General features: G+C 42.9%; 8 protein-coding genes across 25 annotated transcripts; 5 read left to right on the top strand and 3 right to left on the bottom strand.

Moving 5' to 3' along the window:
* The first annotated feature begins 9635 nt into the window (after nt 1-9635).
* Nucleotides 9636-12430, top strand: LOC115102245 (pre-mRNA-splicing factor SPF27). The gene is made up of 7 exons (XM_029621960.2): nt 9636-10039; nt 10567-10659; nt 10825-10895; nt 11047-11208; nt 11461-11511; nt 11681-11761; nt 11856-12430. Exons 1-7 carry the CDS (start codon nt 9947-9949, stop codon nt 11980-11982), a joined length of 678 nt encoding a protein of 225 aa, XP_029477820.1. The 5' UTR covers nt 9636-9946; the 3' UTR covers nt 11983-12430.
* Nucleotides 12431-13533: 1103 nt separating this feature from the next.
* Nucleotides 13534-32784, top strand: LOC115102244 (E3 ubiquitin-protein ligase TRIM33-like). 7 transcript variants are annotated; one of them, XM_065005387.1, is made up of 21 exons: nt 13534-14327; nt 18031-18149; nt 18285-18432; nt 18846-18978; nt 19201-19317; nt 19616-19730; nt 20107-20253; nt 20440-20557; nt 21154-21581; nt 21962-22147; nt 22598-22654; nt 23118-23327; nt 24363-24504; nt 24706-24769; nt 25017-25179; nt 26718-27130; nt 27316-27439; nt 28345-28419; nt 28789-28941; nt 31716-31766; nt 31951-32784. In XM_065005387.1, the coding sequence occupies exons 1-21, from the start codon at nt 13553-13555 to the stop codon at nt 32200-32202; spliced, it is 3990 nt and encodes a 1329-aa protein (XP_064861459.1). In that variant the 5' UTR covers nt 13534-13552; the 3' UTR covers nt 32203-32784. The 7 variants fall into 7 exon arrangements, with proteins under 7 accessions (XP_064861459.1, XP_064861460.1, XP_064861458.1 ...); XM_065005388.1 differs by having other exon boundaries at nt 21151-21581; nt 25035-25179; XM_065005386.1 differs by having other exon boundaries at nt 21151-21581.
* Nucleotides 32785-37257: 4473 nt separating this feature from the next.
* LOC115102243 (lysosomal amino acid transporter 1 homolog) lies at nt 37258-41445 on the top strand. Of its 3 annotated transcripts, none has more exons than XM_029621953.2 (8): nt 37258-37397; nt 37713-37919; nt 38011-38140; nt 38354-38441; nt 39306-39451; nt 39565-39657; nt 39768-39953; nt 40276-41445. In XM_029621953.2, the coding sequence occupies exons 2-8, from the start codon at nt 37714-37716 to the stop codon at nt 40363-40365; spliced, it is 939 nt and encodes a 312-aa protein (XP_029477813.1). In that variant the 5' UTR covers nt 37258-37397; nt 37713; the 3' UTR covers nt 40366-41445. The 3 variants fall into 3 exon arrangements, with proteins under 3 accessions (XP_029477813.1, XP_029477814.1, XP_029477815.1); XM_029621954.2 differs by lacking the exon at nt 37258-37397 and adding an exon at nt 37407-37496; XM_029621955.2 differs by lacking the exon at nt 37258-37397 and adding an exon at nt 37511-37609.
* Nucleotides 41446-55388: 13943 nt separating this feature from the next.
* On the top strand, nt 55389-65993 carry LOC115102242 (bile acid receptor-like). Of its 4 annotated transcripts, XM_029621949.2 has the most exons (12): nt 55464-55488; nt 58649-58718; nt 58865-59006; nt 60679-61047; nt 61243-61383; nt 61688-61818; nt 62731-62829; nt 62945-63044; nt 63490-63606; nt 64671-64763; nt 65153-65266; nt 65479-65993. In XM_029621949.2, the coding sequence occupies exons 3-12, from the start codon at nt 58910-58912 to the stop codon at nt 65694-65696; spliced, it is 1479 nt and encodes a 492-aa protein (XP_029477809.1). In that variant the 5' UTR covers nt 55464-55488; nt 58649-58718; nt 58865-58909; the 3' UTR covers nt 65697-65993. The 4 variants fall into 4 exon arrangements, with proteins under 4 accessions (XP_029477810.1, XP_029477809.1, XP_029477811.1 ...); XM_029621950.2 differs by lacking the exon at nt 58649-58718 and having other exon boundaries at nt 55389-55488; XM_029621948.2 differs by lacking the exon at nt 55464-55488 and having other exon boundaries at nt 57967-58718.
* A 342-nt stretch (nt 65994-66335) lies between these two features.
* Nucleotides 66336-101680, bottom strand: LOC115102241 (plasma membrane calcium-transporting ATPase 3-like). Of its 6 annotated transcripts, none has more exons than XM_065005380.1 (23): nt 101244-101680; nt 98484-99144; nt 96637-96834; nt 96085-96342; nt 95665-95790; nt 91661-91792; nt 88401-88451; nt 88022-88060; nt 87458-87619; nt 87058-87272; nt 86568-86810; nt 86000-86241; nt 85325-85559; nt 84581-84760; nt 84342-84429; nt 84132-84238; nt 83624-83815; nt 82244-82457; nt 79027-79238; nt 78752-78859; nt 77802-77984; nt 75444-75530; nt 66336-68077 (listed from the first exon to the last, which is right to left on the bottom strand). In XM_065005380.1, the coding sequence occupies exons 2-23, from the start codon at nt 98698-98700 to the stop codon at nt 67646-67648; spliced, it is 3921 nt and encodes a 1306-aa protein (XP_064861452.1). In that variant the 5' UTR covers nt 98701-99144; nt 101244-101680; the 3' UTR covers nt 66336-67645. The 6 variants fall into 6 exon arrangements, with proteins under 6 accessions (XP_064861452.1, XP_064861454.1, XP_064861453.1 ...); XM_065005384.1 differs by having other exon boundaries at nt 67963-68077; nt 75377-75530; XM_065005382.1 differs by lacking the exon at nt 75444-75530.
* Nucleotides 101681-102112: 432 nt separating this feature from the next.
* LOC115102240 (deleted in malignant brain tumors 1 protein-like) lies at nt 102113-121356 on the bottom strand. The gene is made up of 12 exons (XM_065006048.1): nt 121308-121356; nt 118682-119017; nt 114054-114371; nt 113881-113904; nt 111777-112094; nt 110941-111282; nt 110806-110829; nt 110141-110164; nt 109695-110012; nt 109522-109539; nt 104133-104450; nt 102113-103832 (listed from the first exon to the last, which is right to left on the bottom strand). The coding sequence occupies exons 1-12, from the start codon at nt 121354-121356 to the stop codon at nt 103810-103812; spliced, it is 2112 nt and encodes a 703-aa protein (XP_064862120.1). The 3' UTR covers nt 102113-103809.
* A 3081-nt stretch (nt 121357-124437) lies between these two features.
* Nucleotides 124438-130828, top strand: ugt5e1 (UDP glucuronosyltransferase 5 family, polypeptide E1). Its single transcript, XM_065005379.1, has 2 exons — nt 124438-124640; nt 128505-130828. Exon 2 carries the CDS (start codon nt 128512-128514, stop codon nt 130138-130140), a length of 1629 nt encoding a protein of 542 aa, XP_064861451.1. The 5' UTR covers nt 124438-124640; nt 128505-128511; the 3' UTR covers nt 130141-130828.
* A 3993-nt stretch (nt 130829-134821) lies between these two features.
* LOC115102239 (death effector domain-containing protein-like) lies at nt 134822-140240 on the bottom strand. Of its 2 annotated transcripts, none has more exons than XM_029621942.2 (5): nt 140037-140240; nt 137677-138318; nt 137278-137382; nt 135876-136013; nt 134822-135583 (listed from the first exon to the last, which is right to left on the bottom strand). In XM_029621942.2, the coding sequence occupies exons 2-5, from the start codon at nt 138251-138253 to the stop codon at nt 135153-135155; spliced, it is 1251 nt and encodes a 416-aa protein (XP_029477802.1). In that variant the 5' UTR covers nt 138254-138318; nt 140037-140240; the 3' UTR covers nt 134822-135152. The 2 variants fall into 2 exon arrangements, with proteins under 2 accessions (XP_029477802.1, XP_029477801.1); XM_029621941.2 differs by having other exon boundaries at nt 140107-140240.
* Between the last annotated feature and the right edge of the window lie 1890 nt (nt 140241-142130).

The following is a 142130-nucleotide window of genomic DNA, read 5'->3' as shown; positions in this document are numbered from 1 at the left end:
TTTTCCTACCTCATGATGCCATCTATTTTGTGAAGTGCAACAGTCCCTCCTGCAGCAAAGCACCCCCACAACATGATGCTGCCACCCCCATGTTTCGTGTTTGGGATGGTATTTTTGGCTTGCAGGCCTCCCCCTTTTTCCTCCAAACATAACGATGGTCATTATGGCCAAACAGTTCTATTTTTGTATCATCAGACCAGAGGACATTTATCCAAAAAGTACCATCTTTGTCCCCATGTGCAGTTGCAAACCGTATCCTGGCTTTTTTTATTGCGGTTTTGGAGCAGTGGCTTCTTCCTTGCTGAGCGACCTTTCAGGTTATGTGGATATAGGACTCGTTTTACTGTGGATATAGATACTTTTGTACCTGTTTCCTCCAGCATCTTCACAAGGTCCTTTGCTGTTGTTCTGGGATTGAGTTGCACTTTTCGCACCAAAGTACGTTCATCTCTAGGAGACAGAACACATCGCCTTCCTGAGCGGTTTGACGCCTGCGTGGTCCCAGAGTGTTTCTACTTGCGTACTATTTTTTGTACAGATGAACATGGTACCTTCAGGCATTTGGAAATTGCTCCCAAGGATGAACCAGACTTGTGGAGGTCTACATTTTTTTCTGAGGTCTTGGCTGATTTCTTTTGATTTTCCCATGATGTCAAGCAATGAGGCACTGAGTGTAAAGGTATGCCTTGAAATACATCCACAGGTACACCTCCAATAGGCTAATTGACATAATTTGAGTCGATCAGAAGCATCTAAAGCCATGTCATTTTCTGGAATTTTCCAGAAAGCTGTTTAAAGGCACAGTCAACTTAGTGTATGTACACTTCTGACGCACTGGAATAGTGATTCAGTGAAATAATCTAAACAATTGTTGGAAAAATGACTTGTCATGCACAAAGTAGATGTCCTAACTGACTTGCCAAAACTATAGTTTGTTAACAAGAAATTTGTGGAGTGGTTGAAAAGCAAATTTTAATGACTCGAACCTAAGTGTATGTAAACTTCCGACTTCAGCTATATATATATATATATATACACACACACACATATCTCAGTACAACTCAAAAGTTTAGATACACCTACTCATTCAAGGGTTTTTCTTTAGTTTTGCTATTTTCTACATTGTAGAATAATCATGTAGTAATCAAAAGTGTTCAACAAATCTAAATATATTTGAGATTCTTCAAAGTAGCCACCCCTTTGCCTGACAGCTTTGCACACTTTTGGCTTTCTCTCAACCAGTTTCATGAGGAATGGTTTTCCAACAGTCTTGAAAGAGTTCCCACATATGCTGAGCACTTGTTGGCTGTTTTTCCTTCACTCCGTGGTCCAACTCATCCCAAACCATCTCAATTGAGTTGAGGTCGGGTGATTGTGGAGGCCAGGTCATCTGATGCAGCACTCCATTACTCTCTTTGGTCAAATAGCTCTTACACAGCCTGGAGATGTGTTTTAGGTCATTGTCCTGTTTAAAAATAAATGATAGTCCCAGTAAGCGCAAACCAGATGGGATGGCGTATCGCTGCTGAATACTGTGGTAGCCATGCGGGTTAAGTGTGCCTTGAATTCTAAACAAATCACTGACAGTGTCACCAGAAAAGCAGCACCACACCATCACACCTCCTCCTACATGCTCCATGGTGGGAACATCACATGCAGAGATCATCAGTTCACCTACTCTGCGTCTCACAAAGACACTGAGGTTGGAACCAAAAATCTCACATTTGGACTCATCAAACCAAAGGACAGATTTCCACCGGTCTAATGTCCATTTTTCGTGTTTCTTGGTCTACGCAAGTCTCTTCTTCTCATTGGTGTCCTTTAGTAGTGGTTTCTTTGCAACAATTCAATCATGAAGGCCTGATTCACGCAGTCTCCTCTGAAGAGTTGCTGTTGAGCCGTGTCTGTTACTTGAACTCTGAAGCATTATTTGTTCGGCTGCAATATATGAGGCTGGTAACTCTAATGAACTTATCCTCTGCAGCAGAGGTAACTATGGGTCTTTCTTTCCTGTGACGGTCCTCATGAGAGCCAGTTTCATCATAGCACTTTAAAAAAAAAAAAAATTTACCTTTATTTTAGGCAAGTCAGTTAAGAACAAATTCTTATTTTCAATGACGGCCTAGGAACAGTGGGTTAACTGCCTGTTCAGGGGCAGAACGACAGATTTTGTACCTTGTCAGCTTGGGGATTTGAACTCGCAACCTTTCAGTTACTAGTCCAATGCTCTAACCACTAGGCTACCCTGCTTCCCCACTTGATGTTTTTTGTGACTGCACTTGAAGAAACTTTAAAAGTTCTTGAAATGTTCTGCATTGGCTGACCTTCATGTCTTAAAGTAATGATGGACTGTTGTTTCTCTCTGCTTATTTTAGCTGTTATTGCCATAATATGGACTTGGTCTTTTACCAAATAGGGCCATCTTCTAACACTACTGATTGGCTCAAATGCATAAAGAAGGAAATAAATTCCACAAATGAACTTTTAACAAGGCACACCTGTTAATTGAAATGCATTTCAGGTGACTACCTCGAAGCTGGTTGAGAGAATGTCAAGCGTGTGCAAAGCTGTCATCAAGGCAAACTGTGGCTACTTTGAAGAATCACAAATATAAAATATATTTGGATTTTTTTCACACTTTTGGTTACTACATGATTCCATGCGTTATTTCATAGTGTTGATGTCTTCACTATTATTCTACAATGTAGAAAATAGTAAAAAAATTAATTTAAAAAATGAATGAGTCGGTGTGTCCAAACTTTTGACTGGTACTATGTATATATATTGTAGCGACCCGCACAGACAGCTGTGTGTTATGTGTTAGGCTAGGAGGTGGTTGTGTTGTACTGACCAGTACCCGGTGTTCGCGGGGTCCGACATGTCAATCAACCTGCTATCTGCCAATCACGGGAATGCCTGGAATGTTCTGATGCCTGGCATCCTGGTGGTTGGCGGAGTGGCGTGGGGGGTTGGGCAGGGGGGTGGAGCATTGGAAGTTAAGACCAGGTTCAGCTTTTGTTCTCTCTCTTACGTCTGGGCTTCACAAGAGAAGGTCACGATTGGCTTGTGGGTTATCTGTCATCTTTTTGGCATGTGCTACGGCCCAAACAGTAGCCTGTGTAAAGTTGGTTTAATAAACCGTCAATTCGCAAACTCAAGCCTCTGTCTGGACAATTGTTCATTTATGATCTAGTCAGGTCATTACATTGGTGTCAGAAGTAAAAACGTTGATACAAGTTAGCCAGCTAGCTAGCTGACTTATGTGGCTAGCTACCGTAGGTGAGAACGGGGATTGAAAATGCTTCGAGGGAATCCGAAAGTGAAGGTGGAGGTAGGGGACGATTATGGCCAAGGAGGTGCGTGTGAATGGACGTCGGGGGTTCTGTCTGAGGAGATCGCCAGGGCGTCGGAGCGCAGAGGCCGCTTGAGGGAGGACGTTAGAGCGATGGCGGATGAAGCGGGCATGAGTGCTTCGTCGACTGTATTTCGCGCGGATTCTGGTGGGCGGACCGAAGTGGTGACGTCGACGCGGCGTGACGAGGAATCTGGGGCCCAGGATGTAAACAAACATGGCGGCGCCCAGTTCCCGGCTGCGTCCGTATCTGTTAAGACCCCGAAGTATTCCGGTAAGGCGGATTGGGAAGCTTTTCATGCTCAGTTTGAACTGTTAGCTCATTTTAGGGGGGTGGTCGGATGAAGAAAGGGCACTGCAGTTGGCTTTATGCCTCACGGATGAAGCTCTGGCCTGTTTGATATTGATTAGCCCCGAGGACAGGCATGATTATGGTGCTTTAGTGGGAGCACTGAGGAGGCGCTATGGACAGTGTGTACAGCCCGGGCTACTGCGCTCCGAACTGAGTAATAGACGCAGGCGGCCTGGAGAGCCTCTACGGGTGCTAGCTAATGACATTGAGAGCCTCTCTCGGCGGGCATATGCTCACATGCCCCCCTCCGTGCAGAGCGAGCTAGCACGGGACCAGTTCATACAGGCGCTCTCTCCTACGGAGCTGCGCATACAGACCCAGCTGGCTCATCCTGAGTCATTGCAGACAGCCTTGGAGATGGCTTTGGAGAGGGAGCTGGTGTGGGCTGGGGCTTCAGCTGGGGCTTTGGTGGGGGTGCAGGGAGACACACCCTCTGTGCGAGCTGGGGGGGCAGAGCAGCCCGGAGCCGGAAAAGCCTGCTTGGGTGGCCGAAATGACAAAACTCATTCGTGCTGTGTCGCTACAGGCGGAACGAAACACACGCCCTGGTCCCAGGGTCTGCTGGGGTTGTGGCCAGCCAGGCCATCTGCGCCGAGATTGCCCCATGTCCCCCAGAGCTCAGGGAAACGGCTCGGGGTCCGCATAGACCTGGTAGTGCGGACCCCTGGCTTTCTATCCCAACCACCATCATCTTCAGGAGGAGCCCACCGGCACAGACGGGAAGCAAGGCTCCACTTCCCCAGAAGCAGACGAGGGCAAGCGGATGGAGCCTGTTGTTGTGGTGGGCCGGACCTGTGTTGGGGACTTTTGTCATGTCCCTGTCACTGTGGAGGGGTGCCCTGCTCCGCCCTGGTGGACACTGGGTCCACAGTAACCCTGGTGAGGCCAGATATTGTGCCAGGTTGGACTCAGTGTGAGCCTACAACTGTGCAGCTCCGCACAGTCACAGGTGAGCTGGCACCCATGAAAGGGAAGGGAATAATGACTCTGACAGTAGGGGGCAGGACTGTGCGTCATCCTGTGTGGGTGGCGGCTGTGCAGGACCCTTGTATCCTGGGGTTGGACTTTCTTAGGAGCACAGGCTGCCAGTTAGACCTAAATAGGGGCACACTGAGCTTCCAGGGAGGGACGGAAGTCACCATGGCCCCCCCTAATGTCACATTCACTCAACCCAACAAACCCTTTACTCCAACAGTTAAAGCAGAAGAGACTCATGGCTGCGCCCCCTCCCCCACAGCTGTGTGTGACTTTTCCCCAGTCCCCCTGTCACCTACGGCGGTGTGTTACATTCCCCCAGCTACCTCCATGACACAGCCCTCTGTGAGCCCGGGCCGCACCCCCCCAGCCCAGCTACCCCAGATGGGAGAGGAGAGGACACTGTCTGCAGTGAGGGAGATATGGGGGAGGAACTGTGTTGGTCTTGACCCCGAGCAGCAGGAACGGTTGTGGCAGTTGCTGTTTGAATTCAGAGACAGCTTTGCGTTGAGTGAGGGGTGGGTCAGACTCATCTGGTGCAGCATGAGATCGACACAGGTGATGCTCGACCCATCAAGATGCGTCCCTGCCGTATCCCGCTGGCACGCCAGGAGGCGGCAGACAAGGCTGTGTTGGAGATGCAGCGGGCAGACTTCATTGAGCCCTCAGACAGCCCCTGGGCGGCGCCAGTCGTCATGGTTCCAAAGAAGGGGGGCAAGCTGAGGTTCTGTGCGGACTACAGGCGGCTGAATGAGGTAACCAGGAAGGACTCATACCCCATACCACGTATTGATGAGTCGCTGGACCTGGTTAGGGGGTCCTCCTGGTTCTCCTCACTAGACCTCCGCAGTGGCTACTGGCAGGTGCCCCTCTCCCCAGAGGCCAGAGCCAAAACTGCGTTCTCCACTAACAGAGGACACTGGCAGTTCAAGGTCCTGTGCTTTGGCCTGTGCAACGCTCCAGCTACTTTTGAGCGTTTGATGGACAGGGTGCTGGATGGCATCCCCCCGACAGCAGTGTCTGGTATACCTCGATGACATCCTGGCCCATGGCAGCTCCTTCCAGTCAGCCCTGGGGGCGCTACGGCGTGTGCTGGAGAGGGTGGCTGCCGCAGGTCTGAAGCTCCACCCCGAGAAGTGCCACTTCATGAGGAGAGAGGTGTCCTTCTTGGGCCACCGAGTGGGGAAGGAGGGGATCAGCACCATGGAGGACAAGGTAGGGGCTGTCAGAGACTGGCCCACCCCCACCGACCAGCGTCAGCTGAAGAGCTTCCTGGGCCTGGCCTCGTACTACAGGAGGTTTGTACGGGGCTTCTCAAGCGTTGCTGCTCCACTGAACCGCCTGCTGCCGAAGGACAAGGCTTTCACTTGGACAGTGGAGTGTGAGGAGGCGTTCAACACCCTCAAACGTGCACTGATCGAGGCCCCGTGCTCGCCCCCCTGACCTCACCTTGCCCTTTATCCTGGACACAGACGCGAGCAATGTGGGCATGGGTGGGGTGCTGGCCCAGGTGGGGCCAGAGGGGGAGAGAGTGGTGGCGTACTTCAGCAAAACATTTGACAAACATGAGCGCCGCTACTGTGTCACCCGGCGGGAGCTCTTGGCTGTTGTGGCTTCCGTCAAACACTTCAAGTACTACCTGGGTGGTCTGCCCTTTACTGTAAGGACTGACCACTCTGCTCTCCAGTGGCTCATGTCTTTCAGAGAGCCAGAGGGGCAGGTGGCACGCTGGTTGGAGGAGCTTCAGCCGTATGACTTCACGGTGGTGCACAGGGCAGGGGCACGCCACTCCAACGCCGACGCCATGTCCCGTCGGCCCTGTACTGCAGACGGCTGCCGCCACTGTGAACGGAGAGAGGGACGGGAGAGAGAGCTGCGGGCAGAGGAGGGTGTCTGTGCCACAGTGTGTCGGGCGAGCGGGCCTGTCTGCTGTGAGCTGCAGACTGTCGACGTGGCTGAATGGCGGCAGCAGCAGGGACGGGACACAGACCTACAGCCAGTGCTACAGTGGGTAGAGGCGCAGGTGAGGCCACCATGGGAAGAGGTGACAGCGCTCTCACTCGCGACCAAAGGGTTGTGGTCGAAGTTTGAGAGACTGCGGCTGGCTGATGGCGTGCTACAGCAGGCATGGAAGGAGTCAGCTACGGGAGAGGAGAGGTGGCAGGTGGTGGTCCCAAAAGCATTGCGGGAGGCTGTGCTCCAGAGTACTCATGGGGGTGGGGACTGGACACTTTGGGGTCACAAAAACACTGCGCCGTCTCCGTCAGGGCTTCTACTGGGGGCAGCACAAGAGGGATGTGGAGGACTTTTGTCGCCGCTGTGACAACTGCACAGCGAGAAAGGGCCCCCCAGGCCGCTCTCATGCTCAGCTCCAACAGTTCCCAGTGGGAGCTCCCATGGAGAGGGTGGGAGTGGATGTAGTTGGGCCGTTCCCCACCACAGACAGTGGAAACCGCTGGGTGCTCACGGCCATGGACTATTTCACAAAATGGCCCGAGGCCTATGCTCTGCCTGACCAGGAGGCAGAGACCATCGTCGACGCCCTGACAGCGGGGATGTTCAGCAGGTTTGGAGCTGCAGAGTCCATCCACAGCGACCAAGGCAGAAACTTTGAGTCCCGTGTGTTCGCCACCATGTGTGAGAGGCTGGGTATGCACAAGACCCGCACTACTCCTCTCCATCCTCAAAGTGATGGCCTTGTGGAGCGCTTCAACAAAACGCTTGGACAGCAGCTGGCCATCGTCTCTTCCAAACACCAGCGTGACTGGAACAAGCACCTGCCTATGGTCCTCATGGCATGCCGCTCCGCCGTCCAAGACTCCACCTCCTGCACGTCTGCCCTCCTCATGCTGGGGAGAGAGATCCGCACCCCTGCGGAGATGGCGTTTGGTCGGCCCCTGGATAGCCCTCATGTTCCTCCGGGGCCGGAGTATGCCCGGAGACTCCAGGACCGCCTGGAGACAGCCCACACCTTCGCCAGAGAGCAGCTGGTGAATGCAGGTGTGAGGCAGAAAAGGAACTATGACGTGCACACCCGGGAAGGCACTTTGTGGCTGGGGAGCTGGTCTGGGTCTACAGCCCCTAAGGAAAAAGGCAGATGCCCCAAGTTGGACAGTCACTGGGTGGGACCCTGCAGTGTCCTGGAGAGGGTAGGGAGGTTGTGTACCGGGTGCAGCTTCCTCCCAGGGGGAGAAAGGTGGCACTGCACCGGGACAGGTTAGCCCCATACAGAGGGGCCTCTTCTCCCAAACCCCAGGAACCCCCACAATTCCCCTCTCTGGCAATGACATTCTCCAGGCACCCACCCTCAGGTGCCGCAGAAAAGGCTCCAGACAGCCCACTCCCCTGTCTCCCCCTGTGTCACCGCGTGGTTCCCCAGAGCCACGGACTGTATTACCCGTTCCCGCTTCCTTGTCCCCCATATCCCTGCCTTCATCCCCTGGTTCCCAGAGGGGCACTCTGCGACCATCACGGCCACGCAGGCAAAGGAGACCTCCGGGTCGCTTCAGAGACTTTGTTTGTTCCCTCTGGGACGAGGGACTTTGTGGTGGGGGGGGCTGTGTAGCGACCCGCACAGACAGCTGTGTGTTATGTGTTAGGCTAGGAGGTGGTTGTGTTGTACTGACCAGTACCCGGTGTTCGCGGGGTCCGACATGTCAATCAACCTGCTATCTGCCAATCACGGGAATGCCTGGAATGTTCTGATGCCGGGCATCCTGGTGGTTGGCGGAGTGGCGTGGAGGGGGGTTGGGCAGGGGGGTGGAGCATTGGAAGTTAAGACCAGGTTCAGCTTTTGTTCTCTCTCTTACGTCTGGGCTTCACAAGAGAAGGTCACGATTGGCTTGTGGGTTATCTGTCATCTTTTTGGCGTGTGCTACGGCCCAAACAGTAGCCTGTGTAAAGTTGGTTTAATAAACCGTCAATTCGCAAACTCAAGCCTCTGTCTGGACAATTGTTCATTTATGATCTAGTCAGGTCATTACAATATTTTAAAAATTGCAAGTGAAATGTCCACCATACATTTTTTTTTAAATAAATGTGCTCGTACTAAATGTGAGTGTGATATTCATTCATGTCTCCACTACTGTCTCCAACAACATATTTTATATTTTATTTCCTAATGGCATGCTATTTTTGTGTTAATTAGTCCTAATGACCTGAACCAGGGTTTCATTAACTCTGCACATTTTGGTTTTTGGCATAGCAGTACACAGTTGATTTCAAGTAAACATAAATCTTTTATCATTTGAATCAGCATTGTACTGTTAGGGCAAAAACCAAAACGTGCACCTCTTGGGGTCCTGAGGACCGAATTTGGGAAACACTGACCTAAATAAACTATTACATAATAAACACTTACTTCAGGATGCAAATTAGATATTAGATGTTGCATATGAAAAACTAATTTAGATAAAGAACTACTCCAGGGCGTAGGGAGCGCTGTAAAACCAAAGGCCACCATCAAACGCCAATGGAAAATATGTTCAGCCTCCCGGAAGACAGCAGGAGCGAGTGGCCACAGATAGAACAATGAGACAGATCTTTCACCGGATGTATAAATGTGATGCATACTTTTGGCGTTTCCACTCATTACCAAATATAGAACGTGATTGATTTTGGCCGACATTGTGCAAAATTTCTCATCGATGAAACATTTGATCTCGATACAGTTTTCTGTTCCCAAAACTAGAATATGTTATGAACAGAGTGGACTAGGTGTACTAGACTTTACCTTTGCAAAAGTTTTTAAAAAATCGTTATTTAAAAGGAGTGCAAAGGAGAATTTAGTTATTGCACACGCGCACTTCAGAGGTGGCGTTCCCTAACGGAAATATGCAGATGTAGGCTAGAACGCGCCAATAGGATCTTGCAAGCTCGTGTTAAACTCGGCCCACATTCTTGCCTGTTCTCCCCTCTATGACACATTTGTTCCCATTGAAAACGGCTGGCTGTGGTCTATCTTGATTTAGTTATAAAAATCTTCGAGCCGGCCACGTTGTTAGGATTCCACAAATTAGCACAGCCACAAAGTTAAAATTGGCTGTATCGTAAAAGAAAATCTGGAAAACGATCAGGATAATGATCATAATTTAAGGTTGGGGTTGATGTTGGCAGAGGGGTTAGGTTTGAAATAATAAGACAAATTATATAAATGGCGGGGTTTATGACGTTGTGGCTGTGGTAACTAGTGACGACCGCGTTGTTTTGCTGCTAAAACAACTAGCTAGTTAGCGGTGCTAGCTAGTAAACAAACAACTGAACTGAATATGTCTGGAACTTCATCAGTAGCTGGTGAAGTATTTGTAGACGCCCTGCCGTATTTTGACCAGGGTTATGATGCAGCTGGCGTCAGAGAGGCGGTAAGTATCTGCTCTATAGGCATAGTTATCAGTTGCTGACTAACGTTCGATAGTCTAGCTATAGTTAGCTAGCAGGCAAGTAACTGACATAGTTAGTGCAATCAGGGATCCTTAGAACGTCCCTTACCTAACCTTAATCATTTCACATGTCAACTTTATTGGGATGGCAACAATGAATGTACTGCTGGTGTACCATAACACTATCGGTGTGATCAAAGCGTAAGAGCATCTACTAAGTGACTAAAATGTCAACGTAAAATAGGGTGACGTCCCAAGGACCTATGATAGACATGAGTAAGCCATGGAAGCAAAGTAACGTTACCAGGCTACTGTCAATAAAAAAAAAGTATTATCTTGCTAATCTGGTCGTGTTAGAATCATGCCTCAAGCAACCGCCATCATCGGCTAACGTACAATAAATAACATACAGTAGCTAGCTAGCCAGGTCACCCCTCAAAGAGGTACGAGTCTAGCTAGTTACTGTAGTACTATGCTGTCTGTTCATATGTATTCATTTCCATACACAGGCTGCAGCCTTGGTAGAAGAGGAGACTCGCAGATACAGACCTACAAAGAACTATCTGAGTTATATACCCACACCTGATTTCACTACCTTTGAAGTAAGTATCACTTACACATTCCACATTCTATTAAAACAAAAATCCATAAATAAATATGCACATAATGTCATGCTGTAATATGCTTATGGATTTTGACTGTCAACTGTGATGGTCTACAATTACATTATGTGAAGCAAATACTAATGCTTATATATCACCCATCAGACTGAAATCATGAGGAACGAGTTTGAGAGGCTAGCAGCCAGGCAGCCTCTGGAACTTCTCAGCATGAAGAGGTCAACCCAGTCTACTCTTTTGCACATAGCAAAAAAAGTCCTGTTAAAAAATATTGCTAACATTCAATCACACATTCAGTTCGAAAGTGATGCATTTAAACCCTCGTTGTCCTGAGTGTATACCCAACTGTTTTATTTTTCACCTGTGCAGATATGAGCTTCCTGCTCCATCGTCAGGGCAGAAGAATGACATCACTGCATGGCAGGATTGTGTGAACAACTCCATGGCTCAGCTGGAGCATCAGGCAGTGCGCATTGAGAACCTGGAACTCATGGCACACTATGGCACCAACGCATGGAAGGTCTACAATGAGTGAGTCAGTGGCTGCTGCCTGTGCACAGTAGAGCTCTTAATTTATCTTAAAGTCCAGGAAAGAGTCACAGAGGAAAACCAAACTGATTTGACTTAACAAATGGGGCTCGATTAGTGATTTAAATCAGACGGGAAAGAATATCCTTGTTTTTTAAAGTTTTTTTTAACACATGCTTGTCCTGAGGAGTAAAGTATAGGTTCACAGGAACTTTTTGACATTGCCTTAATATTGGTCATTATTTCACTCTACAGTAACCTGGCCTTTATGATTGAATTGGCTCAAAAGGAACTACAGAAATGTAGGTAAGTAAATGGTGTGAAAACATTCTGTTACGATTTACAAGTCATGTATCACATTCATGGTTAGCTTGTTTAGTTGTAGTTTTGGAAAGAGTCTGACACAAACTTTCAACAAGCTTCTGCATAATGTTTTTTTTAACAGCCTTTTCTGTTTGTGTGTTATTTTTTGCAGAAAGCAGATTCAGGACTTGAACTGGCAACGAAAGAATGATCAGCTTGCAGGCGGGGCCAAGCTGAGAGAGCTGGAGTCAAAGTCAGTTCTGTAAATGTTGTATTTTTCATTACTGTTCTCTAAATGTGGTATGATTGTCAATGATTTTTTAAATCCTTGCTATCTCTCGTAACAGTTGGGTGTCCCTCGTAAGTAAGAACTATGAGATTGAACGTGCCATCGTCCAGTTGGAGAATGAAGTTGGAAAGCTCAAACAGCAACAGGGTGACGAGAACAAGGAAAATATTCGACAGGACTTCTAGAACTCAAGCCTTGTGCGAGACCCCTTCTACAAAAAATTAAATGTTAAGCTTGCAGCTAAGAACAAACATGAAAAGAAAAGGACTCTCCAAACTTTCAGAAGAACATATTTGCCTTGGCTCCACAGTTTCTTTACATTAGTGTCAGACCGTGACCATTGAAAAACCATGGGCCGTGTAAAGAACTTTTTCATTGTACCTCGAGATCACTTAAGAAGTGAACTCTGGTCAATTTTTAAATGTTTGTCAATTTTAAGTAGTTCTAAATTGAGGGAGAGTTAAGCATAACTAATGATGCTGTCTACCAAATTCACATGATTTCTTCCCATATAGACAAGCACAAAAACATGCTAGCATGTTTAGAACATTTGTGATACAATAAGTTTTTGTACATGTAATGTTTTTATTTTATTTTTTAAATAGACTTATAATAAAATGATGTTGAAACATGCGTGTTTGTTCATGGATTGGTTATGTCTACTGTCAAAAGTACTACCAACAGATGGGCCCTGATTCTTGCCTGTAAAAAGCCTGTCAGTGAATATTAACCAAGTTGAAAATGAGAAGCTATAGAGCCCCACAGTGGAGGTGTCATAATACCAATAAAACCTGGCGGTCAAACGGAATTGGTTCCAATTGTAATTTCACCATTATTTTTTCCCAATAGGGATTTTAGAAACACTTAAAATAAGGGCTGTGTTTCGTGTAGGATTACCCTGGTGTGATTATTTAATAGCCATGTAAATCTCAAACAAAGTGATTTATCAGTATATTCGGCTCTATTTACTCTCGATTCGAAAATGCTAATTAGCATAGAAGTAGACATCATGCAAAACTACAAATCCCAGCAAGCTCCTGCATGTCTTTGCTAACAGGTAATGTGTCAATTTAAAACTTGCACAAGACAGTTCATTAGAATTGTCAATTTAAAGAAATGTAGCCAATTTATTCATTACTCAATTTAGTTAATCCAGAGATTCTTACTTTTGCCTCGATTCAGCAGTTTTGTCCAGATTATCATGGCATTTGTAGTTTTTATGATAGCCACATTAGCAGCTAATTAATAAATTGATAAAAGTCTCCTTGTCCTAGAGAGACCTACACGGTTATCAAAACGTCACGCCAGAGTAAGCCTATATGAAACAGCCCTTTTTTAGTGTTTCTAAAATCCCCTATGGGAAAATGAATGGAACCATATCCCTGATTGACCGCTAGGTATTATGACTCATACTGTGGTACTCTATTGCAGAATTCCCTGCTGTCATATGACAATGAGTCAGGCCTAATATTTTTTTTGCGTGACTAAACTAAGCAAATGCTAAAAAATGTGTGCTTGAGATTAGATTTTTATTTTAATATTTCAAACGTTTTGGAAATGTAAAGCATTACTTTGATATTATCCAAACATTAAAATGTCCTGTCATATTTGGGTCCTACGAATTATTTTGGAATGTTTATACTGTTATTGACACAGTCAAAGATTAAGACCGTGAATTACGTAATGACGTAGACAACACGTTTTTTACTCGGTACGTAGGACGTCCTGCCGGTTGCGGTTCAAAGAGGAAGGAAGATGGCGGACAACAAAGGCGAAGAGGATATGGAGAGCTCTTCCAAATTAGATTCAGAACCTCAGGGAGAGGATAGCGGAGACCCAGAATTGAAAGATGTGAATCCGCTGATTGCCATAGAGACAAATTTGAAAGAAGGAGAGGATTCACAATCCCAGGAGAATGTTTCCCAGATGCCTAAACCCGCTAACGACGTCGTTAGCGGAGGAGGGGACGCTAGCAGCAACAGCGCGGGCACAGGGGAAGAAGGCAGCATTAGCAGTAATGTTAGCCCAGTTGGGAACACCAATGGTGGGACAACCGAATTGAAAAATGAGAATGCGGTGATTGTCATAGAGTCGATCTCGAAAGAAGGAGAGGATTCACAATCCCAGGAGAATATTTCCCAGGTGCCTACACCCGCTAACGTTAGCGGAGGAGGGGACGCTAGCAGCAACAGCGCGGGCGCAGAGGGAGAAGGCAGCACTAGCAACAGCCCAGTTGGGAACACCAATGGGGGGACAACCGAGTCCTCGGCTGCTGGGGATACTGCTGGAACCTCACCAGCACTCACAACCGATATGTCCCCACCTCCAACAGTTCCACCAGCCAACCCCGTCATCCCAATAAACCTTATGGATACTTGCGCTGTGTGTAAACAAAGTCTCCAGACCCGTGACTGTGAACCTAAACTCTTACCGTGTCTTCACTCATTTTGCTTGAAATGTATCCCACTGCCAGAGCGACAAGTTACCGTACAGGTGCCTGGGCCGAACGGACAGCCAGACACCCACATAGGTGAGTGTAGTCTACTTTGAAGTGGGCAGGGGATGCACAGTTGCTAGCTACTGTAGTGTAGGTACCAAGTATCAACAATTATGTATAAACGTTGAGTACCATGCAGCTGCCAAATGGTCAGCAAGCATAATAATATTGTTTTTCACTGATTTACTAGCTGTGATTTGGAGATTGTGTATATATATATATATATATATTACTCATATTGTGACTCTTACAATAACATGTTTCACAATGGCCCTAATCTAGTTATGGTAATACAACAGCATACTGAATAGGCAACAGCCCCTGGGCCCGATAGGCCGGCTATGGGCTATTCCAAGGTAACACCCAGACTCAGATTTTTTGCTTTAAAATGTGTCAAACAAAAACCAATGATTGTAAAGTTAAACAATCATACAAGGACTATGTAACAATTTCCACTGAAAATGTTACAGAAACACATTTACTCGAAGAACAGTCCATATGCAACATTTGATAACAGAATATGGTTTGTGCCGTCATTCTGTTAACGTTACCTAACTTTGTGTCTGCACTGCTTTTCAAGTAAATGTACATAGAGTTGCATGGTTTGTTTATGCCAGAAGAAGATTCATATTGAATGTCACATGTGCCCCACAGCCAGATACAGAATATAATTATTCTCAGTTTATAATTATTCTCAGTTTCTCTTATCAGTAAAGCGCCTTGGCCTAGGACCCAAAATTCAGTTTCTCGAGGTGGGAGGTTTGTCCATCTGCACAACATGATCATTGCATGACATGACAACTACACCAGAATAGGTGTAGGTAGCCTTGAAGTTAAGGTGTTGGGCCAGTAACTGAAAGGTAGCTAGTTCGAATACTGGAACCGACAAGGTGAAAAATCTTGGCATTTAACACAAATCATGTGGAGTTGGGATTTGCAAAAAATATATTTTACATTCATACATGTGTATAATATACACATGTAATAGGACAATATAGGCATCCACCTAATTATTTTATATGTATTATACATAGACTTATAATGCCATTGACAAATCAAATGAGAGATGAAACATGGTGCTCTTAATTTCTGCTGAGAATAAATGATTGGCTTTCCAGGTGTAATTATTTGGCATTTTGCAGATTCAATTCACCTACACAGTAATGTCCAAAGTCAACTAACCAACTTTTTGCAGTTTTATGTAATGTTTAGTCCATGCCTATTTTTCCATAGGCACAATTGTGGATTACTATTTACTTTGACTCTATCAATACTAAATTCTAGTAAACCAGATCTTGTTACATTAACCTTAGGCTAACTACTGACATTCAATGCTTAGGTCTAGATAATGGGCAACCAAGAACACAATTCCAGCATTTATTTCTGGCATTAAATCAAGGTAAAATGTTTTCCATTATAGTTGGGACCTTCTAGGGGTGGTCATGTGGACAGACCATGTAGTTAGGCCATGGGCTGAACATGTCTGATCCCCAACCATTACGATACATTTGATAATGCCCAGAAACACTGCCCTTTCTGCTTGCCAGCACTCATTGCCTTCTCAAATGCCATTATGACACATCGGCCTACACCTAGTCTGGTCCTCCAAGATCTGTTTGCGTATTGCAGCCACCCCCTTATGGTCGTTGATGTGCCAAACTTTTGGCATTGACAATGACCATAGGGGGTTGGCTGCAATATGCACAAACAGATCTAGGAGGACCAGACCAGGTGTAGGCCGATGTGTAATAATGGCATTTGAGAAGGCAATGAGTGCTGGCAAGCAGAAAGGGCAGTGTTTCTGGGCATTATCAAATGTATCGTAATGGTTGGGGATCAGACATGTTCAGCCCATGGCCTAACTACAGAAGGCAACGAGTGCCGACGAGCAGAAAAAGATCTGGGACCAGCCTATTTCTATTCGATGCCTATGGTATTTTGGCCACTGTGGTCAGAACTACCCAAGGGTTCTTTTTTTCTATTATGACCCACTTTGTCTTATCAACATGGCTAAGATTCGATGAATTTGATGTAAAACTTAAATAAACTCCTAAATAAGAACAATAGACCTAACTCGTTACAATGCCAGCTCATATTGCCTTATTTGCACTAAGTCTAGGGGGGGGTTGCCACTTGGTTTGGTATAAACTACCTACAGCCGATGGTATAGACTCCATACAGCTGATGGTTTGGTATAGACTCCCTTCAGCTGATGAATTTGTTTTGGGGAAATGTAAACACTCACATTTAAAGATTGAACTATGGATGCAGTCCATGAGATCGATATCATGGTGTTAATCATATTTTGAAGATACACACTGTTTATTTACAAAGATTCAAATGATAATCATAGGCCTAAATGAAGTATTAGGCCAATCATACAATGTTATATTTTGGTTTATTTTCCTTGCCCTCAAGGCAATTGTCTGAATGTGGAATCTGTTTTTAGATTCCATGTAGATATGTAGCAGTACAGCCTAACCATTAAATAAACAAACATGTGAACTAATGGTACAAGATTGTCAGCATCATAAACATGTAGGCTATTCAAAAGGTCAGGCATGACAGGTGCAACAGAATTAGGCTATGTCTATTTAATAAGTTGGCCATTTTCACATTTCCCCTAGTCTGCTTTTCTATGTTATATTCAAACATTCATGCATGACATTCTGCCTCACCTATTAGGTCATATAAATGGTATAATGTAACAATAAGACCATGATTTTGAAAAATGTGAAATTCTATTTCGATAGTTTTTATGCAGTGCACTGCATGTATGTGTTTTGTATGCGCCCTGGCTTGCCTCAGTTCAAAGTCTCACAGCTGCAGTGGCAGATCAGTCTTGGTGGTGTGGTCTCCTAAACCCTTTCAGCTGCACTCACAGCCAATCACTCACAGCCCCTTGCAGCTGGGGCTTACACCAAACCGGCTGTGTGCAGCATGAGCCGGTATAGACTGGCTCAAACTGGATTGAGCTGGTTTGTGCTGCATCCAGTAATGTACTCGGAAATGTAATTAATGGGTTTAAGGGAGTTGAGAGGAGTTAAGTTTGGGGGTGGAGCAGTTAAGGATTATGTATTCAACATTTAGCTGAAGGATATGTATTTTCATCACATCATTGCCCACTTTTGATACAGCTCACTGATTTGTGTGTCTCATATGAATATATCAATCTATCATTATTCAGAAATCTTGAAAATAATATGAAATATTGGGGTGAATATGATAATTGAATGGATTTATAATCCCAACCCTCAAAGGAGAACTGCCTCATCCTCCACCAATGTGTAGCACCCACCTACTTAGGCCCTATAATGTATTTCATAGTCCGCTATTATGGTACTTAACAATTCAGTTGTAGCATCTTTATTATTAATACATTTAAGCACCAACCAATTGTAAAAGGTGAACTGATATGGCAGACGTTTTTTAACAAAGCTACCCCCACAGTTCAGATTGTAGATGCAATAAAACTCATTTTCATCCCCACAATTTTTTTTGTGGTTTGGACAAGTTGCCAAAAGTTTAAAAGTAGTTGATCCAACTTGATGATTGCATCCATCTCTTTTCTAAACAGGCCTTTTGAATTGCCTCTGACCTCTGTAGTATCTGTATGCAAACTATTAGTGAGAAAATAGTTTTTTGTTGTTGATGATGATTTCTTTGTCAATTTCACCACTTAGTCTATAGGCCTAACCAGTGCTTCTATCTTGTCTCTTTCCTCGGTCTACTCTAGTGAATGTCATGCGGTGTGTAGTTTGTTGTCAAGACTGCAAACAAAGTGACATCATTGACAACTACTTTGTCAAGGACACCACCGAGGCCTCCAAGACTTCAGATGAAAAATCTGCACAGGTATACCACAATTGAACTCTAATTTAATTCAGTTAAGTTCAAGTGGATGGTTGATTTAATACAACTACCTCGTTATCAGCTGCATCTAGCCAAAGTTAGGTATCTAAGTGGCGTTGTGTGTTTTGTCTCATTCAGATGTGCACCAGTTGTGAGGACAATGCCGATACCATTGGGTTCTGTGCAGAATGTGGAGAGTGGTTGTGCAAAACCTGCATCGAGGCTCACCAGAGGGTCAAAATCACCAAGGACCACAAAATCCGCAAGAAAGAGGATGTCTCTGAGGGTAAATTGTCCAACAAACCTAAACACAATATGTGATGGATATTCTAGAATATCAAGTGACAATTTGACATAGCCTAGTTGGACTTGTAGATCGGAGGTTTCTATTTGCAAGTAGAAGGCTCTGGTGCAGGCATTTGGTGACTCTTAGGATGGCTGTAGTTTATCCAGGCCTTATAACTTCACAGCTGACTGGCTGTTGTCATGGTAACATGCTGCAGAATCAGTCAGTGCTCCAGTAGTAGTAGATTGGCCCTGCTGGTTCTCAGTATAGCTGACATGCAGTACCATACTCTGTATTAATTAATGTATTTCTTTATCTCACATGTTCTTTCACTCTTAAAAACAAATTAAAAAATGGTATTGTTATTGCTCTCTCTATTTCATACTTTCTTTTGTTTCTCTCGGTCTCTGTAGAGTCTGTAGGTGTGTCGGAACAGAGGCCTGTGTTCTGTCCCATCCACAAACAGGAGCCCCTGAAACTCTTCTGTGAAACCTGTGACACACTCACCTGCCGGGACTGCCAACTGCTGGAGCATAAGGAGCACAGGTAGGACATGCAGTACTGCATAGACAACATATGATCTTTAGAATAGGAAATCAAAATCTGTAGTGAATTCTGGTCGGTAGTGGTGGTGGATGGTAATAAGTTTGGTTTTGTGTTACATTCACACATATCCAGTGAGGATCGGGCACAATGAGAAAAACGGCAATCTAGTCCAGTGATCTAAGCCTTGGTGTTCCTTGCTGAACAGAGTTTCTCTTCTCTCAGGTACCAGTTTCTGGAGGAGGCCTTCCAGAACCAGAAAGGCATCATTGAGACGCACATGGTCAAACTGCAGGAGAAAAAGACCTACGTTCACTACTCTCACTCTCAGGTGACAAGCAGGTACAGCAGCATTCCCATCTCTCCTGTGAACGGGGCTTGTTTGGCGACTTCATAGCTGCAGGGTGAACTTTCCCCTAGGTACAGATCTAGAATCATCTTCCCGTTCTCCAATCCTAATCTTAACCATAGGTGGGGAAAAGGCTAAACTGACCCAAGATCAGCATCTAGGGGCCACTTCCCCACCCTACAGAGATTTCATAAGGGCTTGTTTATGGGTTGAGAAGTAAAGTGCTCTTTTATTGTTTACTAGTGTGTCTCTAGTTTGAGTGTCCTTGTTTCCATCCCCGTTTCCATCCAGGATAAAGGAAGTTACTGATACCCATAAGAAGGTGGAACATGACATCAAGATAGCCGTATTCACTCTTATCAACGAAATCAACAAGAAGGGCAAGTATTTACTGCAGCAGCTTGAGGTAAGGCCATCATGGTACCTATGCAAGGAATGCATTTGAACTCAACTCATTATGCTTTCAGGCCTAGAGACAGATTATGCCTAGTCCTGGACTAAAACACCCTTTCAACGGAGATTTTTAATCCAAGACTAGGGTTCGGTAAACTGTCCCTCAGTGTTTTGTCTAGGCCTATGTATTGAGAAGAATGAATACCAAAGAATCACTATGAACTTAATTTGGCTCCTACATTTCCATATGATGTGAAGTTTATTCTGTGACATTACTTGGATACTGTTTTAATTTAATAAAAAAGGGTTCAGCCTTTACCCTGATTACATAGGCGGATGGATGCCTGCTGGTAATGTTTTTCCCTACCGTTTGTCCCTTGGTCCTCCAGAGTGTGACTAAGGAGAGGAGCATGAAGCTGTTGACCCAGCAGACCGACATCGCCAACCTGGCCAGGCAGATCCTCCATGTGCTCAACTTCACCCACTCTGCCATTAACAGCGGCAGCAGCACCGCCCTGCTTTACAGCAAGAGGCTGGTACGGAGAACAGATACACATACACAAAAACAGTCTCAGGGAAAAGCTCGCACATAACCTATTCTCCACAAAGGCCAAAGAGTGCACTATAATATGCAGAAGTTGCCCTATCCTATATTGATCCTCTATAAACTATAGTCTATCTGCAAACCAATAACATCCCAATATCTTCATATGTGTCTGCAGATCATCTACCAGCTGCGCAAGGTCCTGAAGGCTGGACTGGAACCAGTGCCTCAGGCTAACGGAGCTGTTCGCTTTTTCTGTGACCCCACATTCTGGGCCAAGAACGTGGTCAACCTAGGTGAGAGGATTTACTACTCTACATGCAGGGAAGTATGCAGGGAAATCTGTTTCTGGCCACCGATGGTAAAGTATAAAGCATTGCATAGAACGGGAGATATGCCTCTACCTGCACACTGATGATAGTGCTTCCCAATGGTGACCACAAGATTGGCAGATTGTTTGGCATAGTTTTACAGTTTGGACTCAGTGCATTAAATGTCTGTGCCTTTTTCTTTTTACGCTTGTATCCTTTGCATCGTGGTAGGATGGCAGATAATTTGACACGGTAGTGTCTTTACCAGTCCCCTAGACTACCTACAGCTGATGGTTTGGTATAGACTACCTATAGCTGATGGATTGGTTTGGCATTGACTACCTATAGCTGATGGTTTGGTATAGACTACCTATAGCTGATGGATTGGTTTGGCATTGACTACCTATAGCTGATGAATTGGTTTGGCATAGACTACCTATAGCTGATGAATTGGTTTGGCATAGACTACCTATAGCTGATGAATTGGTTTGGCATAGACTACCTATAGCTGATGGATTGGTTTGGAATAGAGTCACTCAGTCACTTACTTTTGCCTCTCCTCTCTCACCCCCCAACTGTAGGGAACCTGGTGATCGAGAAGATGCCCCAGGCTCAGCACCCTCCCAACATTATGGTGGGGCCCATCTCCCCGGGCCACGGCCACCCAGGCCACGGCAAAAGCCCTGGGCAGATCAATCTGGCCCAGCTCCGGCAGCAGCACATGCAACAGCAAGCCTTCGCCCAGCAGAAACAGCAGCAGCAGCACCAACAACAGCAGCAGCACCAACAACAACAACAACAACAGCAGCAGCAGCAGCAACAACAGCAGCAGCAGCAGCAGCAACAACAACAGCAGCACCAACAACAACAACAGCAGCAGCAGCACCAACAGCAGCAGCACCAACAACAGCAGCAACACCAACAGAGGATCCAGGAACAGATGCGTATTGCCTCCCAAATGTCCCAGCAGCACCCCAGGCAGGCTGTACCTCAGATGGTACAGCAGCAGGTAGACTGAGGAGTACTGAATGTCTTTATGTTTTTAGGGTACCATTGTTCTCATCGATAGCAGTGGTGTAGTGGAGGGTAAATGCATTTTAACACCGCTTACTCACTTAGTTTATTTTGCACAAGCATTTATCCACTTATTGTGGAAAAAGGCATTGAAAATATAGAAAGTGTTAATTTACTCACTGTGAACAGTGATCAGCATTTACCCACCCACCCACTACATCACTGTTCGGAAGTGCTTTAGTCAACCCAGGTTAAATGTTTTTTTGACCTATAATAGTACTGAATATTATAATCTGTTGCTATAATGATTTTGTTCATGAGTTATACTTTTACCCGAAAATACAACTGCCTGTCCTCTGCTGTGTCTCTAACTAGCCCCCGCGCCTCATCAGTATGCAGGCCCAGCAGAGGGGCCCCATGAACGGCGGGCCCAACATGTACCCCCCCCACCACCTGCGCTTGCCCCCGGGACAGGGCCGCATGCCCAGCTCCAGCGCCCAGCCACGCATGCCCAACGGCCAGCAGTACTCCCCCATGATGCAGCCCCAGCTGCAGAGACAGGTCAGACTACACCACTTGCATTATGTCCCTGAGGGGATAAAAAGATTTAATGAATTGAGTTGAGGTATAGATACATTATTACTCCACAAAAGGGAAATTGATCAGTCAACACATCCAAAGATGATATCCATAAAATAATAAACAAGAACATTCACATATACAGTAAACAATGGGGCGACAGGTAGCCTAGCGGTTAAGAGCGTTGGGCCAGTAAACGAAAGGTCCCATGTTCGAATCACTGAACCAACTAGGTGAAAAATCGGTTGATGTGCCTTTGAGCAAGGCACTTAACCCTAATTGCTCCTGTAAGCCGTTCTAGATAAGAGCGCCTGCTAAATGACTAAAATGTTATATGTTTTATGCAGAAACCGGTACTACTGATTGGCACAACTGTTGCCATTTGGTAGTAGGATTTTCACTGTGTATGTATGGGTACCTTTTTGTGTTTAGATGACTGTAGATTCTGAGATGAGCGACCACAGGTTTCGTTTGTTACATCTCACTGGGGTTTGGCACTTTTTCTACTTATACGTGAATGGTAGTCGTTACGGCCGGGACTATACCAGTATCGCGATACTCGTTGGTATCGTGGCAAGGAAACAAAACGCAAAGCCGATTTAACGTCTTAAGGAAAACATCCCTAATGTTGGAAGCAAACATGATGTTTTCTCGAGTCACATTTATTTATTGTCCTAGCTATAGCACACTATATTTTACTACATACAGCAGGTTTTTAAAGGACCAAATAGTTCGGTCTGCTTTGTGTTTTTGCCATGGAAAGAATATTGCGATATTGGTATCGTCACAGTCCTATTAGTCATGTTTCTTGTTGCATGGGCATGATTCGTGATTATGCTTCCAAAAATGACCTTTCAGCACGTTGTAGACCTGGTAGAATTAAACAATTAATAAATATTCAATCCTGCCGAAAATCTCTAGTTTTTGACTTCCTCCTTCTCTGTCCCTGTAGCATTCAAACCCAGGTCATGCTGGACCCTTCCCAGTGGCATCTCTCCACAACGTGAGCGCTGCCAACCCCACCAGTCCCACCAGTGCCAGCATGGCCAGCGCCCATGCCCACCGTGGCCCCGCCAGCCCCATAGTGGGCGCCATCGACCTCATCCCCTCCGTCACCAACCCAGAGAACCTGCCATGCCTACCAAACATCCCCCCCATTCAGGTGCACACAGCCCTCTGGGACCAGGCACATGTCACGCACTTCCAAATCTCACCATGCCTGCTTCCATTCTCATCCTTTCTCCTGGCCCCCACCCCTTTGCTTTTTGTAGATCTGAGGGGAATGGATAAGTATGAGTAATATGATGAATATTCAATGTATACTGCACAAAATATAAATGCAACAATTTCAAAGATTTTACTGAGTTACAGTTCATATAAGGAAATCAGTCAATTGAAATAAATGCATTCGGCCCTAATCTGTGGATTTCACATGACTGGGCAGGGGTGCAGCCATGACTGGGCCCACCCACTTGGGAGCAGGGCCCAGCCAATCAATGAGTTTTTCCCCACAAAAGGGCTTTATTACAGATAGAAATGTGGAGGTCCTGGGCTGGCGTGGTTACAACGTGGTCTGTGGTTGTGAGGCCGGATGGACGTGCTGCCAAATTTTCTTAAACGATGTTGGAGGCGGCTTATGGTAGAGAAATTAACAGTAATTTCTCTGCCAACAGCTCTGGTGGACATTCCTGCAGTCAACATGCCAATTGCACACTCACTCAAAACTTGAGACATCTGTGGCATTGTGTTTTGTGACAGAACTGCACATTTTAGTGACCTTTTATTGTCCCCAGCACAAGATGCACTTGTGTAAAGATCATGCTGTTTAATCAGCTTCTTGATATGCCACACCTGCCAGGTGGATGGATTATCTTGGCAAAGGAGAAATGCTCACTAACCGGGATGTTAACACATTTGTGAGCAAAATAAGATTTAAAAAAATTCAGCTCATGAAACACTTCACGTGTTATGTTTTTATATTTTTGTTCAGTATAGTTTCTGCCATACTGCTTTATACCTATCTGTGCTCATTGAAGGGGGTAGGAAGCGGAACGGAACCTGGCTCAACTTAGATAAAATCAAATGTGGTGCTCATACATATACATGGCGATACTTCATCAGAAATGTTCACAAGGTGAACTAAAAATGACCACTAATTCAGTGTTATCCTGTGGCTGGATGTTTGTGGCGCCATCAGCTGGAAGACGCGGGCTCCAGCAGCCTGGATGCCCTACTGAGTCGCTACATCTTAGCCAGCACATACCCTCAGCTGGGCCTGGGGCCCCCCGGGAACATGAACCTCTCCCACGGACCCTCCACACACTCCCCTGGCTCCTCAGGTACTGGAGGACGACTCTACTACAACGAGCACAAACACTTTCTTCACACACAGCTTCAATCCAATCTTATGATTTTTAAATAATTTGCTCAAATCACTGTCATGGCTATCACGTTTAACGAAGAAATTGTTTTTCTTACATGACTTCTATATTACTGCCTCATCCTTGCATCCTTGCTCACTGTCTATCTCCCACCCGTAGGCTTATCAAACTCCCACACGCCTGTGCGGCCATCCAGTACGTCCAGCACAGGAAGCAGGGGCAGGTAATGACACACAGGCCAAGCACTAGACCTCTGCTCAAACACAAGGGCTCTCGCATTACTGTGAGACGATGAGAAAATGACACTATTACATAAAACTGTGAAACATCCATAGGATGGGTAGAAGGTAGCATTGCACATACTGAACCATTTGAGTAAGCTAGTCACTCCTGAACAATTAATCTCACTGGCATACATAGTTATACATATATTTATGTAAGGGAGGTATTTTGTGTGTGTGTCTCATAAGCTGTGGATCTGCGGGTAGGCCAGGGCCAGCAAGCGGCCCAATGGAACAGCAGGTCAAAGTCAAGCAGGAGCCCGGAGCTGAGAAGGAGTGTGGTTTCTCGGGAACCACCACCTCCAACGTCAAAACGGAACAAGGGAAGGATGGAGGGAGGAGCGCGTGCATGGTAACACACCTAACTGCCCAGCTCTTTCAGCTCCTTTTAGCTTGCTAGACCAAGATCTAAACTCAGCAAAAAAATAAACATCCTCTCACTGTCAACTGTGTTTATTTTCAGTTAACTTAACGTGTGTAAATATTTGTATGAACATAAGATTCAACAACTGAGACATAAACAGAACAAGTTCCACAGACGTGTGACGAACAGAATTTGAATGTGTCCCTGAACAAAGGGGGGGGGTCAACAATCAAAAGTAACAGTCAGTATCTGGTGTGGCCACCAGCTGAATTAAGTACTGCAGTGCATCTCCTCATGGACTGCACCAGATTTGCCAGTTCTTGCTGTAAGATATTTACCCCACTCTTCCACCAATGCACCTGCAAGTACGGACATTTCTGGAGGGAATGGCCCTAGCCCTCACCCTCCGATCCAACAGGTCCCAGATGTGCTCAATGGGATTGAGATCCAGGCTCTTCGCTGGCTATGGCAGAACACTGACATTCCTGTTTTGTAGGAAATCACGCACAGAATGAGCAGTATGGCTGGTGGCATTGTCATCTCGGGAAGAGGAAGGGTACCACATGAGGGAGGAGGATGTCTTCCCTGTAACGCACAGCGTTGAGATTGCCTGCCCCAGACCATGACAGACCCTCCACCTCCAAATCGATCCCGCTCCAGAGTACAGGCCTCGGTTTAACGCTCATTCCTTTGACGATAAACGCAAATCCGACCATCACCTCTGCTAAGACAACCGTGACTAGTCAGTGAAGAGCACTTTTTGACAGTCCTGTCTGGTCCAGCGACGTTGTTGCCGGTGATGTCTGGTGAGGACCTGCCTTAGAACAGGCCTACAAGCCCTCAGTCCAGCCTCTCTCAGCCTATTGCGGACAGTCTGAGCACTGATGGAGCAATTGTGCGTTCCTGGTGTAACTCGGGCAGTTGTTGCCATCTTGTACCTGTCCCGCAGGTGTCATGTTCGGTTGTACCGATCCTGTGTAGGTGTTACACGTGGTCTGCCACTGCGAGGACGATCAGCTGTCCGTCCTCTCTCCCTGTAGCGCTGTCTTAGGCGTCTCACAGTACGGACGTGGCAATTTATTGTCCTGGCCACATCTGCAGTCCTCATGTCTCCTTGCAGCATGCCTAAGGCACGTTTATGCAGATGACCCTGGGGATCTTTCTTTTGGTGTTTTTCAGAGTCAGTAGAAAGGCCTCTTTAGTGTCCCTAAGATATGTGAAGTTATTTGGATTTTTACGAATGATCTTTGAAAGACAGGGTCCTGTAATAGGGACGTTTCTTTTTTTGCTAAGTTTATATCTAGCAGGTATCTCACTGGCATACATAGTTATACATATATTTATGTAAGGGAGGTATTTTGTGTGTGTGTCTCATAAGCTGTGGATCTGCGGGTAAGGGAGGCTATCTATATAAGATGCTTGTTTGTTGAACAACAGAGGTTTTCAGCCTCACTTCTTGACGCTAAACCAGAATTCTAAATGTACTTAACCCAGTCTTTCGTTCTTGTGTGTGTTTTGTCCCACAGATGAGTAGTTCAGAGAGCAGATGTACTCCCCCTCTCCCCTTGTTGGGCTCTGTGACTTCTGGCTCCTCTGTCCAGGACATCCTCAAGAAGGTGGGGGAGCATGTCAAAACTGAGCCCCAGGACCAGGAGGCCTGCAGTGGGGCCAACAGGCCTGGCAACGCCCCTATCAGCAGCACATCCACTGTGGCCTCTGCCGCACTGCTGACCAATGGTAAGGGAGCCGCATCCGCTGCCCTGCGCTCTCCACGCACTGCACAGGGGACCAACCAGAGCGGGGCAGGAGGGAAGGAGGACGACCCCAACGAGGACTGGTGTGCTGTGTGCAACAACGGGGGAGAGCTGCTTTGCTGCGACCGCTGCCCCAAAGTCTTCCACATCACCTGTCACATCCCCACCTTGAAGTGCTCCCCGAGGTGAGCCCCGGATGCGCGGCCGGCGTTGACTACAGTAGATGTCAGAATGAGAATGAATATAGCACCTTTAACTCAAAGCCTTTTACATTGGATGCTGATATCTTGCTATACATCAGCTATCATTTTCCCATGTCTATATATCTGGATTATTGCTTCACATTTTCTTTCTGTTTCTCCCCTGTCAGTGGTGAGTGGATGTGCACGTTCTGCCGGAGCCTGGCAAGCCCGGAGATGGAGTACCAGCCTGACGACGAGCCTCGTGACGAGAAGGACAACAGTGAGCAGGGCCTGAGTCCTGAGGACCAGAGGGTCAGTGGAGCCATCCACCTGTAATACCTATAACATGTCAAACTCTTTCCACAGCGGGCTGAGTTTGCAGGTTTTCACTCCTCCCTTGTACTTGATTGATGAATGAAGGTCACTGATTAGTAAGGAACTCCCCTCACCTGATTGTCTAGGTCTTAATTGAAAGGAAAAACCACCTTCCATGGAATAAGTCTGACACCCCACACCTAGGTCTTTCCCTGCTTATAGTTGGAAGGACTTTCCGTAGGATTAGTAGTTTCTACTGCCACTGCCAATTCAATACATTTCCTCACTACGTACATCAGTGAATTTTCATTGACCCTGTTCCTGGAGAAATATCGCCCTGAACGTTTTCGCTCCAACGTTAATTTAGCGCACCTGATGGTAATAATAAGTAGCTGTTTAATAAGCTGAATCAGGTTAGTTACAACTGGGGTTGGAGCGAAAACCTACAGGAAGGTAGCTCTCTGGGAACAGAGTTGTAGATGCCCTCATATTTGAGGAGTGAATCCGTGTGAATGAAGGCAGTACAGCTCTCTACGGTAGCATAGGGGTAAAGAGCGTTTGGCCAGTAAACGAAAGGTTGCTGGTTCGAATCCCCTAGCCGACTAAGTAAAAAGAATCGGCCGACGTACCCTTGAGCAAAGCACTTAACCCTAATTGCTCCTGTACGTCATTCTGGATAAGAGCGTCTGTTAAATGACTAAAATGGAGTATGTGAGTTCCTGGCAACTTGTATTGAGTATGTTTGTAGTCATGAAGCCAGACGTGCTACTCCTTCCATTTTTTATTTGCTGCGTTCAGACATTGGGACACATGCCTCAGTCTCTCTCTCTAGCTGAGGAATGATAAGGACTTGTGTAATGTTCTCCTGCATAACCACCACCCCTATCTCTCACTCCCTGCAGAGGTGTGAGCGCCTCTTGCTGTATGTTTTCTGCCATGATCTCAGTGAGGGGTTCCAGGAGCCTGTTCCTCCCTCTGTAAGTATCTCAAGCATGTAAAAGGCAATGCCACTGTTATTCTATATGACCTTGATGGCCAAATATACTCTTCCCCTTTACTGAGTACAGCCTCCTCTGGTTTTCTTCCTTCTTGGGACTTTTTCCTGGCCACTGTGTTCTTTATTTTACCATTGGTTTCTTTGGGGTCTTGGCCCGGGTTTCTGTAAAAGCACTGTGTCAACTGCTTATATAAAAAGGGCTTTATAAATACATTTGATTGGTTTATTGACCCTGCCCTATACCCCCAGCACCACATTACTTAATCATTGTGGCTATAACCATAATGTTCTGTATGTTAAATGAATGAACCAATATGGCTCTCAAACCACAGTGTTCCCCTCTCACCAGATCCCTAATTACTACAAGATCATCAAGAAGCCCATGGACTTGACCCTGGTGAAACAGAAGCTACAGTTGAAGCATGTCCAACACTACCAGAGCCCGAAGGAGTTTGTCTCGGATGTGCGCCTGGTCTTCAGCAACTGTGCCAAGTACAATGAGGTGAGTGGGCATGACTTCCAGGCATGAGGAGATAAAAATAAAAAATATGGTTTTATTTTTTATTTTTAACCTTTATTTAACTAGGGGAGGGGGCTGATTGATAGTTGAATGGATGCAGGAGGCCACATGCACACTAATACTGTATGCTGACAGTGGGAATACATTATTCAGAAGGTTGATCTTTATCACACCGTTTGGCATGGACTTGTGCACCCACAGGGATTAACACTGGATGACTGAATGCAGTTACTGTGTACTCACACTATACTGTTTGTTGTGAATGTGGTGTTGCCAAACTAATTTTCTGTTTTTCTAACCTGAATATTTTCATGGCCACTAATGTAATGTCTTTCTGGTCAGTTATTTGGTACGTAGTGGGATAGTCTGCTGTCATAAGACTTCTTGATTTGTTTACTGAGGAGTTAACAAAACAAGCAAACCTATAAAGCATTGACTATAATTGCCATTATTGCCACAATATATTAGTTCAGAGATTTGTCATTCTAAATAACTTTCTTGCAGAGATTACCCTTTAAACAGCTAATGGGTTGCTTTTTGTCTGTATTCATTATAGTTAACTGTTTCGATCAACAAAAAAACACAACATGCAACAATTTTTAAAGATTTGACTGAGTTACAGTTCACAAAAGGAAATGTCAATTTAAATAAATTCATTAAGCCCTAATCTATGGATTTCACATGACTGGCACCCATGGCTGCACACCTACCCAATCAGATCTAGTTTTTCCCCACAAAAGGGCTTTAATCACAAACAGAAATACTCCTCAGTGCCCCTTGTCAGACGATATTGTCCCCAGCACAAGGTGCCCCTGTGTAATGATCATGATAATCCATTCACCTGACAGGGGTGGTATATCTTGGCAAAGGATAAGTGCTCACTGACAGGGATATAAACAAACTTGTGCATGAAATTTAATAGAAATGTTTTTTTGTGTATATGGAAAATTTCTGGAATTATTTATTTTGGCTCTTGAAACATGGGACTAACACTTGACATGTTGCGTTTATATTTTTGTTCAGTGTAGTTGTCATTGACTGTGCCACACAAGTCCTGGATCTTAAAGCAGCATTTAGCTTTTTTACAACCAAATGTTATAGAATGGTCCAGACCCTTTAAAAAATAATACATTTTGCGATTTCACTTGTTTTTGAGAAATGTACTGCAACTAGTGATTTAAAAATATATATGTTTCCTCATCCTCGTTGTGTGGTATGGGGGCTCTGAAAAAACAAATGCTCTAAAAACACCCACATGCGTAATTTTAGTAACAGAAACGCTCTCAGTATAGTGATGTAGGTCTTCGGGATGTTGAACACATGAAATTGTCGTTCCGAACTTTATCTGCAACATTATATTCCATTTTGTGCGACCCGAGCTGTTTCCCCTATTCAGCTGTTCCATTCTCAGTGTAGCCTGCTGCTATAGGTAACTGCCAAAATAAAGGAAACACCTACATTGTCTTAATAGGGTGTTGAGCCAACAGAACAACTTCAATGCGCCTTGGCATAAATTCTATAAGTGTCTGGAACTTCCTGTGTGGAAGCACCTTCTTTCAATGTACTTTATACCCCTCATTTACTCAAGTGTTTCCTTTTACTTTGGCAGTTACCTGTAGAATGGACATAGCAGTCAACTTGCAACAAAATGAAATATAACGTTGTGGATTAAGTTCAGAATGCCACAATTTCATGTGTACAACATGTAAAGACCTGCAACAATATACTAATAGCTTTTCTGTTTCTAAAATGACTAATTTGGGTGATTTTGGAGCCTTTGTTCATATTTGTCAGAGCCCACATACTGCACAAAGAGGATAAGGAAATGAAGCGCTGGTTAGTGGTAAGTGAAATTGCACATAAAGGGTCTGGATGCTGTTTACATCAAAATTAGATTTGGTTGTAGAAAAAAATAAGCTACATTCTCCTTTTTAGTGTAATAATGAATAGTTTAAATCTGAAACTAATCCAAATACTTACATTTTTGAATGCAAAAGACTTGTCCCATGTGTGTGGGATTTTCATCTTTGGCTTTGTAAGTCAACATGTATATCTGAATTGGACCTTTTGATATAGTGTTGAACATGTTTTCAAGTGATGTGTTTAGGGGGAAAGGTAATTTACAAGGTGGTTGGTATTCAACATTGATTTAAAATGGAACAGAGGGAAACAATATGATACCTTGAGAAAATCAATGAGGAACTGAGTTGTGATAGTGACGTTAAAAGATTTCCTATTGGCTGCAGTTGACATAGTCAGCAGTTCAGCTCAATGTGCCATATATGCTACTTATGCATAAGTTACCATGGACACTTACTAGGTATCAGTGAAGGAACTGTCAGTGTCAAGGATATTATATCAAGCTAAACAATTTAGCAGGGAGAGAAAGTGAAAGCTGTCACTCCCAGGAATATGCCAGGACCCAGAGCAAGGCTATGGATGCTGTTCAGAATTCTCTCAGCAGGCAGAAGCAGCCAGGTAAAGACAGACCATAGACTAGCTTGGAAATGTAATGACAAGATTACCCAATGACTGTAAGCTGCAACCTCAGTAAGTGAAACAAGTTTATGGAGGGATGACAGACACAAACCATATTTGGACACAAGTTCACTAAGGAGTGTATTTTCCTTAGGCCCAAAGACCTAGGGTAGTGACGGTACACATGGTTGTTACCTATAACCTGTCTGTACTGTGAAATCCCCCCCCCCCCTTCTGCTTTTTTGTATTTTATTGTACTGTTATCGCCCCTTTTTTAGATGTCTCGAATAATCCAGGTATATGATGAGGAGAAACAGAGTAATGTGCAGGTAAGCTGTTTCTAATACACATGGAGGGTAAAGGTTCGGCTGCCCACTGCCACTAGGAATGTTAACCCACTAATGTACTCCTTCCATTCCTTACCCATTCATCCCTCCTGTTCAATGGTACCCGCACACCCCACCTCGCCCTTCCTCATACTCTCCCCCTCTTTCCTTCCCTCCCTCCCGGCAGGCGGACTCCGAGGTGGCGGAGGCAGGGAAAGCTGTGAGTTTGTACTTTGAGGAGAGGCTGCTGGAGCTCTATCCAGATGAGAGTTTCCCTGAGGTACCAGAGGAGCCCGAGGTACCAGAGGTTCCCGAGGAGCCGCAGGTCCCAGCTGGAGAGGGAGAGGAGGCGGATCTCACAGAAGACTCCGAGGATGAGTTTGTGCAGCCTAAACGCAAGCGGTTAAAAACGGATGAAAAGCCGATGCACATCAAGTGAGAATCATTGTGTTAAAAGAGGAAAAGAGAAGGTCAAGAGAAGTGAAAGGATTTTGTCTTCCTCATCTCATGTTTTTTGCTTTTTTTCCCTTTAAGACCACATACGTAAAATGCAGGACCTATTGTACAAATGTACAGGTTTATTTCATCCTTTTCCTCTTTTTAAAGAGTTATTGTAAAATAGAAATTAAATCAATCTGTGTTTCCGGCAAACTGGACTTTTTAAAGACCTCCATTTCCTCTTCTGTGGCAATTTATGGATGTTTAAGAAAGTGCTTGTACAGATTTTAAAGTATGATTTGTTTTAAAGTATAATTTTGTTTGCAGTAGTTAAATGAATAATACGTCTTTTTTTCTATTATCATTTCTAATGTTTGTAAATCTGTGAAACTTGCTTTATAAAGTATCTGAAACTCCTATTTCCCCTAATCTTGATGTACTATAAAGTTTAACATGAATTACCTACCAAGTATTTGTTGTATGTTTGTTGAAATATTTGACCTGCTGTAAATAAGAGAGAACAAATGAGGAAAAACCAGTGATTTGTTTGGTATTTCATCAATAAATAAAATATGTTCAAATATTTCCTGTAAATAGTATTGATATCAATGTTGCAAGACCAGACTTAATTTCAGGCTGAGAAAAAAATTGTTTAAAGGTCAACTGCCCCTAAGAACCAACTTCTCTGGTTTCAAATGGCCTATGTGGCATCTATATGAGTACATTTGTTAATGAAGTCGATCTTGTCCCAAACTGTGTTTTGTGAGTATGTCACGATTTACTGCAGGACTGGGTATGGATTACTTGCATGCCCACTTTAGCCAATTATGGCCAATAGCCCAAATACAGCAGGTTGTGGCCCCAACTGCCATGTGGACATTTGTTATCAAGTCTACATATGGGTGCACAGGCTGAACTGCATTATCTACACTGGAGCCTTCAGTGACATGCAACCTGTGGAATAGCTGGAAAATGGCACGTGTTTCATGCAGAAATGTGGCTGCAGTGAACTTCAGCTGTATAAGATACTACAGTGGCATATTGCTGCCACTCAGCAATATTTTTTATATGACTATTACGAAATTAGATCACATTAGGTAATAATTAAATAACTCGTTATGAGAAAAGTCATGTTATAACGAGAAAGATGTATTTATTGCAAAATAACTCCGTTGTATTTTATGAGAAATGGCCTTTATTGTGCTGAAACGTTAGCATAGGCTACTTGGCACGCTTGTCTTCCTCTCTTGCACAGGTTGACATTATGTCCAGTTTGCTTGTGTTGATTATTCATTGATCAACTGGGCGGATTTGGAAAGCTTCATGGATACAAACTAATGCATCTTAAATGGTTCCAAACAGGTGGTGACCCAAAATAGTCAGACGTTTACTTCATATTCTAGATCCCCATGGACTGTACATTTGGACCTAAATCTCTGGAAAGGGGATTAGTAGCTACCTGATATTTCACATTTGGAAGGTGCATTGAAGGTAGCATGATTAGCATAACCACCTAGTAAATTATATCTGAATTATGCACTGAAATTCGCCACTCGAGAGAATCACTATGGTAGCTATGGCTATTCTCAAGAACAAGCAAGTCCCTATCAGAGAACAATTTCCGACTGATCAAGCGTACTCAATGAGCTCTAATTTAATCAAAAGTGCACTACAGTGGTTTGGAAATATGACATTTCAAAGGGAGTCAAATGATTATTAGGAAAACCTTTAGTCATTTGGATGTCGTCAGAATGACTTTAGATGTATAACCTTAGCTAGCTAAAATTGAGGGGAGACCAACTCAGATTTGAGCTAGCTACCGTTAGCATTGCTGGCTATTGTTGACGAACTTTGTTAGCTAACGACATTGCCATTCATTTGACATGATAATGATGGCAAAGTTGTTTTCTAATAAACATTTGCCTACTTTAGCAATGTCATATTTCCAGGACACTATAATGTTAATTACACGAAACAGTTATTAGCCTCCATCTATCAGAACTTTTGGGCACAGCTATTGTAACGGATGTAAAATGGCTAGCTAGTTAGCGGTGTTCGCCCTAAATAGCGTTTCAATCGGTGACGTCACTTGCTCTGAGATCTTGAAGTAGAGGTTCCCCTTGTTCTGCAAGGGCCACGGCTTTTGTGGAGCGATGGGTAACGATGCTTCGAGGGTGACTGTTGACGTGTGCAGAGCGTCCCTGATTCGTGCCCAGGTCAGGGCGAGGGGACGGACGTAAAGTCTATACTGTTACATTTTCACCATATTTGCTTGAACAATAAAGTTGTTGCCTGAGTCAATACTTTTAAAGATACATCTTACTTCACAAGGGTAAAAGTCCTACATTCAATGCAGATCAAATGTTTCCTATCAAAAGGTTGTGAGGTCAAATGTAAATAAAAACGTTGATATAGTTCATTGATTTGACATGCCCGATCTGAACATTTAAACCATCACAAGTTATGTTAACGATATATACCCTTACTATAACAATACCCTTGAGGACCTGTGATGGAGACATTGTCCTTAAGGTTACGCAGTCATTCTTGTCCTAAAAGAGCACTGGTGTTTATGAAACAGGTTACAATTTTATAAGTAGTCTGCAACTAGGTTTCCGTGAATATGGTTTCCAACATAAGATGCACAGAACTTCTCTAAAGAGCAAGTACAAGTCTATATTGTAATTATATTTACAGAATACAGTATTGGCCATATGACTACGTAACACCTGCCTCCGATAGGGTTACCAAAAATGGCACCACTACCAGACTACGGCAGTTCCTTTTTACTGAGGGGGAACACCTCAACCATAGGAAGACTGGATCGTGACAGGCCACCTATTGAGTTGGATCATGACTTCTGAGCATTACAATGGACCAAACAACACTATATCAAAAATATATAATTTTATTACAAGTTTCTCTTTCAATTACAAGATTAAAGCCACTGACACGTTCTGTTTGTTAGCCAGTTCCAACAGTCATCAATCAATAATACATAAAATAGTAGTCTCTCTAGACTAGAGTCTCGACAGATGGTTTGTCTCCCACAATCCCCGGTTTAGGCTACACGTCTGTACATAAAAAAAAGTATGTTTCGCGTAGAGGAAAGGGAGGAGTTGAGACATCCGGGATTCTTATCACTTGTTGCCCTAGCACAGTGCTTATTTTTGAGAATAGCCATAGCTAGCTACTATTGTGATCCCCTTGAGAGTACCTAATTTCAGTGCATCATTCAGATATAGCATGCTAGCTAATGGGTTGGTTGTGCTAGAAAATATATAATCATGCTAGCTAATTGTTTCAAAGCACCTTCCAAATGTGAAAGTACAAGACAAAAATGACAATTACGTAAACTATTCCTTTATGTCCTCTTGGTTGTGAAGGTAAAGTAGCTAGTTAATCTCTTTTACCAGAGATTTCCGCCCAAATGCGCAGTCCATGGGGGTCTAGAATGTGAAGTAAACGCCTGGCTGTGTTTTGGGTCACCACCTAACCTGTTTGGATGTATTTAAGATGCATTAGTTTGTATCCATTAAGTGTCCCATGTCTGCCCAGTTAATAATTAAGGAAAAGCTAGCTACTGTGTTTTTTCCGTGTGCTGTAGAGCCGTCGATAACTCAACACAATGTAGGTAAACTAATGACAACACCATCTATATTGCTCAATAACACTAATATCTCCCAATACCTAAAATTGAAGAGAAAAATAAAAGTTGATCAACTCAAGCAAACCGGACATAATGGGCTCTCCATTAAGGGCTCCCGAGTGGCACAGCGGTCTAAGCCACTGCATTTCAGTACAACGGTCTATGTGCATGCCATGTAGCCTATGCTATCGTTTCAGCATAACAAAGGCTATTTCTCGTAATAATGTGCAACCTGATTATTTTTTGTAATAAAGGCTGTTTCTCGTTATAACGTGATCTTTCTCACAATAACGAGATAATGGATTATTTCATTATAATGAGTTATTGAATTATTTCATAACATGATTTTACAGTATATCGTAATAATTTTATACAAAACAAATCTGAGTGGCAGCAATACACAACCTTAAGACACCATTATGGTCTTAATTTTCAGTGTTTTGAAAAAATACAAAGCGTGTAGAACTTCGAAGTGAAATAGTTTGTGATGGTTATTTTGTGATATAGCTTGGAAACTTAAAATTTAGTTGATTTGTTATTTAATTAACCGAGGTCCCTTATTACATACATAATTGGGGGGGATTCGTCATGCCTCTGTGAAAAGGGATTGTATTAGTTTTGGATCCGGTTTACTTTCCGTGCATGAGCCAGCAAGGTGTCTATCTCTGGCCAACTGTCGGCTCAAAACAGAAGAGAAGTACTGTAGGTTAAAGAGTACCCCATTCATAGACCTTGACTGCTTTAGCGCATATTAATGATAGTTTCTTCTGACTGAGGGTGTTTTGTTAAGAACCCCGATGCTTGCTCGCACATTAATTAACACAAGGTCGGAATTGTAGTTCAATGGAGGCAACACTGGGCGAATGTAACTGCTGAGAGCTAGTTAAAGGGATACTTAGGGATTTTGGTAATAAGGTCATTTAATTTACTTACCCAGAGTCAGATGAACTCATGGATACCATTTTTATGTCTGCGTGCGGAAGTTGCTAACTAGCTTTAAGGTAGACTTCTCGTGAAACTATAAATTCCTTCATACTGGACGCACAGACATAAAATGGTATCCACGAGTTCATCTGACTGCGGAAATAGATAAATTGCCTCATTGCCAAGTATTCATTTAAGCACTTGGGGTAATGAGTAGGATTCTGTGTTTTCAGATGCAACAGAGATTGCTTTTGATAAAAAACGCTTTATCTGTCTCCCCAATGAAAACTAGTTTGAAAATATATGTTTCTAAATTATGCACTATACTACCTCGTTAACAAGTTCGAGCAGCGCATATTACGGTTCGATTTGAGAAAAGCGCTCCTCCCTGACCGCTTTTGCTCGTTCACGGTGCACTGCGGCTCAGGTTAATAGAACTCCCTCAATCTGCCGTCTAGCTCCGCCTTTTCCCTGACGTTAGAGATCATCTTCCAATCATAACTAGCTAGGTCACTCCGAACACAATTGTTTTTACGTCTATGCCTGTTTTCTTTATCTTTGCAAGCCAGTCGGCAAACAGACGTTGATTCCTGGACACACTACAATAACTGTCCGAGAATCAGGTAAGATCAGTATTTTGAATGTTCGACCGGCGTTACCTTATTTAGGCGTTTGAATCAGCCACAACCTTGAGAAGGCAGCCGGCTAACAAGCAAGGAAACGTAAGCTAGCAACTTGTTTTATTGCCCAGCTGGAAACAGTCAGTCCATTCTTGGTTCAAACCGAGGTCACTCGACTCTGAATTCCATAGCAGATAGTAACATTTGAGACTGAGGTATAAACAAGTTTTACCTACAGAAATAATAAGCACCTGTAATGTATTGCTTATTTAGCTATTTTGTGTAACTTGTGCGTTTAACCCTTTCCTCTGTGCATAGAATGAGTCTGAATTTGGGGTCGGCTGATGGTGTCCTCACGCTGGTGTCCATTGGATGGAACACTGATGGAAACTTCAGCGCTGTGTGCCCAAATGGGTCAATATGGGTTTGGGATGGGCTGCGGGAATGTGCCCAGGACGCCAGGGACATGGCCAGTGTAATCCTGGGTCTGCTGTCAATAATGTGCTTCATGGTCTCTTCTCTGCCGTAAGTCTTGATTGGGTTTACATTATTTCAGCCCATTTCTGACTTAAGGACAGCACTGTTACTCTTCCTATTGTTATGTTCATGAATGCAGGCAGTACTACAACTCTTGTAAGAGTGGGAATATGGACAGTGCCTTGTCCATTTGGTTTCTGCTGCTGTGGCTGGGGGGTGACTCCTGCAATCTTGTAGGCTCATTCTTAGCTGACCAACTGCCGCTACAGGTAAGTGATGGCTGTCTGGGTCAGTCAATATTGCTGAAATGGTTTAAAAATGAACTGTTTTGGTGTCAGTCTAAAATGAGAATAAGGATTAACTGAAATTGTCAGCTCATCAAGATACTGATGTAAAGATAATGACGTTTTAATGTTCGGCATATAAGTATTCCCCTTGTCCACCCCACTGACATGTCTCTCTCTCCCCCTTCTCTCATACAGACGTACACAGCAGTGTATTATGTCATGGCTGACTTATTGATGCTGGGAATGTACTTTTACTATGTGGCTAAGAACAGGATGAATAACAGTGAGTTTGTTTTTGTCAAATTATCTGCTGTGACATTTGTCAGTACTAAATCAAGGCCACTGGTCATTGTACATCCCACCCATTGACTATTAATCGAGGGGCCTTTGTGTGTGTATAAGTCTTTCCAAAATCCAGTCCTTGAGTACTCCAAACAGTACATATTGTTGTAGCCCCGTACAAACTCACCTGATTCAACTCATTGAGGACTTGATGATTAGTTGACAAGTGGAATCAGGTGTGCTTGTCCTGGGCTACAACAAATGTGTACTGTTGGGGGGTACTTGAGGACTGGAGTTGGGAAACACTGCAGTTTAACACACACACACAAATGACAGGGTATGGCTTGTCCATGTTCTGCCGAATCAGCAAATGTTCTTTCCAAGACACCTTTGTAAAAATGTCTCATTATGCCAAAAAACATTGCAAGGTTGTTTTAAATTGAATATAGGCTTAGTTATTTAACGGTTCAGTGAACCTAACAGGTGTGTATTTTAGCATGGGAATAGCTTCAGATTGGACTATTCTCGTCTACATAGAGGCTCCCTAGGATTAGGCTGGTGTTGAGATACACTGCTCGATACTAGACCTTGTGATTGTAAAAATCCCCAACTTTGCTTTTTTTTTTGTACACTTAACAGATCCACATTTTTCTGCATTAGTGTTGCATTTTTTCCACTCATTGTCCAATGTAAAAAATGACCCAATACTGATGTCAGCAATACCGTGCATCACCACAACATTCTGTTTTTGTTTCCTTATTTTTGTGGCAGCTGATGACGCAGCGACTCATTGTTGCAGGAGTTTGCTGAGGCAGCGTCTTCCAAAAATGAAGACTAAACCCCTTCTTTTTTTTTCTCAACCCAGGCAGGTTGGTCTTAAATGTGGTGGGTGTGGTCTATGTCCTGGGCTTCTCTGCCGGCCTCGTGGCCTTACCTGCGTCCCAACAGGATGTGGTCCTCTCTGGGTTTAAAGGGCGGGCCTTGCTGTCAACCACTGTGGACGGTATTAAGGTGAAAAGTGGTCTTTAAGCAATCAGTGGATGCTAATGTAATTTGTGTTGATATGACACTGGCCCCTGGCTAAAAGTTATGCGTGACATGCAAACTTTTTTTTTTGTGTCCAGGCTTTCCGCACCAAGGAGATCATTGGGTATATCATTGGCTCCATATCCTCAGTGCTCTACCTCTGCTCCAGACTTCCACAGATGCACATTAATGTGAGTCGGAAGAAGGGGAGTTTGGGAAGGGTTGTTGAGTGAATGAGTACTGGGTAGGCTTCCTACCTGTAAAAGTGCTGCATGGATATTTTCTTTCTATCTCTCTGTAGTATACAAGAAAGTCGACGGAGGGTGTGTCCTACTTTCTGTTTGCCCTGGTCATCCTGGGTAACACCATGTACGGCCTGAGTGTGCTGCTGAAGAACCCTGAGCAGGGCCAGGGAGAGGGAAGCTACATCATCCACCACCTGCCCTGGCTCGTCGGCAGCCTGGGCACCCTCTCTCTAGACCTGCTGGTATCCTTCTCATTACAATGCCTGCTGGGCCTCTGGTCTCTTCAATCACATGTGTACTTGTAACTTTTAGTCTGCTTTTGACTTAACACTTAGCTTGTGCTTTTGGCTCGGTCCTTTTATTACAATGACCGTAATGAACTTACCTAAAGGCAATTGGTTCAGGTTAGTTTGTGACTGGTATGCTGTAAGTATTTACCTGTACATTATCCTATATCTAAGCCTGTAGTCTGGGATGCATTTCCTTTCCAGTGCCTTTTTAAGAATATAATAATTTTTATTTAATTTCATGAACTTCTTGAATTCCCTTGACTCGCGGCATCAGATCTCCATACAGTTCTTGATATACCGCAATAATGCCCCTCTAGAGTTGGAATCGCAGCACGGTGAGAGAGCTGCTCTGCTGGACAAATGAAACTACTCCCTGGGTGCTGGATCTAGCAGTACAGACACTTATCCCCACCAAATGGACTCTCAATTCACAGTCCTTAACATTTTTGGCAAACACAGGATATCCCTTTCTTTTAGATTTTATAGTTGTATTTGTTATTTATACAATCTGTGTTTTTTGTTATTTTTAATGTTTTGAGAGACTCCACATTGTTCATTGGGGTGCAGCTGTAGTTTACTGTTCTTAATGGCTCTTAATCTTTTAGTGACAGACCATTCCACCGTTACTCAATAAACACTTGTAGTTTGCTTCAAACCTGTTCTGACAATCATGATGCTACTTGTCACTGCATGGAACCCTCTTCTGGTTGTATTGGAAAAGTCTTGTTGTATTTCAGAAGTGATGATTTAACTAGAAATATTTTTTTGCAGATCACTTCACCTGTCTTCTGAGTACACAAAGACATGGAAATCTTAGTGTCTTAATATGTTCATGTGGATTTATTGTAACTAAAGTGTTAATGTCTGAAGTACTGTACTTTTTAATTATATTTGATCATTTACATCAATTGCCTTAGGTGTATTCCAGTGATTATTATTTTTTTTAAAGTGATTGCATAAGTATTTGTACATGGGATAAGTAATGCGTTACTTAGACTACCTATTGAGATGTGCCTTTTGGTAAGATTACCATGTGCTAAATGAGGTGAAAAGGAGACTGGATTACATTTTCCATGTGCCCTTTAAAAAATATATATTATAACTTTTTTGGTATGGTTTCAGATCTGGAGACTTGACCTGTTTGTTCAGTGTAAGCATATCATGATGCTCACTAAAGATTTTTGGTGATGGAATGGTCCTGTTTTTCTTTTTCCTTTTCTTGACCTGTTCCCTAAACACATGGTGATGCATCACCATCGACTGATATGCATAGCAAGGATTTGGGTGATTTTATCACATTGATAGTGTCTAATTCCCAATCTACTGCTACATTTTAGAAGAAATGATTTGCTGGGATGTGTTTTATTTCATTTTCATAAATGTTTCTTTATTTCTCACCCACACGCTCAATGGGTTGCATAATAAATCAAGTTTTTAAATGAAACTGTGAAAATGGTTATGGAACTCGGATCGATAGTTTGCTAGATATGCTAAGAAAGTGATGTCATTTGCTGCCTTCCATATCCTATACTGTTTTTGACTGGATTTAAAGATTATATAATCCAATTCATAAAACATGAGAATTTCATATACAGTGCATTTGGAAAATATTCAGACCCCTTCACTTTTCCACATTTTGTTACTTATTCTAAAAAATTTTTTTTTTTGACTCAAGCTACACACAGTACCCCCATAAAGACAAAGCAAAAACAAGTTTTTTTTTTATATTTTAAGAAAATGTATTACAAATAACACCTTATTTATTAAGTATTCAAACCCTTTGCTATGAGACTTGAAATTGATCTCAGGTGCAGCCGGTTTCCATTGATCATCCTTGAGATGTTTCTACAATTTGATTGGAGTCCACCTGTGGTAAATTCTATTGATTGGACACGATTTGGAAAGACGCACACCTGTCTCACATTTCTGCAATATTGAAGGTCCCTAAGAACAGTGTGGCCTCCATTCTTAAATGGAAGATGTTTGGAACCACCAAGACTCTTCCTGGAGCTGGCCAAACTGAACAATCAGGGCAGATTGGCCTTGGTCAGGGAGGTGACCAAGAACCCGATGGTCATTTTGACAGGGCTCCAGAGTTCCTCTGTGGAGAACTTTCCAGAATGACAACCATCTCTGCAACACTCCAACAATCAGGTCTTTATGGTAGTGGCCAGATGGAAGCCACTCCTCAGTAAAAGGCACATGACAGTCCACTTGGAGTTTGCCAAAAGGCACCTAAAGAACTCTTAGACCATGAGAAACAAGATTCTCTGTTCTGATGAAACCAAGATTGGACTATTTGGTCTGAATACCAAGAGTCACATCTGGAGGAATTCCAGGCACCGCTCATCACCTGGCCAATACCATCTCTATGTTGAAGCATGGTGGTGGCAGCATCATGCTGTGAGGATGTTTTTCAGCGGCAGAGACTTGGAGTCTAGTCAGGATCGAGAGGAAAGATTAACAAAGCTAAGTACAGAGAGATCCTTGATGCAAACCTGCTCAGGACCTCAGACTGGGGCAAAGGTTCACCTTCCAACAGGACAACGACCCTAAGCACACAGCCGAGACAAAGCAGGAGTGGCTGAACCTGATCAAACATCTCTGGAGAGACCTGAAAATAGCTGTGCAGCAATGCTCCCCATCCAATCTGACATAGCTTGAGAGAATCTGTAGAGAAGAATAGGGGAAACTCCTGAAATATAGGTGCGCCAAGCTTGTAGCGTCATACCCAATATGACTCGAGGCTGTAGTCGCTGTCAAAGGTGCTTCAACAAAGTACTGAGTAAGAGGTCTGAATACTTATGTAAATGTAATTTTTCAGTATTTTAGTTGCATTTGCAAAAATGTCTAAAAACATGTTTTTGCTTTGTCAATATGGGGTATTGTGTGTTGAGGGAAAAATTTTAGAATAAGGCTGTAACAAAATGTGGCAAAAGTCAAGCGGTCTTATTACTTTCCGAATGCACTGTATAACTTGACTAATAACTCACTAACTACCAAAGGATATGAACAAAATGTACACACTTGACATGCAGCTCTTGTTTTGATCTCAAAACCAGCGCATCTACTCAAGACCGCTTATGCTGTAAACACAGTCCAGTTCAAAGTAAATGGCACAGATCCATATATGCATCTCTTATTGGCTGAGTCATGCGTGTCAATACAATAGAATCCTACTCCGATGCATTCTGCCTATAACAAAATCTTGTTTCTGTAAGTTGCATTGAAAGTGGCTAATATTGCGTTGAATCAATCACAATTGCACTGTAAAGGGAAACATTGATAGTGTTAACAGGGAAAACTCTAGAACAGGGGTCACCAAACTTTTCTGAGTCAAGATCACTTTGAGTAAAAATGTAAACAGAAATGTAAGCATATGCAACATTAACTAATTAAAATGGTACTGTAGCAATGAGGTTTATGTAGTAAGCTATAGGCTCAATACATTATCACCGCATATTGGCTTTGCTTGAATTGCCCTGCCAATGCACTGTTGTTGGGGCCATTTCACAAAATATATTTCAAAATTTGAGGTAGGCAATATGATCACACTGGTAATCGATCCCTTGTTGTATTACTTGTGATGCACAGCTGAGGAAGCATACATTTAAATGTATTTTACTGGGCTGATGGTGCCTGCATCTGATGGTCAGTCTCGGCAGAGGGAGAGCAGCAGACTGAGGGTCCATGTTGCAACATCCCTCCGCTCTCCCTTTCCTCCACTGACACTGACCAAAAAGGGACACCAATTGGATGATGAGTCACACCCCATAATTTGTGCCTCATGCACAAATTCACTTTGTTACTCCTATGAACAGAGAAAGTGAAATATTCCTTTATATTAAAAAAGACTCAAGCTGCTAATAATAACTACAACGCAAACCTATATATTCACTTTCCTATTCATTATTTACTAACGCAGTGCTTTTTGTAGCGCTGAGTGGAAATAGGAAGTGGTTTATAAAAGTGTTGAATAATGCTGAGTAAGAACTAAAACACGAAATCACTGAAAAAAACAGACGCTATTTGCTGTATTCATTGACGGCCTCTCTCTTGTCATCGTTTTAAACGTTTTGAAATCTCACAGTATCAATTTTGCTGTAGCTTTCTTTTATGCCTGCTAGGTTACTGCAGACACCGTAATCTGGGCCATCCGATTGGCTAGCGGTGGGTAACCATATAGTGCACTTGATTTGCTCTCAAGGCTCGCCTTGCAGAGGTTGTAACTTCAGACACGTGCAATGGTTAAAATGGCAACAGTTCCCCTACCTAGCGCACAATACAGCTGAATTGGGTGCACCTACCGTCAACAGCCCAAGACGAATAAAAAAAAATAGGAACACATTTTTACATTAATGTTTGGCGATTGAATAGGAATGACTTGGAGATCGACCGGTTGGTGACCACTGCTCTGGAAAGTTGAGTGAAATTCAATATCGTGCTTCTCTTTATGGCTGATATTCAGTTTATTCTGAGCAGTAGTCCCGGATGAGCTGCGTGGCCGTATCTGGCAACTGCGCATCCGAGCGCAGTTTAGAGGGAACACCGTTATCTTTCCTGCCTCGCCTCCAGACCGTATTCGGGACGGCTCAGGGGAGCGTTTACTTGCTAGCTCCAGAGCCTGATCAATTTACGGATGTTCTGGGGTAATTCCCACATTTGTGGATCTTATCCGCTGCTAATGAAGAGTTTGTCTAGAATTCCACAGAAGAAGTTCACTTTTAAAACTTGTACATAATTTGAGGTAGTCCGAATGACAAAATAAAATAGTGGGCTAACGGAGAAAAAGAGCCTGGCTCACAGTTCGGCTACATCCCCGTCACACACACAATTGCATCAACAGTTACCTTACTACGTTACCCATAATGCACCTCGGCGTTTTAAAGCAATACCGTTACTTTACCAACATCACATACTTTCTATGTATAGTGTATCATGCTCTTCTTTTAAATACATTAGGTTGCGCTTATTGCCTCCAAGCTATAGTGATCTGCCTCTAGAAAATGATTATATTACTGCATTACAGACATTATTTATTCAAGAGTTGAGTGCATTAAATAATTTGTATTATGGGAGTGCAAGAGATGACTGACAACATTACAGGGATGGCACATGTTAAATGAATGTGTCCAACGAAATGAGGATTGGAATGGTCTTCCACCTGAACTGTCCAGATTGTCATCATCAGGAGTTCCAGGGGTTGCTGGCTATCAATGATCCAGGGCGAAAAAGTCCCCCAGCTCATCTGTCTCTGGTCTTAGTGGGTGTCCGCCTCCAGTCTTGAAACACTCCCTACGAGTAACAACATTTTGTCGTCTTTAAGTTGATTTTGTCGTCTTTAAGGTCCTTAAAGCCAAGACAATATAGAAAATTATATTAGTAATTATGTATGATAGTTTGTTTTACATTTCTGTCACAAATAAATGTAGGCCCACTGTGTTATTACACAAGAAAACTAACATTTCAAAGTGAGTCAGATTCGTAAAAGTGGGCAAACAATAAATACAGTATCTTACCTGAAGTTGTGGTATCGTCCTTTTGTTTACTTTTTCTTTTAGATCCGTCCATTGTTTGGTTTAGCATTCCACACAAACTTCTTCCATTTAAGAATGATGGAGGACACACTGTGTTCTTGGCGACCTTCAATGATGCAGAAATGTTTTGGTACCCTTCCCCAGATCTGTGCCTCGACACAATCCTGTCTCGGAGCTCTACCAACAATTCCTTCGACCTCATGGCTTGGTTTTTGCTCTGACATCCACTGTCAACTGTGGGATGTTATATCGACAGTTGTGTGCCTTTCAAAATCATGTCCAATCTATTGAATTTATCACAGGTGGACTCCAATCAAGTTGTAGAAACATCTCAAGGATGATCAATGAAAACAGGATGCACCTGAGATCAATTTCGAGTCTCAAAGCAAAGGGTCTGAATACTTATGTAAATAAGATATTTCTGTTTTAAATCTTTTATACATTTGCAAGCATTTCTAAAAACCTGTTTTTGGTTAGTCATTATGGGGTATTGTGTGGAGATTGGTGAACAATTGTTTTATTTAATCAATTTGAAAATAAGGCTGTAACGTAGCAAAATATGAAAAAAGTCAAGGGGTCAGTGCCAGTCAAAAGTTTGGACACACCTACTCATTCAATGGTTTTTCTTTATTTTTACTGTTTTCTATATTGTATAGTAATAGTGAAGACATCAAAACGATGAAATAACACATATGGAATCATGTAGCAACCAAAAAAGTGTTAAACAAATCAAAATAGATTTTAGATTCTTCAAAGTAGCCACCCTTTGCCTTGATGACAGCTTTGCACACTCTTGGCGTTCTCTCAACCAGCTAAATCTGGAATGCTTTTCCAACAGTCTTGAAGGAGTTCCAACATATGCTGAGCACTTGTTGGCTGTGTTTTCTGTAGTCCAACTCATCCAAAACCATCTAAATTGGGTTGAGGTCAGGTGATTGTCGAGGCCAGGTTATCTGATGCAGCACTCCATCACTCTCCTTCTTGGTCAAATAGCCCTTACACAGCCTGGAGGTGTGTTAGGTCACTGTCCTGTTGAAAAACAAATTATAGTCACACTAAGCCAGCAGCATACTACCCTGCATCCCACTGCTGGATTGCTTCTAAAGCCAAGCAGGTTTGGTCCTGGTCAGTTCCTGGATGGGAGACCAGGTGCTGTTGGAAGTGATATTGGAGAGCCAGTAGGAGGCACCCTTTCCTCTGGTCTGAAAAAAATCTTCTGATTCCCCAGGGCAGTGATTGGGGACATTGCCCTGTGTAGGGTGCCTTCTTTCGGATGGGATGTTAAACAGGTGTCCTGACTCTCTTTGGTCACTATAGATCCCATGGCATTTATTGTAGGAGCCTAGGTGTCCTGGCTAAATTCCCAATCTGGTCTTCATACTGTACCTTCATGGCCACCTAATTATCCCCAGCTCTCCCCTGTATCTATTCCCCAGGTTGTTGCTGTAAATGAGAATGTGTTCTCAGTCAACATACCTGGTTAAATATGTGCAAACCAGATGGGATGGTGTATTGCTGTGGTAGCCATGATGGTTAAGTGTGCCTTGAAATCTAAATAAATCACAGACAGTGGGACCATCACATTTCCTGCTTCACGGTGGGAACCACACACGTGGACATCACCTAATCTGCATCTCAGAAAGACATGGTGGTTGGAACCAAAAATCTCACATTTGGACTCATCAAACAAAAGGACAGATTTCCACTGGTCTAATGTCCATTGCTTGTGTTTCTTGGCCCAAGCAAGTCTCTTCTTATTATTGGTGTCCTTTAGTAGTGGTTTCTTTGCAGCAATTTGACCCTGAAGGCCAAATTCACACAGTCTCCTCTGAACAGTTAATGGTGAGCTGTGTCTGTTACTTGAACCATGTGAAACATTTATTTGGGCTGCAATTTCTGAGGCTGGTAACTCTAATGAACATATCCTCTGCAGCAGAGGTAACTCTGGGTCTTCCTTTCCTGTGGCGGTCCTCATGAGAGCCAGTTTCATCATAGTGCTTGATGGTTTTTGTGACTGCACTTGAAAAAACTTTCCGGATTGACTGACCTTCATGTCTTAAGGTAATGATGGACTGTCGCTTCTCTTTGCTTATTTGAGCAGTTCTTGCCATAATATGGACTTGGTCTTTTAACAAATAGGGCTATCTTCTGTATACCACCCCTAGCTTGTCACAACACAACTGATTGGCTCAAACGCATTAAGGAGGAAAGAAGGCACACTTGTTAATTGAAATGCATTCCAGGTGACTACCTCATGAAGTTGGTTGAGAGAATTCCAAGCGTGTGCAAAGCTGTCATCAAGACAAGGGTGTGTTGGGTGGTCCTTTGCATGGGGTGATGTAAGTTTCCTTTAGTAATCAGTCTTCCAGATAGATGACACAGACACAAGAACCTTGGTATAAAACTTTTCAGTAATAAAATGCAATTGCAGACAGAGATTCACATACAGAGTACCTCAGTAGTCTATAGTAAATATCTATGTGGCAAAACAGGAGACAGCACTCTTTATACAACCTACCGTCAATCATATCTTAACATTGTTGCATTGGATTAGATACAAAGTATCTAAGATGAGAAAAACATGTCTAGACTGGTTTCTCACTCTACTATCTGGTACCATTGTCTGCAAATAAAACCTCAGGAACACCAAATCTAGGTATTTTCTCCCTTACTAGTAGCTTTGCCACTTTCTTAGCATCACAGTGTGTGGTGAGAAATGCCTCCACCCACCTAGTGAATCCTGTCAATAAGGACTAAACAGTACTTTTTCCTTTCTTTTCTTTCTGCAAGATCTATGAAATCCATGGCAAGATGGACAAATGGTCCTCTTGGCGTAGGGAAATTACCTGGTTTTAGAGATGCTCCTTTGGCAGTGTTAAATTGCATGCATGTAGCACATCGAAACAAGCTGTTTCACATGCTGAGTCAAATTTGGACAAAACCAATCCAAAGAAATTGCCTCTATCATATCCCCCTTGACAAATGGGCCATACCGTGGGCCACTTGGCAAATAAAGGCGATAAGACAAGCTGGCAGACACAGTCTGCCGGACAGTCTGTCTCCAAATTCTAGAAATGGGGTCAAGTTTACAACCTCGCTGTTGCCATACCAAATGAGAACCAACATCCAAAGCCTGTTTAGATGCCAAATCGTCAGTGTCTTTCCCAACAGTAACAGAGAAGAACATGGAGTGGCTATGATACTTTGAGGCAGCCAATTTAGCAGCCTCATCTGCCATGGCGTTATCCATACTCACAAAATCTTTCACCCCAGTGTGAGCAGCAACCTTCACAATAACCAAAGCAGAGGGCAGCATCATAGCCTCCAAGAGATCTAAAACCACATTTCTATTACGAATAGGACTTCCACAAGCATTGTGAAAACCCCTACTTCTCCAGACACCACACCAGGAGAGACAAACCCCTACTGCATAAGCAGAATCAGAGAAAATTGTAATCCTTTTTCCTTCTACCAGTTTACAGGCAGTGGTTAGTGCCAAAAGTTCAGCCTGTTGAGCTGAGAAAGTATCTGGTAATGGTTGTTGTGTATGTGAGTGATTCTATCATTTGTCACAATACAAAACCCTGCATATTGCTCAAGCAGTCCCATAGGTGTTGTCTGCACTGGCTTAACTCCAGCTCAGCGGGTTGATTCATTAACCCACAACGGATCATTACATCAGTGAACTGTCCATGGGTGAACGCCCAGGATAAAATTGCCTTCATATCTCCAAGGCATAGGGTCTGGTGGCCTTGCCTTGTTTCAAATTCTCTTATCCAGACTTCGGCTCCTTTCGACATTATTGGTAGGGATTTAGCAGCAATTGAAATATCGCCAAAACTCCAGGGCTTCTATTCAGCATGCATTTGCCCTTCTACATGTTTCCTCTTCCAGTTTCATTCTTTCCATTTCTCTTCTATATCACCTTCCATTCTTTCCTCTTCTGTGAGTTGTTCTCTTAGTTTGTCATATTGTCTCCTGTTTTCCTCAGAATTGTCATCCTGTAAATCCCTCAGTTGTTTTCGGTGTTCGCAGACTTCATGCCTTAAGTCTTTCCATTGTTCTTTGAAAACACTATTCTTTTACTCGTTCCAAACTTTGATCTTCCATCATATGTCTGGCAATTCTCACTGGTTTGTATGAGATCTTTTTCTTACTGCCTGTTTCCCAGTCCTTCTCCGGATCCCAGGGTCCACTACTGCCCTTATATGAACTGTTGACCATATGCGGAATCTTCCTGTCTTTGTCTTTGCCTGGGTTTCTTAGAGGGGTTGACGAGGACCCAGTGGACCCTAATTCCGCAATTCGCCAATTACTGAAACTTTTTTCTGCATCTATTCTATTCTTTTTTTTTCCATTTGTAGACTCTCATCCTCCTTTCATTAGTTTCCCCTTAATAAATTACCTTTGTACCAGTAGCTATTATAGGGTATAAACCTTCTCTCACTTCCATACCTTCTTTATCTTCATAAGGTGGGGGAGCTGTAGGATGAAGGGGCCCACATCCTGGGTCTCTCTTTTCCCTTGTTCCGCCACCCATTTACCCTTCAACTGTTTCAACTGACTTTGAGCATAAAACGTCTGTCCTTCAATCCGAATTAGTCCCAATATAGTGGCTGACAGTATGGTAACCTTCTTATTACTCTTCTTATTACTGGCTTGCCTTCCCTTGACTATGTGACTTATCACATCACACTTAGTCTTATCATATGTTCTAGGACTAATATGTTTAATTGGTGTGGGACCCACTGTCTCTACACTGCCTTTGGTTGAATCTGTCATGGTATAAGTGCACAAGGCAAGACCCGGGGGAGGCAGATGGTTTGAGTCTTTGATATTTATTACCAGAGGTGGGACCAAGTCATTGTTTTGCAAGTCACAAGTAAGTCTCAAGTCTTAGCACTCAAGTCCCAAGTCAAGTCCCAAGTCAAGACAGGCAAGTCCGAGTCAAGTCTCAAGTCAAGACCAACAAGTCTCAAGTCCTAAACTTTGAGTTTGTCACGTTTGTCGTATACATAATGATCGGACCAAGGCGCAGTGTGAGTAGAGTTCCACATATTTATTAAAGTGAACCTTCAAAAAACAACAAAGAATAAACAAACGTGAAGTTCGTAGCGCACAAAGCACTAAACCAAAACGAAACAATACAAACGCAGGTGGGAAAAGGACCACACTAAGTATGATCCCCAATTAGAGGCAACGATCATCAGCTGCCTCCAATTGGGAACCATACTCACATCAACATAGAAATTCTAGACTCGAACACCCCCTTGTCACACTCGGACCTATTGCACCATAAAGAACCCCAATGGCTCTCTATGGTCAGGGTGTGACAGAGTTTTGAGTCCTAAACAAGTCACAACATGCTCTTCACCAAATGTAATACCATTTAATATTTTTAACAAGAGTAATAGTTAGTATATTACCTTTATGCAAATCATGAATGCTTTGAAAAATATATTTCTTTCTTTCCAAATAAACTTTATATTTCCATGGATATTCATGGTTACAGTAGGCTAACATACAGTGCCTTGCGAAAGTATTCGGCCCCCTTGAACTTTGCGACCTTTTGCCACATTTCAGGCTTCAAACATAAAGATATAAAACTGTATTTTTTTGTGAAGAATCAACAACAAGTGGGACACAATCATGAAGTGGAGCGACATTTATTGGATATTTCAAACTTTTTTAACAAATCAAAAACTGAAAAATTGGGCGTGCAAAATTATTCAGCCCCTTTACTTTCAGTGCAGCAAACTCTCTCCAGAAGTTCAGTGAGGATCTCTGAATGATCCAATGTTGACCTAAATGACTAATGATGATAAATACAATCCACCTGTGTGTAATCAAGTCTCCGTATAAATGCACCTGCACTGTGATAGTCTCAGAGGTCCGTTAAAAGCGCAGAGAGCATCATGAAGAACAAGGAACACACCAGGCAGGTCCGAGATACTGTTGTGAAGAAGTTTAAAGCCGGATTTGGATACAAAAAGATTTCCCAAGCTTTAAACATCCCAAGGAGCACTGTGCAAGCGATAATATTGAAATGGAAGGAGTATCAGACCACTGCAAATCTACCAAAACCTGGCCGTCCCTCTAAACTTTCAGCTCATACAAGGAGAAGACTGATCAGAGATGCAGCCAAGAGGCCCATGATCACTCTGGATGACCTGCAGAGATCTACAGCTGAGGTGGGAGACTCTGTCCATAGGACAACAATCAGTTGTATATTGCACAAATCTGGCCTTTATGGAAGAGTGGCAAGAAGAAAGCAATTTCTTAAAGATATCCATAAAAAGTGTCTTTTAATGTTTGCCACAAGCCACCTGGGAGACACACCAAACATTTTTTTTTTTTTTTTTACCTTTATTTAACCAGGCAAGTCAGTTAAGAACAAATTCTTATTTTCAATGACGGCCTGGGAACAGCAGGTTAACTGCCTGTTCAGGGGCAGAACGACAGATTTGTACCTTGTCAGCTCAGGGGTTTGAACTTGCAACCTTCCAGTTACTAGTCCAACGCTCTAACCACTAGGCTACCCTTCCACATATGGAAGAAGGTGCTCTGGTCAGATGAAACCAAAATTGAACTTTTTGGCAACAATGCAAAACGTTATGTTTGGTGTAAAAGCAACACAGCTCATCACCCTGAACACACCATCTCCACTGTTAAACATGGTGGTGGCAGCATCATGGTTTGGGCCTGCTTTTCTTCAGCAGGGACAGGGAAGATGGTTAAAATTGATAGGAAGATGGATGGAGCCAAATACAGGACCATTCTGGAAGAAAACCTGATGGAGTCTGCAAAAGACCTGAGACTGGGACGGAGATTTGTCTTCCAACAAGACAACGATCCAAAACATAAAGCAAAATCTACAATGGAATGGTTCAAAAATAAACATATCCAGGTGTTAGAATGGCCAAGTCAAAGTCCAGACCTGAATCCAATCGAGAATCTGTGGAAAGAACTGAAAATTGCTGTTCACAAATGCTCTCCATCCAACCTCACTGAGCTCGAGCTGTTTTGCAAGGAGGAATGGGAAAAAATTTCAGTCTCTCGATGTGCAAAACTGATAGAGACATACCCCAAGCGACTTACAGCTGTAATCGCAGCAAAAGGTGGAGCTACAAAGTATTAACTTAAGGGGGCTGAATAATTTTGCACGCCCAATTTTTCAGTTTTTGATTTGTTAAAAAAGTTTGAAATATCCAATAAATGTCGTTCCACTTCATGATTGTGTCCCACTTGTTGTTGATTCTTCACAAAAAAATACAGTTTTATTTCTTTATGTTTGAAGCCTGAAATGTGGCAAAAGGTCGCAAAGTTCAAGGGGGCCGAATACTTTCGCAAGGCACTGTATATACAGTGGGGCAAAAAAGTATTTAGTCATCCACCAATTGTGCAAGTTCTCCCACTTAAAAAGATGAGAGAGGCCTGTAATTTTCATCATAGGTACACTTCATCTATGACAGACGAAATGAGAAGAAAAAAATCCAGAAAATCACATTGTAGGATTTTTAATGAATTTATTTGCAAATTATGGTGGAAAATAAGTATTTGGTCACCTACAAACAAGCAAGATGTCTGGCTCTCACAGACCTGTAACTTCTTCTTTAAGATGCTCCTCTGTCCTCCACTCATTACCTGTATTAATGGCACCTGTTTGAACTTGTTATCAGTATAAAAGACACCTGTCCACAACCTCAAACAGTCACACTCCAAACTCCATTATGGCCAAGACCAAAGAGCTGTCAAAGGACACCAGAAACAAAATTGTAGACCTGCACCAGGCTGGGAAGACTGAATCTGCAATAGGTAAGCAGCTTGGTTTGAAGAAATCAACTGTGGGAGCAATTATTAGGAAATGGAAGAAATACAAGACCACTGATAATCTAAATAAATTCATTAAAAATCCTACAATGTGATTTTCTGGATTTTTTTTCTCATTTTGTCTGTCATAGTTGAAGTGTACCTATGATGAAAATTACAGGCCTCTCTCATCTTTTTAAGTGGGAGAACTTGCACAATTGGTGGCTGACTAAATACTTTTTTGCCCCACTGTGTGTGTATATATATATATATATATATATATATATATATATATATATATATGTGTGTATGTATGTATGTATGTATGTATGTATGTATGTATGTATGTTTGTGTGTATGGATATGTGTGTGTGTGTGTGTGTATGTTTATGTGTGTGTGTGTGTGTGTGTATTTTACTTGTCCTTTTATGACAACCCAAAAAATGTATGTTGTAGATTTTACTATTGATTGTAAAAACTAAAATAAAGTATATATTTAAGACATTCATAATCAAACATCTAGAAATAGATGCAATGCAGCACCCTTTAAATACTATATTGTATTTCAATAGTAACATGTATTTCACCATTTTACCCAACTGTAACCTTGACTTTACCCCGTGTACACTCAACCTTAATTTATCATGTCATGTGGAGGTCAAGCTGACCTCTGACCTTTCCACTCCACACTCTGGTAGACCCTGGGGGACCCTGGTAGACCTGTCACTGACTCTAATGTTCCTGGAAGACACAGCCATGTTGTTTCTCTTTATTAGTGCAGTTATTGTTATTACTGTCCTGTTATTGAAAAAAACTAGTTATGGAATTCTGACCCTGAGAAACCCTCCTCTCACACACGCACACATACACGTTCTCCCTCACACACGTACACACATATAAGTGACATTGAGGGCCCACCCAGCGAGGGAGGAAAGGTCAGAACAAAACTATCACGATGGGTTCTAAAAGGAGATGAACTGTGTGGGGGGCTGATCTCATGCAGCGACAGTGAGGGAGTAGGAGTGTGTGCGTGCATGTAGTTGTAGTCGGTTGTGAAACAGTGGCAAAGAGGTTGTGTTCCTAGGCAGTCCCAGGGCTTCTTACAGAGGGCAGCAGGAAGAGCCAGTGATAGTGGGCCATCATCCATCACTGGGACGAACAAGAGGCTGTTTATAAACACACAATACTGGGAATGTCTTAATGAGCCTGCTCTCTCTCACTGCAGGGCCAGAGCCCACACCATCACACACACATTCCCCTCCGCTCCGCATACTTCCTATATATCCCTCTATGCTCTCTAGTTTAACATAATGCAATTCATTGAGGGGTGTATCAACTACTGTTTAAGATTTCACCTTATGTAGTAGGCCAAAGCAAGGTGTGCATTTTCTCAGGAAAGTGATGCTTTCACTTGAGCTAAATTGTAAGGTTTGCCTACTGTGACCTTTGTAGAAGTGCATAGTGGTAGTTGCGTATATATTTTTTCAGGCATTACTCCTTTCTATAAATAATTGCATACATTACACAGTTTAATAATAACCTTTTGCCATTTAGCAGACTCTTTTATCCAAAGCAAAATTTTACATGTGAATGGTCCCGTGAATCAAACCCACTACCCTGCCGTTACGTTACAAGTGCCATGCTCTACCAACTGAGCTACAAAGGACCATTATAATAACATATTACCTGTGCAAAATCTACTTTGAGTGCCCCTTGTCTTCTTGAAAGACATCCATGGTATCTAGTATCCTTATCCACCTCATACAATGTTTCTGATGTTGGGTCCTAAGCAAGGTAATGTGGATGAGTGAGTGACTGTCTCTTGATTGAGAGAGAACGTTTGTGTGTGTGTGTGTGTGTGTGTGTGTGTGCGTGTGTGTGTGTGTGCGTGCGTGCGTGCTTGCGTGTGTGTGTGTGTGTGCGTGTGCGTGCGTGCGTGTGTGTGTGTGTGTGCGTGTGCGTGCGTGCGTGTGTGTGTGTGTGCGTGTGCGTGCGCGGGTGTGTGATTGTGATTGTGTACGAGTGCGTGTTTGGCAAGTGTAGAATGCCAGAGGCTGAACTGCAGTCAACATTACAAATGTAAGGGGAGGAAAAATCAGGAGGCTATCAGAAGTCAGCACACGAGGAGAAGACCACCACTGGTGAGCTCATATCACTCTTTTTCATACATTTTACTCGATGAAGAGTATATTTATAATTTTATTTCAATTTGATCCGTTATTCAAACTCTACTATGGACTGTGTATTTGAAAAACGTAGTTTTACTATCATGTTCCTTGTTGATTGTTGCTGTGAAGTTGTCTTGATGATGTGAAGAGGCTTAGCTGTCATACTTCTCCTGAGTAACCTGCTACCTGATAGATGAAGTGCCAAGGTGCCATAGTGCATCTTATCTTACAGACTTACAGAGAGATTTAAGAAGTTTTAACAGTGTGCTTTGGAAGGGTAATTTACTCCAACTAAGTCTTAATAATAATAAAAAGACACATTATTGATGCACGCATTAAGGAACTGACACTGGTTAGGTTCGAGAGGTTTGGTGGTTACACTTGGACTTTTACAAATATTTTTGCCACAATGTCGAGCCAGTATTTTGACTTGATTCTGTGTCCGTTTAGTCATGACAACAGTATCCTAACTAGTTTGTAAACGTTTTTAAGACCTGCTGTTACAAACAAGTAATGGATAAGGAAAATTAAGTTGGTAGGCTTGCATCTACAGTACAGTAGGGGGGGGAACAAAAATCTTGATTCTATGGAATCCATATGAGAGAGAAACATTTTCTGAAAACTGCATTTGTACTATAGTGAAAATGGCTCAAGCGTTCTAAAGCAACAACAGATACGCTGAAATCAAAGACTTTCATTGTGTATATTATGTTTGTATGTTCAGTATGTTCAGAGTTCCGGCGCCGACAGAGATGGCCGCCTCGCTTCGCGTTCCTAGAATGTATTTCTAAAACAGATTATAAACTGTTTGGATCTAGTTAGGGCGATAACTTCAAGAGGTGAAAATGTGATGTACTAAGCAAGCATTTATGTTCCTTTTCACATTTCACAACAACGGTCTAGTCAATTCGCATTAACTGTAGTAACATTTAGAGTATTTACAAGTATTTACAAATCATGTGATCTATTTTAGCAGTGGACTTTAACCACAAATCCATCCCCTGGCCCTCCCTGCAAGGCCACTCTAATCTAAGCGTCAGTTTCCTGTTTAAATCAGTAAACACTGTGCTATCTGAGTCAGGCTACCAGCAAACAGTGTGCAGTGATAAAGAGCCAAGCTGGGAAGACGTACTAGAGGTTTAGAGAAAGAGAGATATTTATTGTGTGCTTACAGCCTTCAGTCCAAACGTTGAGTGAATCAAGGGTCGTGTGTTTATCCCACCCTTACCCTCCTCCTCCAGTACGCTTCCCTTGGGGATGTACATGCTCAGGCCCTTGTCCGACAGTGACAACTGGGCCACACTAGAAGATCCATGGCCACATGTATACACTCCAATAAATTGTCCCCGTCACTCATTATGATGAGGGAAATGAGGGAAATGAAGGAATGCGCAGCCACATCCACTGTAGTGTGTGTGTTCCCTCCGTTATCATGCTCTCACACTCTCTTGGAGGTAGAGTACAGTATAAGGGGTAGCAAGCTTTGTGAAGACATGTCTAATGCAACAGTATACGTGACAGGGGAATATGACAACAGAAGCCTCTCCAGGGATTTGTTAAGGTAATTGTACAATGACAAAGAAATTCAAACAAATGTAATAATGACATTAGTCTATTTGGGATTTCTTTCAATCGGGGACCTTAGCTAGTCAGTTGTGCCTAGGTACCAGATGGAGTGAGATTAGTTGGATCCAAAGACGACACAATGTTAATTTGAGGTTGCTTTGTTTGCTTCAAAGGTAGCAGAGCACCACTCTGGAAATGTGAAGTGTTTGAAGACTATGTTGTTCCAAACAATGTCCCAAAAATTGGCTAAATCGAAAAGGGTGCTTTGAGATATTCATATTAATATTTTTTTATGATGAATAAATCAATGTGATTTAGACATACTCCATATTTTAGAGCACACTATAAAGAGGATAATGACACCAAGATGGTGTCTGTATCATCTGCGGTTCAGGGATCATACTGTCTTACAAGAGGCATGCATTGGTCTTAAAAGGGTTTTAAATACTTTTGGGCCTTCCTGGCTTGGAATCGCCCATTAGAGATGAACAGAGGACTGCATGCCCGATCATGAATTAGTGAAACATAACTAAATTGTCACCATAACTATTATCACTGTTAATACTCAATGTTATGCATGTGTGCATACTGTAAATGCATCCTACCTACGGTGTACCTTCTCCTTTGCACTGCTTGCTCAGCACAGACGCTCAGCACGTGGGGTAGATAATTGAATGAAATGCTGCTCGTTGGTCGGCTTGGTTCACAGACAGGCCAGTGTAATTTGACAGTTGAGGAATGGGGTCAGGGTGGGAAGGACACCATTCGTTTGCTAGAATCATGCTACATGTCAAACCCCATCAGGGAGAGGTTAGGGCAAATCTAGGGTCTTCTCTCTTTCGTCAGGGCTCGACATGACCCAGTCAACTTTGGAGGGGGGCGAGTTTCCCAAACTCAAAACCTGACTAGTGTCAAATATTAACTGCAACACAAACAGAGCAAACAGAATCCGAGTAAACACTCCCTGGGGGCCGCAAAGATGAGCTTTCACATACACTCTTACAACACACACTCTTACAACACACACCCATACACATGTACACACATATCCACGTACATTTACTCTCAGACACATACACAACACACTCAGTCATTCGCATGAACACATACACACTATTGTGTTCACATGCACACTCGTACAACAAGCATGCAAACGGCCGTGCATGCACACCCACACACACACTACTTACCCAGGAAGAGTAACTACAGCATACTAATAGTATATAGTGTAGATGGGGAAGAGTATTAAAGGTATCAAGATGTTTATGGAAAAAATAATAAATATTGTAAAGATTGACTACTGGTCATGTCCAGTTATGTTGGTACAGAGTACCAGCTCCAGCTAACTCATTGATCCCACTCTGTGAACTCCTCGTCCGTGGTGGGGTGGGATCCATCCACCCATGCCAAACCTAAGCTCCCCACCAGGGACAGGCCCCCATATGACAGGACCTCTCTCTTTTCTCTGAACTCCAAGCCAGGACAGCTGTTTGGACTTGAGTTCAATCTCTCTCTTCTTCTCACACTCTCCTCTCTGTCCCTCGTCTCCCCCTGATGCCTCCCAAAGGAGCAGAGATCCATCGCACTGCCACAGACTTCAGCTGCACGCCTTCACTGTGGACAACAGTAACCTTTAGGTTTGCATCTCAGAGCGCAGCTTAAAATAGGCAATGATATCACAGCTAGGAGACTGAGGAGACCTGTCGTCAAGCATTGATATAAAGAAATGTTTGGAGAGTTGCAGATTCCTCAGGTGTGTGGTTCCCCGTATGTGTGTTGATAGATTAAGCGGGTGTTCCCAGAGACTGACTGTGGATCAGCTGTCCAGATGAGAGAGTGGAGTGAGTCGGAGATGACCATGTCTGCCGGTGGTTACCTCTCTGCCTCTGATGGATATGGCATCACCGAGCCTCTGCAGTACTACGGTGAGGGACTCTTTTTATCTGGACTCTGCAATTATACTAAAGCAATCTAGTCCGATTTGATGGTGTGCTTATCCAAACACAATGTATCCTGATACATACTCTGTAATTGTGTGGTGATGACCTAATCAAATCAAAATGTCATGATTATACATTTATATTTAATTTATATTATATGTTTATGGTTCCTTTGTTCTGCTTTAGTTTGTGTGTTGCTTTTCTGTTATCATTTGTAATGCCATAGGCCTGTAGATTAGAGGGGGAGACTTGCAAGAATACATAAAGTCTGGGCGTAACCTTATACATTTAGAAACAACTGTTTTTAATAAATAAATCTGAATGGAAAAATACTTATAGGATAGCCTGCCACATTTCCAGTACACAGGATGTTAGCTAACAAAGAATTTGCATTGGAACTAGGGCCTATTTATAATGGTTGCAGTGGAGTGTTGTGACCTAACCCTAATTATGTGGCTTCTTCACATTGTGGTCCTCTCCTCTCCTGGCTGAGGGGTGGATATGATATGGCTACATAACGGGGGGTAGCGTTAGTGTGCGTGGGACAGAGGGAGGGAGGCCTGGGTGTTTACATAGTGCTGAAACGGTTTACAAACAGAGCTCACCACAGTGTTGTCACGCAAGCACAAACTCAGTACTGGCCTCCATCCTCGCCAGGACAGGAAACATCTGTGAGACGTAGAGGAAAGACGGGATGCGTGAGGAAAGTGGTGATGGAGAGAAAGAGAGAGAGAAGGATATAGAGGGGAGGAAAAATAGAGTCATGGTTCTAAAAGAGAAGGGGTGAGGCGGGTTGTGGCTGAGGATAGGGTGAGTGTTGTTGTTCAGAAAGGAGGGGTCATAGGTTGGATTCTAGAGGTCACTGTGGTGTTCAGTACATGTCAGTACATGTCAGGACATAGCTCATAGCTATGGATGAATATCCAGGCTGATATGGTATGAAGACACTTGATGTGCACCTGAGTACAATGTAACTTATACATCCAGTAGTATTGATGCATTTTGAGAAAGGATGGACATTAATCATTCAATTTTTTTTGTGCTTAAAAGAAATAAACTCTCATTATTTCAGTTCTTATCTGAACTAATAAAACGCTAAGAGACTCAACTTATGGAAGTGGATCCTTCTGATCAGAGTGACTGATTTAGGGCTGATCTGTGACCAGTGGTGACACATGTTCCCTCTGTGGAGACAGGAATTGAATTTGCTAAATGCTTCACAGCTCCACCGCCCCTCCCCCCGCTACGCTCATAAGACATCATCAGACACCAATCTACGCGGCAATAAAATACTGAATAAAACTCTATAAAAATATGTAAATGGTAAAATGCCTCTGTAACCTCTCAGCTGCATCCTGTTTCCACAGTCCAAACTGGTTCACAAGGTCTCGCTCTGACGTTGTTTTATTAAGTCCCATAGGACCAATTAAATACATTAAGTCATGCATGAATCCCGTAAGATGGTGGACAACGATCACATTCTTGTGATGCACTTTGACTTGAAACCAGTGTGACTGGGATAATGGCTCTGGTGGACTTTCTTTGCTAGCCACTAGACATTCCTAGGTCCACCCCTGTGGGGCACTTAAACTTAACCGGTGGGTTCAGGATCAAAGCACCAAATCCATTTATTTTGTGTCATTTCCTCATCACACAGATGTGCTGGGGGACCCTTTGGGCTACCCTTTCCAGGAGCCAGACCTACAGGGCCTAGCCTTCAGCCAGCAGCAGTACAGCCCCATCAATGTGCAGTTCTCTGTCTACGGACCGCCGAACTCCCAGCACTTCCACCCACCTTCCACCCACCCCTACAGCCCCCACTGCCTGGACACTCCCTGCGAGCCCAGCCCGGAGCCCCAGTGTGGAAGCCTGGGGAAGGGGCGAGGTGGGGGAGATTTGTCCCTGGTCAAGAGGACCAGGCTGGGTCCAGGAGGAAGGGTGAGGGGCCAGGATGAGCTGTGTGTGGTGTGTGGGGACAAAGCCTCTGGCTACCACTACAACGCCCTCACCTGTGAAGGCTGCAAAGGTAGGCGAGGCAGTGTTTTCGTCAATGTTTACAACAACATTTGGGTGGTCAACCTGAAAGTTTATCACAGAGCCCGTCACTTCCGGTATCTGTCTGAATTTGGGGTTTGAATTTAAATTTAAAAAACGTCTTTATCTGGATTGACTTGAATTGAAATGGACCCCAACTAGAGGTGGTGATACTCCTGTGTTTCAGGTTTCTTCCGAAGGAGTGTGACGAAGAAAGCAGTGTACCGGTGTAAAAGTGGCGGAGGCTGTGAGATGGACATGTACATGCGGAGAAAGTGCCAGGACTGCCGCCTGCAGAAATGTCGTGCTGTGGGCATGCTGGCTGAATGTGAGGGGAACATACCATATCAAAAAGGCTGTAGGGATATTTTAAAACTGTATTTAGCTGAAAGCAATGTCAATCATTTGAAGAGAGGCAGAGTAAGCTAACAATAAGATCTTGAATCTTGAATCTTCATATCTCCAATTTATAGCCAGGAGGACATAATTTAATTGCGAAGGCAACCAAAATACCTTGTACAGGGCTGTAGGGATATATGTATGTATGATCTCAATACCCTTGTGTAAATAAACAATAAGTAAATAAAATATATTTGCCTATGTGAGTCTGACAGAGGCAATTGTGTTGCCAGGTCTGCTGACGGAGGTGCAGTGCCAGTCCAAGAGGCTGAGGAAGGGGACCAAACACAGAGGAGGAGGGCCTGAGGAGGAGGAGAACATGGGGAGCAGGAGAGTCAGCTCCACCAGCAGGCTATCAGGACAGGTACATCACTTTCTCTTTTCCTCCTACATTCAAACCTTCTCATCTAGTTTTCTGACCTTTCGCCATTGTGTTACATTTCTTGGATATTCTGAACGGCAAGGACATTGTAGCTTGACACTTTTTGAAAGATACCCCAAGATCAAATATCGAAGGGTCTAGATAGTTACAGACCCTGGGATGATCATCTTGTCAGATGGATTGTTTCAATGGAGAACCACAGATTTGTTCCTTACTTTTGTTCATAGGTGGCCCTCTCCCAGATCACTTTCTTGGGTTTCCTGTTTAAGTTCTGGGACCGTCAGGGGGATGTCGCAGATCAATTTATTTTAACATTGCATAGGTCTTTGGAATGGCCTCTTAATAGTAGGATGGACCAGAAACCTGTAACACTGTTGACTGATTTCTAATTGGGGTGCCCTGTAATACGACCCTGCTTATACTCCAAGTCTGTGTCAGAATGGTCCCACTGGACACACAATGGTTGAATCAACGTTGTTTTCACTTAATTTCAACCAAAACATTCAATGTGATGACGATAAATCAGCGTGGAAACCTGGGGTATAATTATTACGAAAACAGTTTACTGTTTAAGAACCCAACGGAAGCCAATAGAGCAAAACAAGAGTTTATATTAGACAATTCAGTAGGTCCCTCCCCGTTTAGTTCCTTTTGCTTCTGTTTAAGAAACGTTTTGCAACAGACTCGGTATAATGTATACGCCCCAGATTGGATTTGCCAAAGTTCCTCAGCGTAAGGGAATTTCCTAAATCCAATGACATGGTGACATGTTTTTTTTTACAACTCATCCAAATGTAAATCAAAACTAGACGTTGAACTGACGTCTGTGCCCTGTGGGGTAATTTCACTCAGCCATCAAATGATCTGTTTGTAATAAATGTTTTCCTGTAACAGGTAGTGTCTGAAAATTTGTCAGTAGAACAGAAGCATGTGCTGGACAGGATGGTGGAGGCTCATCGGCAGTACAGTGCGCAGGACACTACACACTGTAGGGTGAGTCGCTGATAAGAATAGTAATTCTGTTGTCTGTGGATTGAGATTTTAAAGATATGTTGTAATTTTTCTACTAATCTCATTGAGAGCTTATTCAGGCAGTTTTTTTCTGCAGGTGTTTGAGTGGACTTGTACGGAGGTTGGTGGAGACAGACTAACAGACATGGCATGCCCTCCCTCTCAGAGGCTACTGCAGTTCGCCAAGAGTGTACCTGGTGAGTTGGGCCACACCTCATACATAAGCTTTCTCTCCTTTCTTGTTTCTGCAGTGATATGGAAAGCATATACCTGCTAAGCTTACACCATGTTGCTTTCACCTACCATATATTTTCATATCAAAACCAAAATCAAAAGGGCTCCCGAGTGGCGTGGCGGTCTAAGGCACTGCAACTCAGTGCTAGAGTCGTCACTACAGACCCTGGTTCAATTCCAGGCTGTGTCACAACTGGCAGTGATTGGGAGTCCCATAGGGCGGTGCACAATTTGCCCAGCGTTGTCCGGGTTAGGGTTTGGCCGTCATTGTAAATAAGAATTTGTTCATAACTGACTGGCCTAGTTAAATAAAAAAAAATAAAAAACCAGCCCTGTTTCTCTCTGAGGCCACTCTGTGTCTGATACCTCCTGTAGTGTAAACTAATCTAGTGTCTGGTGTCCATGTAGGCTTTGAGCTCCTGGACTGCTTGGACCAGACCACCCTCCTCTCTAGTTCATCTGTGGAAGTCATGTTTCTGCTATCAGCTCAGCAGTTCACCCAGAACCCAGCAGCCTCTAGCCCAGGTATTGACACCACCACACCAACATGAGGCTTGTGGGTGACTGACTCATTTGTCCTTGCCACATTTCAGCATGCTACACAGTACAATTACAAGAGTTCATTTAACTCCCATGGGGTCACATTCAACACCATCTGGGCGTTAATGGTTCCAACCACATTTTTTGTTAAAACCAACCTGGTCATGGGGTAGATTACAATTTGTTTTGTACATATCCACTAAATAGAGTACATATCCAATCACATTAAACTCTCAGAGTTGATTAAATGTAACCACATGCCATTTCACACTTTTATGTGTTTTAAATTAACAATCAACTCCATCAGAGTACATTACTCTAGCAGTTCATTACCTTTTACTGTAGGGTGTAAAGCCTTATTTGCATATTTCCCAGAGTGCCTTTTGAGTAAATGATTACATTATGCTGGCTTGCTAAGTGATGTCTAGTGATCTCTAGTGAGGCTATCCAACAATTTTATCTTTTCATCACCCGCAACCTGCATTCCGAATGATTATCAGAGTAAAGACTGAGTATATTGAGAACACCTAGATCACCTAAACTGGAATAACCATCTCAGTAACCTCTTACGGATTAGATTTGTTTAGAAGAATGTAAGTTATATATCTTTGTGTAGCATAAGATCAATAACAATCAAAGTACATGCGAAAACACAGATATTGAAACAAATAATTCTAAAAATCAACCCGCAACAGAGGAACGCTGGGAAATATAATGAAGCCCCCCCTGTGAGAGTTAAAACTTTAACACACTGAATAAATCACTTATTGCACTGTACTCCAAAGCAATGTAAGGGGGCTGTGGATCCTCCATAGATATCAATCCCTTTCTCTGGTTACTCTTAAGGAGTTAAAAGTACACATCCAAATGAACACCAGTTATCACTCCAGGGAGCCAAATCACTCTGTTGAGGGTTAAGATAACTCCAGTGAACACTATGATTCCAAATCTCCTTGATTTACTGTGTACTGAAAAGGTAGGAGCTAGGGATGGAAATGGAACCGGGCCGATTATGCCAGAGAGCTCATTGTTTTATTTTATTTTACAAGCACTACAACCTTTCAACATCTCAACTCATCATTGGCTGAAAACCTTAGAGTCCAAGGAAAACATTCATAGTGGGACCGGCCCTGTAAACTCAGGTAAGGCACACTGTCCTATCTAAATAGTGTACTCACCGCCATAGTATCCCATCTTATGAGCTTTATTTACAGTACTATTTGAAGAGAGGTTCAAGTTAAAGGGATAGTTTATTTGACATTTTATCTTATTTTCCACTAGTATTGTTACAGGCTTTAAAAATCCTAGTCCGAGAATCTGGACTTTGATAAATAACAGGCAAAAAAACTAAAAACTGTTTGGATGAAACCACAACACCCCAGGTGTGTCGAAAATATGCTAAAACTTCAAAATAGTGAACTATCCCTTTAAAGATATTAAAATGAAGCAAGCGTACAGTGAAAAATAAGGGAAATTGGGTTTTGTACTGTTCCCTTCCATGTTGAGTCTTAGGTAGTCTGTCTGTGTGCAGGAGTCAATGAGGACTTGCTAGGACCGGTGCTCAACTTCTTCCACAGCATGGCTTCATTGGGGGTGACGGAGGCTGAATATGCCCTGCTCACTGCTACAGCACTACTATGCTCAGGTGACTGGCTCTCTATGCCTGACACACTACTGTATGAAAGGCTAAATGTATTTGTTAATTTATTTTAAATACTATAACACAAAATGTTTAGTTGATAAAGACACACTCTTTATTGACTTATCATTTTCCTCCAAGCGTGTCTGAATATCTCCTCTAGCTTGGCCAGATAGTGACGACCAACTCTATATCGTTCTGTCATCTGGCTCTGTTAGCAGACGAAGCGTCGCTGCGGGCGGTGGTGTGTGTGGAGAGCTTACAGGAGCTGACCATGGAGCTGCTGTCCAGGGTGTGCGGAGCCCGGTATGGAGCCCAGGGCCCTCAGGGAGCCCAGCGCTTCGCTCGCCTGCTGGGGAGACTCACAGAGCTGCGCACGCTACGACACAACCACCTCACCCTGCTCCGACAGCAGCTCTGGGACAGTCAGCCTTGAGACAGACACTGAGTACGAAGATCAGAGATAGAACAGAGAGACAGAGACACAAACAAATGGTTTAAATAATCTACATTTTGCTTAATGTTCAATGTTTTATCAAGTTTGTACCAAACAATTTAAGGTAACACTATTGGCCATTTTTAATTATTATGTTTATAATGAAAAATACCAATACCATTCTTCTACGTGATTGGTTTCTACTGTAAAGTTTGAATCACCGACCGGTGTTAAACCAAAGTGAGTTTTGTTATATGGAGAGCACAGATTAAGGTATTAAAAAAGTATTTTATCATACCTTGGCAGTCATCCTATTTGTGTTTTCATGGTGAAGCGGGATCAACCACCTGGTCATTATACTGCCACACAGTGCTCTGGTAGGTCTGTTACACAGTGTTCTCTTGGAGTTTAAAGAGGAAGTTTGTTCAAATATAAATGTTCATGATTTTACACTTACCTGGGATGTTTTGGGTTGACAGTAGTAGCTTGTCAGACTAGTGCAAATTGTGGCTCACATCAGAAACAATGTTAATACACCTTACAGATACCTCAGTTGTCCAACTTCTATTGTAACCACATCACTCCCTACAAACATACACTGTGATATAAGGAATTATTTCTCATGGTTGCTGAAATATAAACTTTCAGACGGCTTTAATAAGTGCTCCACAAAGCTGGGAGACATCCTATTTGCAACATTCAAAAAACTCAAATGTTCTTAAAACGATGTAGTGTAGAAGCGTAAGTGAAGCGTAAAAGTACAGATGTATTCAATGGATATTGTTCTGATATCTATCTGTGCCCTTGTGAAAAAGCTGTCACTATTGATCACAGTTGACAGCAGTAAAGCATAGTCGAGTAGAAATACATAAAACATACACACTGATATTGTTTGATGGATTCTAAAGTACATAAAGTAATCATTTCCTTTTCATTTTGTGTTATGAAAAACAAAAATAAAGAGAATGAACAGGGATGAATAAAATAATCACTTAAATAAATTCCTTTAATCTTTATGCGCAACTTAATATTTTGAATACTCAGTTAAGTTGTCCCCTCTGTTCATGGTAGTGTCCAAATGAATAACTTAATTCAAGACATATCTACATGAAGAGAAGAACCAAAACCATGAGTACTACTTTTCATTTGTGACTTTGTTTTAATAGCAGATGTACTATATTGTTACCGTTTTGTGTTTTGAAGTTGTTGTATGTGTTTATAAATGTATTTCTATAGTTATATTTCTTTTTTTCTTTTTCAAGACATACACAACACATGTAAACACAGAAAAGGAAAAGAAGGACATGACCAGAAGGAGTATATAAAAACAGAAATACAAGGAGACGAATACAGCAGTTAAGCAAACAAACAATACTTACAAACATACATCATACATACATACATGGATAGATAAAGCTAATCAATGAAGCGTCATTAACTGGAATATAATAATTGTAGTAGTAATTGCAGTAGTAATAACAACAGTAATAATTTGGACAATAATATTTTTAAAAAGCCGAATGAATTAACCCCATTCCACTTTCCATTGAGTCTTTCATCATTTCAATCAAAAGGAAAATAATCAATTCCAGTTCATTTTTGTCTCTACTACACCAATCACTCCTCTATTGCGTGCCTAGATATACATTTCAAAAGTGTCTTTATCAGAGTCTGGTGGGGTTAGCATCGTTGGACTGTGGAGCTTTTTGAGAGGATTTGAGAGTGCTTTGAAGCAGAGAGTGCAGGCTAAAAGCAGTGGCTGTGGGGGGAAAGGTCGGGCAATGAAACAATCCATAAAACCATTGGTCTATACAATGTCATTTCCAGGTAATACTTTCTCTTTCCGTGTCCAGTTCATCTTCATTCCCTCTTTGTTGGGTTACATCCATGTCCATCAAAGTCATTGGTGTTTCCTCTCCCTTCTTATCAACCATGTGCCCAGATCGTAGTTATAAACAGGTCTCCACGTTGTGCAATGGGCTGGCGGGGCGGCAGAGAGAAGCAGCTGGTAGTCTTGCATCTTTTGGGGTCAGATGATCTCCATTCTCAGCAGCAGCAGTGGCGTTGTTGTTGCAGTTGAGTGTAACGGGGAGGCTCTGCTGGCGGTAGGGGGCAGGGCGGGAGGCAGAGCGGTGGCGAGAGGGTGGCTGAGGGGGCTTGGCAAGGGGAGGAGCTTGACGAAGAGCCAGGCGAACGTTGTTGCAGTCTGAGCGCTCTGATTCTTCGGTTTCAATGTCTGTCTCGTCAATCAAGGGGATGTTGTGGACCGAGTCATTGATGAGAAATTCCGGGTGTGCCATGAAGTCGTGGATGGAGTTCTTGGATTCCGGCTTCTCAATGCCATCATAAAGTGGACTACGGAATGCTTTCACCACTTGGATCTATGTTGAGTTTGGTACAATAATGGTCATACAAGGGGGAAAATGCGGAACGGAAAAGGGAATAGATGGGACAAACAAGTGGAGAGAGATTTAGTATTTAAAAAGCGTCACAGTGGCAGATTTATCTGACTAAACTTACCTGAAAAAGTTGTTATGAAAAGATACAACTTTTGATTCTTCTGAAAATTCCACTTAATGTTAGTTAAATTCTTAGTCAAAAGTTTTATTGTTGTAGGTTTGCCTGGGTGTGGGCAGGTGTGCTTCTTTCTGTCCATTGAGGTAATTCCTAGATATTATTTTAGGAGGGTCCTCCCCCCAGGACCCTCCCCCCAGGACCGAGTTTGGGAAACCCTGATTTATGGAACCCCTTTTGTTCAGGAGCATGCCCAGAGGCAACATTTCTGTACAGTCTCTTTAAAGACAATCAATTACCTATGAATTGAAATGCCTCACTGACCGGATTAAGCCTACTGTATTTGCACAATATGTACATGTCCGTCTGGGAATACTCTGTAACTTTAAAGCAATTTAGGGGAAGTAAAACAAATGAAAAGGTAACTTAAATAATGAAAGATCAAAGTTGCTGTTGTCAGTTCAATATAAGACATTTTAAATGTATCAAATACTCATTGATGGATGTACAACATTGTCTGACACACTCACACACACACGCGCACACACATATAGAAACCTTTTTGTACAGAGCTATAAAACGTACATACGGGACAGGTGAAACAACTAGAACACAGAGCATGGGATTGAGACCAGTTTGCAAACCAAACAATCACTGACATGCTGACAGGCGGATCATGTGAGAGCCTCATTTACTGCCATGCTGTAAAAAAACACATTCAATGTGGTCGTGCATGAGATTGTCTTGGTGCAGAAGAAAATGCTTATGGGCGCAGTTGGATGAGCTACTGTATCTACTGACTGTTGCAATGTCCAATGAGCCATAATGATACTTGCTACCAGTAAATCAAAGGGGAAATCATCCACAATACAGACCAGCCACAGTAATAACAGTGTATGTGAATTAATCAGTTCAACTTTTTAAAATAATTATTGTAAGTGAATTGTACCTTTCTATTGAATATCTTGAACATGTACTTTGTAAGTTGTTTTGGGTATATCTCAAGTCGGGTGTTTTAGATTTAAGGACATTAATACAGTCAACCAGATCAGTACAAACATATCAATATAGTAGACAATGGTTGTATTTCATAAGGCACAATAGTCACCACACTGGAATTGCAAGTGTTGTACAACAAACCATTACCTCCAATGTCAGAACAAATGTATCAAAACTTTTCCTCATAGTCACATAATAAGCATGTGAAACATGTATGATATACCACCAGTTTTTCTGTGTCCAGCCACAACTTACACTCTTAGGAAAAAAGGAGAACCCTTTGAATAACCCATTTTGGTTCCAGGTAGAACCCTTTTAGTTCCAAGTAGAACCCTTTCCACGGAGGGCTCTATAAGGAACCCAAAAGAGTTTTGACAAAAGGATTCTATCTAGAACCTGAAAGGGTTCAAATGAACGGGTTATTCATCCTATAAGGAACTCAAAAAGTCAGGACCCATTGACTCTTTTGGAACAGAACTCCCTGTAAAAAAATAATAACAAATGACGGGTTATTCATCCACTCAAAGTCAGGACCCATTGACACAGAACTCAACATAGGTCTTAAAGGCATTATGGTGAAGTTGACTTTAATATTGTTAATGAGGAAAACATAAATAAGGTGTTCCTGCAATTGCTATGACTGGTCCTAAATTGTAAAGAGATGTGCATATTGTGAAGTATAATCAAATCATAATAATACATTCATTCCCACGGAGAATTTGATGTAGAGCAAATAAGTATGTGAACATGAATGCAATCATATTATGTTGCGATGGACACTTCGGGCTGAATCCTAACTTGATACACTACATGACCAAAAGTATGTGGACACCTGCTCGTCGAACATCTCATTCCAAAATCATGGGCATTAATATGGAGTTGACGCCCCTTTGCTACTATAACAGCCTCCACTCTTCTGGGAAAGCTTTCCATTAGATGTTGGAACATTGCTGCAGTGACTTGCTTCCATTCAGCCAGAAGAGCATCAGTGAGGTCGGGCACTGATGTTGGGCGATTAAGTCTGGCTTGCAGTCCAATTCATTCCAAAGGTGTTTGATGGGGTTGAGGTTAAGGCTCTGTGCAGGCCAGTCAAGTTCTTCCACACCGATCTCAACAAACTATTTCGGTATGGACCTTGCTTTGGGCATGGGGGCATTGTCATGCTGAAACAGGAAAGAGCCTTCCCCAAACTGTTGCCACAAAGTTGAAACCACAGAATCATCTAGAATGTCACTGTATGCTGTAGTGTAAAGATTTCCCTTCACTAGAACTAAGGGGCCTGAACCATGAAAAACAGCCCAGACCATTGTTCCTCCTCCAACAAACTTTACAGCTGGTACTATGCATTGGGGCAGGTAGCATTCTCCTGGCATACGCCAAACACAAATTAGTCCATCGGACTGACAGATGGCGAAGGCGTGATTCATCACTCCAGAGAATGTGTTTCTAGTGCTCCAGAGTCCAATGGCGGCAAGCTTTATACCACTCCAGCCGACGCTTGGCATTGTGCATGATGATCTTAGGCTTGCATGCGGCTGCTCGGCCATGGAAACCCATTTTATGAAGCTCCCGATGAACAGTTCTTGTGCTGAATTTGCTTCCAGAGGAAGTTTGGAACTCGGTACTGACTATTTCAACCAAGGACAGACAATTTGTATGCGCTACGCGATTCAGCACTTGGCGGTGACGTTCTGTGAGTTTGCGTGGCCTACAATTTCGCTGAGCCGTTGTTGCTCCTAGACATTTCCACTTCACAATAACAGCACTTACAGGTGACCGGGGCAGCTCCAGCAGGGCAGAAATGGGACGAACTGACTTGCTGGAAAAGTGGCATCCTATGACGGTGCTACTTTGAAAGTCACTGAGCTCTTCATTAAGGCCATTCTACTGCCAGTGTTTGTCTATGGAGATTGCATGGCTGTGTGCTTGCTGTTATACACATGTCAGCAACGGGTGTGGCTGAAATAGTCAAATCCACTAATTTGAAGGGGTGTCCACATATTTTTGTATATATAGTGTACATGCAAGTAACCCTTGTTTAAATCATACGCTGATTTAAAAAGAGGGATTCGCGCGAAAGTCAGAGTTATGGATGAGCATTAGGAATTCTGTGTGCTCAGTGTACTGTACTTCAGCATGCACAAACAATAATATTTGTTTGTTTATTCCCCCAGCAAGCATAGCCATAAAAAAAAAACATTTCTTCAGCAAGCACATCCAAAAAGGTCAACTTTTGTAGCAAGCACAACCAAAAAAATACCCATTCTACCTCTGAAAATGACCACAAAGATCTTGGACAAGAAGCGACATGACCCAATAACCATGTTGTGAAGAGGGAGTGAGGCAACACAGAGACAATGTTAAGGTTGACTTGTGCTAATTATTTTTCTCTCCTAAGAGCTGTTTGTTTCCATTAAGTAAATGATTTAGAAAAACACATCATTCTTAGGTACCCTCTGAATGAATGTCCCCTTGTGGAAGTTGTAAACTTTCGAGTATAGGTCCCACAATGGTCAATACCAAACAGCTGTTGAAAATGAAATATTATTCAAGTCAATGTATTCACTTGGTTTCTTTGAAATGGGCCACCTAACTTTGAGAAGAAAATGAGAATGCCTGTTTTTTTGCGGTGGAGGTTGAATCCCATGGACACTCCAGACGTATTGAATGACACTAGACAAAGGAAGAGAGGATGTTGGAGGGGAGGACAGACGGGTATTAATGATAGTCAAGGTTGTGCTCAATTCATTTCCACTCGGTCAATTCAGGGAACAAAGAGGAAATTAAATTCATGAATTGGTAAAACAATTCTCAGTGAAGATAATGGACCATCCATCAATGTACATCAATGTACATTCCATTCCTGAATTGAATTCAGTTGAAATGATCCCAACCCTGACACAAAATTTAGGATTTTCTTCACGAGTCCTTTTTCTAAACCAAGACATTTAGCTAGTGATCAGATTAATTTGAGTGTGATTCATAGTCTTCATAAAGCCATGAGAACATAGGACAGGTGGGTGTGATTCATAGTCTTCATAAAGCCATGAGAAACATAGGACAGGTGAGTGTGATTCATAGTCTTCATAAAGCCATGAGAAACATAGGACAGGTGAGTGTGATTCATAGTCTTCATAAAGCCATGAGAAACTTAGGACAGGTATGTGAGATTCATAGTCTTCATAAAGCCATGAGCAACATAGGACAGGTGAGTGTGATTCATAGTCTTCATAAAGCCATGAGAAACATAGGACAGGTGAGTGTGATTCATAGTCTTCATAAAGCCATGAGAAACTTAGGACAGGTGGGTGTGATTCATAGTCTTCATAAAGCCATGAGAAACATAGGACAGGTGAGTGTGATTCATAGTCTTCATAAAGCCATGAGAAACTTAGGACAGGTGGGTGTGATTCATAGTCTTCATAAAGCCATGAGAAACTTAGGACAGGTGGGTGTGATTCATAGTCTTCATAAAGCCATGAGAAACTTAGGACAGGTGGGTGTGATTCATAGTCTTCATAAAGCCATGAGAAACTTAGGACAGGTGAGTGTGATTCATAGTCTTCATAAAGCCATGAGAAACGTAGGACAAGTGAGTGTGATTCATAGTCTTCATAAAGCCATGAGAAACTTAGGACAGGTGAGTGTGATTCATAGTCTTCATAAAGCCATGAGAAACTTAGGACAGGTGAGTGTGATTCATAGTCTTCATAAAGCCATGAGAAACTTAGGACAGGTGAGTGTGATTCAAGCCATGAGAAACTTAGGACAGGTAGCTGTGATTCATAGTCTTCATAAACCCATGAGAAACTTAGGACAGGTGAGTGTGATTCATAGTCTTCATAAAGCCATGAGAAATTTAGGACAGGGGTCAAAACATAGAAACAGAAACATAGGACAAGGAAAACAGACATTGTGGTAATAAACATATAGGTCAGACTCCTAATTTGGGAAGTGTGTTTGGAGTGTTGCACACGTATGGATCTCAAGTTAGGATTCAGCCCATAGAGAGCTACCTATGATCCCTGAACTGACAACCACACTGTCTGGAAAGTAAAGAACATTAAGGGGAAATGATAGTACCTATAAAGCTGAAGAGCAAAATAATAAGTAAAAGACATTGCTTGGATCAACGCAAATTCCTTCTATAGTTAGAGTTAGAAGTTAGAGTTCCTACATTCAGATGTCTACTAATCGTCCTTATAGACAAGGTAATCTGGAGCTGTTTATAAATGAGACGAATAAATAAAGAAGTCCTTAATGGAAATGAGGCAAAACACTTGAGGGACTGTTTTTTTTATGTGGGTTGGTTGGATGAATGCATGGATATTGCATTATACCAATTACACCACGTACATCCAAATTAGCCTCCTTCAAAGTCAACAGATCAAAGGAAAGAAAAACATCCAGATCACACATTTTACACTCAAATACAATCTAGTCTGATGTGTAATCCTGTCTCTTGCATGGTTTACACCTTGCGCTAACATGTGGGTTTTGTGACCTGATCAATAGGATCCAATCACTATCTGATCAATGTTTGTCGTGTCTATACTTGGTGAAAAATGTGTCTCTTATCCATCAACTGTGTCCACAATTTGACCAGATTTCCCGGTGCCTCCCTGTATGCTAATTATTTGACAAACATTCTTTCACAATAATATGAATTAATGTATTTTTTAAGATGATTACTGATGCTATAAGTCAATGGTGCTAGCGGTCAATGATTTTAGTGGCCGATATAATGATGATTTAAATGGTTTGACCATCCAGATCTGTTTACACTTGATTGATATCCAGATACAATGGTCCTTGACTACCACCAGAGGTGGTCAGGGAGATCTAATCACAATCAAATCACAATTAGTCTTTTAATCATCTACACCTGACAAAAAAACACACAAAAAAGTAGGCATATGTTAGGAAATAGAAAGGAAATAAAAACGTCTTCCTTCATGAGATGCAGAACCTACAACAAGAGAGAACAAAAGAAAGCAAGTAAAATGAGGGTAGTTATTTGTACAAAGCAACACTGCAGATCCTTATTTGGCAGTCTGATCGAACCTAGGGACAGAGAAATTGTTTTATTGGTAAGGTGACCAAAAACAGATATCTCAGAAATGTCACTGTTGCAGGTTATACTCGAAGGTTTACAACTTTCCAGAAGCGCACACACTGGAAAATAAATGTAACTATTTTTCTTTTGTGTGTCCCTTTTTACCTTGGTTTGTCATCTCAGAAATTGGCTGCGTCATTGTAATGCTCTGAATAAAATGTCGATCTCATTGAAAATAAGGAGCAGACAGACAGTCTTCTCTGGGCAGTTTGAAACACAATTGATCACAGACTGTGTCAAGACAAACAAAGCAGCAAGATAAAGAAATAGATTACGGCCAGGATTAAATCAGATTAAGGGTAACCCGTGTTAGCCGACAAACGCATGGCTCTTGTTCAGGCGGTGTTGGCGGTATAACTGGGGTATGAGCTGTCAAATTAGTGATGGTCATTGTCAAAAACCACCCCTTCTTTCCCTACCATATTACTAGTTCAAAATGGAGATTTCGTGTGTCGACTATATCAATGATAAAAAGAATGACACTCAAATGTAAAATCATTCAAAGAAATTCATAGCCTACGTTCTCCTTATTTGTGCATCAGAAAAGCATAAATTAGAAAACATTCAGGACTATAAAATCTTCACACAAAAAAATAGAACAAAAAAACAATTATATTCTTTATGCATTCATTAAATACTGCTGGCCAGCTAATGATCATGTTTGAAGAAGTGAAGTAGTCTATACTGAATTACGAAGACAAACGAGTATGCAGCCTGACACTCGAACAAGAGTCATGCGGTTGTCGGCTAGCACGGTTCTGATTGAATCCTGGACTAAGATCATGAGGTAGTAGTGAAAAGGATGTAAAGAAATATTAAATTAACAACTAATACAACAACAAAAAGTCAAATGAAAAGGTCAGTGGGTCAGGCGCCTCAGTGTTGGCTCCCCCACTCCCCAACACACAAACACGCACATAGACAAACACACGTATCTTTGATGCTTAATTGTATTTCTGGGCAGGCAAAGGTGCATTTCAACATGCTCATTTTGATGATGGTGAGTGGACTGTTTTTTGTTGTGTGCCGTTAATGGATGGCAGAAACTCACTCCCAGGCGCACCAGTTGCATTGGCAGTGGAGAGAACTACGTGAGTGGGAGTAGAAATATTGGTTACGTCATGGAGTTGGCTGAGAACTGAGGAGCGACGTCGCGCAGCACCCTGAAAGGAACCACTTCTCTTGAAGGTACTCACTACCTCCATCTGTTGGAGAAGAGAGAGAGGATATTAAAGAGAGGACATGACAGTCGTGCAGTAACTCATGTCAGTTGGTAGGGGGCCCTGTGATGCATATCGGAGGGAACCAGCACACAGAATGAATCACGTTTGAAGGGATGGTATAGTGGAACTTGTAGTTTTGTAGAGGTCATGTTCCACTATGGAGGTATCAAAAGCATGTATTAGATACAAAAAGGCATTTTAATAGACAAACCTAATCCAATTTAGACCTCTGTTTTTAATCAACGATGTTGCCCTCAAAATATGGACCGGTAATTGTTTTCTATGTCTCATCTATGTGTTGGTGTGTGTACAAGAAAGGCAACAATTACAACACTTGTAAAATATTTCATATACTTGTTTTTAGGATTGATTAACAATGAACAAAGGGTACATAAAAAATAATGACAGAATCTGTAATAATAGCAATGACATGAGGAAGGAGAAAAAAGTATTTTAGTGAGAAATCTGAACATGCAATGGAATCAAAATGACTCATAGGTTACAACAATATACATAACTATGTTTGTCCTATCCATAAATACAGTGCCTTCAGTAAGTATTCACACCCCTTGAAACTTTGTAACACAACACATTCTGTCGTGTTACAAAGTGGGATGTTTTGTCTTCAATCTACACAAAATACCCTGTAATGTTAAAAGAGGAAGAAAAATGTGAACATTTATACAAAATAAAACACTGAGTCAAGACATGTTAGAAACAACTTTGGCAGCAATTACAGCTGTTTTTGGGTAAGTCTTCAAGAGCATTGCACACCGGGATTGTACAATATTTGCCCATTATTCTTTTCCAAATTCTTCAAGCTATCTTAAGTTGGCTGTTGATAATTGCTAGACAGACATTTTAAGTCTGGCCATAGATTTTCAAGCCGATTTAAGTCAAAACTGTAACTTGGCCACTCAACATTCAATGCCATCTTGGTTAGCAAGTCTCTTGGTTAGATTTGGCCTTGTGATTTAGGTTATTGTCCTGTTGAAAGGTGAATTTGTCTCCCAGTGTCCATTGTGTCCATTGGAAAGCAGACTGAACCAGGTTTTCCTATAGGACTTTGCCTGTGCTTAGCTGTTAGATATTTTTATTTTCAGGACTAATAGTTTATTTCTTTGCCACATTTACTTAAGTGTCATGTTGCAAACATGATGCATGTTATGGAATATTTTTTATTCTATACAGGCTTCCTTCTTTTCCCTCTGTCAATTAGGTTAATATTGTGGCGTAACTACAATGTTGTTGATCCATCCTCAGTTTTCTCATATCACAACCATTAAACTCTGTAAGTGTTTTTAAATCACCACTGGCCTTATGGTGAAATTCCTGAGCGGTTTTCTTCCTCTCCTGCAACTGGAAGGAAGGTTAGGAAGGATGCCTGTATCTTTGTAGTGACTGGGTGCCCTTCTTTGCAAGGCATTGGAAAACCTCCCTAATCTTTGTGGTTGAATCTGTTCTTGAAAAATCATTACTTGATTGAGGGACCTTACAGATAATTGTACAGTATGTGTGGGTTACAGAGCTGGGGGTAGTCATAAAAAATCATGTTAACCACTATTATTGAACATAATTGAGTCCATGCAACTTATGTGATTTGTTAAGTACAATGTTACTGTTGAATTTATTTAGGCTTCCACAACAAAGGGGTTGAATACTTATTGACTCAAGATATTTCAGCTTTTCATTTTTAATTAATACAAAAATATATATAAAACCAAAATTCCACTTTGACTTTATGTGTGTAGGGCAGATACACAAAATTCCACTTTGACTTTATGTGTGTAGGGCAGATACACAAAATTCAAGCTGTAACACAACAAAACGTGGAACAAGTAAAGGGGTGTGAATATTTTCTGAAGGCTCTGTATAGGAAAACGTCTTTGGTTTCTGACAGAATGATCCAAACGCATTGTATTTTATATATGATTTCATAAAATATAGCTTTTTTGAATGAGAATATTACGTGCATGTTTTACTCTGTTCACATCACTGTGTTCATATCATATAAAAAAACAAGGAATTAATTGTGGTGAAATGAATTAAGGCATCAAAAGGTGAATAAAGAGAGACACAAATCAACAGAGATGAGTCGAGCAAGTAAAAAAGCCTCCTCTTCATAGGACAGTACAGTACATACTACAGTACATACTACAGTACAGTACATACTACAGTACAGAACATACTACAGTACAGCCCTTGTTGGAGAAAGACAAGGGACAGGGAATTGTGGAGCCCAATGCACTGTACCTGAGTTTGAATGCGATTGAGGCCCCTGAACCAGAGGATCTGCCCTCGACGCAGCTCCCTCTCGGCATGGTCAATCTCTTGCTCATCATCTGCCATGTCATCATCAATCATCTCCTCCTTACCGAGCGCATGACCAGCCTCCTTCAGACAGGGCAGGCGGCTGGTGGGTACCGTGGTGATGAGCTGTTTGGGCCAGGGTCAGTGTTAGTTGACAAGGAGAAGAACACAACTTGTAAAACAAAGGGTTTCGGTCTGGTGGATCTTACATGCTGACCAAACGTCTGCGTACGCCATCGTGCGCATGTTGATTTTGTCCACCCACACCTGACATGATCAGGACACGCAGGTTGAAATGTCAAAACGAACTCTGAACCAACTATATTAATTTGGAGACAGGTTGAAAAGCATTAAACATTTATGGCAATTTAGCTAGCTAGCTTGCTTTTGCTAGCTAATTTGTCCTGGGATATAAACATTGGGTTGTTATTTTACCTGAAATGCACAAGGTCCTCTACTCCAACAATTAATCTATAGATGAAAGGGTAAACCGAGTTCATTTCAGGTAATCTCTCCTCTTCTTATTCTTTGGACTTTATATGGCGGTTGGCAACCAAATTTAAGGTGCATTACCACTACCAACTGGACTGGAGTGGGAACCTCAGTTCGTCTTTCAATCACCCACATGGGTATAGGCTCCTAAAAACCAATTAGGAGACGGGAGAGGCAGGACTTGCGTGTCCTGATCGCGTCTGGTGTGGGTGGACAAAATCAACATGCGTGCAGTCTGGTCAGCATGTTAGGCAGTCCTTCTTGTGTAAAAGCCAACTAAAGACTAGGTTATGGATATGTGGGTTTGTCTGTGTCAAAGACCTTAATTAGTTCTTGACACAAAACCACTGTAGAACCACAGTTTGGGTAACACATTTACACATGAACTCCAGCATAAGTACCTGTCCCCACAGCAGCTCTCCTACTCCCACGAGCAGACACCACAGCCACTGCTCCACATTGAGTGGTGTGCAGCTGAAAGGTTTCCCCCCAAACTGCACAATCACAAACTGTACAGAACAAGACACAGGATGAGAGAGATTTGATCCCAAAAAGTGGTTGCCATTGGTTAGCACAACATATCCTCATGATGAGTTCAGATTTTTTGTGGTCCTCACCCACATCAAAGTTGCCCATCCCTGAACGTATAAGAAGGAAACGCTTATGGTCCTCTTACCTGCATTAAAAAAGTCCCCAGCACAATACTGCAGAAAATAGGGTTGTGGAATATGCCATCAAAAACGTTCCTTTCACCGTGGATCTTACGGGCATTGATCTCGTTGAACAGTTGCATGAGCACAAAGGTGTTGAAGATGATCGTGTAGTGCTCGGAGGGGGGAGAGTGCAGAGGGGCGTTGCGTCCACTATCAATGTTGAAGATCTTCTCTCCTGAGATGGAGAGGAACACAAAAAAGATAAGTGGACAATAGAGTCACATGTAGTTAAAGATATACTTCCTACTTCCAAGCAAAGGTATACTAAATGATCATGTAAAATGCTACAAGCTAAATAGAGCACTACAGTTCCATGACTGCTTTTCCTCAACGTTTTTGTCCCTCACTATTGCCTTTTCTTACACCCTCCCTTCCTCTTCCCCCACCTCCAGCCTCCGTCCCTCCTCCCATCTCCAGCCTCCGTCCCTCTTCCCATCTCCAGCCTCCGTCCCTCCTCCCATCTCCAGCCTCCGTCCCTCTTCCCATCTCCAGCCTCCGTCCCTCCTCCCATCTCCAGCCTCCGTCCCTCCTCCCATCCCCAGCCTCCGTCCCTCCGTCCCTCCTCCCATCTCCAGCCTCCGTCTCTCCTCCCATCTCCAGCCTCCGTCCCTCCTCCCATCTCCAGTCTCCGTCCCTCCTCCCATCTCCAGCCTTTGTCCCTCCCCCATCTCCAGCCTCCGTCCCTCCTCCCATCTCCAGCCTCTGTCCCTCCCCCATCTCCAGCCTCCGTCCCTCCTCCCATCTCCAGCCTCTGTCCCTCCCCCATCTCCAGCCTCCGTCCCTCCTCCCATCTCCAGCCTCTGTCCCTCCCCCCATCTCCAGCCTCCGTCCCTCCTCCCATCTCCAGCCTCTGTCCCTCCTCCCATCTCCAGCCTCCGTCTCTCCTCCCATCTCCAGTCTCACCCCTCCTCCCATCTCCAGCCTCTATCCCTCCTCCCATCTCAAGCCTCCATCCCTCCTCCCATCTCCAGCCTCCGTCTCTCCCATCTCCAGTCTCACCCCTCCTCCCATCTCCAGTCTCCATCCCTCCTCCCATCTCCAGTCTCCATCCCTCCTCCCATCTCCAGCCTCTATCCCTCCTCCCATCTCAAGCCTCCATCCCTCCTCCCATCTCCAGTCTCCGTCCCTCCCATCTCCAGTCTCTGTCCCTCCTCCCATCTCCAGTCTCGTCCCTCCTCCCATCTCCAGTCTCCATCCCTCCTCCCATCTCCAGTCTCCGTCCCTCCTCCCATCTCCAGTCTCCGTCCCTCCTCCCATCTCCCATCCCCATCCAGTCTCCATCCCTCCTCCCATCTCCAGTCTCCGTCCCTCCTCCCATCTCCAGTCTCCGTCCCTCCTCCCATCTCCAGTCTCCATCCCTCCTCCCATCTCCAGTCTCCGTCCCTCCTCCCATCTCCAGTCTCCGTCCCTCCTCCCATCTCCAGCCTCCGTCCCTCCTCCCATCTCCAGCCTCTGTCCCTCCCCCATCTCCAGCCTCTGTCCCTCCTCCCATCTCCAGCCTCCGTCTCTCCTCCCATCTCCAGTCTCACCCCTCCTCCCATCTCCAGTCTCCATCCCTCCTCCCATCTCCAGGCTCATCCCACCTCCCATCTCCAGCCTCCATCCCTCCTCCCATCTCCAGTCTCCATCCCTCCTCCCATCTCCAGCCTCTATCCCTCCTCCCATCTCAAGCCTCCATCCCTCCTCCCATCTCCAGTCTCCGTCCCTCCCATCTCCAGTCTCTGTCCCTCCTCCCATCTCCAGTCTCCGTCCCTCCTCCCATCTCCAGTCTCCATCCCTCCTCCCATCTCCAGTCTCTGTCCCTCCTCCCATCTCCAGTCCCGTCCCTCCTCCCACCTCCAGTCTCCGTCCCTCCCAACTCCAGTCTCTGTCCCTCCTCCCATCTCCTCCCCCATCTCCATCCCTCCCAGTACCCTCCTCCCATCTCCAGTCTCCGTCCCTCCTCTCATCTCCAGTCTCCGTTCCTCCTCCAGTCCCCGTCCCTCCTCCCATCTCCAGTCTCCGTCCCTCCTCTCATCTCCAGTCTCCGTTCCTCCTCCAGTCTCCAGTCCCTCCTCCCATCTCCAGCCTCTGTCTCTCCTCCCATCTTCAGTCTCATCCCTCATCCCTCCTCCCATCTCCAGTCTCTCCTCCCATCTCCAGTCTCACCCTCCTCCCATCTCCAGTCTCCATCCCTCCTCCTCCCATCTCCAGTCTCCATCCCTCCTCCCATCTCCAGTCTCCATCTCCAGCCTCCATCCCTCCTCCCATCTCCAGTCTCCATCCCTGTCCCTCCTCCCATCTCAGCCTCCATCCCTCCTCCCATCTCCAGTCCCTCCCATCTCCAGTCTCTGTCCCTCTCCCATCTCCAGTCTCCGTCCCTCCTCCCATCTCCAGTCTCCATCCCTCCTCCCATCTCCAGTCTCTGTCCCTCCTCCCATCTCCAGTCCCCATCCCTCCTCCCATCTCCAGTCTCCGTCCCTCCCAACTCCAGTCTCTGTCCCTCCTCCCATCTCCAGTCTCCGTCCCTCCCATCTCCAGTCTCCATCCCTCCTCCCATCTCCAGTCTCCGTACCCTCCTCCCATCTCCAGTCTCCGTCCCTCCTCTCATCTCCAGTCTCCGTTCCTCCTCCAGTCCCCGTCCCTCCTCCCATCTCCAGTCTCCGTCCCTCCTCTCATCTCCAGTCTCCGTTCCTCCTCCAGTCTCCGTCCCTCCTCCCATCTCCAGCCTCTGTCTCTCCTCCCATCTTCAGTCTCATCCCTCATCCCTCCTCCCATCTCCAGTCTCCGTCCCTCCTCCCATCTCCAGCCTCTGTCTCTCCTCCCATCTCTAGTCTCACCCATCCTCCCATCTCCAGTCTCCATCCCTCCTCCCATCTCCAGTCTCCATCCCTCCTCCCATCTCATCCCTTCTCCCATCTCCAGTCTCCGTCCCTCCTCCCATCTCCAGCCTCTGTCTCTCCTCCCATCTCTAGTCTCACCCATCCTCCCATCTCCAGTCTCCATCGCTCCTCCCATCTCATCCCTCCTCCCATCTCCAGTCTCCATACCTCCTCCCATCTCCATCCTCCATCCCTCCTCCCATATCCAGTCTCATCCCTTCTCCCATCTCCAGTCTCCATCCCTCCTCCCATCTCCACCTGTAGGCCCCTACCCTCCCCCTAGTCTCCAGTCTCCCACTTCCTCCTCCCCTGTGCGTACCTGCGAACAGCAGGGTGAAGATGATGGTGAGCTGGTAGATGGCGTGGCCCAGGATGTTCTTCATCATGGTCCGGGAGATGAGGGGGTTGTTGCGGCCGTAAGGCTTCCTCAGGAGCAGGGACTCAGTGGGTGGTTCGGTGGCTAGGGCCAGGGATGCAAAGGTGTCCATGATCAGGTTCACCCATAACATCTGGACAGCCTTCAAGGGAGAATCCTGGAGGGGGGAGAGAGAGGGAGGTAACAAGGAGAGAGGCAGAGAGGTAAAGAGGGAGAGAGGTAGGGAGAGATCATTTAGCTTTAAAGCTTGTTTGGGATGTCCGTAGACCGTTACCTACACTACTGTTCAAAAGTTTGGGGTCATCGCAAAACACCAGTCTCAACGTCAACAGTGAAGAGGATGCTGGCCTTCTAGGCAGAGTTCCTCTGTCCAGTGTCTGTGTTCTTTTGCCCATCTTAATATTTTATTTTTATTGGCCAGCCTGAGATATGGATTTTTCTTTGCAACTCTGCCTAGAAGCCCAGCATCCTGGAGTCGCCTCTTCACTGTTGACGTTGAGACTGGTGTTTTGCGGGTACTATTTATTGAAGCTGCCAGTTGAGCACTTGTGAGGCATCTGTTTCTCAAATTAGACGCTCTAATATACTTGTCCTCTTGCTCAGTTGTGCACCGGGGCCTCCCACTCCTCTTTCTATTCTGGTTAGAGCCAGTTTGCTCTGTCTTTTGAAAGAAGTAGTACACAGCGTTGTACGAGATCTTCAGTTTCTTGGCAATTTCTCGCATGGAATTGCCTTCATTTCTCAGAACAAGAATAGACTGACGAGTTTCTTAAGAAAGGTCTTTGTTTCTCTTCATTTTGAGCCTGTAATCAAACCCACAAATGCTGATGCTCCAGATACTCAACTAGTCTAAAAAAGGCCAGTTGTATTGCTTATTTAATCAGAACAACAGTTTTCAGCTGTGCTAACATAATTGCAAAAGGGGTTTCTAATGATCAATTAGCCTTTTAAAATGATAAATTTGGATTAGCTAACACAATGTGCCATTGGAACACAGGAGTGATGGTTGCTGATAATGGGCCTCTGTACGCCTACGTAGATATTCCATTAAAAATCTGCCGTTTCCAGCTACAATAGTAATTTACAACATTAACAATGTCTACACTGTATTTTGGATCAATTTGATGTTATTTTAATGGACAAAAAATGAGCTTTTCTTTCAAAAACAAGGAAATGTATAAGTGACCCCAAACTTTTGAACAGTAGTGTATATCTTTGACCATTTCCTAGTGAGTTACTTACAGTAAGTGGTCCATTTGTAATTTACACAACAGTGAATTGTGGTGTGGTGTGGAGTGCGAGAGTCAGAGATGGAGTGAGTACCTGTGTGATACAGGCGCCGGTGAAGGCCACGATGACAGCCACCACGTTGACAGTGAGCTGGAACTGGAGGAACTTGGAGATGCTGTCATAGACGTTGCGGCCCCACATGACCGCCTTCACAATGCTAGAGAAGTTGTCATCAGTCAGGATGATGTCAGAGGCTTCCTTGGCTACGTCAGTACCAGCGATGCCCTACACAGAGCCACAAAAAAAGAGCCACTTTAAATGTACACTGTTTTGAAAAGTATTCACAGGTCTCACATTAAAAAACAATACATGTCAGTAATACCTACTTATGTGTATGATAGTTACATAGTAGTAGTGTACTGTAAGTACTAATGTAACAATACTAAAGTACATACCATGCCTATGTAACTATATTGTAAATACATAGGGTACATTTAGTGAAATGTAGCGTTAAGTATGGGATTTAATATCTCCCCAAATGTACTAAAATTACTAAAGATGTGTCATCATCATCATCATCATCATCATTTACATGACTCACCATGGCAAAGCCAACATCGGCCTTCTTCAGGGCAGGTCCGTCGTTTGTCCCGTCCCCTGTCACTGCCACTACCTGCCGCTGCTCCAGTACAGTGCTGTCTATGATGCCTGCAGGAAGAGAAAGTTATCATTGGAAATGATACAGCTGCATGGTTTACCATCTGTTTACAAAAATAGTACTGTAGCTTTGAGTGGAGTGTCTCTGACCCACCTTTGACCAGTGTATGTTTGTCTGTAGGTGAAGACCTAGCCAGAACTCTTAGCTTGGGCCAAACCTTATCAATGCGCTCCTGCTCAACCTGTAAGAAATAAAGATTGTATTATAGGGGTATCCACAGAAACGGTTTAGTCTTGTAACACTGAGTTATTGAAGCTAATGAATTGAGTCAGGGCACTTGCATTTTTTGTCAGTAAAAGAGTATCAAACAACACATGAATGATGAACTCTACCTCTCCTTTCTCATTTCTGATTCGTCGGTTGAATTCCTTCCCGTCTATGCACAGGAAGTCATCCCCAGGCTGGATGATGCCACACTTGGCAGCGATGGCGCGTGCTGTGTTGATGTTGTCACCTGTCACCATACGCACGGTGATACCTGCCCGCTGGCATTTCTTGATAGCATCTGGGACCTGGTTAGAAAAGACACCAGAGTTTTGCTAAAGCCTTGGCACACCCTCTTACTTGCTGATGTACATGATACTACAGAGAAATGATTGAATATTTACTAAACCTACAACTATAACAAAACCTATCATTTGGAAACACAGAATTAAAATATTGCAACATTGTGATTTGTCAAAATGATCAGTGACAAAAAATCAAGGTACTGGAACAATGTTCCTTGTTAGTTGTCGCATTCCAGTCTGTTGACAGACGCTACGGTGCCATTTATGTTTTGTGCGTCTGTCCATGAGAGATTACAATACCTATAACTATATACCTACAGTATAACAAAATCTGTTGTGTCATCCTACTGTGCCAACCCTTCCATAAGGGCAAGCTTCTCCCCACTCTAATCCTAGGTTTTTACAAGTTCTTATTTAGACATTTTTCAACAGAATTATCCACTTGAAATGAAGAGCAAGTAACAGGCAATTGTCATCCCTGTGGAAAAACTCCACTCCAAATCTACCTACATCTGTGAAAACAAATGCACCCCAATAGAGAATCCCTCTGCGTAAGTTCTTGGTTACCTCTGGGCGGACAGGGTCCTCGATGCCCACCACTGTGATACAGATGAGGTCACTGACAATGCCAGCCTCGTTCTCCCAGTCGGGCTCAGGGCTGGCCGGCAGGTCCTTGTAGGCCACGCAGATGGTGCGCAGGCCGTCGCAGGCCATGGGCTCGATCACCTTCTTCACCATCTCATCCCTGTCCCGCGGGCGGAAACCTCGTGGATCGCCACCACCAGCCATGATAGAGGAGCATCTGACAGACAGAGAGTCAGGACACAGATGCTCTGTATGTTAGGGCACAATATTCATGTTTGTCATTTTGTTTTGATCATCAATTCTCATTCAAGGCCCACTTTATCTTGAGGCCCCTACCACCCCTTTCTCTATCAAAGCTGTAGCCTCTATCAAATCCAACTTTGGGCTTTATTCAATCCGTATTGCGGAAGTTCCGCATTACAGCGTGATTTAAATTTAAAGGCAATGTTCTCACGTTAGAGACTGCATTCACGGTAAATGCTGCATATGTTGGGCTCAATCGGAATCTACCTTTACAATTCTATCAAGCTTCAGCAGTAGGGATTGAATAGAGCCCTTTATTTGTATGCCTGATTCACAGGGAAACTACTTTTCCTACTTGTCATGACAAGGCAGGCAGACAAGGCAGGCCGTCTCCAGCCTGAAAGTCAGACTCACTTCTTGAGCAGGATCTCAGAGGCCCCCTTGCTGTAGAGGCGGAAGGATCCATCAGGCAGCTGCACCACTGTGCTCATGGACTTGCGCACAGAGTTGAAGGTGTAGACCTTGTAGAGCTTCTCCTCAGGGATCTGTTCCCTCACAGGGGCATAGTCCCTCTTCAGGTCCAGGATGAAGCCAAGTAGGGCACACTCTGTCTTGTTGCCCACCTGCTTGGGTAGGCCTCCCTCCTTATCCGGGGGCTAAAAGATGAAGATACCATGTTTTTGCTCAATACGTGTGGAGGAAAAAGACAGAATAGGAGACTGGGCAAAACGCACATTTGTATGTACATTTGTATGTAAATTCTGAATTCTATGAATGGTTTATATATGTTGGGTTAACATGAACAAAATACATTTCCATCCAAATGGCCAATAAAGATGTAAATGTCTTTGCGAGTTAACCAGAAAATAACCAGAAAAGATCAAGTTGTGTCCCTTTACCATTCCGCATTGCAGACATTAAAATGTGGGAGCATTCAACAATGTGCAAGTATCTATCGATCTTTCCTAATCCACCCTCTCACCATAATCTTGGAGGTGTAGGCGCTGTTTACAGCTATGGCATTGACGAGCGTGTCCAGCACTTTAGGATTCATCTGGTCAGGGTGTGGGACCTTGTGGAAGTGCTGGTCGCCCGCGTAGGCCTGCACCACGGTCATTCGGTTGGTAGTGAGGGTGCCTGTCTTGTCGGAGCAGATGGCCGTGGCATTGCCCATGGTCTCACAGGCATCCAGGTGGCGCACCAAGTTATTGTCCTTCATCATTTTCTACAGGGAAGGAGGAGGAAACAGACGGAGATGGATCTTACTGTTAGGCCTCCACCTGAGAAACTACAATACAATTCAGCTGCATGTACAATATATAGTATAGTGTAATTGTGCCTTGATTTTGCCATATGGGGGATATTCGAGGAAAAACACAATTTAACATGATTGTCACATAATGTCTACAGCAGCGCGCACGCAGACAAGCACTTACGCACGCACGCACACACACACAGTTTATTACCCTTACCTTGACAGAGTAGGCCAGTGATATAGTAACAGCCAGTGGCAGCCCCTCAGGCACAGCCACCACCAGCACTGTGACGCCGATGATGAAGAACTTGACAAAGTACTGCACATAGACGGGGGTACACTCAGTGAGCCACTCCCGGCCCTGCACCACAAAGGTCTCAATCACAAAGTACATCACCAGGATGATCACTGTGATGGCTGACATGACCAGACCTGAGGAAGAGGACAGACAGACACACAGACATGGCTACTTAGATCAAAGAACAATGTGAAGAGTTTGTCGGTAGTAGAGTATGCACTGCTAGCCAACCTTGTGCATACACAGGTCAAGTCAGAGTGAACAAGCAGGCCAGCAAAAAATTGATTATGAATGCTGAACGTTTAGAATCAGACCTCACCTGCCTTCCCGATCTGCACGGCCAGTTTAGTGAGTTTGCCCTGGAGCACAGACTTCTCTTTTTTAGGCACGTTGCCCTTTTTCTTCTCCCCTTCCACCTCCCCACCTTCAGCGCTCTTCAGGGGCTGCATCTCCATGGCAACAGCCTCATCCTGTTTCTTGGCTAAGGTTGGGGGTTGTCACAAAGTTAGGGAGTGGTTAGGACGGTTAGAGAAAAGCCAAGAGGTCTAGTGAGCGTTATCGGCACAAAATGGCTGCCATGCTTCCCCCAGGTGGGTTCTACGGCTACAGTATGCAACTGTAACAGGATGTAAAGCACTTATGATACCTAATGAGGCCTGTAAACATACAACCCGTTATTATCAAACGTACAGGTAATATGTTTTCAACATAAATCAAGATATTGCTTCCATCTTATTTGAGAAGTAAAATGTTTTAAAATATTTTGTATAAATTATTACCTCATGCCATCTGTTGTTTGCATAGTTCCCCAAAGGATTTACATAAAGTAACCTACTTGAAATTATGGATGATTCCTCTGCTTTGGAATCCCCCTGTTTCTTACCTTTGTTCTGATTGTTTTCCAGTGTCCCGTCTTGCTTGCCTGAGATTAGGCGAGAGAGAGAGAAATATCTAGACTGATACAGCTGAATGTGACAGACATATTGCTGCATGGGAGGCAAACATTGCTCCCATTTTAACCCCCCTAAAGGAGTAAAAATCGAATGGGAAAATGAATAGACAAAATGAAAGTGACAGAAACGTGTGAAGAAATCGCAACGACTTATATAAACATGTTAAACTTACTTTTCAAAATATTTTACAGTTTGTTATTTTTTTTCTCCAATTACATTAGGGGTCCACAATGTCCCATGGGAGTCCCATGGAATATCTCTAGCAAACCCCTTCACCAATCTAACTAGTCTAGTAGGGGAAACACCTACCATTCGTGATGCTGATCTGTTTTGCTTCGACTGCAGGGGTATTATTGCCCTCTGATGAGATAGTGGTTTGGGATTTGAGATAGGGACAGGGACAATAAGAGATTTTATCAAATTAAGAGACAAAAACAATCAAAACAGTAAAAAGGATGAGCAACAGAAACAACAAACAAGGAATGAAAAAAAATGAATGTACGAGACCTCAGGAGCAGCAAATAAGTAAACCATTGCATCATGTCTCTCTGTGGTCTTCATTGTGAAGCTTGGTCCTATAACCAGAGGCTTCCCCCTCTGCGTAACCCCATCCCCATCTTGCTCTCCCTCTTTCCATTGCATCATGTCTCTCTGTGGTCTTCATTGTGAAGCTTGGTCCTATAACCAGAGGCTTCACCCTCTGTGTAACCCCGTCCCCATCTTGCTCTCCCTCTTTCCATTGCATCATGTCTCGCTGTGGTCTTCATTGTGAAGCTTGGTCCTATAACCAGAGGCTTCCCCCTCTGTGTAACCCCATCCCCATCTTGCTTTCCCTCTTTCCATTGCATCATGTCTCTCTGTGGTCTTCATTGTGAAGCTTGGTCCTATAACCAGAGGCTTCCCCCTCTGTGTAACCCCATCCCCATCTTGCTCTCCCTCTTTCCATTGCATCATGTCTCTCTGTGGTCTTCATTGTGAAGCTTGGTCCTATAACCAGAGGCTTCCCCCTCTGTGTAACCCCATCCCCATCTTGCTCTCCCTCTTTCCATTGCATCATGTCTCTCTGTGGTCTTCATTGTGAAGCTTGGTCCTATAACCAGAGGCTTCCCCCTCTGTGTAACCCCATCCCCATCTTGCTCTCCCTCTTTCCATTGCATCATGTCTCTCTGTGGTCTTCATTGTGAAGCTTGGTCCTATAACCAGAGGCTTCCCCCTCTGTGTAACCCCATCCCCATCTTGCTCTCCCTCTTTCCATTGCATCATGTCTCTCTGTGGTCTTCATTGTGAAGCTTGGTCCTATAACCAGAGGCTTCCCCCTCTGTGTAACCCCATCCCCATCTTGCTCTCCCTCTTTCCATTCAAGTATTGATTGCTTTGCAGACTCCTATGCTTTTAGATATAATTATTAAGCAGCTAGCTACCACTCTTCATATCAAGGAGAGGGAGACAGGGAGAAAAGACTCTGCCCATGTACTGTAAATGCACACTGTACAGTTCAGAGATGCTCTGCTCTCTCTTTCTCATAAGCAGAAGGAACATCAGGCCTTGAATGACACAGCTTAATGGAGCATCTCTTCAATACACCTATTGAAACTGCCAATGCATGATACTTATATACATATGTCTGTGTATATATAGTATAAGAAACAGACATTGTGAGTCAATCATATGTAAATACATCCATGTATATATGAAAAGTTCATTTCCAAAACGTTATATGCACACATTTGTGTTTTTTCATCAGAAGTGAATGCTTATGGGTGTTTAGAATATCACTGGTCTCATATTTTGGTTCATATATTTTAGATGTGCATTAAAATTAGTTTAGTTGCAAAACGATATACAATTGAAGTTGGAAGTTTACATACACTTAGGTTGGAATCATTAAAACTTGTTTTTCAACCACTCCACAAAGTTCTTGTTAACAAACTATAGTTTTGGCAAGTCGGTTAGGACATCTAGTTTCTACAAAAAATTGTGGAAGTCTCTTTCATCCTTGGGAGCAATTTCCAAACACCTGAAGGTACCACGTTCATCTGTACAAACAATAATACGCAGACTAAAGCCAGACTACAGTTTGCAACTGCACATGGGGATAAAGATTATACTTTTTGCAGAAATGTCCTCTGGTCCGATGAAAAAAAACTGTTTGGCCATAATGACAATCGTTATGTTTGGAGGAAAAAGGGGGAGGCTTGCAAGCCGAAGAACACCATCCCAACCGTGAAGCACGGGGGTGGCAGCATCATGTTGTGCGGGTGCTTTGCTGCAGGAGGGACTGGTGCACTTCACAAAATAGATGGCATCATGAGACAGGAAAATTATGTGGCTATATTGAAGAAACATCTCAAGACAGTCAGGAAGTTAAAGCTTGGTCGGAAATGGTTCTTCCAAATGGACAATGACCTCAAGCATACTTCCAAAGTTGTGACAAAATGGCTTAAAGCCAACAAAGTCAAGGTATTGGAGTGGCCATCACAAATCCCTGACATCAATCCTATAGAAATTTTGTGGGCAGAACTGAAAAAGCGTGTGCGAGCAAGGAGGCCTGCAAACCTGACTCAGTTACACCAGCTCTGTCAGGAGGAATGGGCCAAAATTTGCCTAACTTATTGTGGGAAGCTTGTGGAAGGCTACCCGAAACGTTTGACCCAAGTTAAGCAATTGAAAGGCAATGCTACCCAATACTAATTGAGTGTATGTAAACTTCTGACCCACTGGGAATGTGATGAAAGAAATAAAAGCTGAAATAAATAATTCTCTCTACTATTATTCTGACATTTCACATTCTTAAAATAAAGTGGTGATCCTAACTGACCTAAGACAGGGAATTATTACTAGGATTAAATGTCAGGAATTGTTAAAAAAAAAGAGTTTAAATGTATTTGGCTAAGGTGTATTTAAACTTCCGACTTCAACTGTATATCCATTGTTTAGCTGGAATGGATTGTTCATATCCTGTATAATTAACATATAAATTCAACTCATCATAAATCTAGCCTGAGGCTATAGTCTTTGGTTAGAGTTAGGCCTCGTCCCAAATGGCACCCTATTCCCTATTATAGCGCAGTACTTTTGACAAGAACACAGATCTCATATTACTGTATTGATACAGTTTCAAAGATATAACAAAAAATGTATGTCACAAATGTATCATTTGTACAGTTGTAATTATTGTCACATTTGACTGTGTAAAACCTTGCACTGCTACTTTTGTCTCTGAGAGAGAGGAGGATATATCTAATTTTGCAACAAAATGTGATTGTCTCTCTGAAATAAAACCATCAATTGATAGATTTTTAACAAATACTTGTCTGTCATTGAACATGTCATGATTAGATATGGAAAAAAACACACCAATCACTTTCAATAAGTTCTTAAAAAAAGCTAATTTACTAACATTTCTGAAAATGGATATATAGCGTTTTGGAACTAAACTCTTCATATCCATTTTAAGCATCCCTGGTATATGTATTGTGTTTCAAATATATTATATTTGCTTCATACTCACAAAAATTATACCGAACGTCTTAATGACATTACACCTTCAGCCTGTCTTATTATCTTACCTTTCTTGTCTTTCTTCTCATCCTCCCCCTCCCCCTCTCCAGCCCCCAGTAGAGTGAAGATGATTCCAGTTTGAGAGTTGATCCCCACAGCAGTAACTAGCATCTTTCCTGAACCTTCCATCACATGAGTTCCTAAAGGGATACAAAGATGAAATTCCTAAATAGACATGGGAATAACCCTTCACTTTTCCCACATTTTTTTAAACGTTGCAGCCTTATTATAAAATTGATTAAATTATTTGTTTGTTTTTCCCTCAGCAATCTACACACCCCATAATGAGAAAGCAAAAACAGGTTTTTAGACATTTATGCCAATTTTTGAAGAAAAAAAACCCAGGAAACATCACATTTACATAAGCATTCAGAACCTTTACTCAGTACTTTTTTGAAGGACCTTTGCCAGCGATTACAGCCTCGAGTCTTCTTCGGTATGATGCTACAAGCTTGGCACACCTGTATTTGGGGAGTTTCTCCCATTCTTCTCTGCAGATCCTCTCAAACTCTGTCAGTTTGGATGGGGAGCATCGCTGCACAGCTATTTTCAGGTCTCTCCAGAGATGTTTGATCGGGTTCAAGTCTGGGCTCTGGCTGGGCCACTCAAGGACATTCAGAGACTTGTCTGAAGTCACTCCTGCGTTGTCTTGGCTATGTGCTTAAGGCCGTTGTCCTGTTGGATGGTGAACCTTCACCCCAGTCTGAGGTCCCGAGTGCTCTGGAGCAGGTTTTCATCAAGGATCTCTGTACTCTGCCCCGTTCATCTTTCCCTTGATCCTGACTAGTCTTGCAGTCCCTGCCACTGAAAGGGTCTGAATACTTATTTAAATAAGGGACTTCTGTTTTTATTTTGAATAAATTTGCTTTGTCATTATGGGGTATTGTGCTTAAATTGATGAGGGGGAAAAATGATTTAATACATTTTAGAATAAGGCTGTAACATAACAAAATGTGTAAAAAGTGAAGAGGTCTGAATACTTCCGAATGCACTGTATTAATCATGTCGCACCTCAAACAGAAGGGAGAATTTCCATTAATATTGTTTGCAATCAATATGCTGTTCAAAGAAGGTTATTGTGGAAAAATCTGTGTTTATTTCTATGATGTAGACATAGTGGACTGCTAAGTTCACATTACACAGTGACGTCATCTTCGCTGAGACCTAAAAGCCAATTCTCATTCCTGGAGTGACAAGCTCGACTCTTGTTCTAGAGTTTTGAATGGTTGGCTTGAGTGTGGTGTGCAGTTGGGAAGGCAGGTTGGAATCCAGAGGCAACGCAGAATTACACTCACCAATTACACTCTGGAGCTACTGCAGTTTGTGTTTTTAATCACTGAGTAAGGTCACTTTCCTCTGTTTCACCTACTGACCGGTGATCTAATTACTTTGTACAGCAGAGCTCCATTATATTCCCATTAATTAAAATACTTTATCACAAGAGACCAGGAGTTGTTCAATAACAGTGTTCACACTGCCTAATACCAGGGAGTGGAATAGCTCAGAATACTGCTAAATATGTTTGATGTTGATGATTGCTTACATATGTAATGGCTTGGGACTGTTATGAACTTGTGCACTAAACCACAGCATGAAAATGGTTATAACAAGTAAAGTGAATGTATTTTAACTGGAACTGATACATTCTTATCGGCAGACTCAGCAGCCTTGGTTTCTCTAATGACTGCCTCGCCTGGTTCACTAACTACTTCTCAGATAGAGTTCAGTGTGTCAAATTGGAGGGCCTGTTGTCCGGACCTCTGGCAGTCTCTATGGGGGTGCCACAGGGTTCAATTCTCGGTCCGACTCTTTTCTCTGTATACATCAATGATGTCGTTCTTGCTGCTGGTGATTTTTTGATCCACCTCTACACAGACGACACCATTCTGTATACCTCTGGCCCTTCTTTGGACACTGTGTTAACAAACCTCCAGACGAGCTTCAACGCCATAAAACACTCCTTCCGTGGCCCCCAACTGCTCTTAAATGCTAGTAAAACTAAATGCCTGCTCTTCAACCGATCACTGTCCGCACCCGCCCGCCCAACTTGCATCACTACTCTGGACGGTTCAGACTTAGAATATGTGGACAACTATAAATACCTAGGTGTCTGGCTAGACTGTAAACTCTCCTTCCAGACTCACATTAAGCATCTCCAATCCAAAGTTAAATCTAGAATCGGCTTCCTATTTCGCAAACAAAGCCTCCTTCACTCATTCTGCCAAACTTACCCTCGTAAAACTGACTATCCTACCGATCCTTGACTTTGTCATTTACAAATTATCCTCCAACAATCTACTCAGTAAATTGGATGCCGTCTATCACAGTGCCATCCGTTTTGTCATCAAAGCCCCATATATTACCCACCACTGCAGCCTGTATGCTCTCGTTGGCTGGTCCTCGCTACATATTTGTCGCCAAACCCACTGGCTCCAGGTCATCTATAAGTCTTTGCTAGGTATAGCTCCGCCTTATCTCAGCTCACTGGTCACCATAACAACACCCACCCGTAGCACACGCTCCAGTAGGTATTTTTCACTGGTCCTCCCCAAAGCCACGACCTAAGTTGTCCGCCTTTCCTTCCAGTTCTCTGCTGTCAATGACAGGAAAGAATTGCAAAAATCACTGTAGTTGGAGACTTATATCTCACTCACTAACCTTAAGTGTCAGCTGTTAGAGCAGCATACCGATCACTGCAGCTGTACACAGCCCATCTGCAAATAGTCCATCCAATCAACTACCTACCTCATCCCCAAATTTATTTGTATTTTTCTGCTCTTTTGCACACCAGTATTTCTACTTGGACATCATAATCTGCACATATATCACTCCAGTGTAAATTGCTAAACTGTAATTACTTCGCCACTCTTAGCCTATTTATTGCCTTACCTCCTGACTTTATTTGCACACACTGTATATAGATTTTTCTATTGCGTTATTGACTGTACGTTTGTTTATCCCATGTGTAACTCTGTGTTGTTGTTTTTGTTGCACTTCTTTCCTTTATCTTGGCCAGGTTGCAATTGTAAATGAGACCTTGTTCTCAACTGGCCTACCTGGTTAAATAAAGGTGAAATAAATCAAATTAAAAATTTAAAATTCCACAGCATTTACAGAGTTTGCATTCATCCAATGTGTGGTGGCCTAAACATCAAGTGATGTATGAGCACCTCAAGAGGTAAGTGTGACAGATACTGGGAAAAAAAACAATCAATGGTAAGACAAGGGAATTGTGTATATTGATTGATAAAATCACATCATACATATTGCTGAACCTGCAGCTGAATTCTTTCAATATTTGATCTTCTGCACCATCACCAATGTGGATTAGGCTGCTACATCACCATCACAACAGCATGATTAATTTAGATCTCTGCATAGACCTAGCCTGGTGGACCTATGGAGTGAGTAGCAGAGTCCAGTTCCGAGTATCATTATTGGGTAGAGGATGAGTGAGGGTCCCCTGTGGGTCTAATGGATTCATGACCCGGTGCTCAGGATGCTGACCAGGGGCTACAATCCGATTAGCCCTGTCAGGCTCCAGGGAACAGGGAGGAGTCGCTCTCTCACTGGGAGAGGCAATGAGATTTCCCCTCTCGGCACTGCAGCCAGCACACAGAGACACAAAGTCGCCCTCCCCCACTCCTCTGCCCACTGACAGCACTCATCCTGCAGGCAGAAGCTACTGGCGCCCAACGGTAGTGTAAGTAGTGGCTCTGTTTTGAGTTGCATGTGTCATATCACAGCCAGTAAAAGGGAATGTTTCAATTTGATAGTATGCTTAAGAGGCAGGTGTCAGCAGCACAACAAACTCCAATCACGGGTCAAAGACTAGTTAGATTGTTTCAACAGCATAGCTAACTAGCTAGCTAGCTTACTAGCTGGTTTACATAATCTACTATCTCTGTGATCAGAGACACACACAAACATACTGCACAGAGGCAAACACCTCTGGCATGGCCTCTTCCGCCCAACTGTAACATGACTACTGTATTATATGCAAACAACTCACCAGACAGCAACATGGGGTCCTTGTCAACAGACTTTTTTACATGGTCAGACTCTCCGGTCAGCGAGCTCTCATCGATCTTCAGGTCGTTGCCCTGTATCAGTATCCCATCAGCAGGCAGGAGATCACCTGTGTGGGAGTGGAAGCAGGAGGAGACAAGGGACCAGAGACTTATAAGGATCTATAAGGAATTATTAGGATCCAAACATCGTTATGACTGCTTAATAGCAATCTACACAAAACCAGATATGTTTAATGTATTATTTATGCATTTATGGTTGAGCTTTTATGAATGTTTGATTCTTAATAGACCTTCGGTAAGATACAGTCAAAGGAACTACAAATGCATTATACACAGGTAGCTACATAGCTAGTCCAACCAGGTATACTACATCAGGGGACTTCTCCTGATCCTGGACTGACCGTATTTGATTTGGGCCACATCCCCAACCACCATTTCAGCCACAGGGATCTGGATGACGGTGCCATTCCGCACCACGGCAAATCGCTGCTCCTGCTCAATGCGGCTCTGCAGCCCCCGGAACTGCTTCTCCTTGCTCCAGTCGTTAAAGGCCGTCACCAGCACTACGCATACGACAGACAGCAAGATGGCCGCGCCCTCAATCCAGCCAGCCTCCGCCTCGCCCTCGTCCTCTGCACCGGATGCCACATTCCCACACGCTGCAGAGAGAGAGAGAAATAGGAAGAAATATAGAGCAGAGAAAGAAAGAAAGAAAGGAGTGTGTGAGAGAGAGAGAGAGAGAGAGAGAGAGAGAGAGAGAGAGAGAGATAGGGCAGAGAAGTGAGGGAAGAGGGGACTCCGCTCACCTGATGAGTTACCTTAACTGAGAGAACTGAAAACCTGTGTTAACTCCCATAGCTAATGCCTAGGCTTTAGCTCAGAGGGCTAATTCATGCTTTATTAAGGCATGCGGAAGGCCAAAGTCTGATACCTGGACAGTCAGTCACACCTACCTTCGCTCTCCTCTCCAGGCGGTTGGTAGAAGGACAGTGCGAGGGAGATGATGGCAGCTATCTCTAGGATGATGAGAGTTACATCCTGTAGGGCCTCCCAGACCAGCTCCAGGAACGACTTGGCCTTCTTAGGAGGGATAAAGTTCTGGCCAAACACCTGGCCACGCTTCTCTAGGTCTGATGGGTTGTCCGATAGGCCTAGAGAGGACAGGGAATGCTGCTACTGAACATGGTGCATGGCATCCCTTCATCCACCTCACTGGATTTAATTTAAAACACTATTCGAGGGTATCAGAGTCTTGTGTGAATTCAGTAGGTAAGTGGGTAGTTAAGGAACTGTTGAAGATTACTGTAGAGTGAAACGTTATTTGGATGTTTTATCAGGATGCCTATATACGACCAAACATTTGTCAAATTGCAGGTCTCTGCCATGAATCTGAATCCGTTTCAACAAATCATGCTTCAGAAAATTAGTCTGTAACAGTTCATAATAGGGTTCATATTAGAAACGGGCCATAAAAAATACTGTTGTCATAAACAGTCATTACATTATATAGGACATGGTCATAGAACTTGAGATAGTTACAGTTTAGGCCATGTTTCTTACAGCCTTGTGTAGGCATTATGACAGAGCATTAAAATAACATGCTTTCAAAATGTCTACATTAGAGCAGACAAAACACAGCATAACCATCTTTCAATTACTTCTGTAAATACATTGCAATAGACTCACTCACATGAATCATATAACAGACATATAAATGTTTGAGTGTTGACACTGGGTGCTGGGTGCTCTTTTAGTAGAATGAGATAGATGGGGTGGGAATGGCACAGATGGCTAAGTCAGTGTGTGTCTGCTTCTCTGTGGGGTGTGTGCTCTGGCACACCCACCTCATGTCCTACCCTGCCAAACATCACCTGCTGCTACTGTCAACCCAGCCATCTCTCTCTCTCTCTCTCTCTCTCTCTCTCTCTCTCTCTGTCTCTTTTTCACCCAATCCCATTTGGGGGGTAGTCAAAATGTAGTCGCACTATAACCGAATTCAGAAATTATGTGTGAAACAGTCTGGTGATAAAAAGACACGTGAGTAGGAACATTTCAGGGCGATGAGATATGCAAATTAATAATTAATCTGACTCTCTGTGAAAAGTCACATTTTACTCATTCAGACAATATTCTCACAGTTGCCATGGTAATGAAAGGTTCATGAACAAATTCCCCTTCATCTCTCTAACTGAAACAGCCTACATTTATCTCTACTGAATTATAAAAATAGTTTTGTAATCATCATAAAAGTGTGCCGATATTAGAAGTTTGTTGAATCATAGGCGCTTGTATAATTTAACATAATCTAAAAAGTGACAAATTACATAATTTTAAACTATAATGGTGAAAATAAAGCAATACGCTGAAAACATTAACGGCTCATATAGTGGTTTGAACATCTCTCCTCAGGACTATTTTATGTTTGCTGCAGGAGGCCATGATGAATGAGAGGAGGTGTCTGTCTCTCTGCCTCACACCCACCAGATTGCTGATGCTTTTGTAGCTTAGCAACATAACATGAAAGCCTGTTCGGGCAGACTGAGTTGGGAATGCACAAATACAGATAGAAAACCAGGCGGATGAGGACAGTACAAATGAGGACATCTGGTAGAAACCATCTATGCAAACAAAATGGCAGTGGCGCTATAGCATAAAATATAATCAACTGGTTGTTCATAAAAAATCCAGTTGATTTGACCTATTGGTTTGAATTTTATTAGTAAGGTAGACTAATAAAGTGCATTGTATGTTTCCAGTGAAGTATGTCACTGAGAGTGGTGTGTCTGAGTGAGACTCTCACCGTCGGCTGGGGAGGTCTTCAGTCTCTGACAGAGGCCCTCTGTGTCCGTGTAGTTCTCCTGGATCTTCTGAATGGCCTCTGCACCTCTCAGCTCCATAAGGTCCCGCAGGTCCTCCAGGGTGGCCCCAAAGTCCCCTGCATGGTTGACCTCTGTTCCCCCTCCACTACCTCGCTTCTTGGGTTTGAACTCCACCGAACTATTGGCTAAGTCCCCCATGATAATGTGTGGCAATAGAAGTGTATTGATTCTTCAAAAAACAATGATTCTCTGATGGACTTCTTTGAAAAGGGCCAGGGTAGGCCAGGATAGGCCAGGATAGGCCAGGGTAGGAAATGCTTGACTATGTGATTTTTAGATTAATGTTCCCCCATGCCACTCCCTCCTTTGCCCCTTCTATGATTCTCCATATCAGGGCATGTGTGGAAGAACATTTGGAAATGTTTTTGTTGTGTGATTTGTTGGTGGTTTATTCCACCAAAGACTTTAATCTGGTCTGTCTCACAACCCCAGAAGAGAAAAGAGAATCAAACAAAATGATAAGGGGGATACCAATCCATAGAAACAGATATTTGTAAGGAGAGAAACAGAAAGAAGGGCTCAAGCGTTTGGAGGTGAAGAGAAAGATGCTTTGGCAGGTGCTGTGTAGGATTCACCTAAAGGCTGGAGAAGATGGAGAAGATGGGTTTTGTAGGGAATATTCTTACATCATTAAACCCTATCTAGATGTTGAGTTGTCAACATTTGCTACAATAAACCCAAGTCTGAAAAGAACTCTCAGATTGTAAGGATTTCAGCGTTTTGACAGGATTTCACTCTATCATAAAAATGTGGTCTATAATTTGCACCAAAGAGAATTATTAATGAGCCAATAGGAGTTGCTGCCATCCCACCCCCTCCCTCACTGGGACACAAATCAAACGAAACAAAAAAACAGATATAATTTATTTATAAAAGGTCTATTGATTTTGAGTTGATTGATTTAGGATGTTATGGCCTCTCTAACTGCTTAGTAGCGCGTTGGCTCTCTGATCAGGGGGACATATTTAACCGCAATGAATGTTCATACTAAAAATAGGAGGAGAAAGGCACTGGGATGAAAACACATGCAAATATACAATATCTTCATAATGTTATTTATCTATGATTCTAAGTTACATCCTTGAATCTTGGCATCAAATTGTAATCATGATCATGATCATGATTTTATACGTTTTAGGACCTATTCAATGTTTTAGAGGCATTTGCAAATAATCTAAAGGTGTGCATGGAATTATCTGATTATTTTGTCTCCTCGTGAATTTTAGAAGCCTTTAGGTAATGCATCAGACCTACACTATTCTGAGTATTGTATAATGACCTTCGCATAATAACCCCTCTCCTCTTCATCTTCAAACAGTGAATTGCATTCCCTTTATGCTATTCCACCCATACTTGCTATATGGGCCCAGGAATCATCAAAATCCCAACAACATTTTTAAGGTTAAACACATTTCCAGAAAATATTTGTTATCACAGTACAGTCTCCAAAACGAGCGTCGTGACGCTCGTATGGAAATAGCCAATCCATGTCTAGAATGGGCTTTTACCAAGGCGACGCGCACAGCCATGATGCTCAGCGATCTGGGATACAGAGGATACTCTCCTCCGAGTGATGCGAGGCGAAAATTGCCTCCATCGTGGCACGAAGGAGTAGGCTTTATTAAGATGTTTTAATATTTCCACAGTATCAAAATGTGAATGGAAACATATGTGTTTATATATCATAACTTTAAAAAATCCTCAATTTCCCTTGCAAGACGGAGCATGTTTTAGTACATTGTCAAAATCCACCATGCCCTTTACTTGTAACCTTCAGATATCAGTGTTAACCTTGGTCTGCACAAAGTCTCTCTTATGTCAGCGATATCCATCCCTTACGATAGAAATGCACACTAAAGTAGGGAAATAACACCTTTCCTTATATTCATAATTTTTACAATTGTTTTTCCAGAGGTGAATGGGGATATAATGGGCCTAATATGAATGAGAACATATTTTCGAGGCAACAGATTTCAGAGGAATTGCAGCTCATGGAAAATTACGATTGGAACATAGTGTGTTTCTTTATGGTGGGAAAATTATACAATTTTGCCCGAGTGAATGTGCTACATTTAATCTGTGAGCTGGCCTACTACAAGGTTATAACCGTGTTGACTGGCTCATTTGCGGACTAATTTATCTCTGTGCACGGATTTGACTCATTCAGACATAAAATAACGGCATACTCATAAAAATCATAGAAGTGACCCGTAGGCCTATACCCTATTCTCAGAATACGCCAAATCGGGATTTTATATATTCCAGATGGCAATGCTGCCCTACTATGAATAATAATCTATTCCTGTTGCACACAACATTAATGTAGCCTACCTAGTCTACTCGGTAATAAATTATAATTGCCTGTAATAACTGACAAATAAATGTTTTATAGCATGTCGTATTGATAAAGGTTACGTAGCCAATTAACTATATTGGATTCATGAATACATTTTATCTCATAGCTTACCTGTACCATAATATTTTGGATGACTGCTATCAATACTAGTGTTCTACCGAGAAAGGTATAGGCTATAATAATAGGCCTAGGTCTAATAAATGGTGCAAATATTCGCCATTTTCACAGGTCACTCCAATATCATGAGACATTTTGATGCCATATTATCCTTAGTCCACCATAATGATAGACCACCATTGAACTGAGATTTAAAAAAAATACTCACCCGGCCATGTCCAAGGACGTCAAAGGAGAGTTTCGAAAAACAGGAAATCCAATGTTCTTTACTTTTAAATTCGCTTCATATCCGACAGACAAAAACGTTTGAAGGATGTAGACTGTACCGACGTGATGTTCCATCTGTTGTTTCTGGTCAGGAGATAACAATGTATAGCACAGAATTGTGCAGACGTCTATGTGGAATTCCTCTAATGCGGAATAAAATTATATGATGGAAGGCAGATATTAGCGTGTTTGCATAAATTAACGGTTAAGGACCGCAGGTAGCTATTTGATATTATTACTGTCTGGTCGTTTGTCCCAATTATTCTCGTTGTTGTAATTTTTTCGTCTAATTGATTATACAGCATAAGCTCCAATTGGTGAGCAAGAATTTGGGTCTACATGCTGAAACGATTCCTCGCTTACCGCACTCGTCCTATGATGATGGCAACATTAAAATGGGCTGTTCTATGCGACGGGTAGGAGTGGGAGGGGTGGATGGATGCTGCGACTGCCGAGCTGACGCTCCTAGCTATCCCTCCCTGCAACCCCTCCCCTTGCTCACTCAGACTTTACAACCACGTTAGTCCAGAATATTGGTACTAATATCCCTATTAGACAGCCATTGGTAAAACAAAATGTCAATATAATAAAAAATAATAATCAAATCATCATACAAGAAATAATAATCAGAATGACTTTCATCAATTTATGGAGGTAGATAGGCCTATATAAGCTACTTGATAGCCCTACGTTGAAAACGGCTCTGTAACATGTTTATGTTGCCTCATCACAATTACATATTTTTATTATCATCATAATAATTAGCTAAGCATTTTGTCTACAGAACATGTAATAAACAATCAGAGCATATAGTGTTACGTAGTTTATTACACATAGACAAAATGACAGGTTGTTTCTCTGGTCTCATTGATATGCACTGTCCATTCATCATAATCAGATTTCTCCTGTCCTTCTCCCCAGAACACATTGCCTTCTAATGCTAAACTACATTAATTATAGAGGTAGCCATGTAGCCAGCGACTTCCCCATTAATAAAACATAGCCCAGTGCCAACACAGGAGTGGGGTGAGGAAGAAGGAAGAGGAAGGAGGAAGGAAGTTATTGAGTCCATGACCTTCACCTGCATGAGTCTGGCATACACTTGGTCTCTTCATCCCTCTATAAAAAGAGACCATCTTTTTTTAAAGTAAAGCCCAAACAACAATTTACACAATCAATTAATTAATTTGAAATCCTTTAAATGTCCTATCAGAATTGTAGCAGATGTGAATTGAGATCTGCCGGCTCTAGCACACCAAAACTGGACTGTATCCCTCTTCTGGCATAAAATGGAATTGCCTGATTGCATATTCAGAATCTAAATAGAGATTATTAAGGCTCACCCTGTGAAATGAGCTGAGTTGCTGGGCCTCTTTCATGTCATAAATGTGATTGTCTGACGTTATTTCTGTCTAATGTTAATTCATTGAACAGCAGTGCACCTCCCATAAGCCTAACGTGACAATGTGAAACCATTATGGTGATTGTGGGTGAGAAATAGGAGGACAATAAGAATGTAAAATGAAAAATATATTCCTATTGATATTTTGGGAAAAGTGTAATGTTCAAGATAGCCTATATTGTAAAGCTTAATTAGATACCTTGATCATCTAACAATGACATATTGTTGCTCTCTATTGATGGAGTGGATGGAGAGGAATTTAGCAGGTGAACTTACTCTTGCAACTTTGTGAATATATGGGTAAAATCCCAAAGAAAATAAAGAAATGGTAAATACCTTGGAAGAACAATACAGTATTCATTACTTTGATTTAATCCAAGATAGAGTCAATTATAATAATTCACAGTACACTAGCCTGGTAATATGACTCAAGATCCTGTTACTTGTAGAAAGCAAACTATGCAAGGGACATAACAAATACAATGTTTAGTAGAACTAGAAAAACACAACACAAACTTTTAAATGTCTAAATATCATGTAATGAATTTAAATTAAAACCATGAATAAAAAATTGCCCATTATTTTCTCTGATGATTTTTTAAAATTGTATTTCAGTTCACTTCCTAATTGAAGTTACAGTATTGTCAACACTACACAAATCATTTTCAACACCTTATGCATACTAATCTTATACCTCATGTGATTGCATTTGAATTATATTGGAGTTCAAATTTAGAAGGCCTTTGGGGCTTGGCTGGCCTGGGTTGTCTTCACCTTCTCAGTCTGGAAACTCTGACACAGCAACCTTCTTGGCATTGTGTCATTAAAGAGGGCTTTTATGAATGATACATGAGGCAGGATTTTAAATAGTTGGATGCCACATTCCCTGCTGAAGGCAAGAAAATCCCCTCTGATCAGAATTCAATTGTTACAGATAATGGTTTTCCGTACTGTATTTTTATTAGTGTGTTTGATTTGCACACCAGCATGTCCCAGGAGGAGAGAGGTGGTATCATAGAAATAGAATTTGAATGTACATACAGTATCTATGGTTGACCATTGTTACTACTAGGCTGGATGGATGAGAGCTCTACAGTACATGCTTTCAGAAGGCCCCGGAAGCAGAACCTAAAATTAGAAAAACAGTGAAACATTGACACATAGGGTCACCACATATTAAAACGATCAAAAGTATTACTTTTCACACAGACTTTTACACAGCATCTACGTATGAGCTAGCAACAACTTCTTGACTGATTTCTGCTTAACGGGATAGTTCACCCATAGTACAAAATTAAATTGGTTTCTTTATCCTGTAAAGGATCACTACCATGACTTGAATAGGATTTGTGTCACAAATGTAAGTACAGTTACCAACATAGACAATATCATGATATGTAAACTTCCTGCCACAAACATTTATCTTACCAGCGCAGGTGACTCCTGCATCTTCATGGTGGCCACAGTCATGGTTACCCAGGCCACTGTGGGGACACTGCAGCAAAGAGTCTTCAGAGCCAGAACAGGCCAAGTCATCCAGAGAGATGGAGCCACTGCCCTTTCCAAACCTGGCAGATCCAAAGGCCTCTAGTGCTTCTCCACAGCCCAACTCTCTGCACATCACCTGAGCATCCCTCTGATCCCAGTCATCATCACACACTGTACCCCACTGGCCAGAGTCAAACACCTCCACTCTACCAGAGCAGTTGTTGGGACCGTTGACCAGACGCACTCTGGAAATGCCATCTGTAATAGACAGGTAGAACTGTGAAGATGACAGGGTGTGGGATTGATGTTGAGTTAAAAACTTTGTAGAAAATTTACAGATGTAGCATCTTAATTAGATCACCCTGTTGTAGGATAACATGCAATGCAGGAAATGTAGAACTTGTAGTGTATTTGAGGTTTAAGACGGCTTCTGAAGTTTGTCATTTCCACTTTGAAATCTCAGACTTGATTTTCCCTTATGAAAAATGTATCAACCCCGACAAAAATGTCCATTCAATCCACAGAACAATTAACATTTCATGTTGATGCAGGAATATTTGCCATTGACCTTAACAAGGCCCACAAGACCAGTGGAAGCAAAATAACCCCATAACATAAAAAAATACACCACCATATATTACAATAAGTATGGGGTTCTTTTCTGCCCATGCATTCTCATTTCGAGGCCAAACCCCACCACTGGTGAGCGTGGCCAAAGAGCTCTATTTTCATGTCACCTGACCATAGAACCGGTTCCAATTCAAGTGCCAATGCCATTAAGCAAACTCGAGGTGTTTACATTTGTTGGATGACATGAAAGTTGAGCTCTTTGGCCATGCACACCAAATGAAATCAAATGAAATTTTATTGGTCACATAAACGTGCTTAGCAGATGTTACTGCGGGTGTAATGAAATGCTTGTGCTTCTAGTTCCGACAGTGCAGCAATATCTAACAAGTAATATGTAGCAATTTCACAACAAATACCTAATACACACATCTAAGTAAAGGAATGGAATTAAGAATATATAAATATATGGACGAGAAATGTCAGAGCAGCATTGACTAAGATACAGTAGAGAGTATAGAATACAGTATATACAGTGAGGCAAAAAAGTATTTAGTCAGGCACCAATTGTGCAAGTTCTCCCACTTAAAAAGATGAGAGAGGCCTGTAATTTTCATCAGAGGTACACTTCAACTATGACAGACAAAATGAGAAAAGAAAATCCAGAAAATCACATTGTAGGATTTTTAATGAATTTATTTGCAAATTATGGTGGAAAATAAGTATTTGGTCACCTACAAACAAGCAAGATTTCTGGCTCTCACAGACCTGTAACTTCTTCTTTAAGAGGCTCCTCTGTCCTCCACTCGTTACCTGTATTAATGGCACCTGTTTGAACTTGTTATCAGTATAAAAGACACCTGTCCACAACCTCAAACAGTCACACTCCAAACGTATGCAGGAACTTAAAACTTTCCACCTTCTCCTTTGCTGTCCTGTCGATATGGATAGGGGGGTGCTCCCTCTGCTGTTTCCTGAAATCCATAGTCTTTGTTTTGTTGACGTTGAGTGAGAGGTTATTTTCCAGACACCACACTCCCAGAGCCCTCACCTCCTCCCTGTAGGCTGTCTCGTCGTTGCTGGTAATCAACCATACTACTGTTGTGTCGTCTGCAAACTTGATGATTGAGTTGGAAGAGTGCATGGCCATGCAGTCATGGGTAAACAGAGAGTACAGGCAGGGGTTGAGCAAGCACCCTTGTGGGGCCTCAGTGTTGAGGATCAGCAAAGTGGAGATGTTGTTTCCTACCTTCACCACCTGGGGACAGCCCGTCAGGAAGTCCAGGACCCAATTGCACAAGACGGGGTTCAGACCCAGGTCCTCGAGCTTAATGATGAGCTTGGAGGGTAATATGGTGTTGAATGCTGAACTACAGTCAATGAACAGCATTCGATTGCATTGTCTGTGGATCTATTGGGGTGGTAAGTAAATTGAAGTGGGTCTAGGGTGACAGATAAGGTAGAGGTGATATGATCCTTAACTATTCTCTCAAAGCACTTCATGATGCCAGAAGTGAGTGCTACGGGGCGATAATCATTTAGTTCAGTTACCATTGCATACTTGGGTACAGGAACAATGGTAGCCATCTTGAAGCATGTGGGGACAGTAGACTGGGATAGGGAGAGGTTGAATATGTCCGTAGACACACCAGCCAGCTGCACATGCTCTGAGGACGTGGCTAGGGATGCCGTCTGGGTCGGCAACCTTGCAAGGGTTAGCTAGTTTAAATGTCATACTTACGTCGTCCACGGAGAAGGAGAGTCCATAGACCTTGGTAGCTGGCCATGTAGGTGGCACTGTGTTATCCTCAAAGCGGGCAAAGAACGTGTTTAGCTTGTCCGGTTCCAAGACGTTGGTGTCCATGACATGGCTGGTTTTCCTTTTGTAGCCTGATTGTCTGTAGACCCTGTCACATACGTCTCATGTCTGAGCCATTGAATTGCGACTCCACTTTCTCTATACTGACGTTTTGCCTGTTTGATTGCTTTGCAGAGGGAATGACTACTTTGTTGTGGTTCGCATGTTCAGTTTTGCGTGAATGCTGCCATCGATCCAGTTTCTCGTAAGGGTTGGTTTTAATATTCACAGTGGGTACAACATCTCCTATACACTTCTTGATGAAATCAGTAACCGTCTCAGTGTACACGTCAATATTGTTCTCGGAAGCTACCCAGAACATATCTCAGTCCGCGTGATCAAAACAATCTTGAAGCGGGAATTCCAATTGGTCAGACCTGCGTTGAATAGTCCTTAGCACAGATACTTCCTGTTTGAGTTTTGACCTATAGGAAGGGAGGAGCAAAATGGAGTTGTGGTCAGATTGGCTGAAAGGAGGTCGGGGGTGGACCTTGTATGCATCCCGGAAGTTGGAATAACAATGGTTGAGTGTTTTTCCAGCGCAAGTACTACAGTTGATATGCTGATAGAATTTAGGTAGCCTTTTCCTAAAATTTGCTTTGTTAAATTCCCCAGCTATAATAATTGCAGCCTCAGGATATATGGTTTCCAGTTTGCATAAAGTCCAGTGAAGTTCCTTGAGGGCAGTTGTGGTATCGGCTTGAGGGTGGATATACGCAGCTGGGACAATAACCAAAGATAATTAACTTGGGAGATAATACGGTCGGCATTTGATTGTGAGGTATTCTAGGTCGGGTGAAAAAAAGGATTTGAGTTCCTGTACGTTATTACAATTACACCATGAGTCGTTAATCAGGAAACATACACCCCCGCCCTTCTTCTTCCCGGAGAGATGTTTATCTCTGTCGGCGCGATGAACTGAGAATCCAGATGGCTGGACCGACTCTGACAGTATATCCCGAGAGAGCCATGTTTCCGTGAAACAGAGTATGTTATAATCCTTGATGTCTCTTCAGAAAATAACCCTTGCCCTGAACTCTTCAACTTTGTTATCCAGGGACTGAACATTAGCGAGTAATATACTCGGAAGCGGTGGGTGGTGTGCGCTCCCCTAAGTTGGACTAGAAGACTGCTTCCAGTCCCTCTTTTTCACAGGCGTTGTTTTGGGTTGCTCTTTGGAATCAGTTCAATTGCTCTGGGTGGTGTGAACAAATGATCCGCTTCGGGAAAGTCGTATTCCTGGTTGTAATGCTGGTAGTGCTGGTGAGTTACCGCCACTCTGATATCCAATAGTTCTTCCCATATGTAATAATCTACCAGTGGTAGGTTTGGTGTCGAAATGAGAATGCATGAGCAGAAAAGAACCCATACAGTATGTACTGTAAAATATGGTGGAGGATCTTTGATATTATGGGGCTATTTTGCGTCCATTGGTCCTGGGACCCTTGTTAATTAAGGTCAATGATATCAGAAACTTTACCCAGTACCAGGACATTTTAATCAAAAACATGGTTGCCTGTGAAGGAGGCTGAAACTTGGCTGCAAGTGGGTCTTCCAGCAAGACAATAACCCCAAGCACACAGCAAAATCCAAAGAAATTATTAATTGGCCACAAAATCAACATTTTCCATGAAAACATGTGGTTTAAATTGAAGAGCGCAGGGCCTCCTGAGTGGCACAGCAGTCTAAGGCACTACATCACAGTGCTAGAGGTGTCACAACAGACCCGGGTTGTATCACAACCGGCTGTCATTGGGTGGCGCACAATTGGGCCAGCCTCGTCCGGGTAAGGGGAGGGTTTGGCCGGGGGGACTTTACTTGGCTCATCGCGCTCTTGTGGCGGGCCAGCTGCCTGCAGGCTGACCCCGGTCGTCAGTTGAACAGTGTTTCCTCCGACACATTGGTGCTGCTGGCTTCTGGGTTAAGAAGCGCGATTTGGTGGGACATTGTTTTGGAGGACGCATGGCTTGACCGTTTCTCCCCGAGCCCTTTGGGGAGTTGATGCTATGCGACAAGATTGAAAAAGGGGGTAAAATACTAAAACAATTGAAGAGGGCAGTCCAGTCGCTCTGGATAAGAGCGTCTGCTAAATGACTTAAATGTAAATGTAATAAGTCAAGGATCTGGAAGGTTTCTGTATAGAGTAATGGTATAAGATCCCTCCCATTGTGTTCTCCAACTCATAAACCATTTTAGAAAAGGGTCAGTGCAGTTATCCTCACAGAGTGAGGAATTGAAAGGTATTGACCTTTTGAGAGAAAAAACTATTACTTGTTGAACAAAATCTCTTTCCTTGAGCAGTTTTATTAGTATAAAATAACATCATTTCAAAGAAACAATATAGCTTAGTATTTTAATGATTTATTTTATACAGTCATTTTTGCTCATCTTTATCAAGGTTGTCAAAAATTTTGGAACCCATTGTATGTAACCTTAAAAAGTGCTATATAATAAATAAAGCTACCTGCGTTTTAAATTAGCTAAAGGTTGCAGTGGCTGTTTAAAGAAAACTGAAACATAGATTACAGTTCTCCTGGCCAATAAACTACTTTCAGGATCAGGAACCATCTAACAGTTGAATATGGAACTTCCCCTTAATATTAAATCTCACCTGAGCAGACAACACTCACATCCCCAGGATGCATGTAGTTGTACCGACCTATCACATCAGAGGGGCAGTCAAAGAGAGATTCCTCTGTTCCAACATAGGCCATGTTGTCCAGAAGAATGAGAATACCATCTCCCATACCAAACCAGGCCCATACGGGGGCATCTATAGCCCACATACAGCGGAGCAGTCTGCAGACCATGTCAGCAGGGCTCACGTCCCAGTTATCATCACACACCATACCCCACTGCCCAGCATGATACACTTCAAATATAGTTGTATGGAATTGATCTTACTGTTTTTAAATGGGTCTTCTTGTTGTTGAATCGAAGGTTATGAAAATAGGAAAATATGGAGAAGGGATATTGACAATGAGAGTGAGATATTGTGAAACACAGGTATTAAATGATCCTTAATTCATCTGAACATAAACTATTTTTGTCTACTGTAATTGTAGACTGAGACTTACCCATAATGCAAGTTACACTGGCATCTTCATCATGGCCACAGTCATGGTTTCCTATCCCTCCTGAGCTGCATTCCAGTAAAGATCCCTCACTTCCCATGCACGCCACATCATCCAATAGGATTGAGCCACTCCCCTCACCAAAGTGAGCCTGGTGAGGAGCCTCTGTGGCTGGTCCACAGCTCAGCTCCCTACATACAACTTGGGCATCTAGCACAGCCCAGTTATCATCACAGACTGTCCCCCAACTCCCATCCTGGTAGACCTCCACCCTGCCAGAGCAGCGGTTGGGACCATCAACTAGGCGCACTGTCAAGTCAGCTGTTTGAGTTAAGAGGAAGGGACAGGGAGAAATGTGTAATGGGCACTAACTTTTTGTTTTACAAATACATATTATGACTCATTTTGCAACTGAAACAAAGTTAAAAAATCATTTTTTGATTACTCACAATGGGAATCTGAAGGGGATGGACCTGAGAGACGAGAGAGAGAGAGAGAGAGAGAGAGAGAGAGAGAGAGAATATCGTATGGTGTTAAATCTTTCCCCTTCAATTATTGCTGGAGAGACAGACAGCACCTGCCATTGTCTGCCAGCTGAATTACAGGACCCAGGTCAAGGGAGACAGGTAGCCTAGCAGTTAAGAGCTTTGGACCAGTAATCGAAAGGTCTCTGGTTTGAATCTCCGAGCCGACTAAGTGAAAAATCTGTTCATGTGCCCTTGAGCTAGGCATTAACCCTATTAACCCTAATTGCGCCTGTAAGTCTTTCTGGATAAGAGTGTCTGCTAAATGACTCAAATGTAAATGTAAATCTCTTATTCAAACCTAAAATATACCGACCATAAACAATGCTCAGATTTATGGTGATAAGTGAAAACAAACTGCACTGAGGCAAACTGGTTATGTCAGTTAGGGGTTTCTTCTCATGACGTGTGAATCATAATTTCTTTCCATATAGTGAGGTTTTCTGCAATTGAAACATAAAGTAAAGACCCACTGGGAACACACTGTTTAAATCAACATTGTTTCCACATCATTACAATGAAACTACGTTGAACCAATGTGAAATAGACATTGTCTGTGCCCAGTGGAAATTCATTTTTAGATGACTCACAATGGAAATCTGAAGGGGATGGACCTGAGAGAGAGCGAAAGAGAGAGGGAGGAAAAAATGTTAACATTACACAAGCCCCTGGTTGGTGTTGGTAGTTTAAATAAGTTGTCTGAGAAATTTCAACCATTCACTTACCTGACTGCCCCTCACATATCGCTGCTGCATCCTCAGAATGTCCACAGTTGTGTGACCCCAGTCCATCTGATCTGCAAACAAGCAGTGACCCTTCATTCCCAGAACATTGCACATCCTTTAGCCAGATCTCCCCCCTGCCTTGGCCAAAGTGAGCCTGGTCCGGGGCCTCCAGCGCCACCCCACAGCCCAGTGCTCTACACACTACCTTGGCATCCAGCAGGTCCCAGTCATCATCACACACTGTACCCCACTGGCCAGAGTGGAACACCTCTACTCTACCAGAGCAGTTGTTGGGACCGTTGACCAGACGCACTCTGGAAATGCTGCTGTTCTCTGTAGGACCTGTAAACAAAGATAACTGTTAACTACATTTACTAATTGGTTTGATTAGAAATTAGGTGCATCCCTGTTCGCTTTATTAAGGTACAATTGGGTTAACGAACAATACTGAGGTGAGTGCATGTTTCATCAATTTTGCATTGTTTTTCTTTGCATATACCATAGATTTATAAACACTGCAAAAAGCAAAGGCAAAATACTGCAAACTTGACTAGTTCCTCTACACTGAAGGAATGATTTTTTAAAGGACATCATTAGTGAATATGGTGCTAGGTTTTTTTATACATGGTTTTGATCCAGCTAATAAAGTAAGATCCCATATTAGATCGAGCCAATACTGCAAAAAGAGAATAGGAAAGTCCACAGGGAGTTCAATGGCTGGATGTCTACAGAAATACCTGTTGTAGAATTTGGTTTTTACAGTGTAACACTAGCCCTATTACCAACATATACAATATAATGATGTATAAACGTCCTGCCACAAACATTTATCTCACCAGCGCAGGTGACTCCTGCATCTTCATGGTGACCACAGTCATGGTTACCCAGGCCACTGTGGGGACACTGCAGCAAAGAGTCTTCAGAGCCAGAACAGGCCAAGTCATCCAGAGAGATGGAGCCACTGCCCTTTCCAAACCTGGAAGATCCAAAGGCCTCTAGTGCTTCTCCACAGCCCAACTCTCTGCACATCACCTGAGCATCCCTCTGATCCCAGTCATCATCACACACTGTACCCCACTGGCCAGAGTCAAACACCTCCACTCTACCAGAGCAGTTGTTGGGACCGTTGACCAGACGCACTCTGGAAATGCCATCTGTAATAGACAGGTAGAACTGTGAAGATGACAGGGTGTGGGACTGTCGTTGAGTTGAAAACTGATAGAAAAGGATCTTAATTTGATCATCCTGCTGTAGGATAACTTTCCTGCCGTGCAGGAAATTTAGAACTTGTAGTTTATTTGAGGTTTAAGAAGGCTTCTGAAGTTTGCAATTTTCACTTTGAAATCTCAGACTTGATTTGCCGTTATGAAATATTTAACAATTTCTACAAAAATGAAAAGTAAGTATAATGCACATAATAATTCACATTTCCTATTGCTCCAGGATTATTTGCCATTGACCTTAACAAGGGCTCCAAGACCAGTGGAAGCATAATAGCCCCATAACATAAAAAATACACTACCATATATTACAATAAGTCTGGACTTCCTTTCTGCTCATGCATTTTCATTTCGACGCCAAACCCCACCACTGGTGTGTGTGGCCAAAGAGCTCTATTTTCATGTTATCTGACCAAAGAACCGGTTCTAATCCAAGTGCCAATGCCGTTTAGCAAACTCCAGGTGTTGTTATTTGTTGGATTACATGAAAATAGAGCTCTTTGGATATGCACGCCAGTGGTGGGGTTTGGCGTCGAAATGAAAATGCATGAGCAGAAAGGAAGTCCAGACTTATTGTAATATATGGTAGTGTATTTTTTATGTTATGGGGCTATTTTGCTTCCACTGGTCCTGGGGCCTTTATTAAGGTCAATGACATCATGAACTTTACCCAGAACCAGTACATTTAAGACAAAAACCTGGTTGCCTCTACCAGGATGCTGAAACTTGGCAGCAAGTGGATCTTCCAGCAAGACAATAATCTCAAACACACATCAAAATCCACAAAGAAATTGTTAATTGGCCACAAAAATCAACATTTCAGTCTCCGGATTTGAAAGCCATTGTAAACCTGTGGTTTGAATGGAAGAGGGCAGGCCATAAACTCAGACAAAGGATATTGAGGATCTGGAAGGATTCTGTATGGGGAATGGTCTAAGATCCCTCCCAATGTGTTCTCCAACTCATTAACCATTTTAGAAAAAGGTTCAGTGTTGTTATCCTCGCAAGGTGAAGCATTGAAAGGTATTGAAAACAGGGGTGTCAATAATTTTGACCCCTACCTTTTTGAGAGAAAAAAATATTACTTGTTAAACAAAATCTCTTTCTCTAAGAAATTTTATTAGTATAAATAATATAATTTCCCCATTTTTCTGAGCATACAATTTAGTTCAGTATTTTAATTATTTATTTCATATAGTCATTATTGCTCATCTTTATCAAGGTTGTCAATAAATTCAGATCCCACAGCATATAACCATGACTGACCTATCACATTAAAGAGGCAGTCAAAGAGAGAGTCCTCTGTTCTAACACAGGCCATGTTTTCTAGCAGAATGGGAATACCACCTCCCATACCAAACTCGGTCAATCCGGTGCCATCCTAAGGGCTCCCGAGTGGCGCAACGGTCTGGGTTTGAACCAGGCACTGCATCTCTTGCACTGAGATGCAGTGCCTGGTTCAAACTCAGGCTGTATCACATCCGGCTGTGATTGGAAGTCCCATAAGGCGGCGCACAATTGGCCCAGGGTCGTCCAGGTTTGGCTGAGGTAGGCCGTCATTGTAAATAATTATTTGTTCTTAACTGACTTGCCTAGTAAAAAATAAATAAAAAGATTGCCCACATACAGTGGAGCTGTCAGCAGTGCTCACGTCCCAGTCATCATCACACACTGCCCCCAATGACACACGTATAATATAGTTGTATGGAATTGATCTTACTGTTTCTAAATGCATCTTCTTGTTCTTGAATTGGAGGTTATGAAAATAGGAAAATATGGAGAAGGGACATTGACAATGAAAGTGAGATATTGTGAAAAACAGGTATTAAATCATCCTTAATTCATCTGAACATAAACTATTTTTGTCTACTGTAAATGTATACTGAGACTTACCCATCATGCAAGTTACACTGGCATCTTCATCATGGCCACAGTCATGGTTCCCTATCCCTCCTGAGCTGCATTCCAGTAAAGATCCCTCACTTCCCATGCACGCCACATCATCCAATAGGATTGAGCCACTCCCCTCACCAAAGTGAGCCTGGTGAGGAGCCTCTGTGGCTGGTCCACAGCTCAGCTCCCTACATACAACTTGGGCATCTAGCACAGCCCAGTTATCATCACAGACTGTCCCCCAACTCCCATCCTGGTAGACCTCCACCCTGCCAGAGCAGCGGTTGGGACCATCAACTAGGCGCACTGTCAAGTCAGCTGTTTGAGTTAAGAGGAAGGGAAAGGAAGAAACTTGTAACGGGCACCGACTTTTTGTTTTACAAATACATATTATGACTTGTTTTGCAACTGAAACAAAGTAAGGAATCATTTTTAGATTACTCACAATGGGAATCTGGATCTGAAGGGTACGTACCTGAGAGAGAGAGATAGAGAGAGAGAGAGAGAGAGAGAGAGAGAGAGAGAGAGAGAGAGAGAGAGAACGAGTATGGTATGGTGTTATGATGGTGCCGACGGAGATGGCAGCATCGCGACTAGCTCTTAGGAAACTTTGCAGTATTTTGTTTGTTTATGTACTCTTTTTTACGTTATTAGCTCAGGAATTATTTTGTGTCATTACATACAGCCGGGAAGAACTTTTGGATATTAGAGCGACGGTAACTCACCAGAACTTCCAGCATTACGACCAGGATTACGACTTCCCTGGAGCAGATCCTTTGTTTGCTCTCCCCAGAATAATTAAGGTACTCGAGGCGGTCTTCTGCACACCTCCCACCACTCCTGAGTATTTTACTCGCTAATGTCCAATCTCTGGATAATAAAGTTGATGAGCTCAAGGCGAGAGTTGCTTTTCAGAGAAACACTAGGGATTGTAACACACTCTGCTTCACAGAAACATGGCTCTCTCGAGACATACTATCTGACTCTGTAAAGCCAGTTGTGTTCTCAGTACATTGCACCGACAGGAACAAACATCTCTCCTGGAAGCAGAAGGGTGGCGGTATATGTTTCATGACTAACGACTTATGGTGTAACTGTGATAACATACATGAACTCAAGTCCTTCTGTTCACCTGACCTAGAATATCTCACAATCAAATGCTGACGGTACTATCTCCCGAGAGAATTTTCCTCAATAGTAGTCACAGCGGTCTACTTCCCCCCTCAAGCTGATACAACGACGACCCTCAAAGAACTTCACTGGACTTTATGTAAACTGGAAACCACATATCCCGAGGCTGCATTTACTGTAGCTGGGTATTTTAACAAAGCACATTTGAGGAAAAGGCTCCTGAAATTCTATCAACATATTGATTGTTGTACTCGCGCTTCTAAAACTCTCTCATTACTAAACTACCTTCCAGAGTGCATATAAGGCCCTCCCCGGCCCTCCATTAGGCAAATCGGACGACGATTACATCTTTCTCCTCCAGGCAGAAACTCAAACAGGAAGCACCCGTCGTGAAGACTATTCAACGCTGGTCTGACCAAAACGGAATCCACGCTTCATGATTGTTTTGATCACGCGGACTGGGATATGTTCAGAGTAGCGTCAGAAAATAATATTGACACATATAACGATACGGTGAATGATTTTATCAGGAGGTGCATAGGAGATGTTGTACCCACTGTGACTATTAAAACCTACCCCAACCAGAAACTGTGGATAGAAGGGAGCATTTGCGCAAAACTGGAAGTGCAAAGAACCGCATTTAACCATGGCAAGGTGACTGGGAATGTGGCAGAATACAAACAGCGTAGTTATTCCCTCCGCAAAGCAATCAAGCAGGCTAAACGTCAGTATAGGGACAAAGTTGAGTCCCAGTTCAACATCTCACACACAAGACGTATGTGACAGGGTCTACAGACAATCACGGATTATAAAAGGAAAACCAGGAACACCGATATCCTGCTTCCGGACAGGCTGAACACCTTCTTCGATTCTTTGAGGATAATACAGTGACACCGATGCGGCCCGCTATCAAGGACTGTGGGCTCTCCTGCTCCATGGCCGACATGAGTAGGACATTTAAGTATGTTAACCCTTGCAAGGCTGCCGGCCCAGATGGCATCCCTAGCCGTGTCCTCAGAGCAAGCGCAGGCCTGCTGGCTGGTGTGTTTACAGATATATTCAATCTCTCCCTATCCCAGTCTGTTGTCCCTTCATGCTTCAAGATGGCCACCATTGTCCCTGCACCTAAGATAGGAAAGGTAATTGAACTAAATAATTATAGCCCCTTGAAGAGACTAGGCAAGGATCATATCACCTCCACCTTACCTGCCACCCTAGACCCACTTCAATTTGCTTACCGCCCCGATAGATTGACAGACGATGCAATCGCCACCACTCTGCACACTGTCCTGTCCCATCGGGACAAGAGGCATACCTATGTACAGTAAGAATGCTGTTCATTGACTATAGCTCAGCATTCAACACTATATTACTCTCCAAACTCATCATCAAGCTCGAGGCCCTGGGTCTGAACCCCGCCATGTGCAACTGGGTCCTGGACTTCCTGACGGGTCGCCACCAGGTGGTGAATGTAGGAAACAACATCTCCTCTTCACTGATCCTCATCACTGGGGCCCCATAAAGGTGCGTGCTCAGCCCCCTCCTGTACTCCCTGTTCACCCATGACTGCATGGCCATGCACTCCTACAACTCAATCATCAAGTTTGCAGACGACACAACAGTAGAAGGATAGACTACTAACAACGATGAGACGGCCTACAGGAAGGAGGTGAGGACTCTGGGAGTGTGGTGCCAGGAAAATAACCTCTCACTCAATGTCAACAAAACTAAGGAGATGATCGTGAACTTCAGGAAACAGCAGCGGGAGCACTCCCCTATCCACATCAACGGGACCGAATTGGAGAAGGTGGAAAGTTTCAAGTTCCTCGGCATACACATCACTGACAAACTGAAATGGTTTACCCACACAGACAGTGTGGTGAAGAAGGCGCAACAGCGCATCTTCAACCTCAGGAGGCTAATGAAATTCGGCTTAACACCTAAAACCCTCACAAACTTTTACAGATGCACAATTGAGAGCATTCTGTTGGGCTGTATCACCGCCTGATAGGGCAATGGCACGGCCCACAACTGCAAAGCTCTCCAGAGGGTGGTGCGGTCTGCCCAACACATTACCGGGAGAAAACGTCCTGCCCTCCTGGACACTTACAGCACAGATGCCATAGGAAGACCAAAAAGATCATCAAGGACATCAACCACCCGAGCCACTGCCTGTTCACCCCAAAATCATCCATGTCAGTACAGGTGCATCAAAGCTGGGACCAAGAGACTGAAAAACAGCTTCTATCTCAAGGCCATCAGACTGCTAAACAGCCATCACTAGCACATCAAAGGTGGCTGCCTATAGACATAGATTAGAAATAACTTGCCACTTTAAGGAAATTAAACACTTAAATAATGTCTCCGTATCTTGCATTACTCATCTCATATATATAAACTGTACTATTCTACGGTATCTTAGTCACTGTAATTGTGTGTAAATATTGCATCACCCATCTCATATATATATACTGTATTCTATACTATGTCACTGTATCTTAGTCCAATGCCACTCTGACATATACAGTTGAAGTCCGAAGTTTACAAACACCTTAGCCAAATACAGTGGGGCAAAAAAGTATTTAGTCAGCCACCAATTGTGCAAGTTCTCCCACTTAAAAATATGAGAGAGGCCTGTAATTTTTATCATATGTACACTTCAACTATGACAGACAAAATTAGAAGAAAAAAATCCAGAAAATCACATTGTAGGATTTTTTATGAATTTTTTGCAAATTATGGTGGAAAATAAGTATTTGGTCACCTACAAACAAGCAAGATTTCTGGCTCTCACAGACCTGTAACTTCTTCTTTAAGAGGCTCCTCTGTCCTCCACTCGTTAGCTGTATTAATGGCACCTGTTTGAACTTGTTATCAATATAAAAGACACCTGTCAACAACCTCAAACAGTCACACTCCAAACTCCACTATGGCCAAGACCAAAGAGCTGTCAAAGGACACCAGAAACAAAATTGTAGACCTGCACCAGGCTGGGAAGACCGAATCTGCAATAGGTAAGCAGCTTGGTTTGAAGAAATCAACTGTGGGAGCAATTATTAGGAAATGGAAGACATACAAGACCACTGATAATCTCCCTCGATCTGGGGCTCCACGCAAGATCTCACCCCATGGGGTCAAAATGATCACAAGAACGGTGAGCAAAAATCCCAGAACAACATGGGGGGACCTAGTGAATGACCTGCAGAGAGCTGGGACCAAAGTAACAAAGCCTACCATCAGTAACACACTTCACCGCCAGGGACTCAAATCCTGCAGTGCCAGACGTGTCCCCCTGCTTAAGCCAGTACATGTCCAGGCCCGTCTGAAGTTTGTTAGAGAGCATTTGGATGATCCAGAAGAAGATTGGGAGAATGTCATATGGTCAGATGAAACCAAAATATAACTTTTTGGTAAAAACTCAACTCGTCGTGTTGGAGGACAAAGAATGCTGTTGGTGTTTAGATAAATCTTCTGAGAAGATTCAACCCCACACTTACCTGACTGCCCCTCACATATCGCTGCTGCATCCTCAGAATGTCCACAGTTGTGTGACCCCAGTCCATCTGAGCTGCAGCCAAGCAGTGCCTCTTCATTCCCAGAACATTGCACATCATCTAGCCAGATCTCCCCTCTGCCTTGGCCAAAGTGAGCCTGGTCCGGGGCCTCCAGCGCCACCCCACAGCCCAGCGCTCTACACACTACCTTGGCATCCAGCAGGTCCCAGTCATCATCACACACTGTACCCCACTGGCTTGCATAATAAACCTCCACCCTGCCAGAGCAGTTGTTTGGGCCATCCACTAAACGTACTCCTCCAGCACTGACTGTGGAGGCTGGAAAATAATTGTTTTGTTAAGTCCCACATTAAGTGACTGGGTATTTATATGATAGTCACATATATAGGAACTACAGTGTATGATTGTCATCATGTAACTACAGTGGCTGGGCGAAAGTATTCACCCCCTTGGCATTTTTCCTATTTTGTTGCCCTGGAATTAAAATACATTTTTGGGGGGTTTGTATTATTTGATTTACACAACATGCCTATCACTTCGAAGATGCAAAATATTTTTTTATTGTGAAACGAACAAGAAATAAGACAAAAAACAGAAAACTTGAGTGTGCATAACTATTCACCCCCCTAAGGCAATACTTTGTAGAGCCACCTATTGCAGCAATTACAGTTGCAAGTCTCTTGGGGTATGTCTCTATAAACTTGGCACATCTAGCCACTGGGATTTTTGCCCATTCTTCAAGGTAAAACTGCTTCAGCTCCTTCAAGTTGGATGGGTTCCGCTGGTGTACAGCAATCTTTAAGTCACAACACAGATTCTCAATTGGATTGAGGTCTGGGCTTTGACTTGGCCATTCCAAGACATTTAAATGCTTCCCCTTAAACCAATCTAGTGTTGCTTTAGCAGTATGCTTATGGTTATTGTCCTGCTGGAAGGTGATCCTCCGTCTCAGTCTCAAATCTCTTGAAGACTGTAACAGGTTTCCCTCAAGAATTTCCCTGTATTTAGCACCATCCATCATTCCTTCAATTCTGACCAGTTTCTCAGTCCCTGTCGATTAAAAATATCCCCACAGCATGATGCTGCCACCACCATGCTTCTTCACTGGATGGTTTTCTCGGGGTGATGAGAGGTGTTGGGTTTGCACCAGACAATGTGTTTTCCTTTATGGCTAAAAAGCTCAAACTTAGTTTCATTTTGCGAACACCAAATGGGTTTGCTTATTTTGTTTCTTTAAGCAATGGCTTTTTTTCTGGCCACTCTTCCATAAAGCCCAGCTCTGTGGAGTGTACGGCTTAAAGTGGTCCTATGGACAGATACTCCAATCTCCGCTGTGGAGTATCTTTGATCTCTTTGTTGCCTCTCTGATTAATGCTTTCCTTGCCTGGTCCGTGAGTTTTGGTGGGCGGCCCTCTCTTGGCAGGTTTGTTGTGGTGCCATGTTCTTTCCATTTTTTAAATAATGGATTTAATGGTGCTCAGTGGGATGTTCAAAGTTTCTGATATTTTTGTTATAACCCAACCCTGATCTGTACTTCTCCACAACTTTGACCCTAACCTGTTTGGAGAGCTCCTTGGTCTTCATGGTGCCGCTTGCTTGGTGGTGCCCTTTGCCTAGTGGTGTTGCAGACTCTGGGGCCTTTCAGAACTGGTGTATATATACTGAGATCATGTGACAGATCATGTGACACTTAGATTGCACACAGGTGGACTTTATTTAACTAATTGTGACTTCTGAAGGTAATTGGTTGCACCATATCTTATTAGGGGCTTCATAGCAAAGGGGTTGAATACATATGCACGCACCACTTTTACATTTTTTATTTATTTTTTTACATTTTTTGAAACAAGTTCTTTTTTTCATTTCACTTCACCAATTTGGACTATTTTGTGTATGTCCATTGCCTGAAATACAAATAAAAATCGATTTAAATTACAGGTTGTAATGCAACAAAATAGGAAAAATGCCAAGGTGGGTGAATACTTTTGCAAGGCACTGTACATTTGATGTTGTATTTTTATTAAGATTAAACTTAATAACAGAATTAGTTGCAAGTCTGCTTCACTATACTTACTTCTATCTAGAACTTGAGATGCTCCTTCATTGGTGCAAACAACTACATGAGTGGAAAATAATGATAAACATACAATGAGGTAAATATGTTATATTGTATTGCCATGTCAAAAGTCCTGTGTCTGTGTGAGTTGATAAGAGATGGATGCGGACGTGTTTCAGTTCTCATTTACTTTTAGTTAACAGATTCATTGGAAAGCAAAGTAGACCAGGATATTAGTAGTCATATACCTCACAGTGCTGTTTCTGAACTTCCACAAAGCAATAGGGTGTTTATACAATGGAAATGTTAGTGAGTAGAGTCACTATTGTCGATTAACCCAATAATATTAAATAAATTATTATTTGCTGAGAACCTATGCACAAAACTACTACATGAAATCTTAGAGCCCTGTGTATACATGTAGTACACACAATATGAATTGTGCATTAAGTATTTTGTGAAACACACTATTTGCTCATATGGGACAAACACATTCATAAATAGTTAACATAAATATTAATAAATGGTATTGTTAAAATACAGTTCGCTCACCTGCAATCACAAATGCTACGTACCACTTGCGCTTGGGTGTAAGAGTCATGATCAACGTTGAGAATGAGTGTATTGTCATGTATGAACCTTTTTATAGACAGATTTTGTTACCTTTTGTTGTGTGTCACCTGATTCCTACAAAGAAAAAAACTGATATCTAACAAAACGTGGCATTTATTTATCACTGAATACACATTATATAACACCCGTGAAGATTACTATTTGAAGAAACCACATGAAGGCATCTTCTCTAGGAATAAGACTAACACACTGTTTATCAGAACGGAATACAAGATTTGGAAAAAATAATGAATTTAATTGGGAAATGGTTGTTTCAGAGCCAAATGAGTATGTTCAAGGTGCTTTCCTGTTCCCACTTTCAATTCCTTGAGGGGTAGGCCTGTTTCATGATAGATAGTGGGGTGGGGTCACTTACTTACACCTTAAAAGGAAACTCCCTTTTCACTAAGGACCCAATTCTAAATTAGGATTCATGCACATGCATTATGTAAATGAGAGAATAAAGCAGGGGGAAAACAATTTATTAAAAAAATTAAGAAATTATGCCATCCGCAATTACTCAGTTCAAGCCCGTCATAAAAAGCTTCATGCAAAGTTGTTTTCTAACTGGTAATTCGCAAATTGCATGTTAGATATATAACAGAAATATAATGCCACCCACAATAACTCAGTTCAAGCCAGTCATAAAACGCTTTATGCAAAGTTGTTTTCTAACTGGTGATGCGCAAATTGCATGTTTGTCACGTCCTGACCATAGAGAGCCCTTATTTTCTATGGTGGAGTAGGTCAGGGCGTGACTGGGGGTTTACTCTAGTTTATTATTTCTATGTGGGGCTTCTAGTTTTGTTTGTCTATGTTGGTCATTTTGTATGATTCCCAATTAGAGGCAGCTGGTAATCGTTCTCTAATTGGGGATCATTTTTAAGGAGCATTTTTTTCCACCTGTGTTTTGTGGGATATTGTTTATTGGTAGTTATATGTCAGCACTCCATTGTCGTCACCTTCCTTTCGTTCTTGCTTTATTGTTTTGTGCGTTTCTAATAAATAATATGTGGAAACCATATCACTCTGCAGCTTGGTCCGATAATTATTCCAGCGAACGTGACAGAATATCCAACCACAACAGGACCAAGCAGCGTACCCAGGAGGAGAGGGTAACATGGACTTGGGAGGAGATTCTGGACAGGAAGGGATCCTGGACTTGGGAGGAAATCCTGGCAGGACAGGATCGCCTTCCTTGGCGGGGGACGCAAGGAGAGAAGGGAGGACAGCGACGACGCCGGGGTTTGCATCCACAGAGAAAGCCCAAAAAACAGCCCACATTTTTTGGGGGGGCACATGGGGTGATTGGCGGAGCTGAGGAGTGAACCAGAGCCAGTTTGGGAAAAGAGGGAGAAACTGGAGGTGAGTGAAAGGAGAGAGTCAGAGAACGTCAGAGAGGAGTGGATGGAGGTATTGGAGGAGAAAGAGCGGAGAGAGTTGTTGAGTTGGTGGGAGATGCACGACAGTTGCCCTAAGGAGCGTGTCATCAGTTTAATGCCACCTGAGTGGCTCCCCATACTCGTCCTGAGGAGCGTGCTATTAGTCTGGTGAAATCTGTGCCGGATCCACGCACCAGGTCTCCAGTATACATTCACAGCCCAGTAAGTCCTGTGCCAGCTCTCCACACTCGCCTTGAAGTGTGTGTCACCAGTCTGGCACCACCTGTGCCGGCTCCACGCACTAGGCCTCCAGTGCGCCTTCCCAGTCAGGTACGTCCTGTGCCTGCTCCTGCACTCGCCCTGAGGTGCGCGTCACCAGTCCGGTGCCACCTGTGCCGGCCCCACACGTCAGGCCTCCAGTGCGCCTCCCCAGTCCAGAGCTTCAGGCGACGATTCCCAGTCCAGAGCTTCCGGCAATGGTCCCCAGTCCAGAACTTCCGGCGATGGTCCCCGGCCCGGAACCTCCTGCGACGGTCCACAGTCCGGAACCTCCTGCGATGGTCCACGGTCCGGAACCTCCAGTTCCAGGGCAGGAGCTTTCCTCTGTGCCGATGCCCAGTCCGAGCACGGTGTCCAGTCCAGCTCCAAGGCAGGAGTCTTCCTCTGCGCCGATGTCTAGTCCAAACACGGTGTCCAGTCCAGCTCCAAGGCAGGAGTCTTCCTCTGCGCCGATGTCTAGTCCAAACACAGCGTCCAGTCCAGCTCCATGGCAGGAGCCCTCCTCTGCGCCGATGCCCAGTCCAGACACAGCGTCCAGTCCCGCTCCATGGCAGGAGCCTTCCTCTGTATCTAGGTCCAGTCCAAGCACAGTGTTCAGCCTGGGTCCATAGCTGGATCCGCGGGATGAGCGGGTTCTTCGTCCCGCACCAAAGCCTCCCCCGATGCTGGTTTCAGGTTTTGCGGCCGGAGTCCGCACCTTTGGGGGTACTGTCACGTCCTGACCATAGAGAGCCCTTATTTTCTATGGTGGAGTAGGTCAGGGCGTGACTCGGGGTTTAGTCTAGTTTATTATTTCTATGTGGGGTTCTAGTTCTAGTTTTGTTTGTCTATGTTTTGATTATGTTGTGATTTTGTATGATTCCCAATTAGAGGCAGCTGGTAATCGTTGTCTCTAATTGGGGATCATATTTAAGTAGCATTTTTTCCATCTGTGTTTTGTGGGATATTGTTTATGGGTAGTTATATGTCAGCACTCTATTGTCGTCACGTTTCGTTCTTGCTTTATTGTTTTGTGCATTTCACTAAATAAAGATGTGGAACCCTGATCACGCTGCACGTTGCTCCGAGTATGCTTCAAACGATCGTGACAATGTTAGATATATAATTCCCCTTTAGAGATCATATAACTGCTAATGCTTTTACTATTGGTTTTGAAACAATATATAATTTTGAATGAATATACTTGCATGGGAATAAATCTCGTATCTTGCACTTTTCATGATCACATTGTTTTTGGATTATGAGAGGCTGAGTCATTGTGAATGAATTGTACATAATCCCCTCTGCATAATCTGTTTTTGGGGCAGGCATTATATTCCAGAACACATGCTTCAGATCAGGCACACCTTCTCTCCTTTGGCTATGGCCCAGACAATGTCACATATCTGGGTCAAAGTTCATTTGTACTTTTCCTGTGGTGTGTCAAAGTGCAACATGTGTGTTTGTTTTAGTAGTCTCCGAAAAACTGTATTGAGCAGTAGTGAAGAAACCACTGACAGGATTGCATTTTTCTTTGCCTTGGAGATATTCACCCCTATTTCAAAGTACTCTCATACTTAAAGGGACTTTTTAGGGCCACTTTCAACAAGGTGCTCATATCTTCCTACCCAAGGTAAGATGAGGCCTTTTATTTTGGTATTGTATGTGTGTGTGTTACATTCTGTTCTTTGAAAAAAAATATCCATAATACTGTACCAAATAACTTCAAATAAATGTGGTCCAACCCTGCTTTTTGCAGAGCCGCCCCTACTTTGGGTTCAGGGAAAGTTACGTTACACAAGTGGATGCAAAATGTTATGACTTTCTGCAAATGAGTAACAAAGGTATACTGGTACCTATACATAACATCCTCAAGCCTAAAGAGATTCACATTTATGAGCACATTGTTCTCCCCTCCTTCAAACAACTAAATTCTGATTACACTGAATGAGATATCTATGTGCAGTGTATATCATCACATAAAAGTCCATTATCTTGTAAAAACTTGTTTGGCCATGTCCATTGTGGCTCACACAAAGGTTGGTGTCAGGTGAAGGAAGGGATCCAACTTCAGTTCAAGTGTACACCGTGACTACAACAGTGGCAGTCCGTGCAGTTTAAAATGAGGGAGGACAATATATATTTTTCATGAGCATGGCCTTATTTCTATTACAGCGTATTGGATGACTGTCATTCATATTCCATTCACCCAGTTCAATTTAACTATGATAGATTAAGGCTACTACATGATACTCAAATTTTCTCTATACCTATCATGAAGTTGCTACAACCTAGCCTATGAATGAAAGTTTACAACGTAGGTGCACACAGGTTGAGAGAAAATGTTGAGGCGACAGAAGGTTGAGAGAAAATGTTGAGGCGACAGAAGGATGAGAGAAAAATGTTGAGGCAACAGACAGTGACACATGGACAAACATTGACACATTCAATACTGCCTTGCACACTCTTGCCTGCATCTAGCTGATGTAGGGTGTAATCATTAGTCAAACAGTTGCAAACCAGAGTTTGTATAGGACAAATGTAGGTATGTATATTCCCGTTTTGTTCCGTTTGCTTCTGTTTAAGAAAAGTTTTTCAACAGAATCGACGGAATGAATACACCCCTGATCACGTGTAAAGACAGTTCACTTTCATAGCAGCCATGTTGTATTCCTTCTCACATCTATGCGCTCTCCTCCTCTCACCTTTTCCCTTTGCTTGTGGATTTCAATCCACAACACATCAGTTGTACGTGACCAGACAAAAAACCTTTCCAAGACAAACCATATCTTAACCTCTACACACATCCTACATCGTTGTCACCATATTAGCTAAAATAACGTCATAGTCAACATAGCTAATACAACTAATGCGTTAGTAAACCCGCTACGATCATGCAGTAACGTTAGTGTAGTCAGTAAGTAGTTTAGCACTTAAACCGGAGGGCCTGGTGGCAATAAATTAGTCAAACCAAAAGCTTACCTTGACTTGGAGGAGTTCCAGTGTTGTGTTGGATAGTCATTGCCAGCTAGCTAACATAGCATCCCTCTGTTTGAGCAGGGTGCTTGAGTAGGCTAAACTCACTAGCTGCATTTGCTAGCTAAATAAGTGAAACTTAAAGTAAAATAATAAAATAATAATCTCTCTTTCCTTCTTGTCTTTCATTTTGGAAGAAATTAATTTGTTAAAAACTGTTCAACTATTGTCTTTCTCTCTTTGAGTCAACTACTGTAGCTTATGCTTTCAGTACTTGATTTGTTCTCTGGTCCTTTGACTGGGTGGACAACATGTCAGTTCATGCTGCAAGAGCTCTGATAGGTTGGAGGAAGTCCTCCGTAAGATGTCATAATTACTGTGTAAGTCTATGGAAGGGGGAGAACCATGAGCTTCCTAGGTTTTGTAATGAAGTAAATGCACCCAGAGGAGGACGGAAGCTAGATGTCCTCCGGCTACACCATGATGCTACCCTAAAGAGTGCCGTTGAGGCTATTGTAGACCTTCAATGCAAAAAAACTGTGTTTAATAAATTATTTGGTGACGTAAATACATTTAGTATAGTTTTATCTAAAAAGGATAACCTTTTAAATGTTTAACAATTTTTTAAATGAAATTCACTGGAGGATGGTACTCCCCTTCCTCCTCTGAAGAGCCTCCACGGGACAACAACTACTGCTATTTGAATGCTAGTCTCGCTTTTTATAATCTAAGTTGAATTACTGTTTAACGGATGCCCCGCCTTACTTTTCTCCACACCCCACAAATATATGGGCAATGTATGATTTGCTTGTAATGCACTGTCTGCTCTCCTTTGAGGCTTTCCCAAATTGAAGCTCAAGAGACCAAACAGCCTCAGATCACGTGCTCAGATCATGTTCGAGCTTCGAGACAGTGAAACACACAGGCTCGCATCTGCAGATCACTTGCCGATGTTTAATTTTTCTCTCATGCTGTCATGGCTGAAGCCAGCGCCCAATGCCTACTATAATGGGACGTCCCTCATTATAAACAAACAGTCAGTTAAATGCATCAATTTCAGATATATTCAGATATATTCATCAGTAAAGACGCAGTGCAAGCTGATAGTATTTTGGACAACCAAATTGAAGTCAAAATGATTGATGAAATCGAAGTGTGTTAGCTGTATGGTGATTTGCGATTCATAATTTACATTTTACCGGTACTAGGTCAACTGATAACACCAAGACAGAATGCGTTTGAAGTGCGCACACGCTTCGCGCAGATCCATGATATGATATGAGGTCTCCAAGGTGGGGCAGCCAGACAAGACAATCGAAGGAGGATGCGTTGAGCAAAGTTACTGGTCTCGAATTTAGTCTTTAGCTCTATAGATTGATGCCTCTAATTGTGCATGTTATAAACAACATCTATTTTATTTTTAACCTTTATTTAACTAGGCAAGTCAGTTAAGAACAAATTCTTATTTTCAATGATGGCCTAGGAACAGTGGGTTAGCTGCCTGTTCAGGGGCAGAACGACAGCTCGGGGATTTGAACTTCCGGTCACTAGTCCAACGCTCTAACCACTAGGCTACCCTGCCGCCCCATTTTGATGATGATAGGCTATACTCTACGGCTGGATATGTGTATTTTTTTAAACATTCATTTGGCAGACCTAACTTGATTGACCCTCTTTCTTCAAGACCTAGTCTATGACAGGCCTAATCATATTTGTATGGATATTTTGTTTATTTCGCCTATAGGCTATAGAGATGCATTCAGGTAATTAACTTATTATTATACATTAACATTTATTTTATTACACATGTATTGTCAATCATTCTGTAATTAGATTTTTTTAAAGTAGTTTACTCTATTGCCCTATGCATCACATTCAATTAGGAGATTGGATTGCACTTTTTTATAATCAGGAATAAAGAAACTGTCACAAGTTATACTTCCCATTGTGTTTAATTTCTCATGGTTATAACAACATTGTAACATCTGCATTCTTTTTAAGAAAAATAGTGTAGGTTTTCCCATGGAATAATATAACTTTTGAAGCTCACATTAGGCCTAGAGCCTGCACAAGTGCCTAGGACAATGTGGTAAAGTTATTCCTTATCCACTTAATGTTTTTTTTCTCACTTGCCTCACTTTTCTGGGGGGTTAAATCCATTAAACAGTGAATCAATTGTGTTTGGCCTAACCACTATTTATTCTCAATAATGGCCTCACCAACATATCTGCCTAGCTTGCTTCTTATCCTCTTCTGCCGGGCAATCTTAAAGTTGCAGCATCTCACTGATTTATCTTTTTATCAATGGCAGTCTGTTATCGCCAATGTAGCTAAAATATAAAAGAACATATGCAACCAATGCATTGAATTCATGTTTGAGATAGTAAACAACTAGTCACGTTACTTAATGTGTGTGTGTGTGTGTGTGTGTGTGTGTGTGTGTGTGTGGTGGATGAAAACACTTTTAGACTGTTCAAACACAGAAAGCAACAATATTTGTTACATTCTTTGTCCTCTCCAGACAAACCATGCTAGTCACCGTGACAGCCCCACTTTGCTTCCCTCCACATCCTGCTCTCTTCCTCCTGACCTGTCTCCTGTGGGTGTTCCCAGCTCAGAGCCATGCTGGCAACATCCTGGTGTACCCTGTGGACGGCAGCCATTGGCTCAACATGGACATCCTCCTGCGAGAGCTGCACCAGCGGGGGCACTCTTTGATGGTGGTCCGCTCGTCCACCAGCTGGTACGTCCCTGAAAACGCTCCCCACTACTCCTCCGTCACAGTGCCGGTGCCCAGGGCCAGCAGACTGGAGGACCCACAGTACATGGCATACTTCCTGAAGAGGAGTCTGGAGATATGGACACGAGAGCGCTCCGTTTTGTCCTTCATTGAGCTACAGAAGGAGACTATTAATTTGCTGGAGGAGGCCCATCGCAGCAGTGCTGAAATGGCCCTCTTAGCCATGGAGGACAAACAATTAATGGAGAAGCTGAAGGCAGCCAACTTTGATTTAATGTTGACTGATCCTGGATTTGCAGGAGGAGTTGTATTAGGGACTTACTTGGGTCTTCCTATTGTGCTTAACGTTCGTTGGATCACTAATGCAGAGGGACACTTTGCAATTGCACCTTCACCCCTTTCTTACATACCAACTATCGGGTCACTGGTCACAGATAAAATGAGTTTTGCCAACAAACTGAAAAACTTCTTGCATTATGGAATCGCTCTTTATATTGATTATGGCATAACAAGACCCTTATACCAGGGTGTGATCAACAAATTCATCGATCCAAACACCAACATCTATTCTCTCATTCAAGGGGCTGACCTATGGCTGATGAGAGTGGACTTTGTGTTCGAGTTCCCACGCCCCACCATGCCCAACGTGGTCTACATGGGGGGCTTCCAGTGTAAGCCTTCTAAGCCTTTGCCAGCAGAGTTAGAGGAATTTATGCAAAGCTCGGGGGAACATGGGGTTGTGGTCATGTCTTTGGGGAGTCTGCTGGGTAGCCTCCTACCGGAGATCTCAGAGGTCATTGCCACTGCCTTCGCCCTCCTGCCTCAGAAGGTGGTGTGGAGACACACGGGAGAGAAGCCCTCTACTCTAGGCAACAACACACTGTTGGTGAACTGGCTGCCTCAGAATGACCTACTGGGCCATCCCAAAACTAGAGGCTTTGTGACACATGGGGGCACCAATGGGATCTATGAGGCCATCTACCATGGGGTTCCCATGTTAGGCCTTCCTCTAATTTTTGACCAGTTTGACAACATGCTGCGTCTACAGGCCAGGGGTGTGGCTAAGGTTCTCGAGGTGACAACCCTAAAGGTGGAACCTATGACACAGGCACTGACAGACATCCTGGACAACAGGAAGCACTATAGAAACAATATGCGCAGGATGTCAAAGCTCCACCATGATACACCTCTCAAACCAATGGACAACGCCATCTTCTGGCTAGAATTTGCTGTGAGACACAAGGGTGCAGCACACTTGCGCACTGAGTCCTACAAGATGCCCTGGTATGCTTACCACAATGTGGATGTGCTGGTACTTCTCCTGACTGTTGTAGTCTCTGTCCTGTTACTAACGCTAATGACTTGCAAGGTTTTAGGCAGGGCTCTTTGCCGAAAGAAAAAGGAAAAAGTACAGTAATTTCTGAAGAATTTGTTCTACATTCTACAGTACATTCAAATTATCTGGTGCAATTGAAATCCACTACAAGACAAATGGGCATGAAACTTTGTCAAAATCAGACTATAGATGATTAATCAATCACTCTTTCTTGTAATAAAATAAAAACAGCAATTTAGCAAATGTTAAATCAATGCAATCTTGTCAATGTCACAATATTGCTAATACAACATTTTTATAGATTTTTAAAGAACTTTATTTATTTTTACAGACATTAAAATGTACCCATCGCCTATAACCATGTTCATATTCACATAATACCACAATCTCTTTCTTGGTCAACACAAAATAATTACAAAATAAAATGGTCGACAACAATGTGATGCATTTTTTGCTTTTATGTCCTAGATTTCTGAGTGGTGGATTTGACTAATGTTTGTGTGGTACAGCTAAATATTTTAAACAGTTAAAAAAATAAAGTGCCCATCAGCTGTATGGTATTGACAATACACACCTCTCCAATTTATGAACAGTCCCATTTGCTTGCACTACGCAAGAAAAATGCAGTAAAAAATTTGCAAAGTAAATGAAATATAACCTAATGAATTATCTACAGGTTACAAAAGTTGTCTCAAGTTTCTGGGGATCATGATCAGACATGCAATCTATCTTCAGTCAGATATTTAAAAACTAGTATAGAACCTATATACTGAGTGCACAAAAAATTAGGAACACCTGCTCCATCCATGACATACTGACCAGGTGAATACCAGTGAAAACTATGATCCCACCTGTTAAATCCACTTCAATCAGTGTAGATGAAGGGGAGGAGACAGAGTAAAGAAGGATTTTTAAGCCTTGAAATAATTGAGACATAGATTGTGTATGTGTCATTCAGTGTGAATGGGCAAGACAAAATATTTAAGTGCCTTTGAATGAGGTATGGCAGTAGGTGCCAAGAACTGCAATGCTGCTGGTTTTTCACATAACAGTTTTCCGTGTATATCAACAATGGTCCACCACCTAAAGGACATCCAGCCAATTTGACACAACTGTGGGAAGCATTGGGGTCAACATGAGCCAGTATTCCTGTGGAATACTTTCGACACCTTGTAGAGTCCATGCCAGACGAATTGTGACTCTTCTGAGGGCAAAAGGGGGTGCAACTCAATAAGAAAGGTGTTCCTAATTTTTTGTACACTGTGTACAATAGATACCAGTTTGCAACTTTGCTATATTCCATTAGAAAAACATATCCCATCGTAACAGTGGCTTTAAAGTGTGGTGTGTCCTTTTCTGACATGTGCCCAAGGGTTGGTATGGGAAACTCCTCAATAACTTCAGTTGGCCGAGGGGACTTTTTTATACAACTATCTATCTAAAGATAATTGGGTTAGCAAGAAAAGGTAGCAGTAAAACTGATCCTAAAATAAAAGATGGCATGTGTCAAATTGCTAAACAACCCTAATTTCTGGCATTCTTACTTCAAACTACCAGACAGAACCTTTTATGTACCAAGATAAGATTTTAGCATCAATTAGGACTAGCTATTTTCTTAAATGACCATGTAAAGGGGAATGTCACTGATCATTTTATTAACTAGAGTTAAAATCAAGAGTGATTTTTGAAAGCGGTTTCATCTTCCATAAAACATTTAATGGCTGCTCTGCAAAAGTGCGAAAAATGCTCATCTATAACATTAATTTACCAACAAATTACAAAATGAGGGGAACTGTATTAAATATTCAAATGGCAGTCTTTGCTCAATGTTAACTTCCTAAAGTAAGTATCGGAGGCTCTTAACTGGGGTAGCACTTAACCATGCTAAATTGTGTCTGATTGTAGGCTATTGAACTGTGGACAAAGATTAATCTATGCCAGCCAAACATAATAGAATCCTTAACGCAGACATGCCCTGAAAATTTGGTCCAAAATAAATCACCAATTATTTGTCTTGAACATTTGCATGAAACAAAATGAGCAATTGTAGTAAAATTTGAGATGACTTGGGAAAGCAGATCAAAGATAGTACTGAATCAATATTGATCAACTCAAAACGTTGTCTTTCTTTTTCTGAAAGTTTGATTTATGCATTTCATTATCTAAATTAGTATTTTTTCCATTTCAAATTCCAAAATAACATCATGTCTAATCCTGATTGGTTAATGTAAGTAATGTCAGAGTAAATTCCACTAGATGGGCCAACTGCAAAGTCAAAATTGGCTATATTGAAAAATTCATGAAAACAAATATTTGCTTTTTGGGCTTAATTTAAGGTTAGGCATTAGGGTTACCAGTGTGGTTAAGGTTAGGTTTAAAATCAGATCTTATGACTTTGTGGCTGTGCCAGCTATAGTGACCTCTGCAGAATCGCTGTCTCCTGGTTAAAGACTCATGACAATAAATGCCAACCTGCTTCTCTATTAGAGGCAAATATTCATGATAATTTACATTGACATCAAAAAAGGTATAGTAAACGGATGATTGATTTCATGTGGATTTAGAAGAGACAGAGAGGTTGTACCTCTCACAAATATAACGATAACAAAACAATTGCTTAAAGAATAAATGTAGCATTTTTTCAAATTATATGCAAATTTTGACATACAAAATCAGTAAGAAATCTGAGCCATGGGTGAATACAATTTTTTTTTTTTTAATTTACGAGAGAGTAGACGGGCAATTCCACAGTACGGTAAGTGACACGAGGCAGGTTTCCATTGACCAAGCAATGTCACATCATAAGAATGTGCCACGTGTAATGGAAACGGCAGATATGAGAATTATTATCCGTTCGACATGGGTGGATTTTTCTGTCGTCTAACTTCATTTATTGCAACAAATTATGGAAACTTTTTCAAATGAATTATGATTGGCAATTTTTAATGTATGCGGGCACGTAACTATAAAAGCTCCACTCCACATTTCATTGTAAATGCCTACTGCTTGCTAAATCTATTTTTCAATTTAAAAAATGTTTCTTTGCAGAACAAGGATTGTTTTGACTTTCAAAATTCCCTGAATTGCTTCGCCCTGCTTTTCTGGTTGGCTGGATGCAAGTTTCACCATCCAATTATTACAGATCTACAGGAGTCACCATGGCACGGGCCGTGGCGCTACATTGGCACGATTATGATTAGAATATGGCAAATAAGACATCCCGATTGGCACAGCGGTCTAAAGCACTGCATCGCAGCGCTAAAGGCATTACTACAGACCTGGGTTCGATCCCAGGCTGTGTCGCAGGCGACCGGGAGACCCATGAGGCGGCACACAATTGGTCCAGCGTCGTCCAGGTTAAGCCGGCGGGATATCCTTGTCCCATCGCGCTCTAGAGACTCCTTGTGCCAGGCCGGGCGCTTGCACGGTGACTGCGGTCGCCAGCTGGACTGTGTTTCCGCCAACACACTGGTGCGGCTGGTTAAGCGAGCAGTGTGGCTTGGCAGGGTTTTGTTTCAGGGGACGCAGGGCTCTGGACCGTCGCCTCTCCCAAGTCCGTACGGGAGTTGCAACGATGGTACAAGCCTAACTACCAATTGGATATTATGAAAAAGGGGTAAAATGTATAAATATTTAAAAAAGACTACGGCAAATATTGGTCAACTATTGCATTCTATCCAGATAACTTGGTCTACCTGAGACATGAAACAGATAGGTGGGAGGGCATACAGGCTGTCGCCAATTTAGTCACGCGCAATTTGCCTAAATGGATAATGGAAACACTTCAACCATTTCATTTTTATTCAACACTTTCAGTTTTTTTTTTAAGTGCCGTCATTACGCCCAGCTGTTTTTTTTAAATACACACAATAGTTAACGCACCATAGCAGGCAATTGTCGCAACCATTTTCTATGCAAACTTTGTAAATGTGGACAGATAAAATATATATAATTCACTTGACAAGTTGATGGAAACATAGCTACTGAGACTTTTTAAAATGTACGTTAAACAAAAACCAATGATTGCAAAATTAATCAAACCTTACAACTCTATGCCTATTTTTACAATTCCAACTGAAAATGTTACAAAAACACAGAACAGTGCCGATGCAAAGTTTGGTAACAGAATGACAATTTGTGCTGTAATTCGGTTACCAAACTTTTCATGTGCAATGTTCTGCGGAAATTTTTAAAACAAGTTCTTGTGCATAGAGTTGTATGCTTAGTTTAACTTTGTAATCATAGGTTTTTGTTTGACATACATTTTAAAGTGAAACATCGGCTGTCTCAGTGTTACTGCTACCGTGGAATTGCCCAGATACAGTATTTAGGGAGCAAAATGACTTCAACATGACTTACCGCTTTAAAAAAATTGCATTCTATATTTTGTTGAATGCATGTTTGTGATGCAACAAATTTTCAAGCACTTCTCGGTAAGGTTAATATTTTTTTCCCTTCTCAAAATGCTGGTACCTTGTTGTCAAATGAACAAATATTGTGAATCATTCTTGTTGATATTGTTCACAATATTTGTTCATTTGACAGCAAGGTACCAGCAGTGAGAAAATGTCAGACTTATTTACTACCAAATAATTGTATGATGGTAATGTCTCTGGCTTACAAGGATTCTGTCCTAGCCTGGCAATAAACAAAATGCAAAATGTCCCAACAGTGACTTGCCTGCTTATAGCCATGTGAAGAAAGTCTACAAGGGGACATTTCATCAACACTTTTTGGGAAATAGATGTGTGAAAACAAAAGAAAATGTCAAATCTGATTTTATAGTCAACTCACAAGTTACAATAGAAAATATTAGCATTGTCCCTCCAGCAGAAAGAACAAAGCCCTTCAACTTTCAAAGCACTTCTCTTCGGTCTGTGTTCCACATCTCCTGACTCACTTGCTTTGGATCACTTTTATTTCACATTCCCTTCATAGATGAAAGGGCAGGGCACCCAGCATTCTCCCTCACACTTCTTCCTGAAACAGAACAGCCTTTTCACTTTTCTTGCTCCTGTCCTCACCATGAAGTCAAGTTCTCTTATTCGGGACACGGGTTCCCCCTCTGCTAAAAGCAGCAGACGCATGCGTTTCTAGGATGGAGTCCCTCTGCTCCCTCCAAGTGCGGCTGCGGTTTCAGCTGCAGACCCTGCCCCCACTCCTGTGACCAGATTCCGGAGCAGCTTGCGGCGGCCAGCCTGATAGTCCTCCTCATCCACATTGACCAGGAGTTTGATGGCCTCATGGCCCACTGCCTGTTTGAGTGAGTCTGTGATGAAGACACCCTTCAGGGCCTCCAGCAGGGAGCCGTTGATGTAGTCCCGCCAAAAAGCATCTAGGTAGGTGAGCTCCGAGAACTTGATGTCGCAGATGATGGAGCCCAGGTCCCGGGACTTGAGGATAGTGTTTGCCTGGTTGAACCTCTCAAACTGCCTCTCCAGAGCCTCCTGCTTGTTGGAGAAAACGTTTCCCAGAAGCGCTGATTCATGCTGGCAGTACTCAGCACGCACTCGTAGGCGGATGTCTGCAGGGGTGTGGGGTGAATAGGGAAGAACAAGGGGAGGGGTGACACAGAGGAAGAGGTGTGCCGTCTATTGGAAACTATACTGTCAATGAATCATGACGCAATCATTAATTTTTAATCAGCGTCTGTATAATTTGGCGCAGATCTGTATGCATGTGCTTTAGCCAAGTCCTTTGTCATTCATTGTCATGAAATAACTGACAAAAAGTAGATACAATCTTTGAAAGCATAAAGTTACTTAAGAAGTATTTTTCTTCCGTGCTTTCATGATACACACTCAAAATGCCCTTACCACAGGTTTGCTTTTCCCTGCAGTCACCTGTGGCGTAGGCCCTCTTTCTTTTGCGGCTGGGTAATGGGGGGCCTGGCTTGGTGCGGGAAGGGCCCACCTGGGTCCCCGATGGAGAACAGCAGATCACTGGCTGGGGACCTGTTAGTAGAGTGGGGGGCAAAGACATTTACAGATGTATTTATGTCACTATTTCCACCAATTATATTAATTCCCCCAACACACATACACTACATCACCAGAAGTATGTGGACACCTGCTCGTCAAACATGTAATTCCAAACCCCCCCAATTTGCTCTTGTAAAAGCCTCCACTCTTCTGGGAATGCTTTCCACTAAATGTTGGAACATTGCTGTGAGGACTTGCCTTCATTAAGCCACAAGAGCATTATTGAGGTCAGGCACTGATGTTGGGCGATTAGGCCTGGCTCGCAGTCGGCATTCCAATTCATCCCAAAGGTGTTCAATGGGGTTGGGGTCAGGGCTCTGTGCAGGCCAATCAAGTTCTTCCACACCTATCTCGACAAACCATTTCTATATGGACCTTGCTTTGTGCACAGGGGCATTGTCATGATGAAACAGGAAAGGGCTTCCCAAACTTTTGCCACAAAGAATGTCATTGTAGTATTAAGATTTCCATTCACTAGAACTAAGGGGCCTAGCCAGAAACATGAACTGCCTCAGACCATTATTCTTCCTCCACCAAAATGTACAGTTGGCACTGTAATGCAGGTAGCATTATCCTGGCATCTACCAAACCCAGATTAGTCCGTCAGACTGCCAGATGGTGAAGCGATTAATTACTTCAGAGAACGCGTTTCTACTGCTCCAAAGTCCAATGGCGGCGAGCCACCACCCCAGACAACGCTTGGCGTTGCGCATAGTGATCTTACGCGTGTGTGCGGCTGCTCAGCCATGAAAACCCATTTCATGAAGCTCCAGACGAACAGTTCTTGTGCTGACGTTGCTTCCAGAGGCAGTTTTTAACTCGGTAGGGAGTGTTGCAACTGAGGACAGAATTTTTACACGCTTCAGCACTTCGCGGTCGGTGAGCTTTTGTGGTCTAACACTTCGCGGCTGAGCCATTGTTTCGCCTAGACGTTTCCACTTCACAATAACAGCCCTTAGTTGACCAGGGTAGCTCTACCAGGGCAGAAATTTGACTAACTCACTTGTTGGAAAAGTGACATCCTATGATGGTGCCACGTTGAAAGTCACAGAGCTCTTCAGTAAGGTCATTCTACTGCCAATGTTTTTCTATGGCGTTTGCATGCTGTGTGCTGAATTTTATACACCTGTCAGAAACTGGTGTAGCTGAAATAGCCGAATCCACTAATTTGAAGCAGTATCCACATACTTCAGTATACTGTATATATGTAGCTGTATACATGCAGAGTCAAACCCACCTGTCCTTCTGTGGGGTGCAGCCTCCCTGCTCTCTCCTCCTCTTCTGGGGGACACATAACGTACCGACGTCTCTTCCAGGTACTTATCCACTGGGTCTGGGCACACTGAAATGTAAAGCAGATGAAGGCTTTTGGTTAGTGACTTAAAATATTTCAATTTAACGTAAACTGTCAATTGTTAACTAAGGGACTAGAAAGTGTGTTTTCAAGATGGCGAGAAGTGGAGAGAAATATTCGGGATAACATTTAGGAGATTGACAACATAACATTTTGCAGATGGGGAATCTACGTTTCTCAGTCTCAACACCATTACATGTAGTTTGGTCTTTCATTTTTTTTAAATATAAAACGACAGTGGGCCTGAAAAAGGCAAAGTTTGAGAAGGAAACCAACACTTACCGGTCTGTCTCTTCCTGAGTGTGACGTAGGGCAGCAGGTCGTGCCGTGTGATGATGCGAAGCAGCTGCAGGACGTGTCTGAAGTTGGTCTCATCACATCGCCCCTGGCGCTCCAGAGCCAGCAGGAAGTCCCGGCCACTCCTGATGCCACCGCGCTCATACTCGTCAATGACATCCACGAACAGGAACGAGAGGACTCGCACATCGCGGTGCGTGAGCTGGGCTCCCACTATGTCGAACATGCGGTGCAGTGAGTACAAGCCGTAAGCATTGTCTACGGCCTCCTCGGGCCAGGGTTCAAAGCGTCCTGACGAGGGCGTCCTTGAGGAGGCAGAGTTAGTGCAGGAGGCCAACGTGCCCCTATTCACTGCAACTCCGCTGGAGGTCCCCACCGACGAGGACCCCACACCGCCCATCAGACCTGTGTGGGAGGCAGGGTGCCCCGCAGCACTACTCTGAGTAGAGTCCAGCTGGTTTGGATGAATGTGAGGCCTGCCCGGGTGAGCTAATGAGTTCTGGGGGATGAGGAGGGGAGGGTTGACATTTGCATTGGGGAGGGAATGCTGCTGTGAGGTCATCACTGTGTTAGGGGTGGACGATCCCAACAACTTCTGTGTTGTGTCTGAATACTTCAACTGCTTTCCTACAAGAAAAGGAGGGACAAAACACTATTCACACCTAAAGTGACCACATTTAAAATACACAAATGCGGGACAACAGAATGATTTTGCAGGACAGTGTGAGCTTACATAAATACAAACATTTGGTAGCACACACACCCCCCGCCAAATGTTAATGGTTTCATCATAATTTCTTAAAGGTTGTACCTACAAATGTAGCTTATTGAATATATTTATAGAATATGCATAAAAATCCATCCTTCAATTGCAACGTTTGCATATGCCCAACATTTATATTTTTAATAGGCTACCCTCAAACACCAAATTAGGCATAATACATTTCAAAATAGACCATGGCATGATCAATGTCAATCTTGTTTGACCAGTGAAATGTAAAAAATGTGTCTGCATTCTAATCGTTTGATCTCAATCAGTTTAATTGGGAATATAGATGTTCTTGAATTGCTGTTTCGTGAATACATTAGAGCAGATGGTGGCTGTTTTATGAAAATCTGGGAATATTTCTGGTTCGTCTCAGGGAATGTAAAACAGCTGGGAAGGGAGACTTAAAACGGGATTGAGTGAAGTAGCTGCAAATATGTTGAATAAGCAACTGATGAGCCTCACAAATTTGACGAAATTACCTTATACATTTGAGTTTTAACGTCACCGGTAGGTTTAGGCTACCACATCCTTATGAAATGTACATTTTCATAAACGCAAAGACACGCTGGAATGTCTAACTGAAAAACGCTTACCTGTAACTATGTGTTGAAATTCATACTTTTATTATTTTTATTATTTAAAGCAAACACCGAATTTTCCTGGGAGTTCAATTTAGCGCGAATGCGCTTGTGCCAATTGAATATCTGTGTATGTAGTACGTCAGTCACCACCGCGACGTCTCCAGTTGAGCAACACAACATTAGGAAAACGTCGGTTGTTGTATTCCAGTGTTTCCCAACCAGGGGTACTTGAGAAGACTCATGAGGCCATAGGCTTATTGTTAAAGTGCACATGAGGGGGTACTTCAAAGGTAACCTGGGCAGAGCAAAATGTACTTGATGTTACAGTAAACGAAAAAAGTTGGGAATCAAAGTTTTTCTTAAGTATGAATGTCAGTAACTCTTACCCTGCGGATAGACTGCAGTTGTACATGACAAACATAGGTATATGTACGTGTTTTTTGAATTGACATGTTCACAAGTATCGACTGATGGTGACCCAATGTTGTTAGATATTGCGCTACCAGTTATCAATACTCACCTCCGCCTCGGAAAACTGGCTACATTGAGGCGTTCCTCAACTAAGCTACCGCTAACTAATCACAACAGTCGGGAAGCTAGCGTAGCTTGTTAACAGTAATGACCAGCTAGCTAACGCTAGAGTACTAACTAGCTACCTACATTATGACATTGTTGACTGTCGCTAACCCTAAATGGCTAGCTGGCTAAACCATGCAGCTAACTGGATAGCCACCGTGCTACAAATAAGAAGCTTGTTATTGTGAAAACGTAGCCAGCTAACGTTAATTACGTCAACTAGTTTAAATTTAGATTAACTAGTAAGCTAAATATTTCAGTTACACACAAAATGCAACAAAAATGTTTAGTCATCGTAAAATAAACGATACCACCAGTAACCAACTAGTTTTTCAAAAAAGCTAGTTAGCTAACAAGGACTTGGTCGCTTATGCTAACTTTGGCAAAGTAGATAACGTTACCTGGCTATTGATGCTTACCTTAGCTACGTTTCCTTGAGTTAATACCTTGATTCAAAGTCATTTAACTTGAAATAACGTAGATACTTACTTAACGTTTTTGGTTGAACCCTTAACTAGCTCCTTCAAGATCAGAAAACACAATTAAAGTGTATAATTTCACACTCTTTCACGAGGCTAACAATTAGCATGCCCATTTTCGTATCTCAGCTAAAATGAAAGAACATCCGGTACACTACGCAGTATTAACATCCGGGTTACAATGGTTTAGACTAGTAAATCTCAAATTCGGTTCGCGTTAGAATTCTTGTAAACCAGACACTCCTTTCCTTCTTCGAAGTTCTCTCTCTTGAAGTAATCTTTGATCTAAACACAGTTGGCTAGGTAAAAACACACATGTTTATCTACATGAGATGGATTGTTTGTTTGTGACAACAAAAACAGGATTAATGTGTTTGGGTTATGATGGGTGATAATGAAGTGTATTTACAAATTAGGGACAGTTCGACATTTACTGGGGGGGTTTGCCATCCAAACTTTTTATTGCTGCTTTCGGCAAGGTTGTGTGTTTTTTTTGTTTGTGCACGGGAGGGTATTACATTTTTTCCCCCTGGTTTACATTCACTCTTTTGCAGGTTTTACTATAAAATGTATTGCATCCTAGCTGAATTTACTCATCGGCTTGCATGCGCCTCCCCTATATCAAGGTGTTTTGGTACTTCCCTTATGCCCCACACTTTTCCCGACTGCTAACTTTCACATCTATTCTATTCTGTCTAGCCTGCCCTCTATCCACAGAAGTGTTAGATGGCTCAATTGTTCAGATCTGCAATAGGCTAACTAGAAATCAAACCACATTGGCCAATTTGCAGTTGCTACATCCCACTGCTGGATTGCTTCTGAAGCTCAGCAGGGTGGTCCTGGTCAGTCCCTGGATGGGAGACCAGATGCTGCTGGAAGTAGTGTTCTCATTGTGTTCTCACTGTGTTCTCAGTCAACCTACCTGGTTAAATAAAATAAATTAATAGCTGCATACATTTTCAATATGAATCCACAAGAACAAATAGGAATAGCTGATAGTGGAAAGCCCAGGTGCAACATTGTGCATGAAAGAACATTGAAGACATGAGACACGTAGCTCAAAAAGCTCCCCTAGAATATCTTGTTTAGGGACAATACAATAACCCTACCTAGACTAGCCTACAACACCACAATGCAATGAACAATTTCCTTATTATTTTGAAGGGAGTACAACATTCTACTCTAGGCTGCAGTGAAAATGTCATGAATAACAACAAGTAATCCCTGTGATTTGAATGTTTAATTCCATTTGGATCAGTTGTGGTCTACTCTCGACAGTTTATAAGGTCTAGAAAGGCACAGTAGCAGGTCAGTCTGGCAGTGTTTTTACTTTTGATACTGAGATGCGCTCTGCTTCCTCTCCAATCCAAGCGTCATTTAACTTTTAAAATGTACCATAAGTCTCATATAGGCATGTGTACATTTGTCCAAAATATAATTCAAGCATCCTCAAAATGGCTTGGCATTAACCAGGGTTCCATCCAACCTTTCTATGTGAGGAAAGTACAGTTGAAGTCAGAAGTTTACATACACTTAGGTTAGAGTCATTAAAACACATTTTTCTTGTTAACAAACTATAGTTTTGGCAAGTCAGTTAGGACATCTACTTTGTGCATGACACAAGTCATTTTTCCAACAATTGTTTACAGACAGGTTATTTCACTTATAATTCACTGTATCACAATTCCAGTGGGTCAGAAGTTTACATACACTAAATTGACTGTGCCTTTAAACAGCTTGGAAAATTCCAGAAAATTATGTCATGGCTTTAGAAGCTTCTGTTTTATAACCCATGTCCCTTCACAGGGGCGGGCCACTGATTGAGCAGAGCCCTAACCGTATGAAAACCCAAATCTCTCATTTGGAAGCTAAAATTACATTTAATCTCTTCACCAATAATTTTATATTCAAACATTTAAATTGAACAACAATTCCATGTGAATCCGATAACTACAATTTGCAGACTTTCCACTGTAGAGTTTATGTCATCTTATCATTGATGAGAATGTCTCAGATGACAACCGAACTGACATC

Source organism: Oncorhynchus nerka, linkage group LG20 (assembly GCF_034236695.1).
Source record: "Oncorhynchus nerka isolate Pitt River linkage group LG20, Oner_Uvic_2.0, whole genome shotgun sequence".
In the NCBI taxonomy this organism is placed as follows: domain Eukaryota; kingdom Metazoa; phylum Chordata; class Actinopteri; order Salmoniformes; family Salmonidae; genus Oncorhynchus; species Oncorhynchus nerka.
Note: the sequence above shows the minus strand (reverse complement) of the source record. Positions and strands in the feature narration are given on the sequence as shown.

Bases quoted from the DNA above. Each gene is read 5' to 3' on its own strand.
- LOC115102242 (XM_029621950.2), top strand. From the start codon at position 58,910: ATGAGAGAGTGGAGTGAGTCGGAGATGACCATGTCTGCCGGTGGTTAC. The intron at 62,830-62,944 runs GTGAGTCGCTGA...TTTTTTCTGCAG, and splicing joins AGGACACTACACACTGTAGG to GTGTTTGAGTGGACTTGTAC. The intron at 63,607-64,670 runs GTATTGACACCA...TTATTTTACAAG, and splicing joins CCCAGCAGCCTCTAGCCCAG to CACTACAACCTTTCAACATC.
- LOC115102240 (XM_065006048.1), bottom strand. From the start codon at position 121,356: ATGACTCTTACACCCAAGCGCAAGTGGTACGTAGCATTTGTGATTGCA. The intron at 112,095-113,880 runs GTAAGATCAATT...TGTCTATTACAG, and splicing joins AGAAGATGCATTTAGAAACA to ATGGCATTTCCAGAGTGCGT. The intron at 111,283-111,776 runs GTGAGATAAATG...CTTTGTTTACAG, and splicing joins TGCAGGAGTCACCTGCGCTG to GTCCTACAGAGAACAGCAGC.
- ugt5e1 (XM_065005379.1), top strand. From the start codon at position 128,512: ATGCTAGTCACCGTGACAGCCCCACTTTGCTTCCCTCCACATCCTGCT.
- LOC115102241 (XM_065005380.1), bottom strand. From the start codon at position 98,700: ATGGGGGACTTAGCCAATAGTTCGGTGGAGTTCAAACCCAAGAAGCGA. The intron at 91,793-95,664 runs GTGAGTTGTTTG...GTATCCCTTTAG, and splicing joins GGACCCCATGTTGCTGTCTG to GAACTCATGTGATGGAAGGT. The intron at 68,078-75,443 runs GTAACCAATATT...AACTCAACATAG, and splicing joins TTCTCAGCCAACTCCATGAC to ATCCAAGTGGTGAAAGCATT.
- LOC115102243 (XM_029621953.2), top strand. From the start codon at position 37,714: ATGAGTCTGAATTTGGGGTCGGCTGATGGTGTCCTCACGCTGGTGTCC. The intron at 38,141-38,353 runs GTAAGTGATGGC...TCTCTCATACAG, and splicing joins CTGACCAACTGCCGCTACAG to ACGTACACAGCAGTGTATTA. The intron at 39,452-39,564 runs GTGAAAAGTGGT...TTTTGTGTCCAG, and splicing joins CCACTGTGGACGGTATTAAG to GCTTTCCGCACCAAGGAGAT.
- LOC115102239 (XM_029621942.2), bottom strand. From the start codon at position 138,253: ATGACCTCACAGCAGCATTCCCTCCCCAATGCAAATGTCAACCCTCCC. The intron at 137,383-137,676 runs GTAAGTGTTGGT...TTTACATTTCAG, and splicing joins ACTCAGGAAGAGACAGACCG to TGTGCCCAGACCCAGTGGAT. The intron at 135,584-135,875 runs GTAAGGGCATTT...ACACCCCTGCAG, and splicing joins CAGGGAAAAGCAAACCTGTG to ACATCCGCCTACGAGTGCGT.
- LOC115102244 (XM_065005386.1), top strand. From the start codon at position 13,553: ATGGCGGACAACAAAGGCGAAGAGGATATGGAGAGCTCTTCCAAATTA. The intron at 18,433-18,845 runs GTAAATTGTCCA...CGGTCTCTGTAG, and splicing joins GAAAGAGGATGTCTCTGAGG to AGTCTGTAGGTGTGTCGGAA. The intron at 31,767-31,950 runs GTAAGCTGTTTC...CCCTCCCGGCAG, and splicing joins AGAAACAGAGTAATGTGCAG to GCGGACTCCGAGGTGGCGGA.
- LOC115102245 (XM_029621960.2), top strand. From the start codon at position 9,947: ATGTCTGGAACTTCATCAGTAGCTGGTGAAGTATTTGTAGACGCCCTG. The intron at 10,896-11,046 runs GTCAACCCAGTC...TCACCTGTGCAG, and splicing joins GAACTTCTCAGCATGAAGAG to ATATGAGCTTCCTGCTCCAT. The intron at 11,762-11,855 runs GTCAGTTCTGTA...CTCTCGTAACAG, and splicing joins CTGAGAGAGCTGGAGTCAAA to TTGGGTGTCCCTCGTAAGTA.